The 111,586-nt window shown below is 42.5% G+C and overlaps 2 protein-coding genes across 2 annotated transcripts in view; both read right to left on the bottom strand.

Moving 5' to 3' along the window:
• Positions 1 to 10,756: 10,756 nt before the first annotated feature.
• On the bottom strand, positions 10,757 to 60,588 carry ZNRF2 (zinc and ring finger 2; the record flags this gene model as incomplete). The annotated part of the gene is made up of 4 exons (XM_079538288.1): positions 10,757 to 10,814; positions 11,462 to 11,567; positions 29,702 to 29,797; positions 60,159 to 60,588. 4 exons carry the CDS (start codon positions 60,586 to 60,588, stop codon positions 10,757 to 10,759), a joined length of 690 nt encoding a protein of 229 aa, XP_079394414.1.
• A 42,508-nt stretch (positions 60,589 to 103,096) lies between these two features.
• MTURN (maturin, neural progenitor differentiation regulator homolog) overlaps positions 103,097 to 111,586 on the bottom strand; it is a gene marked incomplete at both ends in the record, with an annotated part of 9,089 nt that continues 599 nt past the window's right edge. Inside the window, 2 exons of the mRNA XM_079538310.1 lie at positions 103,097 to 103,207; positions 107,609 to 107,731. Of these exons, the coding sequence (XP_079394436.1) occupies positions 103,097 to 103,207; positions 107,609 to 107,731 (234 nt within the window). The remainder of the gene's footprint in view (positions 103,208 to 107,608; positions 107,732 to 111,586) is intronic.

Genomic DNA, 111,586 nt, shown 5'->3' with positions numbered 1-111,586 from the left:
CTTTTATCTGACCCTTGAACTATTGGGAAGCATCATGCAACAGGGATATAGCAATAATAATACCAGCAAGAAAACATTATCCCCCTCCAAAATAATTAGTGCTCAGGGAGTGTAACTTTAGGAACCTCAAAGGAAGGCAGTTTAAAGAGAAGCAGGCTGTTTGGTTTTTCAGGGTTTTTTTCCTGATTCCCTTCATAAAGGGAATCTCAGATTCTACCCCTGATGCACATGAAGAACCAAAAAATGGAGGAACACAGTCCATCCTCTGTCCTTCTTTCATGTTGTCACCCCTAAGAACTTTACAGACCAACGCTCCTGCTGCTGATGTCCCCACAAAACATTGGTGGGCTAGAAGAACCACCTTCCATCGAAGTGCCAAATCCCATTTCCTGCAAAGACAAACACAAAAGGCTCTCTGGGTAGGTGAGAGTTTCTCCTTATCCTGCCTGGAAGCAGACCTTTACCAGCCCTCAGTTGTGTTTCACTCCCCAGCTCCCTAACATATAAAATACTCACTGCTTTTCACAAAAAGAACAGTTTAAGAAAAAATTATATAGAGAGATATATAAATATATAAATATCCACATGAAAACCAATGTACCAAACATTACTCGTCAGTGGCTTTTCCACCCTGCCTGTGCTGCCAGCACTGGCTACTCAGAGGTAGACAGGAAGGTGAGGCTCTCAGGCTGTGCCAGCTAACAGGAATGGTTTCTGCACCTGAGCCATTTGTTTACTGAGAACATGAGAGTCTCTTGGGCTGCAGCAGGTTGAGGCAGCCTCAGAGCTGGCAGATAGAGCAAACAAGCCCACCGTGGCACAGCCCAGAACTGATGATGGTGCCAGGTGCACCCATTCATCTCAGAGCAGATTTCAGGTTGCAAAAGCTTGCTTGGGCCAGTCCCAAGGTCAGGGCACTGCTCAGGCTGCTTTGGCAGGAGCAGCCAAGGCAGGGGACAGCCTCATTCATCAACTTACGGCCAGGGCTAGAAAAGCTAGCAGCTGCTGCAGGCAGGCTGAGTATCCTCGTGAGTTGGCTTGGCATGTGGGGCTGCATTCCCTTCCTTGAAGTCTTACCAGGCTACTTGTAGAGAGCTTCTGATCTTGGCTTCACAGCAAGAGCCATCTGTGCTTAAATTCAGACACAAGTATAACTTCTATTTTTTAAAGACTTGCTTGCTAAGATGTTCTCTGTATGCAGCATTATGTTTTTCCTACTTGTCCTCCGTGACAACAAACAACTTTATAAAGAACCCCAACAGCTTTCTGCAAGATCTTTGGCTTTGCTGACACTGCTGAGCAGCCCCATGGCTGGACTGAGGCAGGAATGAGGCTGTCCAGCTAATTCTGGCTGCCGCAGACAGGGGAGATCTGCCACTCGCTTGACCTTGCACAGGGCCACAGACTTACCAACTGGTGAAACGGGTCTTAGAAGCCAGCAGTAGTGGCTGAACACAAAGGAGCTGTCTCTTGCTTTGGTAGGTGGGAACAGAATACAAGGACCAAGCTGGGTGAAAACAGCAGCCAGGCTGGGAGTCACACTGAGCACTGAGCCATAGACAGCAGTTCCTGTTGGTTTGTTCAGGGGTCAGAACAGGTGAGGCCTCTCAAACTGTGTTTACGTGGCAGCGCTGCACCATTGCTCCCTGCCAGCCAACAAGCTGTGAAGTTCTGAAGTAACTTACCCTGGGGTATACAGCAAAACTTGAAAGGAGGGTCAGCGTTCTGTAGAAAATAGCAACTGCATTTTAGGGAATGGCCACGTGTGGAGACAGCCCCCAAACTCGAGCGAGCCCATGGCAAACAATTAAACTGCTGCCTACCATGTGAGTGCCAGAGTTCGGCCCGTGCAGGAGGCAGCGGCTTAATCGGGGCTTAATCAGCTGCGATAGCCTTGCCAGGAGGCTGGGAGGCCTCATGCTGGAGCAAATAAAGCCTGCAGGCATTTGTGCTCCTGCTACCTGCCAGGCAATTTAATCCCGACTCTGGCAGATGTTAATCCTGGCACGGGTGGCTCCTAAAGAGCTTTCCTCTGAACTGGTCACCAGGTGCCCCGGGCAGGGAGCGGGGTGAGGAGGCCTTGCCCACGGTGGGACTTCCAGTCGGTGCCAAAGCCCACAGGCTGTGGGTTTTCCTTCTAACATTCGGAGCCTGCTTACAGAACCAGCCAGGAGGGGAGGGGAGAAGAGCCTCGGTTAAAATTTAAACACTTGTTCAAACAAAGACATCAGTAACCAGGGCAAAAAGGAAAAGCAGGACAGGAGCCTGACACAAAGCATGGCTCTGAGCACAAGGGGCCGAGGCCAGCGAGCACCTGCAGCCCCACCGAGCTCGGCCAAGGGCCCATCCCCATGCTTTTAATATCTGTCTCTATTCTGCTGCCTTTATGAGGAGTGAGTCATCATGCGTCAGCCGACGATGGGCTTTACACAATTATTTATTTATGTTGAACCCTCTTCCCCACCCCCGCACATCCCTGATCTCATCCCCCTCAGAAAACAGATGCTTTATGGAACAAGAGTGGAAAGCTCCATCCCAAAGGCAGCCCGTTGTCACTGCATACAGGCACAGCTGCCCACCAGGTGGGACAGGGCCAGGCACCTGCACTGGCACGCAGAGCCCTGGACAGAGCATGAAGCTCTCAAAAACCAGGACGGAACATGTCCCTATCCAGCCCCAGCTACCACAAGAACTCTCCCTGATATATCCCTTGGCCATCAGCCACACGTTCTCCTCCCCTTGCTGCTCAAAGTAGTGCTGCATCAGGAAACAAACACTCAGCTTCTGGTATGGGACGCTGCAGGCAAACAGCCTGCAGCCATGCTGGTGGCCCCAGAGCAGCCCGGCGTCACTGCTGTCCCCAGGGTGAGCAGCCGGGGCAGAGCTGGCACTGTAGGCTGCAGGGAGAACGGGGGGCCAGCAGGGGCCACTGAGTTGGATTTCCCATGTGAAATCCCCTACCTGCTGGAATGGACTCACTCCAGACTTTCCCAATGCAACACCAAATCCTGCTCTCACTGCTCATCGTCACTCATAGCAAGGCTCTGATTTCATGGGCCTAAGAGCAGAACACAGGAGTTAGTGGTGAGAAAGGAACTCATCCTTCCTAGAAGGCAACAGGAGAAAAAAGTTCCTCTAAGAGAAAGGAACTTATTCCTCAGCACTGCCACCCAGCTGTCTCCATGTTAAAACTCATTTCCCAAGGAGAGAAAGCTGCAAGGTGGCAACTGTGCCTTAGCGTGCTGCCCCAGGAAACGCAAAGCAGAGGACAACCAGCCCCGGGACATCAGTGCTGAACGCCCTGCTCTAGGAGCAGCGGGGCACCACAAGCAGGTGCTTCCTGTCTGCAGGGTGAACTCACTGCCTGCACACAACCCCTGGTAGTGCGCTTCGGGTTTGCTCAGAGCAGCCGCAGCCTCTCCCCAGCTAGGTGATGGCAGCGGGGAAAACCAGCATAGCATCGCCTGCACATCCGCAGCTCTTCACCTCTTCAAACCACCCGTGCGCTTCCCATCTCGGGTTGGCAGATGGGGCAGCTCTAGATGCTAATCTCAACGGCCATTACGCTCGTAAGGAGCGCCAGAGCAGCCAACCACAGCCCAGCCACCTCGCACAAAATGGCGTCGCCACGGCCGGCAGCCCGGGGCACGAGTGCTGCTGGCTCCTACCTGCACTCAGCGCCCACTGCTCCTCCAGCCAGGGGAACCCACTGCTCCTCCTTCCTCTGCAGCACAGGCGTGCAGCAGCTGTTGCCACGTTCAGCAGGACTTTACAACAAAAGTCACCTGGAAGTGCGGAGAGAGCTGTGCTTCAAAAGATTTATTACATATATTTGTACATATTTTACATGAATGGAATGTTAACGTACAACCTAAAAATCAATAAAAAAATATTTTCATCCACAATTATGTACTGGCAGACCATCGAAAAGAGTACCTTAGAACAACTGAAGTCAACTTGCAATCATACTGCTCAATTAAAAAAAAAAAAATAAAGAGCACATGTTACATCAGACATTGCAAATTACATTCTGATTTCTGCTCAGGGTAACGAAGGAAGACATCTTGTCCATCACCACTGCATGGCTGTGCGGCACCGCAGGAGCACACAGCTCACCACTGCTCCACGGGCAGGGCTGGGAAGAGGCGTAGGAAAGGGGGACATGGGCTGTGCTCCAGCAGCAGGGCGGCCTGCCAAGTGGGAAGAGAGGCAGAGCGAGACTCTCGATGATCAAGTGATAAGGAGAATGCCGGAGCACCACTTGTTCCATGTGATGCCTCAGCCTTTAAAATTAAGTAGTTCAGTAAAACATCCCCCTACAGCTAAGCCTCCTTTCTTCCTTGAAGGTTGTAGTACTTTGGCAATACCAGCTAAAAGAGAATTTCGGACTGTATGGTAGTGAATGCTTCAGCATCACACACACAGGAAGAACACAGAATCATGCTTTGCTGTCTCCTCCTGTTAGCATTTCACATCTTGGGAGCTTGTGACCAGTTATGTTGAACAAAATTTACATTTACGCATAACAAATCAACAATGGAAAGGACAGATCTGAGTGAGAACAAGAAGAATGGAATTCGGCAACAGATTACGTACTTGTAGCATTGGATAACTTACATTTGAGACTGCCAGAATCGAGCAAATCCTACTTAACCATTGCAAAATCTTTGCCAAAGCACACCCAAGGTCAAAAGTCTCTCAAATAAACATAAATAGCTTAAAAGCTGCCAGGAAGATCAGCAAATAGTGGCCCTGCTTCCTCCTAGTTACTGTACGCTGGCAGCTTATTATAGCAAAGCCAGAACCAAGTCCACTCTTCCCCTGGTGCAGCATGTTGCTGCGATGGTTTATCCGAGCGAGTCTTCAGCAAACCATGCCACCATGAGGTCATTTTACAGCTCGCCCTGCCATCAGCTCTGAGTACACAAGTACAAGGTTACTTCACAGAGCACTGTGCAGAACCTTGGGAAGCCAGCAGACCGCGTAGCACAGCACTCACAAGAGAACCAACTGCAACTTGAGGCAAGCTGAAACTCAAAACACTGTGGTTTTGTTTCCCCCCCAATGAGCTAAAATGTCTTCAACCTGAATTCAGCATCATGTTAATTTATGCTGAAGAAACGTCACAGAAGTTTATATTTAGGAAACAAATACTGGACACTGTTCTCTTGTGAATTTCTCTGTTATTTTCAGTGCCAAAAAGTGGGACAAGCTGATGATGCTGCTACAGAAAAAAGCATGTTTGATTGGGCTGTAGCAAAACCTGTAACAAGTCCTTCTCTTCTAAAGAGCCTCCTCCTCCACTGTTCTTGCAGATGTCAATGGAAAGCATTTCCAAAGACTGAGGGGATATGGTCCTAAAATGTAGCATGTCTTCCTTCAGCTAGGAAAAAGAGAAACGCATACTAAAATGACTTTTAAGCTTGGAGGAGTGGAATGTGAATCTCAAGATACAGCATTCTTCACAAATGAGACAATCTTCCATGGCACAGGTGAGCTGGAAGATCCCATAGCAGCATGTCCACATTGCCAGGTATGCAGTATTCTCTTGGTAGGATCGCAGCTGCACATGCAAATTTAGCAGATACAAGACTGCAATACCAAATCTGCAATACCAAATCTGCACATAAATATTCTCTTTCAATGTGACAAAGCAGCAACATTCACAAAGATGACACGGCCTTCATCACAACCAGCATGAGCTCTGTTGCTGTTAACTACTTAGAGATAAGTAATAGTGCCAAGTTCCCTGGGTTTGGGTTGAACACAAGAAATGCAGCAAATTTCTGAAGCCCTTAAATGGAAAAGGCCATAAACACATCTCAGCTATTAGACACTAGCCATCCATAAACAGCAACACAAAGATCCATGGTTCTGAAAAAAGAAGAAAAAGATATGTTCCACATTTGCTGACATTTTAGTCTGCTGGAAGTCCCCAGACTCTCAGCAAAGACTTAATTAAAAAGCCAGTGCTGCTTCTAGTGTTAGGAGCTAGGATTAATACATAAATCTGGAAACTAAGCTGTAAAACCTCATTTACATCATAAAGGGGGAGAAGAAGGGGAAGAAACAGGTCACAAGAATCCACCCACACCTTCGTACCTTACCTACATTTTCCACTTCAATATACTGCAGTACACTTACCCTTGAATACAAAAATTAAATTGATTACAAATAAGACGATGTTTTACGCTTTATTCTTCCAGAATAAACCACAAATCTGTGGTGGGCTTCAAGTTTTTCTTTTCCCTCCCCCATCACTGAACTCACAATGTCTAAAGTACACGTTGAAAGAAAATTCACTTAACTACTTCCTAAGGAAAATGGCATTAGGGAGATACCGATTTAAAAGAGACAGGACAACCAGTGCCCCGTGCTGACAGTAGCGTGGCTCTCTTGGCATTGTATAGAGGACAGCTGCACACAGCTCAAATCATAGCCTCCTCCACTAAGAGCTTTGGAACACAAATTGCTACTCAACACACGTAGGTATGTTACAAGCTCAAAAAACCTCACATTTGAGGACAGCGTTGAGTCTATTCTTCCCCTCTGGCAAGCAGCATGTCAGCATGTTTATGGCAGACCTGAGTATGGGAATTATTTCATACCCTTACTTAGGGAAGATAAAGGTCAGATGACTGAAATACTCTGAAACAGCACAGACTTGGCAATTTTAATATATTTACAGGCAAAGAAGCATATCGCACCAAAATATAAGTTATTGCTTCTTGTGGACAAGTGCGGTATTCCTTAATTGAGACACAAGACTTTTGATGTTTATTTTTCCCTCCTGAAGCACAACGATTCAGGACCACTGTGAGGTCGTTGTTAAAATGAAGGTGTTGCCTAAAATGAGCAATGAGCATCTCCAACTGACTGACACAGCTGGTGAGAGAACACTTACAAAGGTGAATTTCCACAGGCATTTTCACAGTCAAACATCGATCTCATGCTTCCACGTCATTCTTGGCTTGGTCTATATTACACATTTTGATAGAAGAAAACCTTTCATAGGCTTTCAGAAGATATTTACAGATACCAAGAATGCAAAACCAGCATCTAAGGTTGTCCCCCGTATCAGTCCCTCAAACAATATGAAGTAGTGCAGCTCTACTGTGCTGATGGAAGCAGGAGCAGACTCCTTCCCAGCAAAACCACGCTAGTGGCATGCTTTTCAAACACTGACCCTCAGCATAGGACAGCAGTTCTAACTATTGGGTCTTTAAGCAATCTATTTGCATCTGAAAGCAGAAAATACAGGTGCTCAAAATGGCAATAAATGAACTAGAGGTATGAACTACCAAAATCAAGCTTAAGTTGTAAACAAATTTATGTTTAGAATATCTATCTACTTAATTCCCAAGCCAAAGACCATCTACGACCTTGGAGCACAGAACACCCAAACACTAACCTACCCGCGGTACACATCACGTTTCTGCAGGCATGAAGCCAACAGCAAACACCAAATCAATGCAAATGCAATATCTTCAATTTCAGAAGACAGTAGGAATTTAGAACACTGGAAAAGTGGGCCTGCAGGCAACACCACTGTGAGTGTTACAGGTGCTGTAATTCTTCCTACTCCCCACCCCCTGTGACAATACAAGGCAACACAACATTTCTTGGCTAAAAAGGAAATCGTGCAGGGAACTACTGTACATGTGATATGACTTCAGAATTAAAGCGTGACAAAATGGTTCTGCTTCCACTGAAAAAGAGAACACAGCAGGGCCCCATAGTTACAGGTTCAGCTGAAACTGGTGATGGAAGCCCAAAAACGTAGAAACAGCATCATCAACTAAGAAAACTATCTAGTTTGGACTCCTTTTCTTTCTTTCTGCAGCATAACAATGGCATTTTACAGTGCAAAATTCAGGGAAAACTGTTACCCAGGAAGTAATTGCTCTGCAAGCAAGACATGGGAGTCTACTAACATGTACTGCACTTGTTCTCCCATATAGCAGCTCCTGTCCTTTGCCCTTTTTGATATGAATCACAGTAACAACAGAAACATGTATGAAACAAAAACCAAAAGAGCAGAATTACGTATGTACAAGAAAAAAGTTTGAACTGTGCAGTTTATTTTCACTATTGAAACCCACTAAAACTGCTGTCACAAATAAATATTCACGAACTCTTCCCTGCACTGTGAAATTCAGATACTGCTATGATTGATTCTGGATATAAAAGTTATCCTTCTAAGCCCTGATATCTCTTCCAGTTTGTCTTTTTTTTTTTCCTTCCCCTTTCTCTTTTTGGAACTGCGATACTTTATGGAAACTAATACTCATCCACAAGTTTTCCTTGGTGTGCCCCCTGCAGACAGCTGGTGATCCACGGAGCCTTGGTTGTACCAGTATAATACAGTAAAATAATAATAAATTAAACAAATGCAGGTGCCCTTTTAAAAAAGAAAACAAACCACACTGTCAAATGTTAGCCTCCACATGAAGAGACCAATTATTTAGATTGCAAAGTACTACAAATCCTGCCATCAAATAAAAAGAAAAACATTCAAACAAGGAAACAAAGAAAAACTTGCACATTAAAAATTGTGTTTTAAAAGTTAAACACAAATCCCACCTGGATGTTATCTCACCCATGCTCACTAATAAAAACCCTCTTGCTGTGCCCACATTTGCAGTTATTCATTTCCACCTCAGGAGGCAGCCTGGAGATGAGAGTAGTACAATAAAATAATTACCTGAAACATTTTTAAAAAAATACCCGTTAAACAAATTACCTTAACTGGCAGCACTTAAAATTGGTAATTCTCCTTTTTTTTTTTTCCTACTAAAAAAAAGTTGCATAGCTGTAAGATTTCGCTTTGCTGCTTTTTTTGTTTGTTTGTTTTTACTCACAAGCAGTGTAAGAGAAGTTTTAGTTACTGCAATAGCAATACAATGTGCAGATTTCAACAATTCCTATAGCTTGGATCAATATAAATTAGTTACCTGTCTCAGATTTACTCTTTGGACTGCATTGTGACAAAGGTTTAATTAGAAAATTCTGACGTATTCCTGTGCAGAGAAGTTTATGTTTTCTGTTCTTGTAAAAGTGAAGAACATAAAATAGGGTGTGAATTCAGGAAATAAGGTCACGCTGTTAGATTACACTTAAATTTGCCATTTACTCTTCTTCAGCCAACAAGAAGGTGAACATGTTCCCACTCAAAAATGGGGCCACCCTCCTGCCAGGGTCTCAGACAGCACGTATCGAACGTCTCAGCTTCCACTTGAAGCAGTAGGAAACGTGTCCAATAACCTGCTTCTTCACAGAACCAGAAGTTAGGCTGAAATTAGGAACTTTGGCCTTCAATACAAAATAGTGTCAATAGCGTCTGTTAGGGGGAGTAGATTGTTACAGAATGTGCAGCATTTTCAAAATCCCTGTGTGTCCTTTGCATGAGTGTTTGGTATACTGAGCACTACTGGCAAGTAAGTGGTGTCCACAATGCTTTTTCCATGTCAATGTCCATCTTTGCCTTTTTCAGCCACAAAGAACAGTTACTCTCAGGCCAGGCACGCTGTGTTCAGCAAGGGAACCTCAGATCTCCTATGTTTTCTGACCAGTGGAAGCAGCTGTTAAGAAAGCAGAAGGCAAAGTATCAGCATTTCAGCTACTTAAGTATCTAACACACACAAACATCACGAACACGAGCACTTTCATTTCCCCTTTTCCCTTGGCCCTCAATTATCACCATCACCACTGTGAGGAAAAAAAGAAAGCAAATTGGGTTTAACACAAGGTTAGACATTTATGAGCGTTTACAGACACAAATGTGTTTACAGACAGCACGCGGATTTCTTCCACAATTCAGCTGTTGGGGGCAATTCAGAACATGGGTTGCTTTGTTTAGTAATTCTAGCTCATACCACCCTGCCTTTTAAACGATCATCCCTATAACAGGATAACCTCCCTCAGGTTTTCTCTGCTACCCATTCACCAACCCAAGCCAAGTGAAACAAATGAACGCCAACGGTGATGTTTTCAGATTATGATGATGATTCTCACCTTTAGCATTTTTTGTATCAATTTTCACCTACTGATCAGAATTTCAGTTACGATGTGGAATACTGGTAGCCAAACATCATAAACCATGACACCATTCCTTTAAGAGTGCTGGTGTCTTGCAATGCTTGGGAGCAGTAGCTCAGTGCGAGGCAAAGACTTAGAACTAGCCAACTAAAGGAATAAACTTATTCTTTAAGCCTTTGACACTGACTGCAGATCTGAAATAACAGCTATAAGCTGGAAATAATGAATCTCTGTGGGATAGGATGGATAGAAATGTTAATTTTTTTTTTTTTTTAACATTCTGGAACGCATTAAGATGAAAGTGATTTTGAAAATACCTAATTTCAACTTTTTTAATGATTCCAAAAGCTTTCTTTCAGAAATGCATGCCATGGAACAGTCCAAAATTACACGGTTATGCTATTTTGATCTTGTTTCATTTCCATGGAAAAAATACTCTTTAAAAGTTAATGCTAAAGCTTTACTGGCACTGACTTGCCACTTTCCAGCACTAAAACTGGAATACATCATTTCAGACCACACCATAAAAGGATGCAAAACCCTTTTATATATTGTAATATACGTCACTGCTCACTGATTAATATTGCAGTTCTGAGACACATTAGCAAATTCACAGGTTATGAAAACAGCATCAAGAGTAATTTCAGATAATCAATCGTAATATTGTTAAAATGTATGTATCTAAAAATAAATATTACCTAAGAACACGAATCTTCCCTTAATCTGATGGATGCTCAGGGCAAGATCTATTGACTTCAAACCATTCATCTATGCAGCTGTCGGATGGAAGACAAAAATGAAAGCAATTAACATGAATATCCCAGTAATTCCCACTAAGGAATGCATATTAACTGGTTTCTCATGATTTCCATGTGCAGTAGGATTTTACATTAACAAAGAAAAACACGTATATACACACATGCCTGTCCACACCCTACATCTTTATATGTTCACAAACAAAAAAATGTTAAAATCTGTTAGGAAAGCCTTTCACAAATTGTTAGCCAGCTTTTGTACACAGGTGACTTTACTACTAACACTATCATCTCGTTACACCAGGCACTGACATCGTACATACCGTAATTACAGGCAGTAGTGAAAACAATTATGAAACAGTTTTAAAAAGCACTCCCTCTTAAGCCTAATGGCATTAGACAAGGCTGTTATTACAAAAGTATCTGCAATCCAAGCTCGATAGCTGTGATGTCCACTTCTACAGAAGTGATTTTGGCCTTTTTTTCATGTAAGCGGGAGAAGCTAATTGGGGAAAAATGCAGACAGAAGTCACTTAAAGATCACCTTTAGTGTGGTTACTGCTTGGCTTTTGTTTGTGTGAAGTGCAAAAAGCAACCAAGTTTTAGTGAAGTTACTCTACAAACGCAACTTTCAGGACTTCTGGGTATGCACCATAAGGAATACTTGCCCTTTATGATATATGCAGAGGCAAGGCAGCCGTGCTATAGTATCTCCCTGCTGCAGCTCTTCCAGGCATATTGCACACTCCCCAGTATCTTTACTCAGCACGTCCTCTGAAGAAAGAGAACAAAGTTGAACAGTCAAAAAGCAGGCTACCACAAAGCAAAACATTCTCTGTTCAGAACATCAAGGGCAGCTACAGAAGATAGTTCTTGTCCTGCAGAAGGAGCTGTCAAGGTGAGTTTGGGTCATGCATGCCATATGACAGAAGACTCCTGATGAGAGACATCTCAACAGCTCAAACTAAAATATGATTGTGGTTCAGTATCTTGCTTGAACACAGCCATAGCTCAAAATGAAGTCCTGCAGGAAGACAACCACACAGAGGGGATGGGTAGCCACAATCAACAGTCAGTAATCCTTGGGGGTTTATACACTGCCAGCAGATGGACATCCCACCACAGATTGCTCTGATCCAACTTGGGAAACCTGAGCTCTGAGGCAGGCAGCTGCTACATATGCAAGCTGTGCTGCTGACCCCAGGAGCTTAACACTGGGAAAAGCTGGTACCATCATCCAGATGGCAACTACTGACTCCTGGACTTTGAGGCTTCATTCTGGGGGGGTTTGCTTAGCCAGCCCCTCCTCCCCGCATTCAGCTGTCTTGATGGAGGCTAAGTCCAAGCCTGAAGATAATATTTCTCCAGACAAGACACTGCAATTAATTATTATCTTCCTCCTTCTAAACACTTGGCCTATCATTTGCTTTCTTCTGCTCTCCTATTCATTTCTCTTCTATACATCTGCCTTTCTCTAATTTTAGCAAGCCACTCCAGGACTTGTATTCCATACCTTCGACCTGAAGGTTCTAAATTCCTGGAATTACTTTTTTTTTTTGCATCATTACCAAATCCCATAAGAAATCAGGAGACAGTATGTTACTGAGAACGCCTAAGAATTGGCTTTCAAATAGAAGTTTCTGGGAAAATGCATTATTTTTAATAAAAACCTTCTCTCTTGGACACTGCTCTTAGCCAGAATATAGGATGCAGAATTCAGTCTTGGCACAATACAAAGCAGGAGATGACAGAAGGCCCCATTTACCAGAAGCAGGTTAGAAGCAACCTCACACAGTGCACAGCTATCAGAAAGGGACCATGCAGCAATCAGCAACCCCTGGCAGGTCAGAAAGGTGCACACTTGGCTGAAGTAGAGACCACGTGTTCAAATTTCTGCAGCTTAACCAGAAGGAGCCTAAAGGGATTCTTTATGAGGATTGTGATTTCCTGGTACGACTGAGAAACCATCAGTTCTAAGTAAGCTACGCTCTCAGGTGTCTCCTGTACTCATCACTATAGCATTCCAAACACACAAAAAGACAAGCATACAACTAAAAAGCCATCACTGTGGGAATAAGTAAGAGGTATGAAATCAGATTGACTGTGTTTCTCTAGGAATTGTAGCAATTTACAGGTGCTTGGGTTTCTAGAAGAGTACTCATTCCACGCTAATCTTCATTGCTTATGCTTGAAAATACAGCGTGATGCCACGTGCCTTCATGGGCATCTTCATGGGGATATGTGAAATATCCCTAACAAACTAATCAATAGTACACACACTAAGTGAAGAAAACTAAAACAAAAATGTATTTCACAAATGGTAATATTATTTGTAGGCATCACTTTAAGAAATTGCTTCTGTTTTTGTAAGTATTACAAGACATACGGATTCAAGAACTGAAGAAGGAAAGCCATCTAAGACAATGCAAAAGCTCTTAAAAATTCATCTGTTGTTAGAGAATCCCAACCTGCCCAGAAGAGCACCCTCTTAACAAATCCTTCCTTGACCATTATACTGTATGAGGACATATTTTAATATCTGACACCAGGAGACAAAGACTGTAGAGACAGCCCAGTCCTGTTACAACAGAGCTACGAATCTCCACCTGACGCTCTCAGGCACTATCTTAGAACACCTGTTTGCGCAAATACTCAGCCAAAAGTCCTACCAGCAGATCCACTCTTCCCACAGCTGGGTCACTGGAAGAAGCACCATTAATGCTGCAAGCATATATCATACACACACTTAATAAAAGTCAAGTTCCCAAAGTTATTTTTAATCAGATTAGCAACTGGTACCCAAAACAAAATGGCATTGAGGTTCCTTCAGTGGATTAATTCCCAGGCTCCCTTCCCCAGCACAATCAAGAGGGAAGCATTTAGTCAAGCCTTGATGACAAAAATTAAAATGCTGTTCAGTAAAAATACAATAAAAGAAAACATTTCTGTGAACTGCTTTCACATTAGTCCCTACTGTACACGATCTGGCTTGTCACATGTTCCACACACAGACTTTACAACGCACGGCTCAGAACTCCTGCTGAGTGTTTTAACACGACTTTGCAGCTTTTAGCTAACACCAGGGCGAGATGCCAATTTAAACATCTTTATCTCCCACCAGCCCTGGTGTGTCTGAGACTCTCCTTGTCTCCTCCAGGGCTCCCATAATCTCTCTCCCCAGGTGCTGTTGCTCTCCTTCTAGCCAATACCAGTCCTACCAACCAAGCCCCAGTCCCTGCCTTCAGCCAGGGCTTTCCCCCTGCAATGCAGTGGTCAGTGCAGGCCATACTTGGCCCAGCCATGCCACGAGCAGTTGCTGTGAAGGCTGACACGATTGCCAAATGCGGCCTTGGGAACGCAGAAAAGATTGTTAGCAGGATTCAATACTTTCATTCCTCTGAAACGACACAGTTAGCACTTCGCACTTCTTCCATTACCTTGTGAAGGCTAACAGGCTCTCATGCAAGAGGAAAGATAAGTACTGAAGAAACTTAATACCTAACTACTATAAATGCCCAAGCACAATTTGGTACTGCTCACCAAAAGAAAAGAAGAGAGGATGTAACATAAGGGAAAAAAAAGAAAAAAACACTATTGAGATTTCAACAATACTGTATTTATAACGTTCTTATCAGTGTATTACCTCAATGGAAGTGGGAAGCGGAAATAAGCAGAGGCCACACTTTTCCATTTCACCCACACGTGCATACACATACAGACACTCACCACACGCCCACATCCATCTGCCTTGCACCAAACAGAAGGTAAACACTCCTCCATCTTCCAGCCATTGCAACAAGCACTTACTGGCTGAAGACTGGTGTAAAGATGAACTCTGGCAGAAGAGCAGAGTATTTTCCTCCTGTGTCTGCACAAATACTTTTTCCTCCTCTATCCCTGCTTAACACTACATGTACATACATTTACATACTAATATTTTAACTTCTGGACGTCTGTAGTTTTTTTCCTCCTAGAATCCTGCTTCAGTCTCTACTGAAAAATAAACTGTATTTCATTTGTGCATTTGTAGCAAGATAAGTGGTAATGAAATAAAATACAATCAGCCTGGCAGTGTCGCATATCAACTTGATTAAATACATTTTCTGGAACTTTTTAGAAATATATACAATAACTATCAGCTGCCAACTCAGCCATGGTTAAAGTTATAGGTAATGCCTGTGAAGAAGCAGCCTGCCTTTAAACTGAGGACTGTGAAAGTGCATACAATACATACCCTATGGATGAAGTCATTACAATCTGTGTTCCTGCTATTGTTTTCAAATACAGAGACTCAGGAAATAATGTAGCAAATCACAAAGGCTGCATTTGGATAACTATCACCTTAGAGCTGCAGTATTTCATTGCTCTCTAGGCATCCTGAGCAACACAAATCAGAAAGATCTTCCATTTAATCCCATGTGACTTTCAAATATAGATTTTTTTTCTAAGACTTACAAACTGAAATTTCCATGGAAGCTGCCACTGCAGCTAGCTTACCAGTGAAGAAGACACTGAAGGGCACTCTACCATGAATATGACTAAGACTTTTTGAAATACACCTTCTGAACAGTAACTTATCAGCATGAAAACTGGCAAAACAAGTGCCTTAAGTTGAAAAACACTGATCAAATTAAGTAGTACACGTTACCATGTGTGTGTTATATATTACTTCATTTTCATTACTGATTACTTAGTTAAGTACTAAATATTTATTTTTTATAAAGGTATACATCAAGCTTTAGATGACTGGAATCAATGTTTTTCACTTGTTTTGCCCAAAATACTTTACTCTGCTTTTTCTTTATGCAGGGCATGTTTCTTTGAGGCAGCTCAGGAACTCTTTACAACTTCATATTGGCTGCAAACAAAAGCCTTCTCTCCTAGTCCATCCCCAGCACTGTTAAAGCCAGATGTTTCTTTGACTTGCTTCCTGTACTTTGATACTGTGGTGGGACAAGAGGAACAGCCCTGATTCAGCATTCTGCACTAGGGATCGTTCTTGGATGACCAGATCAGTCCCCTTCTGCTGGCCAAAAACTGAGGCAGAAGAACAGCTGATTCGTACAGCTCAGCAGGCCCTCGATGATCACGCAGTTGCCACTGCAGAAGATGCTGATTTTGTCTCTCTCAGCTTTCCAAGCTACAGGGTCCACCAGCACATTTAGTGAGGCACAGCTGAAGCTGTTGGCTTGGCTCACCTATGAAGCCTGTGCTTTGCAGCCATAAGGTACAGTCCGCATTGCCTTCAGCAAGAAACACGTCTTCAGAAGAAATGCTGGGTTCCTGAGCAGAAACACTTCTTACACATCTAATACAAACAACTCCCTGTAGCTCAGAGGAAAAGGCATGATTTTTGAAGATCAGTGCCTCTCTCAGAGCCTCAGCTGAGTCATTTTCAGGATTCACCAGCACTACAAAGAGTAGCACATGGAAATTCAGAATCCAGCTTTTCTGAATAACTTGAATTAAGCTGCTTCTTATAATTATATTATAAATAATAATAATAATATCCCCGCGCTACTGAACTACATAAACACTGCCACTTTCCATCCATTTCCAACAAACACAACCTCAAATACCACTGCACTACTTGCCAATTTGGAAACACCTTCTGTACTACAATGCACACAAAAAATAACCTCTCTAAAGACAGCTACAGAAAATGTGATATTACCTCGAGTACCAACAACATGTTTGGTGGCTTTGGGAGCAGGGAGATGTTTGGCATCTCTCTCTTCACTGCTAGCAACGTGGCAGCTTGTTACAATTTCCTATGTGTGTTAAGTCCAAAAGCTACCACTGTTTGCCCTTTATCTCTCAGCTTCTCAGTATGGGTCCAAGACTAAGTTAACTATACACAAAAAGCTATGCATCGTGAAAGACTTCCTGAACAAACACGTTGGGCCTCCCCTCTCCTACAATACAAACACTGTACTGAGGCAGCACACACACATACACAAAAAGGAGGAAAGTGAAAGTCACAAGAAAAATATTTGCAACAGAGTAAGGGCTAATTTGCAATGTTCCTATCACAAACACCTCACTGAGCTACAAGGAGGTCTGGAGAAGTTCCACTGCTTCTCAGCTAAACCTAACATTTTAGGAATCACATTTAGATTTTTCTGCAACACTTTCAGCTTTCAGAAGCCAATCCCAAGAAATAACTAAATGCTTCCTGTTCAATCAGGTAAGGATCAGGTGTGTGCGATAGTGAAAAGTATTTACTTCTCAACGAACAACAATAAAAATGTAATAGATGTATGTTCTATTCATCCTGCTTCCCAAAAAGTCTGTATAATTTTAGCTACCTTGACACAATTCACATCAGGTGTATTAAATAACAGAGAGGAAAGGCATTAGTGTGCACTCAGGGAAGCAGCTCTTTGGTAAAGAAGTTTACCTCAGTGGCCACAACGTAAATCTACCTCCAACTTCAAGCTATGCTGTCTCAATAGAAGATACAATATGGCAAAAAACTTTCAAGTCACAAATAATATGGCCATTACACAACATCCAATTAACATTCTCATGTTTACATCCAAGGACTCACAATGCAGAGCCAGGCTTTGATAAATGGCCAAGTAGCCTGGAAAACAAAGCTGCTCAGCTCCAAACAGCAACATCCGCAGCCAGTCAATCCTATGTTAAACTGATTAGCTTACCAACTTTCTCAAACCATATTCATGCATCTCCTACGGAGTACTGTGGTGAAATAAGTACTCACACAAGTTAGGTTTCATTAGCCCAGTTGGACACTCCATTTGGAAATGCCTTGTGCGCCTGTCTTTTAGATTAATTGCCACAGTGACTATGTATTTCCAATGTGATTTAAGATTTGCTTAGCAGACAATTATCTGATTGAATCTGAGAGATATGCTTGAAAATGCAGTCTTTCCAACTTCTATTTAATCAGTCTGCTTGCAATTCAAATGCCCTTGAACATTAAATCATTCCAGGATGGTTAAACAACTTTCTCCTCTTGCAAAGACTTCTAATGACAAGTTCTATTCACCACATTTCTAAGAACACTTCCAAATTCCTGTCTAGATATGAGCATCTCTTTGCAATAGAACCAGAAACATTTCATTCCAGAACATGACGTAAAGAGATTCTAGATCTATCCACTCTATACTGTCCCCATTCCAGCTTAATTGGTGCAGTTACAGTTTGAGTGACTCAAGGGTTAACTTCTTGAACAGTCTTCCTTGGGATGATGTGTTTGTTTCAAGGCTTCTCCCTTCCATTCAGAAACTATCCCTGGGAGATAAAAATACTTGTAAATATTTTCCATTCTGTAGGGGACCACATGAAAAAGCCTTGAATGCTGAAGGACCGAAGTAGCACCCTGCAGTCCAACCCCATCATGAATGGTGTACCCAAGCACCTACCAGTCTCAAACAACTGAAACAAACACTGTATTATTGCAGCTCATGGAATAAAAATAAGCTTTTTTTTTTTTCTTTCCTTTTTTCTTTTTTTTTTTTTTTTTTTAATCAATATCACAATCTCCCAAGCATTAGTCTTGAATGTCAGGAGTTAAATAAAAACTAGCAAACCCACAAGAAATGCAATGGCAGCAAAATATAGAGTCCCTAGTAAAAAAAAAAAAAAAAAAAAAAAAAAGAAAACCTGTAAGGAACTATCACTTTATCACTGGGGGAATACCTCCTTCTCCTTGCTCCATTGCGAAAGAATGATTTACACTTCTTGAGGCTGAGTTTACCATCAAAGGATCTTGTACCACAAACATGCTACAAAAGAAGGAGTGGTTGAGTAAGCGGCCAGAGGCAACCAGCTTGTATTGCTGACAAAGAGTCTGCAGCAGCTGGGATTGTTGCTTACAGAGCTGGGAGTTAGGTTGGATGGATTCAACTTACAGAAGTGAACAAGAACGAACTATGGCTGCAGAATCCATACGTGCAGATCTTTTTTGGGGGAGGCTACACAATGCTTCTTATCTTCGAAAAATAAATCAAAACATTTAGAGGCTGTTTACACAACTATTTATACAAGCAGTAAGAAACTGCTATGACAGATACAAAATTAAGGTCCAATGAGAACCTTGGTTCACACTCCAGAGATCGAAAACGACTGAACCATGTGGTTTCTCCCAGAGCAAGAAGTAATACAAGAGAATTTTGAAGTGTAGTTTGCCTTGTGCAGCAAATACAACTTACTTAGCAAAGTTAGTAAGAACAAAAAAAAAAACCTAACCAAAAAAAAGAAATCACAAGAAACAACCAGTCATAAAACTCACAGCAGTTATCTCCAGAAGCATCTTACTGCAGCAAATCACTTAGAAATCTGATAGAACAAGGAAAAGATACCACTAGTCAGGAGGACTAGTTTCTGTGACCTTGCAGAGACTGTTACCTGCAAATAGCTTTATGGTCAGAATGAAGACTTAACTACTACGCTCTATTCTATTAAAGCGATTCATTTTGCCAGTCAAGCATGGATGGTATTACCAACAACATTCCCAAAGACTAGGAGAGGGAAACAGAGTGCAGATGTGGTGAAATACATAACAGAATATGACTGACTGTGATCAAGATGAAGTAAAGGTCCGAACTGACAGAGATCTGGCAAATGCACAATGTTGCTGTGACTGCACAAAAGGATTCCCACCAAGCTTAGAAATCCCTCTTTTCTTTGGAAGCTTAAATGACTTTAAGCTTATTTCTGCAACATGAAAGGAGACCAAAATGATCACAGAAGAGCATTCTTTCAAAAAGCAGGGTTCCAAGCATTAATTGTCACTGAAACCATGGTTAGAAGACAAAAGAAAAATGTAAATCATTACCAAGCAATTAGGAAGTTTTATTCTAGTAATGGTCTGTAAGAAAATGAGAGTGTTGATGGGGACCTGCTGGCTTAATGAAAGTTACTTATGAGAATTCTTATCTACCACAATGTAGTGAAAGCAGGTAGATTAGAAACCTGTATGCAAGAAAACAATATGGGAATCAGTGTCCTCAAGGAGCATAAGGAGAGAGGAAACAAAGGCCAGCTACAGTTAGCCATCCTTCTACTCCAGGCACTGCTGGTTACTTTAATACAACCTACAACCTTTTTTTTTTTTTCTTCTTTTTTCTTAAGTTGACTGTATGATATGCTTCAGTGTTTTTGTCTCTTTTTCAGGCCCTTTCCACTCTTCCCTCCAGGTACGCTGAGCACATTGAGTTTTCCCAGGTCTTTTTAACAGTGGCCAAATAATTGACTCATTTCTTTACAAGCTTGAAACAGAGTTTGCTTTGATCTGGTGTAAAATGAACACACAGAGAGCAATAACGAAGATGCCATAAAGGCTGAAGCCATGAGACAAAGAGCAAAACTACTAAAGGGGAGAAAAAAAAACAGGTGTGTCTGACTAAGGTGCTATTCTTACAGCAGATATGATGAGTACCATAAAATGAAGAATCTGGTGCCAAAACTTAGTGGGTACAAATTCTGGCTTGTTAATGCTAGTGCCAGGTGCTAGGCCAACAGGGTGCCCTTCCCAGAACAATCCAGATCTCTTTTCTCCAAGCAAAAATTGCACGTTCGGTGTCAATGTACACATGCAGTAATTGTATCATGTCCTGTATAATTTTTAATTTGTCTTCCCTTCCTGTTCACAGCAGCCAGACTGCTTCTACAAGCTATTCCTACTTTAAATTAGATCTGTTATTCTGCAAAGATGGATCCCCAAGCATGCCTGAATACAAAAATTTCTGACAACGAAAACTGAGTCAAAGTTTCCAGAGTTTTTTCAATTTTTCTACTATACACTAACCCTTAATTCAGTATTATAATTTATTCCAGCAAGCACGGATGGGTGCATCAGGCACAGTATTACTAGCTAGTCTAGGGAAGCAGTTGTCTGTATTGCAGCTTGCTAGAAAGATCTCTTAAATCTCTGCTTATTGTTTCCCCCCCTTCCACTCTTGGCAGCTCTGTTAGCCAAAAGGGCCAATCATACCCAGGGCTGTGCATCAGGCCCAGCGCTGCCAGCCAGGCAAAGGAACGGATTGCCCTAGTGCTGTGCACTGGTGAAGCCTCACTGTGAGCACTGCATGCAGGTTTGAACACCGCAACATAAGAAGGACGTAAAACTATTAGAGACAGTCAGTGACAGCTGGGTTGAGAATGGAGAACCCTCAATCCTCCTGGAACACACTTGCTACCATCTCATCAAAGAGACCCCAGGCATGGCATGAAGAAGAGACCAGAGCTGATCCCTGTGATCAACAGGAAGCTATTCTCTCTTGCAAGCAAAATGGCATGGGATGCTACCCCAGGAAAGGGGCCCTCAGTATTCCCACTCTTCCTCTTTCTTCAAAACTAGCAAAACTTTCAGGCCATGAGGATCTCACCCTCAACACAGCTGTTTTTTTGTCACCATGGGGCACTATTAAATCACGCTGCCATGGTATCACAAGCCACCTTCTGTTCTGAACACTATAAATAGGGGGACTCTGGCTGGAACATCAGTCACTGAGTAGCTGAGGTTAAAATTACCTGGACAAAGAAGGGCTACTTCTAGAGTGTTAGCTTATCCTTGTGTGGGACATGTTGAGGAGGTTCTTCAAATGAGGGAGGATGTATCCTCCTCCTCCCATCAAGAAGTGGCACCTTCTGGGAGGAGCAGAGATGTGAAGCCTAGTGACACTGACCTCCCCAAGTGTGACCTACTTGCCCTCAGAGTTAGATCCACCTCCACAAGAACAGCAGCAGAGGGAAGTGAATTCATCTCCATCTGCACCGAACAGACACCAAAGCACCACGCCTTGCAAGAGGCAGCAAACTACAGGCCTCTCCACTTCCCCTAGACAGCTCTCTCTATTCCAGTGGTGAATATCCTACAATGTAACACAATACAGTAAGCTGGAGAACTCTTAACTCCAGGGTCATCCCACAAGCTCATAAGGATCACTCATTTCCTAGCAATAATAGTATTCAGCAATACAATGTGATTAACACAGGAGTCAAAAAAAAAAAAAAAAAAAAAAAAAAGATGACCCCAAAAGACAGTTATCTACCACCATTTTAAAGGTTTTCTTTCTCTCATTGTTTTTAAATAGACAGGCTATCAAAGCTACTAGGTGCCATTACGACAACAAGGTATATTAGCTAACAGAGGCATAGATCAAAACAGACTCACTTGGAACTGGAAGAAAAAAAAAAAAACAACAAAAAACCATCAACCGAACAATTCCTTACCCCCTCTTCCCTCCGCCAAACAAGCAAACATTCCCTATAGGCTAACAAATTATCATCAGATACTAAGTTATTACTTAGTTACATGAACCTACTATCTAACGTTATCTATAAAAGCTACCTGAATCTATTATCAATGAAGTTTTTCCTGTTTCAGCTGTGTGGTAGAATTGGGCTTATTTCTGCAGCTGCACAAATCTGTGGCCACGTGAGACAAAGTTATACAAACGTTAGAGTGCAAGGAGGTTCCTCCAGGGATATGTACAGTAGCCTACTATCCTAGGTAGGCTAGTCTACTTCTTGGCAGCTATGTCAGTGTACAGTCAATGTAACCACTGTCAGTAGAGAATTTACAAGCTGGTCTAGAATCACTGCATTTCACTACAAATACTTAAAAAGCCACTAAATTTTTCTCCTACATAAGCTGTGATCATCTCCAACTCAGACTTGAGAGCACTCTGTGACAACTAGAGTTTTCATGCAGCTTGTTTTGGAAGAGTTAGACTTACTGTACCACTGGACACCCTCACCCCTTCTCCCCCCCCCAAGAAATTGTACTGACTTTTATCATTGATGTGTTGTCTGTAAGTCAAAAGTGCAAGACAATTTAAATGATCAAAGGGTAGCAAGTTTTAAAGCAAGATTTTAATCTAAAGGGAAAATCAAACAGAAACCCTTACAAATGGTATTTCAGGCTCTATTTTCAATTGATCTGCCCTTGGGGCCATTTCTGAGCAAGAGGGAGTGCTGCTCATTGCTTTGTATGTCTTTAGGGAAAAAAAAAAAACTGAAAAAAAAACCAAACTGAATAATCAGTTCTAGTTCCTGCAAAACAGTAAGGAATCTGAGAAAGAAAATACAGTGGGATTCCTACACAGATCACTCCTTCAGATGCAGTTTGGCATTTATTTTTAAGAGCTTAGGATTTTGAGTACTTATATTTCAACATCCAGACAATGAAAGTTATTCTCTATGGTGAGGAAAAGATGTATACTTTCAAGAGTATTGTTTCTGCAGAGCAATTAAAGAAAAAGAGGAGTAAAATACAAGGATTTAGAGATATCAGATTTACAAACTGCACAATTACCATTCAAAACAAGGAACATTATTTTCCCTGAAGCTAAATTCCCAGCAGTCACAAGACTGCAGCAGTTGCAGACACGATTTATGACATCCTCCAAATGACCTCTCAAAGCTAAAGACTGATTAAGTGTAAGACACAGAAGGTAGCTCCTATCTGCCTGGATCACATGCTGCACAGTCACAGCACAGTGAGCATTTGCTATTGAGCTAACAGAACTGCTCCTTAGCTTTCTGCTGCGTGCAGCACTGCACTGCCATTGTATAACACCAGAAGCACAATGACATACAGTAGAATATATCAAGTCCTCTTCTAACCTGATCTGAATCACTCCTTTCTTCACATGCAGCTGTTCTATGCAGCACTGGTTCACAGGTGTATCTATAATTTTCTGGGACATGAACTGTCACTTGACTTCAGCAGCACTGTCAGTACCAAAGCAAGACAACAGCAGTGTCTGAAATTAGGAGTAGTTTGTAAGGAAAAGAAACAACTTGAACTATTCAGAGCATGAATGATCCCATTTTCAGAAATGGGCTTTTCTATAGTTGTCAAAAGCTTTACTGTACTTATTCAGTGCTGCACTGAAAATATTCCCATGGCATATGTATGCGTTTATATAAAGGCAACTTCAAACTACTGAGAAAAACTTGTCATCTCACTCTCAAGAGCTGAAGTATGAGGTGACATTATGTTGGCCAAGAGTGATTTGTGATGGCTCCATCACAGGAAGCACTGTCCAGATTTACACCTGGCTCAAAGGCAAATATGCACAGAATCACCCAACAAATACCCTTCTCCCCAAAGGCTCATTAAAAACAGTCAGTAGCATTCAAGACAAATTGGAGAAAAGTAGAAGGATGAATGGATGCAATGTCTGATGTCCTGAAGTTGTACACTCCTCTGCAGGATCCAAGTGTGTTGACTTGAATTCATTACAGTCAAGAAAATTTACTGTAATCTACTAAGCATTCCCAAACTGTATCAGCGACAGCTACTTCACAAAACTATGCTTCCTTTTTTTCTTACATGAGGAGTAAGCTAATGAGCAACGTTGATATTTAAACCATCCCCACTAAGCCTCCAAGATTGTATCTTAGCAAGATAAATGGAGTAGCCTGCATTCCTGAGAACTGCTGTTCCAGATGTGAAGCACTTCCCTCACAGTTGCACTGCGTTCCACTTTTGGGAGCTTTCTTCATCGCCACATCGTTAAAAATACACAATTTACCTTTCTTTCCTTGTGGCAAAGAGTTAAGAGGTTTTGGGTCTGGAAGAAAGGCTAGAGATGGCAGCTCTGAAAATGCTCCAATTCCATACTATCAAAGACTGACCCAATTCTCCCACTGAGACTGAAATGGGGTCACAGAAGCAGGTCCCACCTCCTTTAGCAGGTAGATACACACTGCAACTTGAATGTGACCTTACTTTTCTTCATAGCTAATCCAAGGCCTACAAAGGTGAAAAACAGTGGAAGTTTCCTCCTTGCTGAAAAGGAAAGCAATTCCCAAACAGAGGAAGCACAAAGCAATCAATATACTTTGATCAAGATCTTCAAAAACAAGTTTTTCTTGAAATTGTAACATTTGCAAGACAATGATGAGCTCTGAGCTGATGTTACACCCATTCACAGAATAACAGCTGTGTTTGAGATGAAAGTTTAATTTTACTATTACAGTGTTCTTCTGTCATTAAACTACAAAAAATCCTGAAATTCAACAGATGTTTAATAGTTCTAATTATTTTAAAGAAATGCATTAGAAAACAGTTCTAAAGCGCTAGGGAAACTGAATGAGGCTCCTACATAATCAAGAGGGTTTTAATGAGTACACATGATCAAAACAGAAGTAAAAGGCACTATTTTAACTGCAGACACAGGCTAAGTGTCTGTTCATGTCCTACTGTGCAGAGTGTGCTCTTTGCCTGTCACAACACAACCCCAAAGACAGAGTGCAGGATCTCCTAGGGCAAAATAAGAAGCTAGAAACTCTAGGCCAAGGATATTTCTCAACTCCAGAATGGAAGAACTGAAAAGTTCTAAGGAGAATTTCAAATCTTGGAATGAAAGAACTGCTTTGCCTTGGTATTATTCTGTACTGCTCTGCTGAAAGTCTAGTCCTATTAAAGGATGAGGACAAGGAGGATGGCTTAAGCTTTTCCAGGCAGACTGGCACCATGCCCTTTTGCAAGGTCTCTTAGGGTATGGTCTCATACCCCGAGAATCCTGGCAGGGACGTGAACTTGAAGTTGGTAATTCTTATTTTCTTCACACTGATATTTTCTGAGCATCAGGAGAGAGAGCCACTGGGTAAAATACCCTCTGTTTTTTTCAGCACAGATGTAACCAAGGAAAAGACATCATTGCAGAGACAGAACTACCAGAATCACAGATCTCAGTGATTCAAATGCTAAGTTAAGGTGCAATCTTTCTCTTCCCTTCTACTGAGCAGTATCAGCTGAGTAAGTTCAAAACCCAAAGCTTTTGAAACAGCCACAAAACCAAAACCAATACAACTGGTGATAGAAAAAAAAAGTCTAATTCCCAAAGAATATTTGAAAAAAATACTTGTATTTAGTTTCTTTGTATGATTTATGCCAATCTCTCATTGATCATAACACATATGCTAAAGTCGTTACGTAGACGTTGATAACTTCTGTAACAAGGTCACTGCTCTGCCAGATGCCAATTCAGGATTACAAAACTCACTCACATGCAGGCCTCAAACATCAAACAGTATTATCATTCCTCTTTTAAACTGTTTTAGAGTTAGCTGTATTTACACCCTTCATAAGAAAGCCCTGCTAACCTAGAAGAAAAATTGCAAAGCAGTTACCTTGGGTCATGAAAAATCCTCCAGCAGCTTGTGCAACGGATGCCTTAACATTCCCTAACATCAGACTAGCACACGTTTTTCTCCTGAACAAAAAGCTCAGTAAATACACTGGCTGCTAATCAGACCCACTGCCATATTTGAATTAAACACAGAGCAGCCCAAGAGAAAGCAGCGCTGATGCCAAGCAGCTCTACCCTGAGCACACGGCTCTAAGGAGGCCCGCTGAGAAAGTTTCCAGTAGAACAACGTTCCGATGCAAAGTGCTGACTCGATGAAACCCAAAATATTCCACAGGAATGTGCTAATTCAATGAAAACTTTTGAGAGAGGAGAGGCCGGCTGGCCGAGCAGCCAAGGAGGCAGGGAGCTGACTGGCTCTCCCAGCTCCCGGGGTCACTGGCTTCCCCAGCTGGCAGGCTGCCAGCCTGCTAGTCCCTGCTGGCAGGGAGGCCCTTTAATAATAATAAAGTCTTACAAAGTGTCCTGAGAACCAAACAAAGGCATTTCAGAAAGACAAACAGAATTACTTCAGACAGAACCAGCTGCAAGGTTTGTTCAAAAGGATTCAGCAGCGTTAGTTGCAGGAGAGCTAACATTAGTTTGCTTTAAGCCACCAGCAGCCCTCTCGCTTGGGTCTTCTCATTTTTAAATGTCTTCCAATGAAAGAGTGTACCCATACTGTAAATACACCAAGCTACAATTGCATTCAAAACATATACTTCACCAGGTTAAGTCTAATCACCTGCCTCTCAGCAGCTGGAATTGATGCAATTGATGCACAGAGGTCAAGGCAAGTTGGTTCCAAAGCACTGAGTGTTACTCAAGCAAACAGCTCTGCCAGGCCAAGAGGGCCCTCCATGAGCAGCACCTCTGAGAGTTGCCTCTAAGTGAGCCCTGCATGTCACTCACCATTGCAGACAAGAAAGAGAAGACGTGCCTGGAGAAGTTGAAGAGAAGTGCTATGGCTGTGTATGATGTTAGCAGTTGTTTTCAACAGAACCCCCCCTCCCCCTCAAACACACAGAGCAAATGAACTCAACAAAAGGAACAGGTCAACTAGCCAGTAATCCACTTTCTCCATAAAAGTGGCTTCTAGCAACCTGTGGCTAGCCAGTGCACAGGACCTATTTGGTCTTCTCAGAAGCTCAGCAAAAAACACTATGAAGAGGATTCTTAATGGCTAAAGACTGTCTTAAACAGCCTTGCTTTAACATGAACCACCACAATGTTTTCAATGTTTTACAATTCAGCCATGTAAACAGCTTTTGTATCAGAACAACAATGTACTGGTCTGAGCACCACAAGTAGTTTAAGAGACACTTGGAACAAAGTTCCACAGAAAAAAGAGTTCTCAGTACATGTCAAACTGAGAAATCAATGAGATCTCTGTTGGAGAGAAGTCGTATGATTTTAAAAGAAGGCCAATAAAATGTACTGATTTATTTATATGAAAATCAGAACAACTTCCAGCATAGAACTAGGACAAATTTGTGACCACTCTTTCAGAAAACGTGAAAAATCAGCCAGCTGCCACAAACTGCTGTTCACTGGCTCTTCCTACGGCCAGAAGCAGAACACAAAGGTAGCTCAGAAAGCAATGAGAAATAGCCTGTAAGGACTTGTTTCATTTTTTTTTTTAAGCTTCAAATCACAACTAAACAGTCTTATGACATTTTCTGGTGAAGACTACATGCCTTAGGCTTGCATTAAAAAGAATGCCTGTCTCAAAATCGCACAAGATGCACAATTTGCTCCCTGACATTTCCTAGAAAGAACAACTCATCTTCATACATTTACAGTACGAGGAAACGTAACCAGTACAGAATTAGATATACACACAGTTCAATCCAACTGCCCAATTTTTAAAACATCTCCCAACCCCCAAAAGCCTAAGGCTTCCTTCAGCTACTTTCAATTCAAGATGAAGAGAGAAGAGCAAGTAAAAGAAATGTAAGTATTTCTCTCCTAGACAGAAGCAGGAAACCATCAGCGACCAACATAAACAAATGATGCCTACATGGGTCTAATTGAGTATATCCAGCAAGAGCCCAAAATAACCATGAGAAAGTAAAGCATAAAGAGACTAAGATCCCCTTTGGGAAAGAGATCAAAAGTCAATAGCAACACTTTTTCTTCTTGCAAGCAAAATTCAAGATGCCCTTCCTATAGCTTATGGCAAAAAGACAGATCCATCACTGATCTCCTTATGCTGGCAAACAGCAAAAATACAGGAAGAAATGCAATCATTTAGGTATTTATATACAATTCTAGGCCTGTAATCACAGAAGCATTTGGTCAAGTTATCGATCTGCTAGTTAATTTTCTTTCATCATTCTCTTTAAATGGATTCCAATTATGCCGCAGATTACTGAGTGATACCCAACTCTGAAGCCATATTAATTTCTTTACACTGCAGTATAATAAGTAACTTTATACTGTAAGATTTAGTCTGAAGGTCCAGAAGCTAACCAACTGTAATTTAAATGATCAATGCACACTTCTATTATGGGTTTATGAGAATGAAACTATAATTCCAGTTAAGTGTCTCTCAAACCAACGTATGTAGTTTTCTCCTTTCAAGCTTGTATCACCACTTCCTATTATAAGAGACTGCCCTAATTTAACAAATCACGTTTCAGATAATACCTCATACTATACTGTCCACAACTGACTTCTGTCACTTTGCAGATTATTTCTGCTCATTTATAAAGATGGGTTGTTGTTTCTTTTTTGTCTGAGGGGACTACGCAAAGATAACAAGGTGGCCTCAAAGAGCTCCAATTAATTGTGGGCCAGCTGGGAGAAACAATGCAGGAAAAAAAACAGGCTGAATATGGCACCACTGTGGTACAATGGAACACAACCAGAAATATCAAGAGGTTGTTATGCAATTGCTGTTTCTTTGGACAAAAATGTTCACTGGATGAATGTGCTTGCATGTACGTGTAAGAAGCAGTGGAGGCAAAGGATTTCAGTCTGTCAGCTTGTAATTTGTGCGCATCTCATGAGTTGGATTACAGCCAGAGCTTGCTCTCTGCCAGCCTGCCTCCTCCTGCTCCATCCAAACTGACCCTAAGTGCTTTGTCCCTCCCTCGCTGGGCTGCCTAGTCTGCTTCTCCCTTATGTTCAACATTTCTCTGTACATAGTTCTCTAAAAACCTATCTTGGAAACTGTTCGATCCAAATCTGAATGAAAACAACCACCACCACCACCAGATCAAAAAGAAACATAATGAAGCAAACCTCCTCAAATATATGTTGCAACAACAGGATAAAAAATAAATAAATCTATATTTACTTTACCTGCATACTGCACTTTGACATGGATTTCACAACTATATGATTTCAAATCATTTTTGCAGTTAATGTTTTGTTCCAGTGTCCCCGATGCTTTATTGCTATCCAGACAAAGAACAAAATGGGCCAAACCATTCTTCAAGACTTATTCCAAGACAAAGTACAATTAAGATGTCATAAAAGCAAAGGAATAAGGAAGTCAGTGAGTCCATAGCACTGTAGGTTATTTATACATCAACTTTTTTTAGAAAGGACACTAAATGGACATTGATCAATATCTGACCTTGTGATGAATAATGGAATAAAACACACCCAAGAATAATTTTATGTATTTCATGTATTTTACACATTCAAAAGAATTATTTTGAAAAAATTAACTACAGATAAAACCACGCTATTTCTGAGTCAATTGTATTAGTTACTTGAGTATCTTAATAAAAAATTATTTACACTAAGGTTTAAAATAAAGAAATAATGATCAGCTTACTTCTTTCTTACCATTGTAGGTTATCCTTGGTTTTGTCAAACACATCACGAGATGTAAATCCATTTCATCAGAAGATACAAATTTTGAACATACAGGGCACTTGAATCCTATGAAAAAAAGAAGTAAGTTGAGTACACTTGGCCATGCAGCAAATGTTTATATTCAAGCCAAAATTAATAAATAAATACTCTGAAAATATTCAAAGCCAAAAATAAAAAAAATAAATCTGTCAGGTTAAAAATGAAAAGCTGACATTTCTTACATGAGTTTAATCCCCTTGATTTCCAAAGACCTCAAAACAGACTGCTGCTTTGGCAAATGGATCTGTTGCCAATTGTTAACAAGTTAACATTTCTGGAAGGTAAAGCTTCACAACCACTCTAAGTTCAGCTTAATACCAAAGGAAGAGTGTAACAATCCTACTAATACAGAAATTGGACGCATAGGGAGCACTCAACCATTTAAGCATGTTACCTGCTTTATCAGGGGCAGGGGGGAAGGGTTGGACTAGATGAGCTCTGAATCAAGTTTCACTTTTACCAGGAGTAGCATAGAACATTTAACAAAGAATCTCTGTTTTACATCCCACCTTTACCAGTCTGTAGCACAGGAAAAACATTCACTCAGAGGTGTCACCTCATCTACCGCATCACTAGTATTTCCTGTAGCACTGAATTTGACTTCTCCCATCCCAGCCAAGCACAGCGTAGTTTAGTTTGTGAGGCCAAAGCCTGAGGCAATGCAGGATAAAGACTAACTAAGACAGTCTGGATTGTGATGCAACTGCATAAATTATTAAATAGTTTTGTCATAGACTATTAATTTATGTCATTACCAAAGACAGTAGTCTTCCAGTTAAGGAACAAGACTGGCTGGCCAAGTTTTACTACCAAAAAAAAAAGTATGAGCAGTAGACTGAATTTGATCTGCTAGAAAAGTTAACACACAAGTGAGACAAAAAAGCACCCAGCAGGGATCCTGATGAATACCAACTGTTAAGCATACCGACAAGACAACACAGAGCAAAAATACCTACTTGAGATTAATCAAAACCCATACTCAATACAAATTTCTTCACTGACATCGAGGAAAAGCAGTGATACCATATAGGTGGCTATTGTGACTCCCATCAACATCTGCACCCATGTCTGCTTCCCTATTACTTTGTCGTCCCTTGCTTTTGAACTTACACTTTTGGGAGCCCACAATGAACCAATTCAGCCAAGGCTATTTAATCACTTGATGCTGCACTTTCAAGTTACTGATGCCTGAGAATTTTGATCTTTACTGTTAATTATTATTCAGATGTAGATGAAGCAACTGACCCGAAGTATTGCACTCCCTCTATCAAGAGAGCACTTGCTTTTGGTACAGATGATAGGAAGCAACTCAAAACAGTCAACTGGCAAAACACATGAGGAACTCTGAGCAGCAACTGAACATGTCTGCCGAAACCACTTCCTGAGATAAAACACAGCTCTGATTCTTCTCATTTTAGTTGTAGGTGGTTCACATCTACTTGTTCTCGTTTCAGTGCTGCACTTCATTTCACATATTGCTCCTCTCTATGTATTTAATATGCCTCTCCAAGCTCACACATTTATTAACACAAGTTACAACTACAGTTTAACAAGCACAAAACAACCAATCACATATTTTGAAGAACAGGTTGAAGGGATTATTTACTTGGAGAAAGCTTTGTCAGACAAAAGATAAATTAAAAAAAAAAGCTTCAGCCACTGTGTAATCTTTCCCCAGGGCTGCAGCTCGACCTGACTAAAATCTAAATTAGTATCTTAGTCCTCCAAAGACTCAAAATCACCCATGACCATTTCGTTACATTTTTCCTCAGAAAGTGACCTAGGGGTAAATTCGACTGTTATCAGCCAAATGCATTTGATTGCTTTTAAGTCTAGTCACAGCCAAGAAAACTCCTAAGACTCATCCCTTATTCTCATTCACATGCTTCTCTGCGGCATAACTGACAACTTGTTCTGATGTGAAAAGCATGCAACTTCCTCATACACTGCAGACAGCCCTGCTGGGCCAGAAGGATGTGTTTGCATTACAGCAGGTTAGCAATTATGTTTATGGCTAGTTAAGCAGTGGGACAGTCATTAACAGGATATGTCTGCTTTCTGCACAAAACCCTTTGAGCTATTCCCTACAGTCATTGGCATGTCTAAGCAGAAGCATAGGGGCAAAGGAAAATCATCAAGAGGTTTTCAGAACCACTTCTAAAGTTAATAGGTTTTTTAAAAAGGTATTTCTTCCAGGAATGCTGGTATGGAAGACTTACATACAAAAAGAAAAGTAGGGAGGGACTGAGCATATAATAACATTATTAATAATAGCAGCAGCGGCAGCACTCATCAGTGAAAGCAATAAAGATTTAAATTTAAAACTATGCTTAAAAGTAGACAGCTGTGAAAGATCTTATTGGCTATCCCCCTAAAGTACTCAGCTGAATATGTTTTTCCTGTGCTGTGGTTTATCTGGCAGCAGCTCAGCACCACAGAGCCACGTGCTTTCCCCAGGTGGGATGGGAGAGAGTCAGAGAGGTAGAAGTGCAAGAACTTGTGGGTTAAGATAAGAACAGTTCACTAGGTAAAGCAAAGCTGTATGTGCAAGCACATCATAACAACGAATTTATCTGTTCGGTTCCCATGGGCAGGCAGATGTTCAGCCATTCCCAGGAAAGCGGGGCTCATCTCACGTAGCTGTTTCTCAGGAAGACAAACGCAGTCATTCTGAATGTTCCTTCTTCCTCTTTTAGCCCAGCTTTTACTAAGCACATGGTATGGAACATCCCTTTGGCCAGTTTGGGTCAGTTGTTCCAGATCTGTCCCTTCCCAGCTCCTTGTGCCCCTTAAAAGACCCCTCACTGAAATGCCCTTGCCTCTGTACAGCACTGCTCAGTAACTAAAACACTGTTGTGCTATCAACACTACTTTCACCTTAACTCCAAAGCACAGCACCATGTTAGTCTCTATGAAAAAATTGAATTCTATTCCAGTCAAAACCATGATGTGCTACTGTATGTCTGTCCTTAAGTCCTATATTTTAACAATATGGTGTCTCATGTTCAGTATCAAGGGGGATCTGAAGGTAACAGGTAAGCAAGTTACAGACATCCTCTTGACACCGCAAGTCTGGGATATCCAACTGCTACAGTTGTACTTAGCACACAGAACAACACTGTAAAGAACTCCAAAGGTAGAGGACACTACACTTAACTAAGACCAATGGACCAAACTAACAGCCACTGGTCTAACAGCCACTGGTAAAGGTATCTTTGTGAAAATATGTTTTTCCACTGACTAGCATCAGCTGTGAGCCAGAGACCACCATTAGAGCAGAGAAAGTGCCTTGAACTTTCAACATCTACCAAAACATTTTCTAAAGCAAATGAAATCCCAGTTGTCATTCCCTCACGTTGTTCTGTTGTAATCACTAGCTTCTGGATTTAGCTCTAGAGATGCACAGTGCATGCTCTGTGTGAAGGATACTGGTATTTCCAACTTCTCCAGCAACCCCAAACAAGTTATTTTGAAGTTAGACACATATATTTAAGAGTACTTTTAAAGATAAATAAGTGAACATTCACCACTCAAAACAACAGTTCAAGTCCTAAAAAAGCTGGTGTTTTCCCATCTTCTCTCAAATCAGAAGGCAACAGTTTCATGACCCAGTTTACAATTAAGTACTCCATAAGAACAAAGACTCTATTGAACTCTTGCTCAGCAGGCTAATAACATCTATATTCCTTGTTTGTTTTTACCACCAGTTTCAACGAACAACTCTGATAAATTTATGAAAGTTTCACATTACTTCAACAATCAGCGACTAGCTAAAAGTAACTTGCGCTTTACATGGCTTGTTTCACTGAGTTTCACAGATAAAGTATTCACAGCCACTTGGAGGACAAAGCAGATGTAGTCATCAGATGAGGTGGCATCAGGTGAAGTGTCCTGCGAAAACTCTGAATTGCAATAAACTACTTTCTCACCTACACGGATACAAGCTAACAAGGATAGCACAATGCACGACACACAGTTCCAGATGAAAATACAACTCATACAAAGTTACCGGTTTCTCAGCATCCTTTATCTCAGTCATGTCCCACCCACGGCCCAGCCCATGTAGCAGCCACCCACCGCTCCTCATTTCACCATCACCCCTTATTCGTGGCACTGCTCTCTGGTGGTACGTACATTTGGGAACAACTATTGTCAAGGATGAAGCACAAGAAGAGTAGAATTTCAAAGATCTCACTAGCCCCTGCCATCAAATTAGATTGATGCATTGGTTTCACAAATACAAAGTCAAGTACTCCACTGATTTTATGTTTGTTGCCCCTTTTCTTGTTTTTCAAAAATTACTAAATGGTTAAGATAAGTTTGTTGCTTATATACATAACCTATGTTATGTATTTTACAAGAGCTGCTCTGAAAGTAATGCCTCTTGTTTTATGATGTTGGCCCACAACATTAGAGACAGATGCTGGTGGTACGGCAGCAGAGGCTGAACCTTCCCACCAATATCCCATTACATGTTGTTGCCGTGTGACAGATGGCAGCAGAGGGGCAGTCTGACAGAATGGCATCTGACATGGAAGTGCAGATGAAGCGATGGGGTGGGATTGAATTCCTCCATGCAGAAAAAAGGCACTCAGTGACATTCATTAATGATTGCTGAACATTTCTGGACACCAACCAGTGGATGTGAGCACAGTGAGGCGCTGGATGGCATGATTCAGCAATGGCAACAGGGGGTCACCTCCACTGGGGCAGATTTTTTATTTTATTATTATTTTTATTTATTTATTTATTTCATGAGCCCACTGTGCAGGCTCTTGCTCATCACTGGTGAGAACGCATAGCTAATGGGGGTGGAATGTGTTGAAAAATAGTTTTGTAGCTGAGAATTTACTCTATGAAGTACTGTTATTATGCTCTTTGTATTCACTGTACTTTCCATGGAAATAAATAGGAAGCATTACTTTCAGAACAATTTACACATACGCAGTTCAAGGCAATTCCTCTTCCCTCAATGTGGCTCAGGAAAGCTAAAAAGTGGGACGCATGCTTTATTTCATTAAAGACAAGCCACTATCGCCCTTGTATTAGGTCACTGTTAGGTCAGCATATCATTGCAAAGCTGCCCTTTTGTCTCACGCTCTAGAAAACATTACCTGCAATAAAATAGTACACTAGGGAAGAGCCAGCTCGCATTCCTTTTCTCATTCTCATTTTCCTTCTGTACAGCAGGAAAGAACTGAGTACCAAATCTGAACTAGCACACACAGCTAGCCAACAAGTGCATACTTAACACACACGAGACAGAAAAATTCTTACAAATTCACATTGAGTTTCACTACCTTGAGTACAGTACTGAAAGTAACACATTACTTACAACAAAACCACAGTTGTGGAAAAAAGCAGAGTTACAAGAACAGAGACAGAACAGCAGGTTGCAGCGAAGGGACAAGAAAATCTCAAGGTGGCAGAGAAAGTTTGAAATAACTGAACTTGCTTAAATAGCAGGAATTCAGTACTCAGAGGTGAATTCTCTCATTCCCCCCTGTATCTATCACTTTGATCAGACTGCTAACTTTTGCAAATGAACCTACAGTAGTCAAGAAATCCCACCATTTCTCACTTCCATCTACAGAACTCATAATTTTTATCTCTGGCAGGCTTGGAAACTGTCTGCAAGGACAGGTTGGTGGGTGGCCACTCACAGTATCCATACCAACTTCAACCTTTTGTTGATATCTTGCTGTGTTTGCCTTGCTTTGCAAACAGACTGTTTTGCCTGCAGTTCAGCAAACAGCAAAGCAAACAAAACCAATCCAACAAATGATAAGCTCCTCAATCTCTACAATATTTTTTTTTCCCAAGAAACATTTTGGCATTCATCACTTTTGGAGTAGGAGGAAAAAAGTTTTAAAACAAACAAACAAACAAACAACAAAACACCTTCCAGACGGCACAGTGCAGCGCCGCTGAGCTGCGTATAAAGGAAATTGTAAAGCAGCGTTAGACCTGCACAGAAGAATGGATGTTCCTTTTGGTTAATGTTAAGCAGTAGTAGCAAGAAGCAACCATGAATAACATGAACCAAAGAGACAGCCTCAGTCTGATCCGAGTGAACTTTCAGCAGCAAAGTCTCAACAAGGACATTGTTGAAACTAAATGCATAGCAATACTTATTGTCCTTTAAAAATAAATATCTAACAAAGGCAAGTTTCTATATGCATGTTTTCAAGTTAGATGGAAAAAAATCATCTCGGTTTACATTTAAGCAAGACATAAACAAAGAGAAAGATTTACATACACATACTTTTATGAAACGTATCTGAGAATTAAGAAGCCTGGCAAATGTTACTTACATATTTGCACTTGTCCTTCAGAATTCAGGGAAATAAGTACAGGCAATCTGGAGGCACAGCATCCAGTAAATATGATGGTATGCAAGAATACTGTCATGCAAATAAAGCCTGCATAACAACTCTTAAGATAAAACAAAAACAAAAGGTCCTTCCCCATTATAATGGCGAACACCTTACACAGTCAGAGAAACATTGTTATTAAGGGCCTCAAGAGGTCACCGAGTTCATCCCGAGCAGGGAAACTGGGTAACTGTACCTTGAGGAATTAATCTACCCTTAACAATTCACTAGTGAAAGATTTTACAGTCAACCTAGGCAACCTGCAATGCTGATCACCTATTCCTAGAGCGTTAGAAAATCTTCCCTTATGTCTAATCTGGCAGCCTTCACTTACAAAAAGAGATCATTTACTTCTTATGCGTTCAGCAGACACAGAAACCACCTGGTAACTGTCCCTTATGACAAAATACATGCTCCCACTACAAAACATGTGCTCCTCATCTTTTTCCTCTAGCCTGCACAAAACCAGTTACTCTAATCTTTCCACACAGGCTCTGCTATCTAAAAACTTTCATTTCTATTGCTGCCTCTGGACTCCATCCAATTTTTAAATACTGTGTTTCCAAAATTGGGCAGAGCTTTCAGGCTAAGACTTTCTAAGTCCTATGTAGAAATGACTAGTTACCTATCGTACCGTTCAGCTGACACCAATACTGAATGAAGGATGTATCCATCCATCCTTTACATATGTGCATGCTTATCCTGTAAACAAACCGACTGTTGTGTCATTCCATTCATAACCCATCAGCAATCTGTGAATCCCCAGCAGACTTGTTACAAGCCAGGTCCAGTGGTCCAGTTTCATGGTGGTGGCAGTTGTTTTATTTCCCCTCAAATTCAGTATCTGTCATGTAGTGGGGTTTTTCTGTTTGTTTGTTTTTAAGAAATCTTGAACATCTTTCTAATGAGTCAAAAACAGTGCTGAATTCTATGCAGCTTTGCCTCCAGATCTCAGAAGTTTGGTACTGCATTTCATTTCTTAAAGTGCTCCCCAGGAACACTGGAAACAGACCTAATGTAGACCACTGCTGAATGCTTGAATTGCTCTCTTGAAACAGATACAGGAGTTTTTCCTTCTATTTCTGCATCCACCCTCATTTCCATCTAGATCATATTCTCTAAGTTAGTTGATAGGAATATCAAACAGAATAACATATCGATGTTGTGCAAGTATAATGCCTCTACTTTCACTTTTTTGTTTCACATGTAACCATGTACAGGACTACCAAATGAGATTCTAGGTACAGCAAAAAAATAGAAATAATTCAGACTACTGCTAAAGTAACAAAAGTACTGGTCAAGTCAAGCTTCTGTTACACCCTTCTGTACTCCAATCTGTAATACTTAATGAAAAAAAGAAAATAAATCCAATCAAGACACCACATCAGAGTTATTTGCCCACAGAACGTTCGCTTCTTTCCTTCTCAGCCAACTGAAATGGAAAGACAGAATGAATAATTCCTTAAAAAACTATGAAGCTTTCTTGAAGCAATGTGCTTTCATGTACAAAACTAACAAAACCTGGCAATCTTATTCTCAAAGAGAGATTATTTCACATTAAATTCAAGAACAGAAAACGTGCATTTTTTTTTTAAAGCTAGAAGATTAAAAAAAAAAAAAAAAAAGCAATACCAATTCCAAGGAACCCTCTGAGTGAAGATTTCTAAATGCTGTAGCTACCAGTACAAGCGACCACATGAAAAGTTTGTCATTTTATACAGAAGAGTTCTTTTTATAAGGGAGAAAGGATACAAATTATCGTTTGGTTTCTGTCCTTCCTTATGCTGTCAGTAGCTTAAGCTGGGAGAACACAGCACCACTGGAAAGACTTCTGGAGACAGAAAGAAATAAAGAAATACTTCCTCCAATTCTAGAAAGAAGTAGGAAATAATAGAGACACAAAGAAGGCAATACAAAAGTTCCAAACTATCATTTTAGAAAATTGAACCTGATTGAACACAAATAATTTGTTCCTCTCAGCACTTACTGATTTGTACTCATAAGCTATAGCAATTTCTTCTCTGTTTGTGCTGTGAAACTGAAGAAAATACACGTGCAAATTTTTTGATGACAACAAGGAATCTTCTATTTTCTCATTTAAAGCTCCCACAGCATTCAGTGGAAGAGGGAAGAATATATGAAACGGGAAAAGAAATGAACAAGCACGAAACATTTTATTTAAGGACAAACTTACAGGAGCCAACAGAAAAACCGGAGCAGATATTTGGATAATACTTCATTTCCTAAGCAAAACTCAAAGATGGACAATCTTAATACACAAATAAACTCCCTTCATCCTGTTAATCAGGTGATATATCCAATAGCAATCACTGGCAAAATAATGCAGAACAGAATCAGAATGAAGAATAGGAATTGAACAAGCCTTTTTCTTACTCAGGAGTAAAGCCTTTATCAGCTGCACAACTTGAGGTGTCTAATGCCAATGTAAAGCATGATGACAATTGTAACTGATAGCTGAGTGCTTTTAGAAAGTGAAGAACAATAAATACAATCACCAGAGGAGAGATGGAATGGTGAAAAGCCCTATACTAAATACCTTGCAAACCAGAAGATAAAATTGGAGGTGGGAAAGATCTATTGAAAAGTTGTTTTCATTTCTTAATACAAAAATAAGCTGTTCCTAGAGGAAAAATTTTATAGGACTGACGTTTTAGATCAATGCAAGAACCCAACAAAGGGAGGAGGAAAGAATCCTCAGCTCCAACTGTGTGAGAGAGGTGTATGGTTGGACACTGTCCTTCTCATTCCACCATTTACACTGACTACAGATCCCTACAGATGACAGACTTCACATCTCCTTTGTTGAAACTGCAAGTGGGTCTATGCATTTTCAAGTTTATAAGCACAGTAACAAGAACCATTTTTAAAGTGACTTGTACCACATTAATTAATTGTGCTTCAGATAGGTCAAATCTCCCATCAGATCCACATCACAAGTTTCTTAATGGAACAGAAGCAGCTTAAGAAAAGACAAGCATGAGCATAAACTTGTGCTGGGGGGTGCTTTCAGTAGATTTAAAGGCTAGACCAAGCTACAGCAGTCTTTGTAAGAAAAAAAATTGCACATGCAGTCAAAATCCAAATATTCTGAATTGCTGCATATGATAAATACCCTATCAATCAGGGACTAAAAACTTTACTTACCTGCAACACCTTCCCCAGATGAACACCACTGATTCCTATAGCAATAGGAGGTAGGTGAGTGGAAAGGCCAAATGAGCATGCCCTCTTTCATACATGTGTAATAACTCCCTTTCAAAATCTGATTTAAGGGGAACAAAGGAAGGTAATGTTTCCTCTCTCATGTCTGCCCATCATCAGGTCTTCAGAAATAGAGTTAAGTGTGAGGTCTCCATATATCTGCACTTGCCAAGTAATGCTAGCTATGCGGGAAGAAATGAGTTCTTCATCTCAGAAGCTGGTGTACACAAGTGAGGCTCTCGCTACCTTGAAATAATTTTGTGAAGATGTGCGGAGGACAACAAAGTTGCCTAAATATGCAGTTAAGCTAACTTGGACACATTCTGGAACCCAGTCAACTATGTAATTCAGAAAAACAAGTAGTTAGAAACACTCACAGTCAATAGTTCTGGACATTAACATTTTATTTGTATGTTGTAGGCAGGATTGACTTAGCAAGCAAGCTTAGTTTTTCCAATACCAAATGATGCTAAATAACTCACTGCAAGTCACGCTGAAGGTCTGAAAATTTCATGTAAATGGAAGTACTTAAAACTCATATTTAGTAAATACTACATATCCCCACCACTTTTTTCCTACTTCATCTATCACTGTTTAAGATCCAAATTCTGTTCTCTCATTCCGAATCTCTCCTAAACCTAAGGCTGTTTTGTTTTGTTTTTCCTTAATTTTCCAACTCCCTCGCATTTTTCTTATTCCCTGGAGCCATATTTTCCTCAAACACGTGCTGAAGAAGGCCTCTTTCCATTCATCACAGTGTAAGTTGGGAAAGTCAGGCAGGGTAACAGCATTCCACTGTTCTCTTCTGGAGTGACGAAGTAATTCAGCAGGACAGTGACATTATTCTTATGCAGAGGGAACCAGTTTGTCTTTACCCACGTTCTTCACAGTGTCCATAAGGCCAGTATTTTGACAAATACGCTCAGATTAAGGAAAATGCTTTCATTACAAGTCACAATTTAAAAGCATAGGAAGAGCTACTCCAAGATGAGAAGAAAGTATGAAGTCCTAGATTTTGAAAAAGCACAGAAGTAAAAGTCTCAAAAAAATTGCAATGTACAAAGCAACAAATCTGATTAAAATTACACAAAGCATGATAATAAGAGAGGGGAGGGTGGCTATATCATGCTGAGAAAATATATAATGATAGCTAAAAGGAAAGAGGTATGATGTGAAAATGGCTGAGTAATGGTTGACAAGTATGACTAAACTGAACACGTGAAACGGAGCATCTTGTCAGATGCAGAGAAGTCTTCTGAGCAAACTAGCCAAAATGCATTTAAGGCCTTGTGGGAAAAAAAAAGAATGGGAGAGACAAAGTAAACACTGCACTTGAAAGGCAGCAGAAAGGAAGGAGGGAGCAAGCCCCTGGAGAAGGCAGCACCTTAGAGGACAGCACAGATATGGATGCTGCTTGAAAGCATGCAGAAGACAAAGTTTCTTGGAGAATCTGAATACTATTGTTCTACTATACAAACAAGGTGATAATGGAGACCTGAGAAAGCACAGCATTTACAGACAACTGGTCTGCTGTCTACAAAGTTTTGACCAAAATAAGTGAGGATACAAGAAGTCCTCACTAAGGCAAAACTTTGTGAAGTTTGATTCAGTTGAAATACTTACCAATAACCTACTTGTTCCTGCAGAAATAGAGGTAGCAGTGACAAAGAAAAAAGGGGAAAACCAATCAATGCCAAAAAAAGTCAGTATAAAATATAAGAAAGAGTACAGCTGGGAAGAATCTATGTAAATAAGAAGCTAAGTTGTTACATGGGATGTTCTCAGAGTTTAAATATTAACTCTAAACAACATTTCATATTTTAACAGCATAATTACATATGACAGATAGTTGCAGTTAAATTTAGTATACTGTCATTCAATTTTACCTATTAAAAGTACAGTTTCAAGAGAGTCCATAACAAATGCTTAATAAAATGGGAGAGCAGGTTTTTAAGTTGGAATAATACTGAAGTTTTACAATTACTAACTTTGTAAAAGCACCTATTTCTAAGATGGAACATTTTAATATTAGGGGAAATATCAAAATGAAGAAAGCATGCAGAATGCCTCAGAGGAGAAAGAGTAAAGAGGAGACATAATTGGTTCAGAAAAAGACAGAACAAGTGACACCCCCAACTAAGTTTTCTTCGTTGTTGTCATTAAAAGTAAAGGAGAATCAAGCTGTTAATTTTCATGCTGCAGCCATTCAATCACTACAGATCTGCCTATATTTCCAGTTTTTTTCTTATCTTTTAGAGAATATGCAACATCCACGCCATATTCTGCAAAATCTTACAGAATATCCATAAATGAGAGGCCAATTTTGAAGTAACTGTTCTTTTTGAACAAAATTAATATTTTGTGCATCACTTGTGCTTTAAATGATCATTGCAGAGAATGCTACTGAATGTTTTCCTCGATTTATACCTGCTGCATTGGTTTACCCGTCAAAATTGTCTGCTTAGAAATTTGTTTACGCATACTTACTTTAAACACCTACTCTTAGAACAGAAACACCTTGTTTACATTAACTAGATCATGCTAAAAAATGCTCATATGCAAGAATACACAAACACAATAGACTGCAATTGGAACAAATTAGTTCAAATGACAGGTGTTTTGACTTTTCATCAGATTGAGTAATAATACATTAAGTAAAATGCTTTCACTTATCCAATTATGGCTTCCGTTTAAACAAGGATATGCCTCCAGTACTTATCCATAATATTACTGAAAGTAAAAGAAGCTATGTTATCTATTGAAGAAGTACAACTTCAAACATGATCTGACTTGAGTCTGTTTGAATACTGAGATTGACAAACTACAGTATGCTAGCAAGTTATATTTTTAAAGTTTTAAAAAGTTGTGGGTTGGGTTTTTTGTTTTTTTTTTTGTTTGTTTGTTTTTTGTTTGTTTTTTTTTTTGTTTTTTTCCCAACTGGCTGAAGACCAATCATAATTTATATTCTGGGAAGTCTTTATATCATCAGGGTCACAGTGTGCCAAGTGCTGTGTGTGTGTTTGCACATACGCACTAGCCCATCCCTTGCAGAACCCACATACCAGAGCAGACAAGGAAAAACAATGGTTACAATGGGAGAAATATCTGCATTAGAAAGGCAGTAAAACTTGTCCTAGCTTACATAGCAAGTCAGGTGATTCTTGTAAGTCTCTAGGTATTACAGTATATAAAAGTGCCTGGTTGCCTCCCATGACATTGACACAAGGGTAACAGAAGAAGCAAACCATGACACAGATTAGCACTACCTACCACATAAGATTGCTGTCATAACCAGAGCCTTACCTAAAGGGAGAGGAAGGCTCTTTTGTAGTTCCCTAAAAACAATGACCAAACAGAATATAAGGAATTAAATGCACAAAAAATTTTTTCAAAACCCTTTTAGGACACCATAAACAATGCCCAAGTTTAAGTTTGTACACCTCTGGGTCATTTGATGTGTTCATTCCTTCACCTTACATTTGCCTCTCATCAGCACTATTTCCTCTGTTCCTGCTGTCCATCCTGTACATGCCTGTCAACTAGTGAGAAGCCAGTCTGAGCAAGCATTGCTTTAAGCTTTCCCACTGCACACTGCTGGTTTAGCCGGCCTGCCAGCAGAGGCTAAACCAGTCAGACACCAATGGGATCAAAACAGCAGCTAGAGGGCAAAGACAAGTGAGGTGAAATGAACACCTGCATTGTTTAAAAAAAAAAAAAAAAAAAAAAAAAAAAAAAAAAAAAAATTAAAAACAAGAAAAAGAAACCACAGCCAACCAAATGAAAAAGACTGTGTACTTCTAGAACAAGGACGACATAATGAAGAAAGCACGTGTTACAGATGCACTTCAGCCGCCAGCAATTTACTTAAAAGACAAAAACCTTCCATAATGCATGTTAAATAACAGAACACATAGGTACTCTCAAGCAACTAGGATTTCATTCTCTTCTAATTTTTTTTTTTCTCCAAGTGTGAGGTACTGTGGTGGAGTCGCCGTCCCTGGTAGTGTTCAAGAGGTGCCTGGATGAGGAGCTACGAGAGATGGTTTAGTGCTTGTGGCACTGATAGGAATGGGAGGGTGGTTGGACTGGATGATCTTGCAGGTCATTTCCAACCTTGTGATTCTGTACTCACTAAAACTAATTTATCAACCTTCCATCATTACTCAGAGATCCAAATCCCCAAGTTAGACAATACTAGTAACCTAACACCAAAATGATTAGAGAGATTTACTTGAATTTTTTCATTGTAGCCTTTCATTCCAGGATTAAAAATATAAATATTGCAACCTCTCAAAGTCTTCTATGGAAAACCAACAAATCACCACTGTAGTTCTGAAAAGGAACTTTCAGCTAAAGACCAATTCTCCACACGAAATATATGCGTATGTTTACCCTTAAGTAATCACCTACTGATTTGTTACTTTCACAGACCAGGTTTTAAGAATTGCAAAGAACCAGCATCATTTATAGGCATTTCAAATCAGATCTCCCTCCTTCAACTAAGGGATGTATTAAAAAGAGTTTCTGTTTCAGTATACAGAAGACATCCTTTAAGGGTTTATAAAAGAAATGTCCCCATTACACTCTCAACGGATAACTGTCTCACTCTTAAAACTTGTTGCCAATTTTCAAAATGTTTTCTTATTTCTTACTTATGTCAAAGTAACCCTTTCCCACATGGACATCAACCGAAATCCACATCTTTCTTTACAGATGCCCTCAGAAGGCAAGCTCACTGCACACAAGTGTAAGCAATAACAGCAACTTTGGTAAATCTCATACTATGGCCACCAACAAATTCCTGAGATCAAGCCAAACAGCAGTCATTGAACTCCAGTGGGAAAAAAAAACAACAAAACAAAACAACAGATCTGTTCCAGTTCTTCCATTCATGGAATACTGCTGAGTATTAAGGCATGGACATATGAAAAATAGCCTATGCCTCCAGGCTTCTTTAATCCTGAAACATTACAAAAAAAAAAAATCAATGATCTTTTATAATTATCAACTAGCATCTTCAGGAACATCCAAAAGTTCCCAAAAGAAGCCTAAAATTCCTGTTGATCTTTACAAAAGCACACTATTTTCCTCCCTTGTGGAGGTCTAGCTGTACCTGACCTTTCCAGCAGCTGCATCAAATTAGAAATCAGTAAACTGGGAGATCTGTCAATAAAATAAATCTCCTTTTATTGTTGTTGTGATTTTTATTTTGCTTTTTTTTCCCCCCTATGAGGAACAAAAGAGTCAGTACAATTTCCGTGCTGTGTAGTGAGAATACCATTTAAACTTGTTTCTTTGCTTTCTAGAACTGTGTAGATATTGTACCATTCATTCTATTAATCCTATAATCTACAACAGCAGTTTCTGTTTTGGAAGACATCTCCCTAGGGCAGTATGAAGGCTACAGAAGACTAACAGCTGTCTAATCTTTCAGGGAGATCCTCCAGCTCAAGCCTGAGAACAAGTGAATGCTGAACTTGTTCTGCTAACAAAAGACCTCAGTCTGACATGCTGTCGCCTGGTACTTTCCACAAAACTTGGTAGGGCAGACTGAAATTCTGCTCTTGGTGTAAAACTGATCCTTAGCTAAAATTGTGACCAAAACAAAGATGCGTGTAGAAGGGTTGTATAACACACATGTGAATTAAATATTTACACAAAAGCGAGTGCTTTTGGATTCAAGACAAGTTAGGGAATGGAGTTCAAAGCACTTAACGATGACCTTCAGAAAGAAAAATAAAAACTTCAATTCATTAGTCAGGATTTTGCACAACAAAATTCATGTAAGTTGCTCTAGATGTTGAGATAAACTAATATTTTCATACTATCAGCTAGGTTTTTTTCACTCAAGTAACATACAATAGTAATACTTCACGGGAAAAAAAAAAGTTAAATAATTTAAGCTCTTTAGAAGAGAGAAACATTTCAGACATGCTTACGTTATCTCCGCAGGTTACTCTACCTGCAACACCAGTGTGATTGTAAAGCCTGAAGTTTTTTTGTGGTTTTTTGTTTTTTGTTTTTTTGTTTTTGTTTTTGTTTTTGTTTTTGTTTTTTGTTTTGTTTTTTTTTTACTCTTGACCTAGCCTGGTCTGTCATAAACCAATCCAGCAAAATAAAATAGCAAGCCTTCTGGAATACATTCAAATTACTAAAAAACAACACAGTCTTCTAATCCATTAATCTTGTGGAAAGAACAAAGGCTCAGTCTTATGTATATACAAGATCGATTTAGATGAAAAAAATTAGATCTCAAATGTATTAATCTGAACAGCTACAAAGTTATTTCTTGTTTGTTTTAAAAAGACAGGCTTCTTGCACATAAGCAATTTATAAAGCTATCAGTTACTATAACCTTTATTATCAATCCCCATTCCCTCAGGGACAGTTTTACTGAAAGAAAACGAAAGTACAACAAGAAAAAAGAAAGCCTCCTATAGTACTACTAGATTTATAGACGAGCCAGTGAAAAAAACAAGTATAAAATGCATTCCAATATAAATGCAGATGCTGGGTTTCACCTCTTAACCATGCCCCCTCAGAGCAAGCAAGTACGAATTTTGTTTCATTCCCTTTTCAATCTTCATACATTTCTTTAACTACGCAGGGAACAAAACTTCCTTCATCAAACCTAAGAAACCCCAGTACTAGGGAAATACCTTGTAGAATATGACTTCACTAAAAATCTTACATTCACAAGAAAGATGTGTTATATACAATACCTCCAATCAAATTTAAAGGGAAAAAAAATCCAAAAAATAGAAGGCAACTCCAGCTACTGCCCAATAGCTTGCCTCAGTACCCAGATACATGGCAGAGGCCCATCCTAAGTAAGGTTAACAGTAAGTTGTTATCATAGAACGGCTTGGGTTGAAAGGGACCGTAAAGATCATTCAGTTCCAACCTCAATGCTGTGGGCCAAGTTGCCAAACAAGTGACAACTGACTTAGAGCTCTTCCAGGACAGTGAGAAAAATAACACTGACTAGTTACGGTGTTTTCTTCCCCTCCCCCCCCTTAAGTTGAAATGCATATATTCCAACAATTGGAATAGCAAAATCAGAACTCATTCTCCCCCACAAAATTCACTCTTTCTTCCAGGGGGGAGGGAGAAGAAGAAATACACAGAATCATAGAATGGCCTGTGGCAAAAAGGACCTTAAGGATCATCTAGATTCAACCACCCTCCTGTAGGCAGGGTCGCCAACCACCAGATCAGGCTGCCCAGAGCCACAGCCAGCCTGGCCTTGAATGCCTCCAGGGATGGGGCATCCACAGCCTCCTTGGGCAACCTGTTCCAGTGCCTCACCACCCTCTAAGTGAAAAATGTCCTCGTAATACCTAACCTAAATCTTCCCATCTTAATCCATCCCCCCTTGTTCTATCACTATCACATGGCTTCATTTTTAATAGGTTTATTAGTAAACTGAACAAAGCTACTGATGTTCTTAACAGAAGCAAGTGTAATGGCACAGCAATATACCAAAAGCACTTCTGTGTAAAAAGGAAATATTTACTTTATGACTCTCAGCCCTAAGGAAAACCCTGCAACATTTCTAAAAAGATAACAGTCAGAAAAAAGCATGCATCTTAAATAAACTGCACTTAACAATAGGAACAAACAAAACACCAAAATCCACACAGCTCTCAGCATGCAGGGTCACAAAAAAAAAAGCAAAAAGATCACTGAAGTTTTTACAGACCCTCCTTTCACACATGAATCAACATATTGTTGTGTTTTCCATCCTGGCTTTGAAAGCAATTAAGCGAAATTAAATATTTACATGTTTTGCTCTTTTTCTGCAACATAAATGATGGATCTGATCTCAGCACTACAGAATGCAAAATTATCTGTTTCAGAAGTACTTTAGAACACTAGTTTCTGAATTTTAACCTTGTCATGAAAAACTGATGCTATTTCGAAAGGTTAATCCCTCAGTAAGCTTCATACAGCTCAAAGCATTTTTCTTACATTAATTCATAACATATCGGATTCACCTACCTTGAGGTTCCTCCAAATTTTTAACTTTTAAAGTCAAATATTTCATTCATTTCAGTTTAAAAAAGGGATGTCATACTGTGTCAAAGATAGCATGATAACAAAAAAAAAATTCTGTATTTTCATTTTTCTGCTTCCACTTATTAGAAGGAAACAGGCAGCAGAGCCCAGTTGAAACTACAAGATTAACAAAACTTTGAGTAGGAAGAGTGAGATCTACCCGCAGGAAGTCCTTAAGCTACATTAAAAAAAAAAAAAAAAAAAAAAAGTGAAACTAATAATAAGAAAATAGATTGCCAATGTCTGTAAAAGCTGACAAGAAATCTCTCTCTCCTGAGACAAACGAAATCACAAATGAGCTGTAAGTGTGCTAGTTAAACTTCTGAGCCTTCCAGAGAAAGTTTATCCAGCCCACCTCATGGCAGCTGTCAAAGCTGCCTTTTGTACCGCTGGGACTGGAGGAGAAGAGCCTCCCGCAGGCCCCAGCGCAGCTCAGCGCCCCGCACCTGCTCTGCCCGCCGGCTGCAGCGCGCCTGGAGGGGCTCCTGCCGGAGCTGTCCAGGGCGCGGGTGCTGAACGGGCCGTGGGCTGCCCGAGGCGGCCTTCTGCGGGTTAAGGCCAGCCTCTGCTGAGCTTTGGGGAGTAACTGAACACTGAACCGGTTTTCCTTGATCATCAATCTGCTGTTAAACCAGCTCAAAGCACACTTAGACAGGTACTACAACGATGACATGAAGAAATACATTAACATATGTCAATCCAATCAGAATCAAGTCCTCTGAAAAGGTTGTGGGGTTTTTTTTGGTTTTTGTTTTTTTTTTTGTTTGTTTTTTTGTTTTGTTTTTTTTAGCACTTGCTCTTCAGGCAACATTCACAACTTGAAGCAAAGACACTACTTTCAGTTTGCATAAAGTTTGATGAGATACACAGAAGCATAAAATCACCGTAAATCACCTCTATCTATACAACACTAGTGCCTTTCATATACAGTCACAACTGCATATTTGTGCTACAGAAAGTTTTTTTCAAGTACAGTTAGATGCTTAGAATTTAAAAAAAAAAAAAAAAGCTACAGCTGGCTTCCTTGTTGGATGGAAAGAAATAGTTTCAAGCTTACCAGTTGTAGAGAAAGACAATAGTAAATATATCTGCTTTAAACCAGTTCAGGATCATCCACACAAGACAGAGATCACCGTCTCATAATAAACAAGGAACTGTTTATCCATTTCCAAGGACCAAGGCAACACCAAAGGAGGCGACCTCCAAGTAGAGATCCCTCTCTGGTGGCAGCCAGCCCTTAAATGAGGTTAGGGACGGGTAGAGACTGGCTCCATTTCTGCCTGTCACACAGGTGTATTGCTTCCACCTGTGCTCCCATGGCTGGCAATACCCACTTACCAGGTGCTCAGTTACTGGTTCAGGCCATGACTTATTCCCATACACCAGTCAACCCAAACAGTAATGTAACACAACTCTCTTTAGCAAGTTAATTTTTAAAGAGCTCTGTTATCAATCAAACCTCCTAGATCTGGCTAGGCAGACAATCACTGACAGAAACAGCACTGAAGTGTTTTAAGATAGTTTTTTGTTGTTAAATATTGGCTGTCTCATTACTACCCTGGTCCTTCTTTGTCAAACACCTAGCAAATTAGAGCTTTCTACAAGCTTAACTCAAAGTAGATACAAAAACGGAGATACTAAACAGCACAGTAAATGTCTTTTCAGATACATTTTGAGACTATAAGAGTTGCTGAAATCGTATCTAACAGCTAGAATGGACTAAATCTATCCTACACTTCAGTGCTGAAAAGGAACCGTTAACCTCAAGGTCCCCTCAAACACCATGATCATCAACAAAAAATACACTCCACTCACCTCATTACCTTTCCTTAAATGTTTTTGTAACCCTTTTGCATAAACTTTCAAAGGAAAAGACATTGTCTGCCTACAAGCCTAAAAACAAACATGAAATTGTATTTACAATGTTAAGAGCAAGGCCCATTGTTTTCCAGCACAGTGCAAACAAAGGAAGATGCAGTGTTGAGGTACTGTATATACATCAGGAACTGGCTGAAGTTAGTGAAGTATCTTTCTTCTGTCCATACCCCTCTGTGGAGCAGTAACAGTGGAGATATTCCTGGGCCATTTAAATGAGGCTTATTTTTCATACAATTCACTGAATTTCAGGGTTAGGAAGGCATCAATAAAAATAGCCTGCTGTTTAGTAAGAATTTCAGAAGAAAAAAAAAAAACCACAAAAAAGACTATAAATGTCCTATAAATCTCTCTATACTATACCTTATTTTTCAAGGCAGATTTGTGAATATGACAAAAATTTTGCATGCACAGGATTCATTGATTTAATTACAGGGGCTTGATACACAAACAATTATTTTGGCATGTTTAACTTCAACGATCCTCCCCATAACAACTGGGGGTAAAGAATAAAAAAAAAAAAGAAACATAATCCAAAACTACATCTGTCTAGGAAAAAAAAACACTGGAGACACTTTTCTTTTATGGTTTTGATTGCGTTTTTGTTTGTTTTCAAACATAGATGGATGTTAAAAGTGCTCCTAAATTAGAACTTCCGTAGATTTTTTTGTTTTGTTTTCAATAGTACTTCAGTACTGGCACAATAAGTTCAATAGTTTTTCCACACAGCAGGGCAGAGAAAAGGAAATTAAAAGGAGAGGTTCTTGATAAGCAATACGTATAGCTTTAGTGCGTTAAGGATCACAGATTAAGAAACTGGACAACAAAACTGTATTAACACATGTCTGTGCATCCTGCTTCCTTCTAAATAAGAATAATGTAACCCACACCACCGTTCTACACATGTTCTCTTGCTTACAAATTTGGCATGCTTTCATAAGATCTATTTTGTAGCTAATATTTTCTGGGGGTACTTACGTTTTTCACTTATTTTCATTCTGAATCTCTGTGGATTTGTCGGGTCATCCACACATTCGATATACACATTTGTTCTAAACATATTTCAAAGAATACTTGCATGCTATGGCTAACGCAGTTTTAGAATTAAGAACAGGACACAGCTGTTAAACAGCTGAGAAATAGTCAAAATCCATGATGAGACAAAGAAGATAAATAAGAGACCTTAGAGATGTATCTTACAATTAGTATTATGTTGCAGCATGTACTCTTAAAACAGTTTAAAAACATCACGTTAAATCAAATAAAGAGATTTTACTACTTGTAAGTACTTGAGAGCCTTCCTTATGCTGACTTCTGCTTCCTTAACCTGCAAGCTGAGGCCTTCATAAATGAAAGGAAACTGAGAATATCCCCCAGTTTATACCATCTCATGCAGACCAGAATACCTTCTGACTTCCCATTCTCAGCTGTTTATATCAGAGTTAGAGTAATTACCAGTATTAAAAGGCAGAACTCCATTAATCCAGCATCCTGTTTCTCAACATAGCTAGTAATCAAGAAGCATCACCAAATTACAACAGTTATGTAGCTTTTCTGACACTCTTGCATAACACCATGCTTACACCCATTAACTACACCTGCCATTTTCATTCGTTAACTAATAAACTACCGGCACAACTGCAGATACGGAAGAAAAAAATCTGTAGATACAAAATGCAAAAACTACCTCTTTAGTACACTTTCTGGATACCTCTAGCTCTACTGTTGAGTACACATTTTGCACCAACAAAATACCAAGCTAAAATACAAAATCTGTATGCTAGTATTCTTGTCAGTAGCTAAAAATTAAAAAAAAATTTAATTAAAAATTTTTAATTAAAAAAAAAAACCTCCTCTAAAACGGAGGTCAAAATCATTAAAACACTATTAAAATCAAGCAACACTCACATATAAATAACTATTTTGAAGATAAAGACTGCCACGTCTGTTACAGTAAACATGAGGCAGGTTATACTTAGCATTGATAAGGACTATTTGTTTGCAGATTTTTTATTTTTTTTCCCAAAGTGTAGAAAAGAATCTGTAGGAAAGAATTCTCAGACTCATGACTTTCCTAGCCCTACTGAAAGCAGGAACTGCAGGAAATATTTTATTCTGTCATTTAGTAGAAAAGAAGTGCAGAAATATTCAATGAGCTTTAAAAAACAATTACCCAATAGTCACAATTACCATGACCAAAACTTAAAGGTGGCCAGACCCTAAAAGAAAATGAACACTCCACAGAATTTAAGAACTAGAACGCTTCCGACAGACAACCACTCTGAGACCTTATGCTTCCTGACAGTTCAAACTTGCCTACCTGTGTGGACAGGATCAAACAATCTCCATATTGCTGTCAGCCCAAGTAGTCTTCATAAAGCTTAGATCTCATCCACTTTTCACAAATCAACAGTTTTCTCCAACATATTATATTGTTTAGCATCAAGAAATGACACAAGTCTGAAACTTTTTTGAACACTTTTCCTGAAAGCAAAAGGTTCAATCATTAAGTACATTTAAAATGTTGATCACTAGCATGACAGACACCTGTTGACAAGAAGTCATATGTAACCACCAAAGTCCACTAGACAGACTAAATCAGAATAGCCATTATGCACGTTCAGATGATGTGCCAGCACTGACATAGCATGCAATCACCTAGCATTGATAACACCCTAGTCACTCAACTAACCTCTCATAACTAGAAATTTCACCTTCAATTTTTTAAACAGTAATGAAATCACACTATAAATCAATCTGACATACACAGTAATTACAGCAGCCCAACTAGGAAGCGTTTTGATATTTTCAAAAACTAATTGCAGTTAAACTGCAGCTAAATAATTGCATTATATAAGTGACACCTGGCATGGAAAGCCAAACAAATTGTAACTGCTCATTTTTTCCTGACATTATTCTTAGATGAATGTCTTGTAAGTTACTAGAAGACACGCAAAGCGCATGCCAAATGAGAACGCTGTATTTATAGCGCACTAAGTCAGTCAGCAAACAGAATCTACTAAAAATATCCACAATGGTATGCAGCACACCCACTCTTTGGGGACTATTCACAGTCTGGGGTGGTCTGATTTTTAGACAGAGCAAACAAGGATGAAGAAAATAAGCCAGGTAGGTCAATTTCTGGAGAAGTCTGCGAGTTACAGTAGAATCACACAAGTTTGCATTCCATCTGGCAAACACAGAACCACAGAATGGTTTGGGTTGGAAGGAACCTTTAAAATCACCTAGTTCCGATCCCCCTGCTATAGGCAAGGCAGGGACACCTCCCTCTAGACCAGGTCGCTCAAAGCCCCATCCAGCCTGGGCTTCAATGCCTCCAGGGTGGGAGCATCCACAACCTCTCTGGGTAATTCCACACCCTACAAGATTTTTCTATGTGCTTCCTGATCTCCCCGGTCAATACAGTGCAATTTAAACACTGAGAGCAGAAACAGCACATGCTGCTGAGCAAAAGCAAGAGCAATCTTCATTCCTACTACAGCTTACGCTCCCGTTTTTGCAGGTGTCAGGAATTTGAAGCCTATCAAATAACAGGCACCAGGCAGCTCTGGATACACACCAAGACATCTTTATGAAAGTCACAATGATCACTTACAAAGGAAAGGCAGCCTTAGAAACAGAGGTGTTTGTTTAGGAGATATCTAAGCAGAGAGCTTGGATATTTCCTGTATGCTTATGAAACACTGTTTTGATCTTATTCAGGTTTTTGTTTTGTTTTTATTATTGTTTTTTTAACAGTAATTATTTTCTTCTGATTTATCAGGCACACATCTTTTAAAATATTTCAAAACAAAAATTCAGAGAAATTAAGGGTTTCTCACTTTTCCTTTTCAAAGGTTAAGAACATGCAAGAACAACGCGTTCCATTACCACAGTAATGGAACCACAGTAAATGAACAGAATATGCAGAAATGAGCTTGGGTCTCTCCTGAAACTAATTAAAGCACTAATGACCAGAAGACATTTCAGAAGAATCTTGAAAATAATGCAAAAGTTTGGTTCATGTATCTGCAAGGAGCACAGAAAACCTACCCCAAAAATCTTCCTAACATTATTCCTAAAGGTTTCGTGCAAGGATCAGACAGCAAATCAAGAACATCTACATGATGAACTTTTCCATGAACAACTGCCAAGAACAGGAGAGAACTTACCCAAGCAGATGGGCAGGCAATGTGTTATAAAAATAGTTCTGAATTTTCAGCAGTGACAAAAGGCTTTCTTTACCAGACAAAGAAATGACATGGAAGGCTGTTGGAGTGTAGTCTGCAATTACACAGGAACACACGGAGAGACATACTGTCAGGATACCAGAGTTGGATGAGGAAGAAATTAAAGAGGAAGGCCCTCTTTGAACTGGCACTCTAAAGGCTGTCAGATGTTATCGCCACCCTGACAGCCAGAAGAAATGTTTGTATATGGCATTATAATTAAGCTGTTTCCTTTTATTCAGATCATTAACTATTTAAGTTTTTCTTCTAAATGAAGTACAGCCATTCTTACTATTCGGTTTCCTCTATCCTCTTTTGTTTACCAGGCAGGAGGAAGAAAAGAAAAGCAGCCCTCTACTCTATCACTTGCCTTTGGTCCAGGCACCCCAAATCCATCATCCCACAGACCTGTCTCTCTCCCCATCTGAAAGAAACTAAAACATGACCAAGAAGGTTCACCAGCACTACTGGCAGACCCAGGCAGTGCTCCTTAGTTCTCTTAGCTCATCTATCCAAACACGTAACATTTGAGGCTAAAACCCTCTGAGCTAAGGAAGGCAGGTGGTGGCGGTGGATTTTTTGCTTCTTTCTCTTGTCTTCAAACTGCTCCTCAGGAGAGTTTATGTCTCTGCTGACTGTCAGGAGCTCTATGTTGCCCACTATATGTAGACATGAATAACAGAAGAGCTCACTAAATGCAGGACAGTGTGACCTTGAAAGGTGATCGGATTCCTCAAACTCATCTGTCAGCACAGTTCTTCAGGAGCTCCTTATCAACAAATTTATCCTCGAACTGCTTTCCTAGCACATTGGATTTTTTTTTTAACCCATATTTTAGTTAATAGGATGCTAATACATTTCCAAAACCTCCCGTATGTTCAGCAACTGCTGAAGCAATGGCACACATCTATCTCCTTCACTCTCTGGCTTCTGTAAAGGTGTACATACGTGTATAGATACACTCCACTTTAGCCTTCCTCTATAAGAAGCACAATAAAGACAGCCTCTCATGACTATTACTCTCCTTTCCCGAAGCGTATAGACATGGTTATGACTGTGTCACTGCTGCAGCCAAGAGAACAGAAACTAATCAACTCACTAAAACAAACACAATCTCTTGGTTTTAATCGTGCTGCATCTTGGAAGACCTTTGAACAGCAACAGTAAAACTATCTCAAAATGCACACGGGATTTTTATTTTTATTATGTTCACAATATGGCATATGATATCCCTAAAGAATAAGGTAGAGTTTATTTGGAAAAGCAATAGTTTTTATTAGATGAAAACCTTACAATCTTTCCTCATTCTGAATGGGTGAAAGGTACAGAAGTATATGTTGTACTGAAGATGAACTGGCCTTCCTCAAGCATCAAAATAACAGGGTCAAACTGCAATACTAAGTTTCACTGCTCCTGAAACCAATCACAGACACACAGAGGACATCCCAAAAGTCTCAGAGCAAAGCACAGTTCCCAACACTCCTCCCAAGTGAGAGGGCAAAGACCTCACAGCTATAATCTTCACTGGCAAAACAGGATCTGCACTAAAATCTGAAGTGTTTAGGAGTTTCACACTCATGGTTTCACAAAGCAGCAGTACTTCTGAGAGAGAAGGGCAAGGAAGGGACCAGAAGATACTTGCCTCCTAAACGTAGGTATGAGAAAGATGAAGAGAACCTTTTTCCATAACCTGGAGTCATCACCTCTACTAGCTACTATTGCAAACAAATGCTACTACAAAACACATGAAGGGTTCTACCCAGAAAGCATTACCTACGGTCAGTGGCTGGCAGTAAATTCTGCACTGTAAGGTGTGCTTCATGAAAAAGCATGATTATTGTTTGGCTAAAGAAGAACATTGCAAACTTCTTTCCCCTTATAACACAGAGAAGCAACCTCATGTCAAATTCCTACTCCAAGTCTTGAAGCAGACCTGAAAGACGTCAACAGTTCTACCCGCTAATATTATGCATTTAATATCTTTCTATCCATACATCACATGAAAGTGTGTGAGACACAGACTGAAATTTCAAATAATACTTCCAAGTTCTCTTCTGAATGAATCTTACTGAAGAACTGATGTGAAAATTGATGAAAAAAAAAAAAAACACAAAATAACACGCAACATTTTTGCAATCTACAGTTGCATTTTTACACAGCTTTTCTTAAGACACTCTTGTATGTATGTAATAAGTATTAAAAAACTTTTAATCTAGTCTTCTTGCAACATTCTCAAGAAGCAATTCAATTCTGAGCACTATATGTATTACTAGCAGGTGTTTTCACCAACAATTCTCCCTGCTGTGACCACCCAGAAAAAGATCACAAAAAGAGGGATTTAAGGAGCTATCAACATTTCAAGTCAAGAAAGTAACACTTCAGCAGTTACCCAAAACAAAGAAAATTCTGAAAGAGGCTCCAGTTTGAACTGATTGTGACAAAAACAGGTTAGAGCTACAGCAGTAGCTGACAGTCTGTGCAGAAACTCTCACCGCTGAAAAACTGGGGAAAAAATGAAATTACTTGTGGATCTCAAGACCAACTCTTTAGCGTGTTGGTCTTAAGAAAAAGTAAGAATATTTACTTTGGGGCCAAGAAGGGAAGTCCTGTTCACTGAGGAACAAGACGGCAAACTACTGCTTCAAACTCCTGATAGCAGTGTTATCACCTTAAAGGAAACTGGAACTTGGCATTGTGTTGCAAGAAAATGCTTGAACATAACATGTAGGCTTGTCCTCTACATCTGGGAGTGCCGTAAGATCTCATGGAATTTGGGTCTCATTCTGCTTAGCGCTCTAAGACTACTCCAAGAGTGCTTGTAGCACAGACTTAAACACGCTTGGGGTTCTTTTATTTTGTGAGAGCAGGGCCTCAATTTGTCCGTGAATGTTAATCTGAGCTAACACACAAGGGTGCATAGCAGTATTTACTCCATTCCATTCTGACCATGAGGTACACAAGCCTGAGGTCAGACAGGACCACTAGATCCTCAGAGCTAGGCAAGGCTGCTGTCACTGCAATTCTAGTCAAAGAAACAGAGCAACTATATCATCATATCACAGAATCACAGAATCACCCGGGTTGGAAGGGACCTCAAGGATCATGTAGTTCCAACCCCCCTGCCTAGCAGGGCCACCAAACATACACATTTAGATCAGGTTGCCCAGGACCCCGTCCAACCTGGCCTTGAACACGTCCAAGGACGGGGCATCCACAACCTCCCTGGGCAGCCCGTTCCAGGGCCTAACCACTCTCCTCGTAAAGAACTTCCCCCTAACATCCAACCTAAATCTTCCCTCCTTCAACTTGGATCCATTTCCCCTAGTCCTGCTATTGTCAGCCCTTATGAAGAGTTTACTCCCCTCCTGGGTGTAGGTTCCCTTCAGGTATTGATAGGCTGCAATGAGGTCGCCCCGCAGCCTTCTCTTCTCCAGGCTGAACAAGCCCAACTCCCTCAGCCTGTCCTCATAGGGGAGGTGCTCTAGCCCCCTGATCATCTTAGTCGCCCTCCTCTGGACCCTTTCCAAAATCTCCATGTCTTTCTTGTACTGAGGGCTCCACACCTGGACACAGTACTCCAGATGGGGCCTCACAAGAGCCGAGTAGAGAGGGACAATCACTTCCCTGTTCCTGCTGACCACCCCTCTCCTGATGGAGCCCAGGATCCCATTTGCCTTTCGAGCTGCCAGAGCGCACTGCTGGCTCATGTTGAGTCTCTCGTCCATCAGGACCCCCAGGTCCTTCTCTGCCGAGCTGCTCTCAAGGACCACTCCTCCCAGCTTGTACGGGTGCCTGGGGTTCTTCCGGCCCAAATGCAAAACCTTGCACTTTGCCGTGTTGAACCTCATTAGGTTCACCCGAGCCCAGCTTTCCAGCCTGTCGAGGTCCCTCTGAATGGCATCCCTTCCTTCCACCGTATCAACCGCACCACTCAGCTTGGTGTCGTCAGCAAACTTGCTGAGGGTGCACTCAATTCCCTCATCGATGTCATTGATAAAGATGTTAAAGAGCACCGGTCCCAGTATATCCTCCCATATGTTAACATACAAAAATACAATGTTTTCTGTATTCAGTATGTTAATAACATTAATAAGCACAGTATGGATTTAAATGCATTACATTAGAGAATTAATATGTATATAGTCCTCTTCTGTATATAAAGCTGCTCAGTGAAAATGGTGATACAGTATAATTCCCTAATGGTAAATTAATTACAGTAATCAAAAAAGTACAACACCCACACATCACTGATCAGTGAAGTCAAGCAGTATTCCTAAAACTATAAACAGACAAAACTTCAATTTTTTTTTTTTTTTTTAATTTGAATAGAATCATTGTGCTAATTCTCCAAATTAATTTTGGTGTTTTCAAGACAGAAAGAAACAATTCTGTTTGGAAGTTACAAAGTTACAAAACAAGGGAAGGTACTTGAAGCTTGCATTTAATACACAAGTTAAATGCCAGATACCACACCTAGACAAGCTTGAGCTAGTTACTGTCAGGTCAAAAACACTCCTTCCAGTTATTTTTCATTATGCTGAAGATACCAAGTTATGATCTTCAGTGGGGATATGCATTCCAAGTACCTAATTGGTATGAGAAATAGAGGGAAAAAAAAAGCATGCAACTAAACTGCGATGCCTACATTCAGCATCACCTGGTTGTGTCACTGCTATCACAGAATATTAAAATTGTAAAAAAGGAGTGTTTCAAATGAGGTCTTTTTCACAAGCACTGCAGTATTCCAGTTAAACAGTTAATAACCCTGACAAGAAATACTACGATTTTTAGAACACAAAAAGCAAAAATGATTTATGATCATCTCATGACCACCTAAAGAGAGTCTATTTTAACACTTGCTACTAAAATCCCAGCATATGGCATTCCTTGTTCATTAGTGAGGAGATGAAGAGAACGCACCTCTGCTAGTGCTTCTTCTGCACCAGTAGAAATAAGCTCTGCTTCATCTCAGCCTACATCCCCTTTAATAGTACAGTTCCAGAGATTTGTAAAAGACAAACCGTAGTACAGTAATTAATACATTACGACCTGCCATTAAAAAAAACATAACAAGTTCACAGTTGTTTTGAAGAGACCTTCTTGCACGTGACCAGTTTCCTAGGTAGATTATTGCTCCTCATTCCTGCACTTATATTTAATTCAGAGCTTCCTTGAAGCAAGGCAGGCTGTCAGATAATGTTCGGGCAGGAAAAAAAAGAAGTTTTTCTTCTAAACAACATTAAAGCTATATGCTTTCATGATTCCCTTGTGCTTAGCATGAACCTCACAACACTCATCCCAGGGCATCTTTTCCTCACTAAAAGAAACACTAAAAGAAGCACCTACCTTTAGCAAGCTATCCTGATGCTACAGCAAGTACCCCTGCAACAAAGCACTACTATTCAGTAGCTTGGTGCTATGACAGCAGTAGTTTTCTTCAGGGCAAATAGTCCTTTAACATGACAGGGCTTGGCAGCTCTCTGTTGCATCCCAGCACTGCGCAGGGAGGAGATGGCTTTGGCTGCAGGCAGTGACAGCTCTGGTGCCCCCAGGTCAGTGCAGCTGTGTGCATGTGACAGAGCTCTACATGCCCCGCCAGGCTCCAATTGCCAACAGGTCGCATCAGAGGAAAGAAGGGAGCCCAGTCTGCTGCAAATGCCATGCACGAGTCCATTAATCTCAATGCAGAAATGTGGTACTTTGATGTTAGTCCCACCATCCCCAGTATAAAGCTGTTGGGGAAGCCAGGTCGGTACTCAGACTGCTTGTAAGACATTATCCTATGATACATACTGGCATTATCAAAAGAATGAGGATCAAAAGAATGAATCCACTGGAAAAGGTCACCTTGCACCTGAATGTGTGACCAGCACAAACAGCGACCTTTAGAATGAGCAGTGCTGAGAGCAGTCGGCAGCTTCCGTGCAGGCTCTTAACTAAAGGAGAGAATCCAGGCAGTAAAGGCAAACCCTACACCAGCTAAATAAATACAACTGTTAAGACAAAAAGCTGCACCCACTCGCTCCAGGTCTAACGCACTTCTCAAAGGGCCTCTGCTCCTCGGTGAGCCCGGGCCGTCGGTTCGCCTACTGCCCCTCTGCTGCCCCACGCACGTGACCGTCCCCGGGACTGCCTGCGCAGGGAAACGCCGACAGCTGCCCTTCGTGCCCCTCCTAGGGGAAATAGCAACTTTCTTTCGCTTCTCTTTTTCTTAACTCGCACAACTCACAACCCGAGAGCTTCGAAGGCACGAGCGTCAGCCAAGTAGCGATCAGCATCTAAAGAGGGGTTTGGTCCGATTTTAGAATAAACGGCCGAGACACATGATCCAATTAAATTCTAATTATGTAAGTAGTAGGCAGGAGTATTTACACAGGCGCTGATTACGGCTATTAAGGTCTAAAGTCGGCGGCCGGGAGGCTCCGCTTCCTCCTTACCGTGCCGGCCGCGCCGCCTTAGCTTTGCTTTCAGTTTTCAGCCCCCACTTTCCAAAAACTCTTCACAAACACGGGGAGACGGCGGTCCCCCAGCGGCCCGTGCGGGCTCCGGCCTCGATGGGTACGGAGAGGTCGCCCCCAAAGCCCCCCCAACCTCCTTCCCCGCGCCTCCCGCCCGCCGGGCCGCCCTTACCTCCGAACAGGTGCGGCGAGAGGTGCGCGGGCAGCGAGCCGATCACCAGCCGGGGCCCGCCGGCCGATCCGCCGCCCCCCGCGGGCCGCTCCCGGCCGCCCTCCTCCGGGGTGCTGCTCACCGAGTCCTGCGAGCCGTAGGGGCCGCTGCTGTGGGGGATGTTGAAGGCGGACTGCGCGGAGCGGGCCGCCGCGGCGCCGGCACCTCCCATGGACCTGCTGCGGGGCGCAGTGCCCGCCGCGCTTCCCGCCGCCGCCGCCGATCCGCCGGGAGCGCCGTGTGGCGCCGCCGCCAGGTGCGGGTAGCGCCCGCCCGCCGCCCGCCCGCCGGTCCCGTTAGCGCCGCCGCCGCTGGAGGAAGGTAAATCCCCGCCCGAGTACGCCCGGGTGCGGCCGTTGGCGGCGGTGGGGCTGCTCTGCTTCGCGCCCATGGTCCCGCTGCCCTTCTGAGGGGAAGGCGCCGGGCACGGGAACGCGTCGCTCGGTGCGTCGGTGCCGAGAGGAGAGAGCCGCCCGCCGCGATCCGGCTCAGCTGGCGGTCCCGGCGCGGCCGCTGCCGGCGGGTGCGGGGCGCCGCCGTGAGCCGCTCGGCACGCTGCCGCCTGCCGCCGCGCCGCCGCTCGGCCCCGCTGCCGCCATCCCGCCGCGCCGCGCTCTGTGGGGCACCGGCGGCAGCCGCCCGCCGAAGCCGCTCGCTCGCCCGCGGCGCGCCGCGCTATGCCGAGGGAGGCGGGAAGGGGCGGGCACGGCGGCGCAGCCGCTCCTCTACGCTGTCGCCATACTGGGGGCGGCCCCGCGCGGGGAGCGGGCGGCGGGTACCGTGCCGCCGCGCCTTCCTTCCCCCTGCGCGGCGGGGTGTTGGCCCCTGGAGCGGAGCGGCCCGCCCCTCTCCTCACGCGAGGTGCGAGGCGGCGCTGGGGGCGAGGCCGGCCGCGGGGCTCGTCTGCGCGGAGTCCCCTCGCGGGGCTGAGGCGGGACCTCCGTCGGAACGGAGGGCGCTCCTTGAGCGCGGCCGCCAGGGAGGAGAAGGGGTTAAAGCTCGTGCCGGTGCGGCGGCCGTTAGGGGCGGCCGTTGGCGGCGGTGCCCGCTGGCGGCGGTGCCCGCGGGGAGGCGGGAGCGATGGCCGCGGCGAGGCGAGCTGCGGCTCTCCTTGTGACCCGCGTCGTGCCGCGGTTCGCCGTGGTGGTTGTAATAAAATGTGCGGCCGCCAAGTGTGTCTGTGTTTGTGTCTCGGCGTGCGCGGGGTAGGCTGTCCTGACGCGGCTCCCAGAGGTCGGTGGCCGCTCGGAGCGGCGTTGTGCCCGGGGTGGTGCAGCCCTGCGGCCGGCTGGGGGCCGGAGCGGATAGTGGACGCTGTCCTCGCTCGAAGAAGCACCCCAGTTGCTGAGTGCTGTACACGAATGAAGACTGCCCGCAAATTCCGGTCCTGTGAGTTGTACCTGCGTGGCTAACAGGCTCGGTTTGCGCAAAGTGAAACAAGTCAAGGGCAGAAATACTTAGTTCTTTAACGGTACACAATGTTGAATGTTTTACAGTCTGAATGTACGCAAACGTGATTCCTACAGTCAGCCACACAAGGTGACGGCTTGTTCCATGGATTACCGCCTGCTGTCACGCATGGCATGTGGCCATCAGGCAGTGCTGTGTGCCATGGGGCTGGGCTCCAGCTGCACTCCTGCCTGTGGCACAGTCCTCAGACAATTTTATGATTAATACAGCAAAGCAGATCAATACTTGAATTCACATACAAAGTCTTGCTTTAGTTGTGTCCGAGAATACCCATTTTCAGAGGTGAACAGATGTGTAGGCCTACCCTCCAAGCCTCTCCCCAGATGCTTTCTCACACAGTGCAGTCCACAGTTTGGTGTGCAAGAAGACCTAGCTGCTTGAATGGTGGAGGAGGTAAAATCTCAGAGATTTCAACAATAGAAGGCAGAGATCCCCCCTTAATGTTCCCACAGAAGGAAAAGCTGCCATAGGAATTCCTCTTTTGCCTGATTCCAAGAATTCACATGGGCAAAGGATGCTGCAGACATGACTCATAATTTCTGCTGCCTGCAGAACGCTCGTTGCCTGTTTCACCCTGTTAGAGGCCAGTGTGCTAGGAGCTGTTAGTGCATTCTTAGCATCTCCACCAGTGAGGAGCAGTGGAGCTGGCTGGCTGTTAGAATAAACAGCGTTTTGAAAGTACTGCATTGCTATAAGTACCAGGCTACCATTTGTATTTTCCTTATGGTGATCCTAAGAGTTGAGCAGGTATTAAATGGATCCTATTTGGTTATGAATAACCTTTTATTCAATTTAAAATTAAATAGTAAACCCAGTGGGGAAAAAAGGCCTGAAATATCTGAGGAGTTATTCAGCGGTACAGTCAGAAAATTAACTCTAACAGCAGCGAGTATCTCACAGAAAAGGGCTCAGCTGCAGACAACAACAGGACAGCCCCTGCCTCCTTCTCAGAAAGTATGGATATTCCCAGTGAGATGTTATTTTCCTTTGGCTTCTGTTTTTGCTTTGCACCTGGCGTGTTTGAGTATAATGTTTGCAGATCTCACTATCACATGTGAATCTAAACAGGACACATACCTCAGAGAACACCTACATCTTCAGAAGAGCAGTGTGACATGCCTCTGAGCCAGCTTTCTCTTCTCCGTCTTTTCTGCTCATTCTTATTAATGGTCGAATAGAATTTTCAATACATACAGAAATTTGCTCTGTATATCCAATAGTAAAGTTGGGTTTTCAAGCTAACATTTCTTCTAAAGAATGACTATCTGCAAGCATTAAGTCTTGTAGAGGCAAGTACCTGGCACTGTACTTTCTACCCATTTGTTTATTAATATGCTCCAGAAGTAGTTTGCATAAAAATTTCAATTTCCTACCCAGTGCAGAAAATAATCATTGGCAAGAGGAGACAGTGTAGAGAGAAAGTAGAACGTGTTGCTGCTGACCAAATTTCCACAGATTTCAAGGACTCAGTGGAAAGTACACAGTTACATAAAAATTAACTTCTGTAGGCCTACGTGGATGAATGCTGTTATTATTCTTGTAGAAACATATCTAAGGAATCTTATTCGTAATTAAATAAGCATGAAGTAGAAACTAACCTTCTTGTTCCAGGAGAGTAGAAAAAAACTGATTTAGACAGGCACATGCACTTGCTATTCTTTGTTATTAACTGTGTGCCTGTGCCTCCATTTTAGCTGTAGTAACACTACCTTGTCTATCAGCAAGTGAAAGCAATAAGCTTGCTTTTTCACCAAAACTAGCTAAAAATGCATACTACTGCACATCTTGGAAAATGCGTGCTGATAAATATTTGGAACACTGGTCTCAATTTTGATCAGTGAGCTATACTGATGAATTATATTCCTTCTGCCCTCCTACTCTCTTCAGTGTCTTTTACAGGGAGATTAAGGTATGTGGAGATGTGGCAGTGGGGGACATGGGTTAGTAGGCATGAAGGGGATGGGTCAGCAGTTGCACTAGGTGGTCTTTTCCAAAGTTTGTGATTCTATAATTCTGTTATTTCAGTGTGGTCTCAAGCAAGATTTCATCTCTGGCAAAAGCATCTGACTCTGCACTAAAGAGGCCAGCTAGAGATTAAAATTCTCTTCAGAATTGACCAGGTACTCATTTCTAAAGAAGAGTTGTAAAAACACTGTATAAACTCATAGCACACAGTTAATTTTCCAATAGCTAAGGTAGGCTTCTAATCAGGCTTGGGGATTTTCTGATCAGATACCAAACTAGGGGTGCACACTGTGGTTGGAAAAGAACAGTGATTGTTTTTACGTTGTTGTGTATTTCAGGTCTTTAAAATAAACTCAACCACACAGCAGCTCCCCACAGATACTGAAAACAGAAACTGTTGGAGTGTTTGGTTGGTCATAGAGGAAGCAAAACAGAAGTATTTTATCCCTTTAAATTAAGACTTGTGTAAAGTACACAAGCCTTGAATCTGCAGGTAGTTTTAGCCATCTGGCAGACCACACTCTCCTCAGATATGTTCACATCTGTATGCTAAATGAAACAGGTCTCATTTACCCTGTCCACACGACCGTGAATTACACATAAACCTATGGCAGGCATCTTTTTGTGAAGCATTTTGATAGCAGTGTAAACCAGCTGGTATGCTGAGAGATGTAGAAGACCTTGTTATCCAATATCTTAGATTTTCACGTGCATTGAATAACACTTTGCTCATGTTGACTTTACTCCTGTGAAAATCTATGCATCTACTTATACCAACGCAGCAAAAACAGTCCTGCTCTATGCTGTGATGAGTCTTCATGGATTAAAAAACTCAGCAGCTCTGAAAGTCTTCTAAGGTTTGGGTCCTAAAGTTATGCTGGAAATGTGTGGTTACTTACGTTTTTACTGTGAGGAAGTTTGTCCTTGTTTGAGGAAGATTCTGTTTAAAACCTTCTGCCTTGTGTTTGAAGTTTATGCTTTTCTGAAGTTTCTATCACACTGTAAACAATATGCTGTATTTTGTACACACAAGTTACCCATGCAGAAAGCTAATGTTCGCAGGAAAGATAACTTACTTAGTCTTAAAAATAAATTGACTTCGACTTGACATACCAATTGACTATTTACACAAGAAGAAGATGTGGAAATAATTTACTTGAAGAAATGGCAATTTGTGCTGTGCATTCCATTACTATGTGCTCTGAAGTAGCATGATAAGATATACACTTCAGTCTAATAATTTTATTAGAAAATGTATTCTCCATAATAATTTCTAGGCCACTCTACAGGGCTGTATTATTGTAGCCACAGCGTACCATAGTAACTATACCTAATATGAGATGCCATTCTTAAGAACTTGCCATTTCATAGAATCACAGAATCATAGAATGGTTTGAGTTGGAAAGGACCTCAAGGATCATGTATCTCCAACCCCCCTGCCACATGCAGGGCCACCAATGTTCCCATTTAATACTAGGCCAGGCTGCCCAGGGCCCCATTCAACCTGGCCTTGAACACCTCCAGGGACATGGAGCATCCACAACCTCTCTGGCAGCCTGTTCCAGCACCTCACCACTCTCTTGGCAAAGAATTTCCCCCTGATATCCAACCTAAATCTTCCCTCCCTCAACTTAAAACCATTTCCCCTTGCCCTGCCATTATCTACCCTTGTAAAGAGTTGATTCCCCTCCTGTTTGTAGGCTCCCTTTAGGTACTGGAAGGCTACAATGAGGTCACTCCGTAGCCCTCTCCAGGCTGAACAGACTTGGAATTATTCCATTTGAACTCCATTTGAGTACATCATCAGGCTAGTTACTGGTTCTGTAATAAACTGCGTCAGTTCTCCTTGTTAGTTTGGTGGGTTTTTTTATCAGCTTTGCATGTAACCTACATCATATGCTTCCAAACCTTTTGTGCACCTACACCCCCTTGTGCTATCTTTCTTCAGAAGCTGCAGTGCAGACCGTTTTGTTGTGTGCTCAAGGAATAACTGAAGACAAATTGATTTAGGCAGTGCCCGTGCACTTGCACTGATTCATAAATGAGCTGACATCAATCTATGTTTATTTGTGTGTTAATACACAGATCTGTGGGTGTGGGAATGTGGGGGTGGATAAGTTGACCTGTAAAGGTTCCATCCAGCTGATTCTTCTGTTTCTGCGATTTCTAAGGAGAGGGGGTGGAGGACAAACTAACAGATGGGAAGTATGTTTACTCTCTCTTGTTTTCAACTCTCGTATATCAGTGCCCAGAAATGCCAGCTGAATGTGGATTTGGGAGTTGGGGGAGGACTGTTGATGGCTTCAGTCCTCTTTATTTCTGCAGAGGGAAATAATAGGCGTCTTTCAGAGTATATTCCTGAATCACATTGCCTCGTCTTGCAGTTCAGAGTGCCAGACCATGAATCCCTTCTGCACCTAGAGAAGCATTTGGCTTTACAGAAAGCTCTGTCTGAACAATTCATAATGGCTAATAAAGAAAGCACTTTGAGTCCTGACATTGTGGATATTACACAGGTAAATCAGTCTTCAGAGGCTGACGGCCGACAAGCTTTTTTACAGGATACGTCTTTCACTGGCAGTACTAATTGCTTGAATGCTAGACATCTACAGACAGAGGTGAGTAAATGGAAATTACAGAAACATTAACAAAACAAAATATGTAGCAATGAGAGCAGGCAGTAGAGCCATGTGACATTAGATTTGCCAAATACCATTTGTATTCTTTCAGGTTCTGTATTGTCTGCCAAATATTACTTTAATTTTTCAGAATCCAGGAGAAAAAAATCTTTTTTCCTCATTTTTGTACAGGTAGTATTTTCAATTGATAGTTTTAAATCAGAGAAGTATTGTTCTTTTAATCTTTCGTATCCTTCTATTTACAACCTGCTGCTGATAAGCCTAACAATGAAAAACAAGAACATACCAGGTAGCTCCTCAAAGGGCTTTTGAGCCCAGCTGCTTTGGCAGTCATACATGCATTTTGGTGACTCCTTGCACTGAGGTCACAGGGACAGTAAAGACTTTGAGGTATATTAAAAGCAAGGTTTACTAGTATATGTATCAGAGTAATGCTTTATTAAGGAGTGCATAAGGAAGACAGCAGAAGCATGTAACTGGACTTTTCTGAAGCCCTAGATCAGGGCTGCAACTGAACTGAGTCAGGAGGAATGTCAGAGGGCTCCACTTCCCGTGCTCTGACAGAAGCATTTCTGCCTGGGCTGCTGTGCACCATGCCTGGTGTAAAGCAGGCACGAGGGTGGTGTAAAAGACTCCATCTGTTGTGCTGGCTCTGATCCACTTGGCAGAAGACAGAACCTGTGAAAGTAAGAGATGAACGAAGGGAATTGTGAAGCCACTTCTTCCTCTCTGTTGCTGATATGTACTTTCCCAGAAGCAGGAGAAGTAGAGTCCTTGTCTTCAAAATTGCTGCTTACAGAGTGAGGGAGACCCTCCAGTAAAAGCATGGGGACATTCATGATTTGGATTCAAGGGTCCAAATTTAACAATTTTTGAAGAAACAAAATGTTCCGTAAACAATAGTAGAAAGCAAAAGCACCCTTTACCACTTCAGAAGCCCAGCACAAACTTCCTGGTAGGCTTCTCTGCTCTTAGCTGGTTTCAGTTCACTAATTAGAAAATGTCAGGATCAAGTTAGAACTGGAACAGTTAAAGTTAGTTCTTGTAACAGTCTGATGTAACAAGCCATTTCTAGATGATAAAACATTCTTCTAGGTGATGGGAATGCAGAGACAGCCTCACGGTAGGTTCTCTTTGGGATGAGTGCAGTAGTTACAGGGTTAGCTACCCGTATAGAGCACCTGGCTATCTCCTCCTTAGGAAGGTCACAATTTATCAGGATCATTCAGAACATTTTAGTTGTCCCTATTCCTTCCTAAACAAAGCTTTTCCTCTGGAGTCACGAAGTCCTCTTTAACCCATTGTGATGTGATCACAAAATGAGGAGGGCCTTTTTACAGCCGCACAAAACCAAAACAAGGACAGTACGAGATAGTACGGCTTCCTTGTGGAGGTCAGATGGGAAAGAAGAGACCTGTTTTGTAGGAAGCACATCATGAGGCTGGGGAGGCTTAGTTTCACTCTGAATGTCATTACTTCCTCTCTTGTGAATGGAAAAATGCAAAGCAGGCTGGTATCGTATGTCCACACTGACATCTAGTGCTGAAAAAATTGCACTAGCCATGGTGGAAACAAAGAAGCAAAAAGGTGTTGGAGTGGAATGAAAATCTAAGATGTTTTTACCTTCCAATCCAATAAGAGAATCCAGCCCCCTGCTAAATCAGAATCTCTCCTTCTGAGCTTTTTCTAAAAAGGATCGTTCACTTAACAGTGGCTTTTAGTTGTTCTTTCACTTCCCATTTTGATACTTTCTCATCATTTTTCCATACACACATAAAAATTGCATGTTGTGATATTTTACTGTGCCTTTAAGGGCAGGCAAAGACTGATTAAAAAAAAATCTGTGCATTTTTATTGCAATTTTTATCTTTCTTGGGGTAGTAAAAAGCAATAGTAGTGTACAGAATAATGAGTATTTTTCAGTGCCAGCTGCCAGCACACTTCCCTTCCCGTCACCAGGGAAATTTGAGATTAAAACCAAGTGCTCCGTATGCTTCAGAAGTGATATATGCATGTAAGCAATGGATAAATCCTCAAAGGAGAAGAGGAAAAGGACAGATCCCAAAGCTCTGAGATCAATGGGCTTTTTTACCCATTGAATCCCAAGCTTTGGCTCCAGTCCCAGGGGGATGTGTGAGCTCTGCCAGCCTCGCTGGGACACTGCAGCCCAAATGCCAGCGTGCTCCTGGCAAGCTGCAGCAATAAGGTTCAGCAGCGGCTGGCAGACGTGTGCTCCACAGAGGGAATCCTGTTGTTCATCAAGTGGCTTCCCAAGAACAGGGCACTTCTTGTTTCTCTGCGTGAAGACAAAGCGGGTCCTGACCTGCCAGGCACTCCTGATGAGATCCTCCAGAAGCAGTGCGCTGGGCTCTGCAGCACATTGGCAAGCAGTATCTGCTGTCACTTGGTGCTACCTGAGATACCTCTCACCTCCTCTTTCACAGCACAGCAAGCAACAAATGGGAGGGTTTAGCCCTGGCTGTTTTGTGAGTGCAAGCCTCAGGAGGAAATATGGCCTTCATCTGCCGGCAGTACCCTTCCCACCCCCAGAGTCAGACAGCCCAAGTATTAAGATGCATTTTCTTCTTTTAATTTTAATTTTAATTTCTTCTTTTAATTTTTGCAGTTCTTATATTTGTCTTGAGCACAAATAGAATCCCAAAGAAGGAAACATATCACAACATCTAGGCTGTATTTTTTTCCCATTTCTTGTAATCAGCAACCATATGCAGATTTTAAAAACATTTCAGACTTGTGCATCTGGGCTGGACAGATTGGGATGAGCAGGGAGGATTGGCAGGCCCAATTAGACCATGAGAAGCATAAGTAGCTGTCAGAAATAAGGATAGAGCAGGAGAAAGCATGTGGCATCTTTCACTAGATAAGCCGTAATGATTGGCATGCTCACTCAGAAACATTCTTTTTCTGATTTAATGGGGGCTTAGTGTAGTCTAAAGACAAATTGTCTCACAGCTGAGACCATGCTAATCAAGCATTAAAATGTAGGGTTGGAGTCTGATGTCAGTTTAAATTCCGTTAATATCAGTGGAATTATGCCAGAACGATACGCCCAACTTTGTAGGGTGCAAAACTTGGCCTGTGTGTATCGTTAGGAGTAAAAGCATGCAAAACTGTATCACGTGTTGTGTATCCTCTTGAAATAAAAAGTGATAGAATAGTAAAAATAAAAAATGTAAACTAGACTAAGATGAAGGGGAGAAATAGTGAGAACAAAGGGAAAACAAAAAGGAGAATGAGAGGGAAAAGGAGATGGACAAGGGAGAAAGAACAGAGAAAAAGAAGAAGAAGGAAAAGGAAGAGAAGAAGGGAAAGGAAAAGGGGAAAGGGAAAGAAAATGAAGGAAAAGAATGCAGGAATTTAGGAAGATGGCCTGATGAAATTTAAAAACCTGCACAAAAATTGCTAAATGTGTGGTAATAAAATTGAATTAGAACACTTCAATGTTGGTGTCGCCATATCATGTCCTCATCCAACCTTCCCCTTCCGACTTTCAGGATGATCCAAAGCACATTAACATGTGAAAGGTGACTTTGCATAGAATATTTGGTGCAACGATTGGACATTAATATAAATACATTCAGCTGACAATAGTTCCTAAGCTTTCAGGGACGTTGCAGAGTATATAAAAAGCAGTGCTTTTTCAGTATGATACTAGTCAGTAATGGCTATAATCCCAACTCCAAGAGCCTGGAGCTGTTGGAGGGGTGTGGAGAGCTCAACAAATTCGAGTGAAGCCAAGCTGCTGCCAGCCTGTAGCCCCTCAGCTGCCGGCCTGGGGACACGAGCAGGGAGATGTTTCATCCACCCCGCATGCGCATTCCTCTCCTATTCTTCAGGCTTTGGCTGTGAGCAGCTTACTCAAACTGGCTGTCCTCAGAGACAAAGGAAAATGTAAATGTGGTTGTGGAGCTCAGTGTTCTAATCAGCAATGGTAGGGGAAAACAGTGCTTTAGAAAATCCACAAATATAAAAAAATACCTGGAATTAAAGAGTTTTTATTTTTGTTATTTGTTTTTTTCCCTGACATATTCCTCTTATATTTTGAGTATTCCTCCTTTCCTCTATCTGAAAATAGTTATTTCCAGAACCCTTTCAGGCTTCATATTTCAACTGAAATTGCGCTTGCTCATCCGGTAGTTTGCTCTGTCCAACAACATTCACATGTAGTTGTCATAAAGTGTAACCCACAGAGCTGACGTGCCTCTGCTACCCACACTCAGACCCTGCCTTGGATTCATGAGATTGAAGGAGAAATCTTAAAGCGCTTCTGGTTTTACTAAAGGCTTTTTGCAAGGGCTAGGAAAAAAAAAACAAAACCAAAAAAGGATTCGAAAAAATAATAAAACTATGTTGCTGAATCCAAAAATACTCACATGAAGAATTTCTTCCCAGAAGAAGCTGGAAAGAAGAAGCAGTGCTTGGAGAGAAGCAGCACAGGTCACAGGGAAGCTTGCCCTTGATTTCCAGCTATCTGGCCTGATTGTTTGGGCAACTTGTAATTCACTTTGTCTCTTGTTGATTCAGTTCATCCCCTTCTGCTCACTACCTCTTTATCATCCTGTCAGGATAAAACACTTCATGAATTCCAAGCAGCTCAAAGTGCAAGTTAAAAGAACCTTAATAAGCACAGAAGGTCAATACATTTTATACTGGATCCTTGTGATAATAAGAGCTTTGGATATGCAGAGCTCTTACAGAAGTCGTAGTCCAACTTATGCAAATGCCAGTTACAAAAATAAAAGTCAGTGATGTTAGGCTGCTGAGCAAAACAATGAAGCCCACAGCATGCAATAACCATTTCTGCAAAAACACTCTGCAAGTTTTCATACAGCTGGGTGTATCTTAAAAAATGGGTCCGAGGTACAATTAATTATGTAGAGATTGCATTGGCTAGAGGAGCCACATTTGAATTCACCTGAGGATTTAAAGGTATGAGCTATACTGGGATAATACTAGATGAATATTTTGTCAATCAGCAGCTGACATAAAGTAAATGTTTGACTGTTATTGCTGCTGTCACAATTAATCACAAGGGCTCGGGAATCAAATACTACAGCACGTACTGTTTTTCATTAACATCACTGTGCGGTGCATATTAGGGCTTTCACAGGTAGGGAATTAATTCTTATTAGAATGTCTTGCGGGTATCAAAACTGAGGTAATGAGATAGGAATGAGCTGGGAGCCCAGAGGCAAACACAGGGTTTTAAATCAAATGGCTTCTTAAAAATCAACCAGGGGAAACTCCAAGGAGAAAGGAGGAGTGTGCCAGTTGGAAACAGCCTTGACTGCTGCCAGAATAGAACCTTTCAGCCCATATTAATTGGTAGGGTGAAAGATCATTAAGGCTGATCAGTCCCAAAGACAGCACAGAATTTGGTCTCTCTCTCTCTATTTGCTGGCTGAGTTGACTGCCAGCTCAGATCGTTGCTAGAAGTTTAATTATCAGCCCTGTTGTTTTCATTAGAAGCTGCACTTCCTTGGGGTTTCATTATTTCAGTTCTTAAGGCTCTTCTGTGCGTGGTTTGATCATGGAGGCAGTGGAACAAGATTGATTGAGAGACAGATTTAGCCAGACTGGTGCTGAAATTGTGTTTAAACTTCACCTTTCTGTAACATGTTAAAAATCCTGCCATTATACTTACCAGAGGGTCCAAGAGAGCTGGAAGCACATCAATAGTCTCTGCAGAGAAACCTCACTCAGACACCTTTTGAAGAGGCGTGTGATTAATTTGGAATCTCTCAATGAGGCCACAGCCCAGCACATATCCAGCAGGAAGGTCAATTGGTTAATGTTTGCTGAAATATATTCCAAATTCTTGGTTCTCACACAGAGCAGAAGATCTTTTCCCCATCCTCTTCTTCCATGTCTTCCATATCTTCTATATGCCAGCCTCCCAGTTCTGCTGGTTAAGGACAGTTCTCAAAGCACAGTTGTTATTGTGAGGCTGAGATGTATTCTACATCTTCCAGCAGGTGCACGTATCTCAGACACTGAGAGAACCGAGGGGATAGAAAACAACACATGTACACAATATAACCTTAATGCTGATTTTCAAAGAAAAGTGGGGATGTTTGTTGCCACAAATCAAAGAGGATCTAGAAGAGGTGGTTAGCTCCTCTTGTTCTGCACAGCAGGCAGTAATTCTGAAGTCTGTTTGTACAATATATGTATATGTGTGGCTATCAGTACATCCCACAGACCTCAGCACTATACTAATCCCAGCTGCTCCATGCTCCTTTTCCAGTGAACCACAGGGCCAAAGTGCTCTCCTCACTTGAAACGGTCATAGGGCAGAACAGTTCTCCATAGCTTATCGGTGGTGCTGTAAGCAACACAAAGATTTCAGATTGCAGCCCGGACTACTTCATTGTGAAGGAGATGCCGGTCTCTGTATGTGGGCAAAGCAGAGATTTGGGCACAGAACCCAGCTAAAAGCATGATGTATGCATCCCACAGAGCAATGGCTTTTGAGTCACGGGTAGGCAGGCAAATGGGAGATCATCTTCAGTCACCCACTGTAATCTGTCTGCTCATCACAACCCAGCTTCTTGCTGATACACTACTCTGCAAATACGTCAGTCGTGCCCCAGGCAATGTACCGATGTAAATGACTTGCCCTGAATGAATTCTTTTTAGTGTATGGTGATATGTGTTATCCAGCCTGACCAGTACGAATTTTAACTGGTGCATAAGCTCCCTGAAATTGTTTTTTTGTGCTGTGCTTACACCTGCTTTTTAAAGATACTGCCCCTCCTTACAGCTGCAAGGCTGGGGTGTCCCTTCATTTGTATGGTAAAGTTGAGAGTATCCACACTGATGGAGCACAGGCTGCTGCAAGAGCCTGGGGAACATGTAGAAGCTGCATGCCCAGCCAGCATCAGTGGGTGCATAATAATGAGCTAGATCCCTGTGGTCCCCCTCTACCCATTTTCCAGCAGCTGGACTGGACAATAGGCAGCAGCCTTTCCTATGGGGAAAGGAAAAAAAGAGATCTCAGAGTAGAGGTTCAACTGGCAAAGACAGTCCTTTCCTAGCAACCCACATAATGTGCTTATCTCTAAACCAGATTTTCAGCATGTTGGAAAGAAAGCGCTGGGTCCCTGTTTGATAACAGGATATGAATCACAGCCAGTGGACCTGGCTGAGAATGTGGTGTCTAAATCTGAGCTTCTCCAGTGCCAGTGGAATTCCAGCTGGGGCACATCCAGGATTCATCTGCAAAGCCTAAGAAAGAGAAGGAGAAATGATTGACATGATAATGCAGCATCTCCCATGCAAAATGCACACACCCCCTCCAGCATTTTCATAGCCAAATACACACCTTGTTTTGCACTATAAAGAGCATGGGAATGAGATGTGATAATGAGACATAACGAGATGCATATATAAGACAAGCTACGGACAGGCAGTGAACATAAAAAGAGATGTGTATATATGCACATAGGGGGGAAGTGGCAGATAGGCAGTTACAATCTAACAACAATAATAACAATGGTAATTAAATTATGTTCATTTTCCATCCCCTATTCACCTTTTTCTTGAAAAAAGAAGGAAATAATCAGGCTTTCTATTCAGATTCTAGTAACTAGACTCCTGTCAAAAATGCCTACCAATATCTGCATAAATCATTACACTAGTATACTTCAGCTGTCTTCCTGTCCCTTGTGTTCTGACTTTCTTTTTCTTTATTAGCAAAGGTAAAGCTGCACAGATAGCCCACAAAAATGCATTTTGCAGAGAACACTGGAAAATATCAGTTTGGAACTCAGTGGCACACCCAGCACTAAAATCTGCTTTCACCGTATCAAGAATCAGAAGCGATGCCAGACCTGTCTCTGTCTCTAACACTTGCAAAAGGAACATGAGCAAGCTTCAAATCAAAAAGGTCTTGGAGACATTATTGGGAAATATTTTCAAATGATAAATAATAAGGGAAAAATAAAATTTCTGGACTATACAGCATCAGAAAAAGAGGTAATATTTGTTCACTGAACTCTGTTCTAATTATTGACATATTGCAACTAATCAGCATTAGGGGCAAAAAGAAGCTGTAATGTATCCATGTCCTTGTCTTTTTGGAGTGTTTCCAGTACTAATTGCGCCAGAGGAGCACTGTGGACGGGAATCCTTTTGCTCTTCTTCCAGTCATTGCTTAGAGGGACTCCCAAGTCTGCACAAAATGTTACAGATTTTCTGACTTTTTTGCAGTAATATTTTTGCCCTTTTGCCCTTTGTAAGGCCATGGAGCCACAGCAATAACCTTTTAGCTGAAAGCCTTTTGAAAGCCAAATCAGCGCTAGCAGATGTACCGAGATTTCCCCTGGGAAAGAATCTAGTTGAGTCAGTCTGATGGCAGCAGTGGCAAGAATAAGAGGTATTCACTGTTGTTGCAAGTCTTGGCTGTAAATGTCTCTGATGGCCGAGGTTGAGTGCAGGTGTTGCAGCACAGTTTCGGTGCTCTCGTTGCCCAGAAATTTCCAAAAGTGTCCATTTATATCAGGTAGGGAGTCATTAGGATGGCAAGGCGTGCTGGGTGAAGCAACTGGACACAAACTTGTCATGATGACCAGTGTTCATTGATTCTTTTTCTCCCTGTTACTGTTCCATTCATTGGATGTATTCTCTGATGGAAATAAAAATTGTTTCTGGATGGCAAGAGCTGTGCAAACATTAAGATGTGGGCATAATTCACTCCTGCTGATGGAAGCAGACCCCTGGCATAATGGAAGCAAGGCATTCTCTCTCTTTCTGTGGTATCATGGAGGTCTCTGCAACTAGTTTTGGGGATTTCTATTGCAGTTTTGTTTCTTTTTTGAAAGAAAACATTAATTTTCTCCCCATGGCATAACTGTACTGGCTACAAGCGCTCTTTTGGACAGGGAAGTGTGGCCTCCTTAAGGCACTGCAGTCACCCTCCAGGCAAATTGTTCCTCTCAGCAGACAAGATGAGATGCCCAGGGAGGTTGGCTGCCCAGGGAGGTTGTGGAGTCTCCTTCTCTGGAGATGTTCAAGACCTGCCTGGATGCCTAATTGTGTGACCTGGTGTAGGGAACCTGCTCTGGGAGGGAGGTTGGACTCGATGATCTCTGGAGGTCCCTTCCAACCCTTACGATTCTGTGATTCTGTGATTCTGTGAAGATGAGATCCTTTTGCCCTTTTTGCCATAGGGTGTGAGGAAATTACTAGTGGGACACAAACAACAAGGGGAATTTCATTGGCAGAAGCACCAGTCAGTGTACCTTTGTTACATTTTTGCTCATGCCTGGATCATCTTGCACAGGTTTCTATGACAACATAAAATTATTTCTTAACACAAATTAAGTTTGTCAGACTTATGCTTGCGCATAGGAATCTGAGACCAAAAGTAGGCAAACCAGTTTGCTCTATAAAAATGGAGCTACCAAAGCTCTGAAACATAAAAGATGTCATGAAAAAGGATCCCCTAAAAAAGCTGACTGTTGAATATTAAATTTTGATTCTTCTTTTGTACTTGGAGAAAGAAAGAAAAGCACAAGAATAGTGAATGTTGTGAATTGATATACTTGTCCTTTAAATGCAGACAATTTGTGAAAAATCACCCTTGTCTAAGAAAAGAAGTGCGAATGTTCAGTTCATAAATACTGTAGGAACAGAAAATAGGGAGAGAATTCACAGAGGTTCTTCTTTAGAAAATGTCTAGGGGTACTGAAAATCACATTATGGGCCTGTTTTATACATGTTGAACTGTAAGTTCTTGGTATCCTGGTCCCTCAACTGCAAAATCTGAAGTTTACCTTTTGCTCACACATCTACTCTCCTCCTTGGCTTCTGACATCTTTTTATCAGACTCTAGAAATACAGTTGTCATTCTATTAGATTCTAGAGATACGGTTTCCATTTGCAGGCTGGAAGGACTATTTTGCTGTCAGTTTGTCCCTACTATATGTGTTTCTGCTGTGTAACTGAGTTTTTTTAAAAAGGTACTCATTCCTTCACAGAGTGATGAATGGTGGCATCACACATCTGTTTAATCTAGGACCATAATTTTTAGTTACAACAAAACCCTATCAAAACTTTAGTGCCATTTTGTAACTTCCATAGAGCTATTGGATTTATAATGTGGATTACTCTTATTAATTCAAAATGGCTGGTTAGCAGGCTGTTTTATCTGAGCTGTCGGTGACATTAGGGACATCCCGTTCATCCTGTGGAGGAGAACAAACTCCATGCCTAACAGTGAAGAAGGGGCTGTGGTGTGAATCTAAGCAAACACATTGCCTTTTGTCTACACCTGCTAATCTCAGAGGGAGCTTTATACAAAGAGCAAAAGCAAAGCTTAATCGTTTGCTGCAGCAAGAAATGTGTTGTTTATTTTTCTTTTACTCCTCAGTGCTTGATTCAGCAGAACTGGGCGGCAGTGATTTTTCCTCCCTTCCTATCTTCCTTTCTCTGTTTCTGCTCTACTTCCTTCTTGGCACCCCTCCTCTTCCAGATCTCTTCCTCCCGGTAATTCTGAACTGAGCCTCAACGGCCTGTTGGCTTTATTTCCATTCCTCTCCATCTGCTAAAATATATTCGTGTATTGTGTATCAAATGTTGACAGCTATAATGGTGTCAATAGGGTTTTGAGTCAAATCCTGAATTGAAACAAGCAGTTTGGGCAGTTTACCTCTCTGATGGGTATCGTTTCAGGCTCTTTTCAGGCTCAAGAAAGGAAACACTGCACAGTTGGGTCCTGCTAGGCAGATTTACTGAACAACCACAATGGCTAGGTGCATTTTTGTTCTTTAGTGGAAATTTAAATTCCATGTGGTGATTCTATGTGTTTTACTGGCAAAACAAGCTGACCAGTGTTTCAGGGATCATACAGCAAGCTAGAGCTATGCAACTCCAGTAAGGTGAGCTTGTAGGTCTTCTGAAACATTCAGATGCACACACATTCATGACTGGGAGTGAGGCTGTATATTTCAAACTGAAAGTCCACAGCAGCTTGGTAGGATATAAGATGGGACTGCCTTCCACCTTTCCTTGGAAGCACTCTCCTGTTCTTCCCTTTACTGACATCTTCCTGATCTTACAGTAAGCCTGTTAAGGAAGGTTGTGAAAATCTCAGGTATGACAAGGCTGCATCCATAAAAGCACTACAGGCCTGTCAGACTTGCTGCATAAGTATCGTGGCTTTAGGGACACTTAAATTTACCACTCTGGTTTGGATATTTTGTCTTCAATGTATTGATTGTTATTGTTTCTCCAGGCTGTTTGCTATGCATGATACATTAATTCAGTAGAGGTCTCAGACATATTTTGTCAGCTCTGCATATCTTCGGAGTAAAATGAATTTCTCCCATTGTACAGATTTATTTGATTTATTTCTGTGGGATGCCCATAGCTGGCTATAAGAGTGTGAATTGCATATACACTAGAATAATTTGATTGCATTTCCATGAGTCTTCCAATCACAAGATACTATACTCAAATGGAGGTGAAATGTGTCATAGGATCGAGGCACAGGGCCAGCCAATACTGATTTTTTTTCCCAAGGCAGATTTGTTGTGGGGTTTTTTCTGTTTTTTTTCTTTTTTTCTTCTTTTTTTTTTCTGTTTCACCCAGTATAAAGTTCAGCATTGGAAGGAAGAGATCAAAAACTACCAGAAATCCTTAGAATGTATTTCCTCTGTGTTAAAATAACTAACTAAATAAAATCAAAACTAGCTGAAGTTCTGCTTCTTGGTTAACACTGTGAAGTTAGTAAGAACTAGACTGGCAAATAAATTTTAGAGTCTAGAAGAAAACAGAGGTGAAAAGATGCTGAGATGAGAAGAGGAAAAGCAATGGTTTTTGGAAAGCCTCAAGCATTCAGAGCTCTGCAAGCATGCCCAACTGAGTGAACTGTGTCCTCTTTACTCCTTGACTGTGGTCTGCAAAAGATTGACGGCATTTAGTGATCAGCTATGCCAGCTTGCCAGGCAGTTATTAGGAAGTTACCAAAGTCATCCCCAGCTCCTCCTTCTTCATTATGCACTTGTTTCCATTTCATTCAGTTAAACTACCAGTGCTGTGTTTACAAGCAAAAAAGAAGTGCTCTCTCTGTATGGCCTCAACGCCACCCCTGCTTTTGTGCTGAAATGTTTTTTTAGCTCTTAATCTTTTGCAGTATATTTTGTCTTCTCTAATAGTTTTAGCAGTGTAGACTGAATCAAATGACATCCTCCAGGGGAGAAACACCTTGTCTCAATATCAAAAGTCTGCTTTGTCTGCTGTTAGAAGTCATCGACCCCACACACCACATTCACAGTTTATTTTTGAGTCGCTATTTATTCACACTAAGTGATCCAAGCCTTACATAATATCCTAGAAATGGGCCTGGTCTTAAAACACCTTGAGGACCAACCAACACTGCCATGGGATTGGAAGGTTCAAGTAATTCCCTGTGCTGGGCCTTACCATCTCTGGTCAGAGCAGTGCTGTGAAGCTGTCTGAGAATTGACTGTTGATTCACTGCCCTGTACCATGGCACTCTGGTCATGGATAGGGACCTGTGGTCATTCCCATAGTGTTCCGGGGGGGGGGACAAGAGACCCCAAAAGCAGAAAAGATCAAACAGGGAGCAGCAAACACTACTGACTGACATGACCAGTGAGTTACATCTTTCCAAAAAGCTGCTGTACCTGAGGTAGAACATGGCATAGCCACACCAGTAAAGTTGCCTTCTTTCAGGAGTCCTGGAAGAAGTCTTTCAGGATGACTGGATGTTCCAGGAACAATAAATAAATGAATGATCTTTGGCAGAATGACCATTATTTGTCCAACCTGTCTTTCCAGAGTAGTATGCAAGATCCTGGAAGCCATGAGAATACAGCCATGAAAGTCAGTTATTGCAGGCTTGCTGAAGGTCAGGTTGTAATTTGGTATGGGTACCCTATGCATCACTGGTTGAGGTAAGATAGTGTTTATATGATAGAAAAGCTTTTTCAGTTTCCTTAGACCACAGAACACGGATGGGAAAAACAGAAGCACAGAAGAAAATATTTCTGATGTAATTTCACATCAGAATCTAGTACCCTCAATCACAGCAAAGGGAATATTAGTTCTTAGGTCCTCCCACTGACATCAGTGTGCCTACGGGGGGGGGGGGGGGGGGGGGTGGGCAGGTTAGCGTTCATTCTGAAGGAGTAAGGCTATAATCTAGCATTTTATCAGCCCTAAAGTCCAAAACCTGAAAGTTAAAAGCTAAAAGCCACTGTGTCTTGAAAGGAGCGGGCAACCTTAAATGTCCCTTAAGTCAAAGAGAATGGAGAGTGGACAGTGAGCCCAGGAGAGTTCCTGCACTTTTGCACCTAGATCATTAGGAACAACATCATCTATCTATTCATTAAAGGAGCTAATTTCAGCCCTCATTAGAGGGGCACAGGCCTTTGTGGGGTGGACTGACCTACAAGCATCACTGGGAGACTGCCTTCTGTATATGTCACAAGTGTTTTCAGTTTCAACACCTTATTCTGGCACAGCTATGATTTTTCACACGTTACTGTATAGCTCTGAGTGCCTTCATAGGACAACATGCTTTTGTCTTCTCAGTGAAGGCAAAATTCTTTTTTTAGGAGGAGAATTCAGAAAAGTAGCCAACCTACATATGACTCACAGGAAGGAGCGCATTATTTAGTTTTTCTTTATTATTTATAACCACTGGAACTCATTTGCTGCATAAATGTTTGCAAAAATGAACTTGTTTTCTTTTAACTCATACTGCACGTAAAAACAATACAACATTGCTTAATAGAAATCAAAGGGCGTTGTGTTGGGAGAAAGGTAAAGTTGTGAAGATATTTCAAAAGGAATCAAAGGAAGTGTTCAATCAGAAAGCTAATATTTGGCAAGGGAAAAGTGAAATGTCTACAGACAACACAAAGGATGTTTTTTGAGGACAGCAAATGAAGAAAGACATAGGAGGGCTGTGCCAGTTGGCAGGGTCCAGAAATGAGAAAATAAACTGTACCACTAAGCATTTTCACATGGCAATGTGTAATCTGGTGGGCTATATCCTCAGCTACTGTAGGCTGGGATAACTCCACTATGAAGTCAATGAAGCAAGCTAGCAAGACCAGCTGAAAACTTGGAGAAACATATTTATTAAGTCTGTTTAAGCTGGACAGTGGTGCTTTCCATGCTGTTTATTTTCCCCTCATAACATACTCTACAGAATCTAGAAATTCCATTCTGTATCAGGTATAGCATGCAGACCCAAATGGACATACAGCAGATGACTTTCAGAACAGTATCAGTTGAAAGCACAAAGCCATTTGTAGGGAACCAGAGGTCTCATGAGGTTTTGCATGTTTCTTTCATATTTTCCCTTGACAACCTGATTTCGGTAGAAGAGTACACCATGTGGTTTTCTTTCCCCTCCAACTCCTGGTACTGAACCTCTGCAAGTCAGAATCCCTCCATAGTCAATGTTTCGCAGTCATGACCAGCTACATTAGACCTTCAGGTATATGGACAGAAGGAGTCTTGTGCTAGCTGGAAGGCTCGCTGTCCTCAAAGTGATTCACTTGGTGAATTCTTCGCTCAGTTTGCTATCTCTTGAATTTTGCATTCAAACTTTTATCCACCATCAAATGCCTTTTAGCCTGACAGACAACACTAAATAAACAGCCATATTATGGGTTAGTAAGAAGAGCTTAGAGTTGAAGTAGAGGTTGAAATAAGTACAGGATCAAAAAAAAGCTCGTGCATTCATCGTCTAATCTCAGTAAGCCTTCTAGGACATTTGTTGAGTGAACTGCTGAGCTTTATTATTAATTTTCTTTCTTTTTTTCTTGTTGCTTTTGGATTTGTCACGTACTCAGAACAATCATTCACTTTTCTTTCAATAAGTAGTAGTGCTTTGGAATCAAGAACTGGCTTTTCTGGCTGCCCAGGGTGGTGGTAAAATCATTGTCTGGAGGTTTTCACAAATATGTAGACATGGCAGTGAGGGATGTGGTTACTGGGCATGGTGATGATGGGTTGATGGTTGGACTAGCTGATCTTAGTGGTCTTTTCCAGCCTTAATGATTCTATGAGTCTATTTCTCCTGAAGAGTTCCATTCCTGAGCACTGACATTCAGGAGCAGGGCATGATGAGTTAAAGCTTTGAGTTTCTGGGTAGGAGATAGCCTTATTTCTGAACAATATAGACAGCTAGTGAGGTTTTGTTGGCACGGTGAGGATCTCTCAGGTCTGCTAGTTTTCCAGCATTGTCTTGTAACTCTCAGACCTCCAAGATATGAGCTCACCAGGTATCTATTCTGCAAACAGAAGTCACTGTTACTGTAGGTAAGTCATTCAGGAGTTATTTTTCTGTTTTGGCAGTGAAAAGATACATAGGGATAACCTACAAAGCTAATAGAGGTATTTCTTTTTCAGTGCTCTTCAGTGCAGCATAAATGCCTACCCTATATGTCCTCTCCAGGTTGACAATGCCAGTTTGTGTTGGAATGGCTGAAGCAGTACAGCTTATGCATACAAGCTTGTCCAAATTCAGGTAAAAGGAATGCCCTTCCTACATGACCAGATTTTGTTAGCACTTCACAATGTTCCACTGCCTGAACAGCAGGCTTTGGCCATTATGGCACAGAAGAAGTCAGTGACACTGCAAGAAAAGGAGGCTGTTGTCTCACACGAGAGGTTAGATGCATGTTAGGAACAAGTCACATTCCCTGGAGGAAGGGAAGGGAAGAGATTCAGTGAAGCAGGGTCAGTAATTTTCCTGGCATTGATGTGGCAATGTGGGAATTGGCACAATCAGCATTCAGAGTCAGATTCTCAGCGTGTGTTTAGCTGCACCACCTCCTCGCCATTAGCATTCCCTTCACAGTGGGGAGGACTCTCAAAAGATTATTTTTGTCATAGAATCAATCATAGAATCATAGAATGGTTGGAAGAGACTTTAAAGCCCATCCAGTTCCAACCCCCTGCTGTGGGCAGGGCTGCCACCCACCAGATCAGGCTGCCCAGGGCCCCATCCAGCCTGGCCTCGAGCACCTCCAGGCATGGGGCACCACAGCTTCTCTGGGCAACCTCAGCCCCTAATGTTTTTGCAGGTTTGATCCTTACAGTCTAATTTTCAGAGAGAGAGCTCCCTTCCAGCCCCAGTGGCTGTAACTATACTTTGGGGGATTTATCTCCTGTAAATTCTTAACTAACAAAAGTTGCTGTATTGATGACACAGGGGAAAAATATTAATTCTGTGTTTAAGAGCTGTGGGACTGGACTCTTGAGGGTTAAAATTATCCTGGCTATGATGAGCTTCCTAGTTTGGTCAGCCTCCAACAAAATGAAGACAAGCAGAGCATCAGCGTGCAATATACAATTACATTTCTGACACATCACATCTTGCAATGCCATTTCTTCTCAAATCAGAACCAGTTTACACTCTTATAATTTAATACAGCATGATATGAAGCCTTGAATAGAAAACATTTTTTTTTTATTTGACTAAAAATATCTTTTTTTCCACAGTGAGCTCATGGCTTGTACTTTAATGGTCAGTTGCCTTCTCCTTCAACATATATGTATTTTTGAAGAAGATTCATACAAATTAGATCTTTAAATTATTTAATTGCTGTGGTTTTATTTTAGAAGTTTCCTGTTGTGACAGCTCTCAGAAAAGGAGCTGGCTTTTATGCAAATGTACATTTTACAGACACAGCACCTATTTTTGTATATACTCAAACATAGTCCTACATTTTACATTTGAAAAGCAGTAGCTTTAATGGTTGCTGAGGAAGAGTTTGATTTGCTTACTTTTGTCACTGCTGGATTGCGTTAATCTCTGTGTGAGTGCAAATTTGCAAAATAACTTATATGCATTTATTAATCAGGCTTAATGTAAGCAAAAACTAGGCTCAGTTCTTACTGAGCCAGGTCCCTGGATCTAGGTTAAAGGAAAAGCTCTACCTTTGCACTTTCCAGCCCTCTAGGGCAAAGCAGAGGAGCTTCAAGGCTGTGCTAAGTTACCTCCTGCTTTCCGAGACTTTCTGTTTACTCTGGGAAGTAAACATCTGCTGGGAGTGCTCTGTACAACTCCTGGTTAGCTGGCTGTCCCCTTCAGGCTCCTTTTCTCTCTTAAATCCCTTTATCCCCGTTGCCAGTGTGATTGCCAGGTGTGACAATGGTGTTTGCAGACATTCATTGCAAGAGAACCTTGTGTTAATGAAATAAAAGGAGAGAAAGCAAGACTGGATTCTACATTTTGGTGCTGTGGAGCTGTAGTTTGTTAGCCCTGTGCAGGTTTTAAGAAGCTCAGTGTAACTGCCTTCTCTGATCCAACATGACAGCAAGATTTGCACAGTGCAATCCTAATTATTCAGCCTAGTGGCATCATCTGCAGGGGTGCAGTTTACTGTTTCTCTTTGTATTTTCATCTAGCAGCAGCAACGTTAGGCACAGGTAATCCATCAGCTACAATTCACAACAACTCTGTGATTTAGGAACATGGCTAGCTGGCATGGAGGTGGTGGACTGATGGCTGCAGTAGGTGATCTTAGTGGCCTTTTCCAATCTTAATGATTCTATTATTCTATGATTTTTTCTTTTTAGTGTATAGGTTAAGACAGAATGATGTAGCTGGAAATATTTAGTATTTGTGGCAATGTTTGTTTATTTCCCAGAGGGTACAAGGAACAATGTCCTTTATAAAAAATGCATATTTTTACAGGAAAAGCACACTCAGCCCCAGAGAGTTTAGATCTCTTTCTATCTAAAACAGGAGCTAGGATGTGCTTACCTCTTGGCAATTTCAACTGTACTTAAAAGGGTGCCTTGAGTGCCTTTCTGTATACATACAAATGGCTTTCTTGTCCCAACATGGATTGTCCATTTTTATAATTCCGTATTACAATAGAAAGCATGGACAATGTTCACAGTACTGCAATGGAAGTACAGGCAGAATTTTGTAGTGATGTGTACTTGTGGTTCAGAGGTTCTCTGTTATATCTATCAAAACCAAATTTGCTGAAGGAGAGCAAGAAGGGAATTTATTTTTTCCAGAATTCAATCAAATCAGCCCTCATTAGCTCGTGCTGCCTCATTAGCCTGGCCCTGGTGTGTGGGACTGTGTGCCACTACAGCCTATGTTCATTCAGGAGAGCTGTGATTGATCACTGAGAATGATGCTACCGATTACTCTGAAGGCCTGAGGAGACTTGCCAGGGGATTCACGCTGGGGAGCAGAAAATGTGCTTGGCACAAATGACCTCAATTAGAATAGATTTGTTTATGGAAAGACAACAAATTTGAAGGCGTCATTTATATTTCAAGGAAAACCTCTTTGTGATAGGTTGCTTCAAGTGCACGGCACAATTAGCACATTTTTTCTGTTAAGGATATTCAGGATCAGTGCATTCAGATTGTGCTGGTAGAAATGAATAAGGGGATTCAAAAACAAAATCAGACAAGCAGGAGTCAGGGTTGTATTGCATGTATGTTAGAAGCTGTGTCTGTTGACCCAAAAAGCTGTAGCATTAGTCATTCTGAGCTTGTTTGCAGAGGGTAGAATTTCAACAGAGTTGAACATTAAAACAGCTTGATTACACCTCATCAGTTCAATGTCACTTTGGCATTCGTTATAGTGTCTGGAAATCTGAACAGTGAGATTCAGGTGCTTCCTTCCACTGTTAGCTCACAATGACTGGAAATAGAAAGAAGAAAATCGAAGTAGAGTTTCCTGTGCAGTCACCAGGATGGCCCTGAAGACTTCTGCAAGTGGCAGAAATTCATCCATTGATTTATGTGTCTTCTGGTCAAACTGGAAATAATGGGAGGGGATGTCCTGTTGCTCTGATGCACAGGAGCTTGTTTTTGTGCTGTGTATTTGAAACAGGAGATGCAATCTCGATCTTCAGATTAAACCTTATATCCAAAGAGACCAACATAGAGGAGATAAGCCCTGAGCACTTAAAAAATTGAAACCCTGCGAGACAGTTAAGATGATGTCTGATTTCACAACACTGTGATAGAACTAATCTGTCAGTGTCACAGCCATTGATGTGTAAGTGCCCAAGCATGTCTGTTTCCATTCTGCAAAGCAGTCCCTCACCACAGACGTAGTCAGAAGCACCTCGAGAGTAGAGAGCTTTACAAAAGCTGACTTGTCAACTGAAGCTCCATAGTGTCAGCAGGAAGCTTGTGGGTGCTGAAGGATCAGGCCATGGAGCTGTTGTTAGGATTACGAGCATTCTTTATGGAAGAGGAAGAGGGCTTTCCTTGAAGGAAGACCCCTTTGAAACTTAACGGAACATCTGCATTTCACAGAACATCATACCTCACATTAAGAGTGTTACCTAGTATCGTGAAGGACTGTCATGAATATCAGTGTGGTAACCTTAACTGCCCCTTTGGCCATCCCAGTCTGACAGTGCACACTTTAGGACAAGCTGAAAGGAAATCCTGGAAGGCCTGTAGCTTCCATAGAGATGTATCTTGTGGCATTTCTGTCTGCCTCTCTCAATCCATCCCAGCCTCTTGTCCCTCACCTCTCTAGGGCAGCAGTCTTTCTCCTCTGATGCCTCTTTCCTCAGGAGTCCCAGGGAGGGGGAATTCTGGTACTGCTCTGTGAATTCCTTAGATTTTCTGAGACTTATATCAGCTTTACCCTTGGCCAAGCATTATGCAGTTTGGGTAATTCCTGGAGGCTATGGGAGGTGCGGTTAGAGGACAGCCATGCCTCTATTCCCATTAGACTACATATTTTTCCTGCTCTAACAGGCAGCAGGAATGTGACACAAACATCCTCTTTTCACCGCTGAGCTTCCAAGCTGTGACCAAGAGCACTACAACTGTAGATACATCCACTAAGTCAGTATGAATTGCAAGAATAATTCCCATAGATTAAATGAGAAATGCTTCTGCTCCAGATGACAACCATAAATGTCGGTTTCAATTGATTGTCCATCACTTTGTCATATTTGAATTCTCTGTTATAGCCACGTTATAATTTTTTGAAAAGTGAAAAATGAGAAAAATTCCTCAGTTCTTAGTGGTAAATGTTTTCCTATATGGCTTCTGACATTTGAATGTACTTATAGCCTGACTGAACAGTGACAGTCCTAACAGAGGGACTGTGCTCAGTTCCTGATCAATCACTGATAATTGTATAGTTAACCAATGTCAGCAGTGTATCACAGGGCATGTGCTCTGTGACTCCTTCTAGCCTTGCAGGTTATAATTTACACCTTCTCATATTGGTACAAAACCCTACCTCAGCAGCAAAGGGAAACTTCATGCTCACTTCTTGTACAGGTTGTAAGAAACAGCAAATCCATAGGCTGGAGAAAAAAGAGAAAACAGGGCTTCAAGTAGGTGCCTATCTCCATCAATTAAGCTATTCAGATCCAATTAGCTTTTTTTCCGGAGAGTGCTTTATCTTGTTACAGTTCTTTCAACTTAAACAGTAAAATAAACAAACAGAAATACCCACAAACCCAGTCTTATTTTCTCAGTGTCAAAATGAGTTAATGGCCCGCTCACCACAAAGTGAGCAGTGATGCTAATGCTTCTGGTCAGGCGTGCTCTTTGCCTTCATCTAGACTGGGAGTAGCTCTAATGTTCATTAGAGACATTCATCACAGTTAACAGGAGAACATCAGCTTGTCACAGCACAGCAGCAATGGCCCACAGTGTCCTCTTCTTTCAACAGCAAGAGGGTTCGAGGTGCATCTTGACATTGTAGGCGACCTCAAGCCTGGTTGCTGTATCTGAATGAGCAGCCTACGCTGTGCTTTCAGCTCTGGCAGCGCTGCCCCTGTGCTGACAGCATGGCACATTTGGGAACATTCCCAGGATCCAGGCCCAGCACAGCTGTTTCCCACACAGGACTTCACAAGCGAGATGCTGCCATGCACTCACTTATTTTGACATCTGGATGCTGCTGGAAGGACTTTGTTTCTCGTAAGCAGACTGAGATCATCTTTCCTCATTAGCTAGGTCATTGCCATGTGATACTGCAATGCCCAGTAATTACTGACCGATAGCCTTCAAATTACCAAAGTAAGAAAGGATCCCGCATCTTCAATTTTCTTTGCTGAAACATACCCAAAACTCATGTTCCATGTTGCTGGGCTGGGTGAACGAGTGCCAGATCATTGAGTCAACACTGATACTGGTTGGCAGCTGTAAGAGGAACGCCCAGACACTTCTGCTCATTTCTTGCCACCTTGCAGGGCTCTGATGGATGACTGCAATCCAAAAGAGGACTTGTGAAACTAGAAAGAGGGGGAAGTAAAAGCCAGACATGGTAGAGAGCCCATGAGAGCAGAGAACATGCTGTTCTGCCAGTGACTCAGAGGCAACCTCCTCCCTTAGGAGGCATTATGTTTTCTGTTACAGGGCAGGATTTAGATTAATGAGTGACTTGACGGATATAAATAATAATATCACTGTTTTGGAGCTTGCATAGTCAAGAAGAATGATCCAAACAATCTGGCTGTGAGCACTCATAAAAATTTATAGCCCCTGAACTGGAGCAGTGTAGGACTCGGCTGCAGGTCTGCAGAGGTCAGAACACAGGTGGGACTCTGCAACTGCCAGGGAAGGAGTGACCTGAGGATTTGCTTCACAACTGAACATCCCCAGCAGACATCAAAAATGACAGTCTGACACACAAGGGCTCCTCTGGTCTCTGAGTACATCTGCAGGCACGTGACCTTTCCCTTTGTCCTGCCTTTCTTCCAGAACTGAGGGAATTTCAACCTGTATGGATAAACAGTGATTTAGAGATCAGACCTACGTAATCCTAGTCTCCTTCAGCACAGGAGTCAGAAAAAGTAACATCGTAGATGTTGGTGTTTTAGCAGATGACCTATATGGAAGCTGGGGTATGGCGCAGGGCATAGCTGGAGGCAGATGAGGGAAAATAGGACACAAATCTGCAGAACTCAATACTCATTTGTTTTGCTGCTCATAGAGCAGTGTGATTACCTGGGACAGCACTTGTAATGAGCTTCAGCACCAGTTTCTGCTTTGTCCTGATCAAGAGAGGTAACAGCAGAATTTTTCCTGAGACATTTGAATGAATAAATGGTTTTTGTTTCGGAAACCAGGGGAAGCGTGACTATTATTATTATTAATGGGTGTTGTCATCATGCCCATTTCGTAGATATGTTGCAGCTAATTTTAACCAATGTGCCAACTCTTTCTGAATTCACATGAAAATACATCATCTTAAGACACATGAAAATATCAGGAACGTGCTCACCTACAAGCTCAGTGCAGGAATTTTAGATAGCTGAAAAAGCGGCCAACTGCTTCTCTTTGAGCACTTCTCCTCTGCCCTCCAGGCTGGCTGTGGTTTTCTACTTCCAGTTGTTATTTTGGCTGGGTCACTCTACAGGACTATTTTGGGGTACTCTGAATGTGCCACATTGGCCACTAGCTATTTTTTGCCTCCAGCTAACTAGCTGTAGAGACACTGCTTGGGAATCCCAGTCATCCATCCTCACTGGATGCTGAGATCTTGATCAGGCTGTAACACTGAGAAAAGTGTTGCAAGACCAGCTGGTGTTAATGACAAGTCCATGAAGCACATATCCAGAATCTCGTCCTGGCAACATTTGCAGGAGCTGGGTTAGGCTCCAAGGAGAGTCCAAGATTAACAACCAGGGAGGAGAGCAGAGATTACAGGAGTCAGACATGCAGTCATCTTGGGTGAGCTCCGAATCCTCCATTCCTTCCAAAGACAACTTTGTAGATGACAAAGTGAGAGGTTTGCTTTTGAAATGCAGGAATTACTGCAGGGATGGTAATGAGATCAATAAACTTGACAACTGCTAGTTAGATGTCAAGCCTGGGAGAGAACCTGCGTTTTTGCTATTAATAATCAGACTGAGTTCTGGTAATGCTGCATACACAGATTGCCTCCTGAGCAGGCTGTAAGTCACCACCAAATGGGAGTTTCTGGATGAGCTCCACAGTGACCCATGCCACTGGATCTCACCAGTTATGGATGAGCCTGTGTTCACTGTCACTGTCATAGCCTCAGTGAGTGAGGCATGAGGACTGCAATCAGGCGGCCGAGAAAGGAGGTGACTTCCTGGCCCTCTCAAAGACAACCTGCTGGGTTGCCAACATTCACTTATATCACTTGTTGGCATAATTCTCAGAGATGCTCAGCCTAAAACTGACCACTACTGACAGCTGGTGTGAGTAACCACACAACCCGGGACGCAGTGTTTAATCCACAACCTTCCCGGCTGTCATTCCAGCAACATGGAAGCAATCAGACACAAGACTTTTCACCAATTCACTGGTTAAGGTAACTTACAGATCAGTGTTGATCAGTCTGCATGTGTTATTCTTTGTCTAACTTCATATTTCGCATCCTAAGGCAGTCTAGCCAGTCAAGGTGGGAGTCACCTCACCTGACATCAGATGTCTTCATCAGAGCTGCCCTTTATAATCAAGAAGAGAAGTGGGTACTTGTAAGATATGAGTCACCTGCCCTCTTTCAGATGTCTGCACTGGGATGAGATGACTCATCTGCTTCACAGTGACTACAAAGGGAGCTCAACCAGCAAGTTCAGATAAGACATTTCCACTGCAATGCCTACGGTTGGATGAATACTATTCTTAATATCTTCAGGTGTGTCACTGGCCCCATCTCACTTCTGATCTGCCATTTCTGAACAAAACAGTATGTTTGCCCTGAGTCTGAATCCCACCTACTTCCAGCCCTGCAAATATGGAGATATGGAATGAGTTCTTGGAGCTCAGCACTCAGAGTGTGGTACAAATGAGAGGACACCATTTTACAAGTACAAACCTCAAACTGGATAAAAAGTCTGGGACTCAAGCTTTGTCTTTTATTCCCTGTAAGAAAATCCCAAAGGCAGCTGGGCTTCTTGAAGGGAACAGCTGTAGAGACAGCTTGAGTTTGCAGGAGACAATGCATGAGCCTTTGGTGCCCAACCTCCCGTTTCCCTCAGTCTTTTCTCTCCCCTCCTTTCTGCAAAATATGGGCTCTTTTTGAGCATCTCAGTCCTTGCCTCCTGCTGATCCCACTGCTGCAGCCCCGCAACATTTTCCCAAAGATTGACTGGGATACAAATCAAGGGTTGTAAGGAGTGGACATTGAAAGGAAAAGCTAAGATGTACCACAGATCCTGCCAGCTGCATGAAATAAATAATCTGGGCACCAAAAAGATTTTTTTTCACTCCAGCCTCTTTTCAATAAAATGAGCGGTTACTTATGACACCAATACAAACTTCTCCAACAGAATGATCTTCAGTGGACAGTATCTCTTTAAATAATTTTTTTCTAATCTAATAACTAACTTCATCAAGCATCCAAAATCGATGCTTTCTGGTAGACATGGACCCAAACCCATTAAGACCCTTATTATTCAAGCGTGTGCTTCCCTTCAGCTTTTATCTCCCCTCAGGGATTTTCATAGCAAAGCAGGCTTGTGTGATTTTGTGTGTGTGATTTTTTTTTTTTTTTTAATTAGCCCTTCTGCCCCGGAGTCTTCTATTTGATTTTCCAGCATCCAGGGAAGTGATTTTTTGACTATGCAATACTTGAATAGAATTTTTTTCCCTCTTAGTTCTTCATTATCAATGATAATAAAGCTTCGTGAAAGACACATAGAGGCAGCAAAGCACAAAAGCAAGGCAACCCTTCAAAGGGGAAGCCTCTCATCGTGGGATCTTGTTTGTCTGACGTGCACAAGCGAGCAGTCCATGGGGGTGCACAAGTGTACATCAAGTGGCTTTGGCAGAGCTGCCTGACACCCGTGCTCTTGAGCGCATGGAGTTCTATGAGTGCTGTTGGTGTATTTTTGTTTTTATTTTCCGTTTTTCTTTGATTTCATTTTGTTTAATGTGGAGACCTGACCACTTGCTCAGCTACATCTATGTGTAGTGGGAGAGCCTGTAATTATCACAGCCCTTTCTGCTATTAACTAAGGCATTGGCCTCCTTTCCTTTGCCCTTACTTATTTCGGCCCTCAGCTGGCAATCACCAAAGCTCTACAGCTTGTTCAGAGGCTGGGACATGGAAACCAAGATGCTAAAGCTTTCAGTAGCCAGTATATATGGATGGAAAGTGGGTGCTTTGCTAAGTTTTCCTGCTGGTTTTAAACCTGCATGGCAGTTTGTAAAGGAAACTCAGTGTGAACTGACAGCAAGTTGCACGAGACAATTTTAGTGGTCTTTTCCAACCTGAATGACTCTATGATTATGATTCAAAATTGCTGTAGAAGTGTGTGGCAGCTTCAGACAGGAACTCCAAAAGCGAGCGGTTCTTCTCCTGTTTGTGGAGGAAGAGCTCTGTAACCTGAAAGCCTCGTTTAGATGTCCGTGCAAATCAGTTCAGTCAAATATCATTTGGCTACACATCTCCAGCTAACAGAGCTTCCATCTTGAGCTGTACCCACCTGAGCTGCAAAAATCCCCATAGCCTGGAAGCTTTGTGGCTGTGCACAGTTCTGGGGAAAGACACAGTAATAGCAGATGCAGTATGGAAGATGTTGATAGTGTAACACAACCGAAATTGCCAGAAGTGTCTGTCACATAGAGAAATTTGCTTTGCTTTCTTGGCCCGATAGGGTCATTTCCAAAGGTAATTGCTTCTTAATGTAATCTTGTCAGCAGTGAGCCCTAGACCAGGACTGAGGGCTCTGAGTTGTGTAGTAATTTTCATACTGATTCCATACATTGTCATATTTAAATCGGGTTGCCATAGAATTCCTGATCCTGATCCTGAGACGCTACTCCACACAAAAGGAGAATTAGTGCAGGGCTTATCACCTTCTCGCCCCGTGGCTTTGGGGATATGGCTTTTCTCATTCTGCATCAAAAGCACTGGAGATAATTTCCAGTATGGCTGTGTCCTTTTCCTTGTGTTTCTTGTGGGATCCCTGCACTCAGGACGAACTAAATGGTCAAGAGCAAGGCAAGGTTGTGCATAAGGCCAGTTTTTAACAGAGCAGGAAAAACAGTGGACAAAATTGGGGTTTTATCCTTGCCCAACGCACAATATTCTGGCTCTGCTGTTTGGGTGGCTTTGCCCCTCACATCCTACCTGCCTCCATGCCTTCTGTAAGCAGTGCTGGGGGAGAAATGTGAGGAAAGATCTGCTGATCTGTACATTGCAGGAGGCTGCAGGGGAAGAACCTATGGAGTGACAAGTTTTCCCTGCAGAGAACATAATTTCTGCAGAGGTAAGCACTGCAGGGCTGAATGGAAAGCTGCTTTTGTGCAGATTGCATCAGATTGCAGATTTCAGATGGGATATGAGGAAGAATTTCTTCTCAGGAAGAGCAGTGAGGCAGTGGCACAGGCTGCCCAGGGAGGTGGTGCATTGTCCCTGGGGGTCTTCAAGAACCGTGCGGATGTGGCACTGAGGGATGTGATCTAGTGGTATGGTAGTGATGGGCTGATGGTTGAACTAGATGATCTTAGAGGTCTTTTCCAGCCTTAATGACTCTATGGTAAGAATGGGCTGACAGCCGCTGTAAAACCACTCTGCATGGCTTTCCTTTATGTTTCCTTCTCCAAGGATAGGTGCAGTTAGGCAAGCTGCACTTGCCTAACTTGCTTTCAGGAACGTGCTGCTCTCCATCCCTTTGTAAGACTGCAAGTGACAGGGTCTGGGTTTGAAGAATTGTTGCAGAATCATCACAAAATCATGAGTTGGAAAAGACCCTTAAAGATCATCTGGTCCAACTCCCCTGCAATGAACAGGAACACCTGCAGCTCCATCAGGATGCTCAGAGCTCCATCTAGCCTCACCTTGAGTATCTCCAGGGATGGGGTAGCCCCTGGGCAACCTGTGCCAGTGCATCACCACACTTATTGTGAAAAATGTCTCCCTTATATCCAATCTAAATCTCCTCTCTTTTAGTTTGAAGCCATTTCCCTTTGTCCTGTCACAACAGACCCTGCTAAAGAGCCTGTCTCCTTCCTTACAGCCCCCATTTAGATACTGAAAGACTGCTCTCAGGTCCCCCCCAGCCTTCTCCAGGCTGAACAGCCCCAGCTTTCTCAGCCTGTCCTCGTAGAAGAGGTGTTGCATCCCTGGGATCATAAGAAAGCCACGTTCCTTTGGTTTCCTTTTCCTGAGCACCCTACTGTGCGGCCGGCTCAGTGCACAGCATCCCATTCGGAATGAAGACGCACCCCAGTGGGGCTGCTACCTCGGCGTGGGGACACAAATCCATGGGAGGCACGCAGCTGTCAGGGCGGAGGGCAGCCCCCAGCTGCCACACTCACAGCGATGCTCCCCTCTCAGGCACCTCCTGCCATCGCTCCCGGCTGAATTCGAGCTGCGTCCACGCTCCCCCCTCCTCCCCTCTCCACTTATCACCGCTGCTGTCTCCGGCAAATTGCCCCCTCTGTGCTGGCTGCACCGCTAATGAGACAAGCTTTGGTTCTTGGTTTGGGTATTGTTCCATTCCTTTCCGCCCATCTGCAGCAGCAGGCTGACTCCCGCACCCCATTGGGGCGGTTGTTTGTGGACGTGCCACAGAGAACAGAAACAATTGGGAAAAGCGGAGCCGAGCGCTCTCCTGCTGCACCACGCGGCTGTTGTGGCAGTGGAGCCCCAGTGCCGCAGGAGAGGGCACAGCCTCTGGTAAATCGGGTGAACCTCCTAATTGCTTCCTCTGCGAAAAACAGCACCACGCATCCCTTTCAAAATCCTCAGCTCCTGGCAACAGAGCAGCCAGGAATAAGTACGTGTAGCCATGTAACAATGCATATATCGCCATTTAGATGAGTGTAATTAATGCACGCACACTGGCACGGGCTCACGGGCATCAGGCAGCGAGCAGAGACGAGGAGATCTTGAATTCTGCAGGGTGCAGGGCAGCAGTGGGGCATGGCCTGGTGGCAGGGCAAGGATACACTGTTTGGAGGAGAAAGGATGCTTGCTGTGCTGCCACTGGTTCCTGGAGCTGCAACCTTAATCACGCTGGTAGCAAAGGGGAGCTGCCCATCAGTTAGCCACAAAAATACCTTTCTCTTTTTTTTTTCACCTCGAATATAGTTCTTATGTTATTAGGCTTACAGTGTCATGAGCCACCAGAGCAAAGGGAACACACATTAGTGACGGCCTATGGATAATGTTTACTGAAAAAAAGGGGCAGTGGCATTACGCAAGCCATCACCTCTCCTGCTGCAGACGTGTCCCCTAAGCAGCCAGAAGATGGGAAAGGTGGACGAGGTAAATGCTGAGCTCTGAATTCCTGAGCCACCCAGCCTGTTACTAATTACCGCTGTTAAATATTGACACAGTGAGTGCACACAGAGCTCCCAGCAGAGCTCCATGCCCCGTGGCAGCAGCAGCCCAGCAGAAAAGCAGCTCCCAGCAAGCGGACATTGCGGGACCCCAGCGCACCCCACATGCGCAGGCTGGCAGAAATGTGGGATGTGATGGTGGGAATTATTACCCCTTTTGGGGTTACCTGTGATGAAGATAGCCCATGCCAGGAGTCAGCACCATCCCCTTCTCTGTGGAAAGAACCAGTTCTGTTGCCATTTAAATTGTACTGAGTTTCCAAAACCCATGGAGATGCGAAGTCCATCCCCTTTCATGCTCTTTGTGTGATGAACGTGAAGCCATGCTCACAAGGCTGGCAGCACGTGCCTTGGCTGATCTACTGCTGTGCTGCAATCTCTGTTTCAAGGGACACTGCATGGGGCCAGTTATCTAATTAACGGCTCATGTGATGTGTGCTGGGTACTGCTCAGGGAGCCTGATGAAGCCAGACCGTGACTGCATTACCGGTTCTGCAGGTAGGGCCTTCCCTCCCTTTTTTTCGATGACGCCACCAAGAAACTACACATTTACAAAGCCCAAAGGAATGTAGTAAGAGCCATAGCGTGGTCATTCCCAGAAGGGTGCCTCCTGCTATCTGACAGAGCTGGAAAAACAAGCAGCACTTGATCAGGGGAAAGAGCTGCTGCCGTGCAGCTAGAGAAGCCATGAAAAACTCTTTGCTGTCTCATAGAGCCACCTTGCACTCAAGCGCAGACATTTCCCAGAGGTGAGGAGAGGCCCAGCGGACTGTGTTTTGCAATTTATGCTTTGCATTAATAATCCTAGTGTAGTATGCCCCAGTGGCAACATCAAACTTCAGGAGGAGTTCTGACTACCTCGGGCCAGCAGCAGCCAATTATGACAGCCAGGGCACAGGCAGGCAGGCTTGGCATGCACGGCTCAGTATTGCCGCTCCCCATTGCTGCTGCGTGACTCACAGCAGCTCACAGCCTTCTTGACAAAGGTTTTACAGAGACAAAAAGAAGCACAGCAAACAAGAAGGAGTAGAACAATAAGAACCCTTGAGAAAAGCCAGTATAAAATTTTCCTGACTTTTATTAACTAAAAGGGATGGTGTGATGCGATAAAAACTGGCACTGATTTTTCTGTATGAATTCCCTGTTTCAAGCACAATATGTCCTTCTTAACAAACCATACAAAGTCTCAGTTCTTGACAAATGCCTATGCTGGAAGTGAGTGTATCATCCATAAGGGCACAGAAAAAATGGAGCCCTGTGCTTGGAGGGTGGCCAGCAAAACAGCCTGGAAAAAGGCAGTCACAGTTCTCTACACACTGACCAGGAGAAAAAACTGGGGAGAAAGAGGTTGGTTTTGCCAACTGCAATCACAATTATTAGCCAGCAGCTGTAGCTGGGGAGGGGGAGAGCAGCACATGGGGTGAATGCAAGCTCACATCCACTCAGGGATGTGACACAAGCTCTGAGCCCACGCATGCGCTAGCAGTATCCTACAGTAAATGCAGTGTTGGCGTCAGGTGTCCCTTCCAAGCCTGTGCAGCACTGGGGCACAGGGGGACCCATACCAAACACAGCCCTCTTACACTTACAAGTTTACACTTGTGTGACATTGATCTTGATGCCAGCAGTCACAAAATCTCCCCAGACACTGGCTGGTGTTAACAAGACAGAGGGCTTTGCTACAGATACATGTGCTCATACCTTCTCCCTGGAAGGATGGGATAGAAACATAGAATAGAATCATAGAATCAGTAAGGTTGGAAAAGACCACTAAGACCATCTAATCCAATGGCCAACCTGTCCCCACCATGCCCACCGACCACGTCCCTCAGTGCCACAGTGCCTTGGACACCTCCAGGGACGGTGACTGCACCACCTCCCTGGCCACGCAGCTCAGGCTACAGCTTCCCACAACTCAGCTGCAGTCCCAGGCAGGATGGGTTCCACCAGCACTGGGTGGTGCGGACACCAGCTCCCATCCAGCACCCATCTGCAGGCCAGGAGCGAAGCTGCTTTTATCATCGCTGTAACGCTTAGGTGGACTGAAAATTTAGGCTCTGCTGCCCTCTAGTGGCCTACTATAAAACCCCAAAGCGTAAAGCCTCGATGGCCGATCTTTCGGAGCTATCGGACAGTCTGTCAGGGAGACTTGTGCTTAACATAGCCGACATCCACTTCTGGGCGCTTCACCACTGCTGTAATTAGAGTCATAATTACAGAGTCTTTAAGGCTGGAAAAGACTACTAATATTCCCCAGTCCAACCGCCAACACACCCCCACCATGCCCACTGACCATGTCCCTCAGTGCCACATCCACTCAGTTCCTGAACATCTCCAGGAATTATTCAAATCTGGCCCAAGTGCTCCTTCTTCCACTGCACTATTAGTCACAATACCTTGGGAAAAGTGCACAAGCAAGGCAAAGTTATTGTAGAGAGGAATAACCAGGTATCATATAATTGCTGCTCTTATTTCAGCACAAGAGAGGCACCTAGGAGCTTGAACAATTATTTGCCTTCTCCCACTGCATCAGTATGGCTAGTAAAAGATATTATATCCTTTTCTACAAATCTTGCTTTAGTTTTGTCTTCACAGCACAGATGCATACACCGAGGCACTAGAAATAAAGCTCAATGTGCTTTTTTTATTGTGTTTCATCACACACTGAGCAAGTGGTGGAAACAGGAATCTTTTCACAGAGAAGAGGGAAGGTGAAAACTTGGAGTAAGGTAGTGTTAATTCTGAGACAGCACACCAACCTGCTAAGGAGGGGTAACTGCAGTTCCCAACTGGTTCTGCTTGGTGACAGCTCTGCTGGGAGAGAGTAGGCCAGAGATACAGAGGCAACACAGACCTCCAGTGGATTTGTTCTCCTTGAGACAGAGCCAAAATGCGGCAAAGCCCTGGGGCAGCCTGCTTTCTTAACTGAGGAAGGAGATCTGGAGCATGGACAGACCTGTGTGCGGAGCAGCATGCCCCGGCTCAGCCTCCATCTTGTGTGGGGTCCCTGGCCTCAGAGAAAGGCCCGCTGTCACATAGCTGACACCTACATGAGCAGGGTGCTGCCATCCAAAATCATAAAGGTGACTGCAGCTTCGGAAAAAGGAGAAGTCCATCCAGCCGATCTGAGCAGGCAGTGTGTTCCCAGCAGCTGCAGACGGGCTGGGTCCATCGCCTCTTTCATAGGAGCAGCTGTATATGTAAGAAGACAGTAGCAGAGCCCAACCACTGCCTCAGCCACACTCAGGTGTCCCTCAAGAGGCTGTGAGTTCCGTGCTGCCAGGATTGTTCACTAAGAGAAGGGAGCTGGCCGGTAGGCACTCTACCAGCAGGAGCCTTGGAGTTGCCAATGAGGGCTCTGGATGTACCACAGCACACACCATGGCCACAGTCCTCCCACAGAGCACTCACACCACATGAAGGGCCAAGAATGCAAGGCAAAGTGCTAAGTTAAAGCACTCGCTCTTGGGCTGAAAATGCTCTTCAACCCACAGACAAGAGACTCGTGACAAAAGGAAACAATTGGCAGCATTCCTGCCACTAAATCAGAGTGAGAAGATGTCAAAGTGACAATTAAAATGGCAGTGTTTAAAAAAAAGAGGCAAATGAGTTGAACATAACTTCCTATTTTCATTTAAACGTCGTTACATGTCTATTAATTAGAACAGATGTCTCCCTAATCTGTGCAAAACAAAAGAGGACCTGGGAAATCTGAAACACTTGCTCATCTGCAAATATTACCACTAATTCCCATGTTCTGACAGCAAATCTTTTGCACTAAATGGAAAGACCTGGCAGTTCAGGATCCTGTCTTGCAGAGCAGGGCTTATTCTGCAACACCCAAAGCTCAGATGAAATCATTTTCTCCTCCTTACACCTGCAAACACCAGGTGTATCTCGGGAAACACAAGCCTTTCCTCCTCCTCTTCCTCACACACATTTTAGCTACACTTTACCCCATCAGGACCCCTGTTTAGTTTATTTTGCTCACAGAGAAAAGACTCCATCAGTCACTAGCATTTGGTAACCTCTTTAATGGCAGCCTATAGTGTAACTACACTGTTGGATTTGACACCTCGGTGGTGGGAGAGGAAGGAGGAAGGGAAGAATAGACAGGGCTCCTCTGGAGGCTCACACCTGATAAAGCATTGAGCAAAAGGGCAACACTTGACAGCTTTGAAGCCCCAAAGAGACAGAGATCTTCCAGTCAGAAAAACAAATGGTGGCAAGCACGGCAAAGACAGTCTTCACATGGTGTGGTCTAACATTATTACTGCTTGAGATGTTGAGCTCTGACTGATCCCCACATCATTATAGGAAAACTCAACAACAAAAAGATGTTAATGACTAAAATCTGGGGCTGTCGTTTCCACTGCCACCCCAAAGATGAAAGCAGACATCCTTTATACACAGTGCTACTGCAGATCTCTGCCTACAGGAGCAGCAGCATGTCAGTGCAAAAAGGAAATTTCAGAGTTGGATGTATTTTACATGAAACCAGACAGCTTTGTTGTAGTCAGTAGTAGCTCATTTGAAGACTGTTTCTTCAGACAAAGGAACAGCCTCTTTGTTAATCTGAGCATTTGTGACCACGCTGGGATGGACAGCACTCTGGTACACAGCTTTGCAGAAACTGGGGTTTGTGATAACACAGATGTTTCTTCAGGTATTTTCTTCCTTAAAAAAAGCCCTTAGCTATGAGGGGAAAAAAAACATGCCAGAGATACAGACTGCAGCCAGAGAAACCCCACTTTCTGGATGCCCAGCCAGGACAGTTTAAGGGGGCCTGATTTTTGAAAGGTAGATTAGTTAGATAGGCATCAGTCTCACACCCTTGTGAAAGGGGTCTTCTTCACCCTCTTTGGCTGCTTTGTCTTTTCTGGATATGGGAAATTCTGAGGATTGAGCAGTATTGATGTGGGGTAAGGATGGACATGAGGAAAGGATGTACACGAGGGAATGATGGACGTGAGGGAAGGATGGATCAAGTGTTAACCTTGCTGATCTGTGACAGATCAAAACACAAGCTCAAAAAGGCTTGTCCCCTATGGCATCTTTGCAGGGCAATACCCATACTGTCATTGCAGTCAATATTCCTGTCACAGCCTCACGTCCCAGCTTCCAGAGGAGAAAAGGCCAGTCACTCGCTAAGCAGCCTCGCAGCAACATCTGCTGCCCCCAGCCACCATCTCACCCAGCATACCTTACACATGACTCTGCACCAAAATGCAGCAGCAGTTATATAGTCAGGTTGCCAAAGCAGAACCAGCTTGGGCTGCTCCCCTCCTAAGGAGCATTTTATGAGCAGGCACCTTTCAAAGGCACTAAACAAAGAGGAACCAGCCCCGGGCAGATCTGAAGAAGCCTGCCATCAGGCCATCATGTTCAGGGGCGTGTTACTCCCCACATCTCTGTGAGGAGAAAGTTTGCCAGTGTTCTTTCTCAATGCATCATTAGCAAATCCTGTTAAGAGTTTTTTACTGCATACTTCATAAAGCAGCTTCCTGCTCCCTGCCCATCACTCCGACCTACTCACACAACACCACAAATTACAAAGCTAGGGAAGAGGAGAAGGCCTTTTAGTTTGTCTTTTCTCTGCTCCTTCTTCCCTAATCAACTCAATGTATTCATTGGGCAGGATGCTAGCAGAAACAAGTGACTGCGCTCAGGAATGCCCAGAGCAGTTTTTACATGCACTGCAGAGGTTCAATAAGCAGATACCTTGCAGGTGGTTGGGGTGGTCTCCAAATCCTCGCATCTCCCCAAAAGGGTCCTTTTCCTCCTCTCACCGAATTTCACAGGGACCCAGCTGCTGAAATCCACCCAAAGCTCAGAGCAGGGCAGTGGCAGAGCCCTAAGCCCACATTCTCTTACTGAGTCCCCACACCTGCAAGTGTTTGCACACATGTTCACAAGTGCAGCCTCTCAGTGTGGCAGCCCAGCCAGGGCCACGCTGTCTTCGGTGAGTTACTGAATGGTTACCAACCCCAAAATGTAGAGGACTGAAGAACAAATAAACACAAATAAAACATGTAAATACTTTGTGATATGATGAAGCATTAGGTAAGTGTGGAACACGTAACATGATCATACAGAAATGTATTTGGTCAAAGGAAGCAATCAACATTTTTTGATAAAATACATTCTATATTAATGCTCATTCACATTTAACACACACGCCACTTAAGTTTTCTTGTGTATAAAATTTCCAGTTTATTGTTAGTGTTGCCTGGCAGTGCTTCAGTACAGCAGTGAGGCTGCACGCTCTGCTCCCAGCAGCATGAGGGGGACACAGGTGTGCAGCTCTCTGCAGGGCTGAGCCTCATGCAGCCTCCAGAGTTGCGTTTGAATACAATCTTGCTGGCCGTAGTGAGAGCTTTAGAGAACAGAGAACATCCCCCATCAGAGAGAACAGGAGAGAACAGCCCCCATCTACCAAGCACTTGCACTCTGGTGGAGAGATCACTCCAATGGCACATGGCATTCCAGAAAAAGTGAGTTAGTGAATGCAGAAAATAATATATCTACATGATTTACAGCTTTATGTTTGCATACATCCATATTAATGTTCAACCGCTCATTAACAATTCAAACAATAGTTTGTGCTACTGTAAATTACATCTTGCTTGGCACTGCAGCAGAGGGAAGCCAGCCCCAAAAGATCCATTTGTACGAGCCGTAACCAAAGCAATGGATGCTACAAAGAGAAAGCTTCTCCTGAAGCAAGGTTATGACATCTTTTTTCATGGGGAGGAACAAAAACTTAGGGACCTAAAGCAGGGATGGAACCCACTGTTCTTACACTTTATAATTGTAAGCAAAAAGCCTATTGCTGCTGCACAGTGTTAAACAATGAACTGCCACAGTTCTCACGTCACTAGTCCATAGAAAATGTGTTGCAACTACCGTGTTTATGCCTGCATGCCAAAAGAATGTACAAAGTTTCATTAAGATCTGTTTCTCTTCCATTCTTTCTTATATTCTTAAACCTGAACTTTGAAAGCATTGCAGACATTCCTGTACGTAATCGGGTACCGCACACTGTCCTGGTTATGGAAGGTCTTTGCCTCAGGCTGGAAAAAAATCAGGTGCTCTGCACCTCTGAACCCATCATCAGAAATGTAAATCCCCAAGAAAACTTCCTCTCTTAAGTAATCTTGAAAAATAAAAGTCTTTTAAAAGTCTATGGAAAAGGAGATGTTGCTACCAACGGGGTTTTCAAAATGGTGTGAGCTGTTTCTGGGAATTGTCCTATCATTTTTTCTTCGCTCACTTTTTGTTTTCATAAAGCTAATTCTGTATAAAAGGGCTTTCGAAGTGTGTGACCTTCATTTTGCCATTTAAAAAGAAACTGGAAGAAAGGAATAAATTCAGAAACGCTATGTTCAGTCACAGAAAACAGATGTCTTACAACAGCATCACTCTGTTTCTTATATTTTCAGTACAAAAGGCATGTAAATAAAGAGACCCTGCATCTTCACAGTCTGGCACTCACTGGAGCCACTTAAACCTATGCAAAGTAGGTATAAGATACGAGGAGCCTCCTGCTTGGGTAGTGTTTTAGCTCCCCTCGTCAGAGGTGGAAATGCCCAGATTAGCTCAAAGACCCAGAGGGAGGAAAAGGTCCAGCATAATGTTACGAGCTGGTTTATAGACTTATGGCTTCCAAGTTAAGTTGCACTTCAGTTGGCGACACTGCAAGATTTGTGCAGTAATTTATCGATGTTTTCAAAATAGTGAAGCTTACAGTCGGTTTTCATGCAGACGTGGGATATGCAATGGCTGTCTGTAATTGATTGAATTAGTACACAAACAGTATTTGGCTTTGGGTTAAATGGTGTGAGAGAACCCAGGTTTGTTTTGATATGTACTGTCAATGCCAGAGCTCTAATTGCTCCCGGTTATGAATCCAATCACTTGTAAACTCAGGTGTCAGTAAAATGACATTAACAGGTCCAACACAAATACCTCCTGGACTTGTCACTCTCCATCATTTTAGCTGAGCCTCCACGTGCATTTCTGCAGCACTGACCACTATTAAACTAGTGTTTTTCAGGAGAAACTTCTCAAAATATGGTGCTCTGTCTGGTAGAGAGCCACAAACCACAGCTGTTGAACTAAAAAGAAAAGTGCTGGTTGCATCTACTCTCTGCACCAATTTCCCCGATAGATGACACGCCAGGAGTGCTCAGCACACCGACCCTGCAGTCCCTACATTCAAGGCAACCCTACATTCATGTCAGTGAACATTACTCTCAAACACAAATCAAGGAGACAGTCAGCAACAAAACTACTTCTAGACTGGTGATGGCAGAATACTACCAAGACAACTCCATAAAAACTCCACTGAAGCAGGAGCAAAATTCAGGTCACTTCTTAGCAAAGCCCATCACAGATTGCTATTATTTTTTTAAATAAACATTTCATAAAACTTGTATCCTGGGAGCCAGATATCCCACGTGATGAGCGAAATCGAACAGGCTGACGTGGGACTATCTGACCCCACCAGGTGCCACGGGATTCCCAATTTTACAGCTCCTCTGAACATTACTGCTGACTGACACCCATTTGTTGGTGATCCGCTTCTGGTTCCTCTTCTTCCATATCTGCATTGTATTCTTCAAACGCATCATCATCAACATCTGGAAGCCCAAGTAGCTACAAGGAAGAGAAAATACGGTGTAATAGCCAATTACCCACTCATGTTTCACTGCACATCTTCCCACAATACCCAGATGCCACCTGTTACAAATCTCAAATCCTAGAATAACAGCATTACGTAACTATCTCGACTCTCTCCTTCTCCCTCTTGCGACGACAGAAAGATTTAAAAATGCATCCTCGCAGCAAATTAAGTGCTCAGAGACCAGAAGATAAATAAAACCAAAGCAAAGCTCATTCAAAGAGCTCTGCCTTTTTCCCTGAGGTCGTATCACAATTTTTGAGTGTTTAGGTTTGGCAGTGGCTTAAATTCAGAACAAACTATGATCATACTGTAGCAGTATTCATTTGATTTAAGGTTGTGTTCAGTAGCCATTCAAATGCCAAAAAAGGAAGAATCCACGCGCAGAACTGGCAGTGCCCCTAAGCCCCCAGGATCCCGCCAGGTAAGTGCTTCTCTTAAACTCTTCATTCCATTACACCAGTGAAGACTTGTGTGCTGGGTGAAGCAATCTCCATAAGAAATACTGTGTATTCAACTCAAAGTTGCTCAAATCCCTTTATATTTCTGACCAGGGAAGATCAGCTAGCTCAAATTTAATTTTCAATGTCTGGATGCCTCCATCTGACGGCTTGCATTTCTGCAATGGCATTTATTTGCCACAGGAAAAGGAGCAAATAGAAGTGCTTGAACTTTTCCCCTCCCCTCCAAAAGGCTGCCAAGAAGTCAGGAAGACAGATGAACCAAATAATAAGCAAACTAATGTATCTGTTCTGGAAATCTCATATTGGAATCCTACACTACCAGCTGTTAAAAACCTCAAAGCAAAATCGTGTGCCAGGCATTATTTGGAATAGTACGTATTCAGCTTGCCAGGGCTGGAAGTGCAGCACAGACACGTGCAACACCCTGTTTGGACTGTGACACAGCTGTTGTCTCTCAAAAGAGACAAAACCTGGAAAAATCAAGACAGTGATGCTTGCTTGGTGGTGATATGAAAATGAGAAGGCTGTGGCAAGGCAGATGTTTAGTTCAATTTTGATTTAAATTTAGTCCACGATCATCATTCTAAATTATTCGGAGGATACAAAGCCAACACACAGAATTAGCTTCTGGGTCCATGCATTCTTCAACTCACTGTGAGAAAACCATTTTTTCAGTTGCAGGGCTTCTTGGCATTGAAATGGAAGGAGAATTTGCTGACTAACCCCCCTCCTTCGCATTTTAAAAACGCCTGCAGATACCCCAGTGTTCTTACTTTCTGAGCAGAACAAACAGTAAATATTCCTATGCACACCTATTTTTCACATCTTATGTTCAGCTGCATAATGTGAATGTGAAACTATATGGTTCATTTTCAGGACGTGGGGGTTTTCTCTCATTTTGAAGCTAAAATTAAAACACTTTTTCAAATGGAAAAGCAAGGCCTCTACACTTTTTTTTATCTGTCAGAATTATTTTCCCTCAACTGATTTGGTGCATTCAAATTAGATTTGTGTGTGGCACTGCTCTGTTTACATCAGCCAGCAGAAAGAGCTTTGATCATATTTTTTGCCCAGCTCCAGTTATAATTCCTCCCTGATTTGCAGGGAAATGAGCACAGGAGTGAGAGCCTCATCTTGACGTTATGGATGCTGGAAGCCTTTCAGGTATGCAAAAGTAGCACAAAACCCCCCAGCATACACCAGGAGAACCAAAAGGACATGCATAAGCCTCCAGGTCTGTTTGTCATGCATCCCCCCCTCTTGCAGCAGGGACACACAGCTCTCCTCTCCCTGGCGTGGCAAACATCAGGGGTGACACTACCCACCTTAGGCAGGTTTTACAAAGGAAGACGAGAAACATGGTGTGAGCTGTGATTTGCTTCTGGTCTGTATTTGCTACATGGCAGTCTGGAAAGGACTTCAATGGAGAGCAAAAACAAGGAGGAAAGAGGTAGGCAAAAGGAACAAAGCTGGCAGGTAGGGGAATGCATGGGGAGGAGGACAGGGAGGGTGGTGAGGAGAGAAGGAGAACAACGGCCAGCAGCAGCACAGCATGAACTACAGCTACTTATTCCTACTGGCCGAACTACCCGTTTGCTGGGTACTTTTTGGAAGTAAAGGGGAAAGTAAACAGGACATTCAAGAACTCAGGCTAAGAAGAGCCTGGACACAGGCTTTTAGATCAAAGGTAAGCACAATCCAGGAGTCCAGCAATTTGCTGCTAAGTTTCATGACTCACATTTTGGTTCTCTGCAAACTCTTGAGGTTGGTGCCATTTCCCTCAGGCATTTTTTTTTTAATTTCTATGTCTTTCTTAACTCTTTCAAAGTGCCCTAATGCAAATAAACCTAGTAGCTTTTACATCTCAGACTCATGAAACAAGCAATACTTCCTACCAGAAGCTGACATACAAACACACTGTGAAACAACCCAAGTAGACGACAGAGCTTTAGCACACCACATGATGCTGTATAGAGGTGATGTGCTTCAGTCGTAGCTCGGTGTGATGGGATTCCATGTGGAGGTGTTTAGAAACAGAGACACCTCTGTCTGATCCTTTGACTTCCTGCTTAAGACTTTTAAAACTGCCTAATCATCTTGGATGTCCATCTGGAAACACACTGAGAAACCTCTCAGAAAGAGCTTACTGAACTCCACAAACCTGCTCCCCTCTCAGCCTCTCAGACTGAGTACCCAAGATCATGGAGTGCTTCAGAAAAGCATGATCTGATTTTCAGCTTTCCCTACACTGCTATTTTTCAAACTGAAATCAGCCAGACTTTCCTCTTACAGTGAGCTTTGCTTGGATACTGGGGAAGAAACATCCTGTAAATGCACCATTACCTCCATGCTCACAGCAAGGCTATTTCATTAACAAAACAGGTCTGGCATTGAAAGGACAGAGGATGGAGGGAAGGAGTGCCAAGGATACCATTTCCCAGTACTGATTGGTTTCATTCTGATAAAAGCAAAAGCATGAGGGTGTACAATAGCTGTTTCCATACATCTGTAATACCACACTTCACTTTTTAAGTGAATCGTGGTTGTGTGTGTCTGCTATTTTTAATAATTACAGTAAGGGAAAAACATCAGTACATTTCTCATTAGACTTGTCAACACACAGCCATACACTGCATGGTAAAATCAGTTCCGTTACACTGATGCAAACCTCTCAGTAACTCAGTGAAAGGAGAATCTCATAAGCAATCTTTGTGGTACATCCCAGAGACAATGAAGAGGTACTTGGCTGCAGTCTGCTAGAGGGCTCCAGTAACAGAGGGTGTTCTTGAGCAGATGAAAGCACAGTGAAATCCAACAGACAGCAAGCAATGCTAGAAAAAGATCAGATTATAACTAAAAGAGTTTTTTTGGACAAGAGTATAACTAATCATTAGAAGGCAAATTGCCAATTAGTGTTGCACTCATTAAGTCACCAGAAGTCTTCACATCAAGACCAGATGTCTTGGTAAAGATGTGTTCCAGCTTAAGTACTGCTTGTGAGCTTGGCTATAGGAATCACTGGGTCAATGCTAACGAAGCACCCAGACTAAACAAGCATCATGGTTCCCTCAGCTCTGAACTTCTTTATCCCAAAGTGCAGCTTAAAGCAGTTTGAGTGAAGCCAATTTCTCAGCAACTTAAGCTACACTGAAATAAATGTGGTTTAAAATGAAGCAACTGATCTGTACCAATTCAATTAAGTCCCCTTGAAGTCCTCTTTAGTTAAAATGATGCAAGTATCTCCTCAAAGACACAGCTTTCCTGAGTGGGAGAAAACAACCATGAAAATAACCAAGACCTAAATATTGTCCTGGGAAGAATATTTATATTTTTCTATGTTTTCACAATTACAAACAGCTGTACTGAAGGTTCAGATTTCCAGTCCTTCTAAGAAAAGTGTGCATCTGTTCTATTTATTTCCAGTCTCTCAAGGATTAAAATCATGCTTTCATGTCAACCAGCTGTGGCTTTCCACAGCTTCTTCCCAAGCACAGAACAGAATCATGGAGCCATTAAGGCTGGAAAAGACCTCTAAGATCATCTAATTCAACCATCAGCCCATCACTACCATATTACTAAACCACATCCCTCAGTGCCACATCCACACGGTTCTTGAACACCTGCAAGAACGGCAACTCCACCACCTCCCTGGGCAGCCTGTGCCACTGCCTCACCACTCTTTCTCAGAAGAAGTCTTTCCTAATGTCCAACCTGAACCTCTCTGGCACGACTTCAGGCCGTTCCCTCTCATCCTAAGATCTGCAACTGTCTGACAGAGGCTGACATGCCAACACCCCAGCGCCTGAGAGAAGTAAGCTGCTGCAGGAGGGAAGTGGCTTTGCTCTATCCACTGCTGCCTACTGACAGTCACAGACAACTGACAACCCTTGGCAGTAAAACAGAGGCACTTACAGGTCTGAAGGATTTGAAGACTTTTTCCAGTATTTCATGGAGTGTCTTTTTCCCGCAGGAAGAGATGTAATCCTGCGCGAGCTGCAGAAAAGGTAAGCAGTCTTCACTCTCACTCCAGACGTGCTAAAAGCCAACAGCAACACAAGAAAGAGGCATTAACAGGAGCCCACACTGGCTTCTCCACAGGTTTTTAAAAGGTGATGGGTCATGAATAGCCAAAGTACACCAAGCACCCGAGTTCAGACCTGCACTGGGGGCTGGATCAGAAGCCAGGCTTCTGGGGAGGAACTTTGATTTTATTGACAGCAAGAAATGGAAGGCAGGGAAATCCACCTGGGAGAGAAAATCCCTTATGACTGTGCTGGCAGCAAAGGGTACATGCCTTGCATGCACACGCATTTTACAAGCAGAGGTGTTTTCTTTGACACTAGCCCTGTTTAGACCTGGAAGTCACACTGGGTATTCTCTTCTTATGCATAACCTGCTGCTGAATCTTCTCTTAGAGTTCTGTTCTCCCTAGGCCTTGGGAGAGCCACATTTAAACCCATTTGGGATATTCCTCTCCTCTTGCCCATGCTTGAGAGGGGCCAGCTCCCCAGCCTGGCTTTGTGAAGCCTCTCCCAAAAATGCTGCTGCTTCTGCTCTTCTGAAGCTGCCCGAAATGGAGAGCTGATGGATGGCAGCACTCTGACAATGCCGCTCTTTGCTCACAAGTGTGGCTCACCGCACAATTTAATGTGCACTCTGAAAGACCTTTACTCTGAAGTCTTGGTGCACAGGACTATCTTACAACGAGAAGTTGTAATGCTGCAAGAACTGTTGGAGACACTTAGACCTCTATTTCTGCATGGCAATTCTTTTCCCCAAAGTGCCGTGCAGCTTTTTACTGTGCTATAAACAGCAGGGTATACTTCAGTGGGGACAGGAGAGGATTTCTCTGAAGCTTAAGTAATGCTCAGAGAAAGAGCAAGAACCACACACATTCATCCCCAACGCAGGGCATGCATGCTGCCTCTCTGCTCAGCAGTGAGCCAGGGATGCAGGTTTCCATTTGTCTAATGAAAAGACTGCTTAACATCACTGAAGTTGTGTGTTTAAGGCAAAAGCAGCAATTGCCTCGCTACTGACCTCACTCAACCTGCACAACTGCAGCACAATGGTATGCTAAGAAAAATCCCTGTCTTACTGAGTAGGTTCTACTTGTTCCAGGCACCCAGAGTTATCTCTTGGCAGTCTGGCAGCCCTCAGAAACACATACCACAGGTCTCACCATTCCCCATGCCATTTCACAGCCATGGGCCTTGCGGTCCTACAAACATACGAGCAGCTCTTGTCTCAAAAAAAAAAGTCTGGCTTTGGGATTGTTATGGCCTAAAAAGGCAGGAAGTACACTAAATGGACTCAAATGAACCCCGTTAAAAATACCAATGAGCTCTTTTCCAAATCACAACATTGTAACAACAGCCTGGAGATTTTGGAGGTCTGGCTCACAGTTCCTTAATGTTCAAGCAGTAACCTTTTTATTACTTCTAATCTTTGTGCCAAATGTAAGGCCTGAATATTACAGGTCAGCAGTTTGTGTCTTGTGCTAAACTGCTGTAATTGTTTATTTGTATGTAATGATTATGACCGTTAACATCCTGGTTCTTGTTTAAATTGTGGCTTCTTTCAGCTATGAGATCTATGCACAGGGACTTCCACATCCACGAAAATCAGGCCTCGCTCTTTTATAACTAATAGCTAGTTTGCTTCCCAGGGAAAGCTGACCACATGTCATCCTACCATGTTTTTTACAAAGCCTTCTTCAACTGTGTAGCCTCCACATTTCAGTCTCCAGCAGGAACGCGCCAGCTGCAGCAGAGAATAAGATGATGGAGCACAAGGGGAAAACCTTACCAACCCATCATTCAGCCTTTGAAGAGACGTAGCTATTATATCACAAGGCAACAAGCAAGTAGGGCTTCCACCAATTTCCATGCCAGCAGATTTAAAACTGTGGCTCTGGCAACACGGACACACTGACACCTCTCACCTGCCATCAGCTTATGGAAAATATTTAGATTCATGACCTGTGCTCTAAAACATTTACAGGAAATCTTGCAACGAAGTGGCATAATGGTTTTATTTGCTTGATTGGTTACTTTGAATATCAGCAATAACAAGGTGGCAAAACAAATGTCAAGACTGTAAGGAATAGCTCCTCAACCCTCACTCACATTGCTTATGGCTATACAAGTCCAATTAATTTTCTGAGAAAACTGTGAACCTCAGGAGCTAAACTGTCCATAGTTCAGCTGTCCAAAATGCTGATTTGGTGAGTTTTAGTATCCAGGAGGTGCTGACAGCACCTGCGAACTCCTGAACGGGTCATCTGCACCCCTAGCATGCTGAAAGATCCAGCCTAGAGACACCTTTCCAGGAAATTAAAATCATGTGATCCTTGTGATCTCAGGTTTTATACAAGACCCTGTTTTTATCTCCCAGATTGCTTCTTGGCAAACTTTCCCTGTCTTTTTCCACCTCTCTTTTAAACTCAGCATGCTCATAATTTCCTCCTCGCGAGTGAGTTATCATGGACTTCACTGGCACCTCCTACGTAGTTTTTTAAGTCACATTATTATGAAATGAGGACATAAAGAAAGAGAACAAGAATATCAGGCACCAGATGCTGATTAAATGTAAGGCTCCTTTGTCAGACGTGTAAGACTGAAACATCACAAAGTCTACCACTGGTTCTATTTCCTTTCTCTGTCATGCTCTTCCATCTTAACAGAGCCGTGCAACTCAAGGGGCTCAGGTGCAAGTGAGAATCTGTCCCATGGCCCACATTAAATCTCCTTAAAATAAAGCTCAGCTTGTAATTGCACTTAGAAAGCAAACATATTCTGGAACATGAAAAATAGGATAGGGTAAGGAAGGGTAGGATAGGACAGAGCTGTAAAAAGGCAGCAAACCAAGATAGCTGAGCTGGGAGCATAACTGAAGGCCCACAGTGCACTTGAAGCAGAAATGATGGCACTGGTGAATGATGCTGGTGAACCACCTCATCAGCAGTTCTTAATCGCATTAAGGAGACATCATCAACAGGAAAAGAATTAAGTATTCTACCTATCTGTCTACCTTGAAAGTTAATAGGAAAAGTACCTTGAGTGGTAATGCCACAAAACAGAAATGTAACCCTTCTGCTTGGTTTTGGCTTCAGATGGGGAGTCCTTCCCAACCAGCCCCGTCCTGCTGCCAGACTCCTGCAAGGCCTCAAGTTCTTTACCAACAGAGTGGTGAGGTGCTGGACCAGGCTGCCCAGCGAGGCTGTGGATGCTCTATGTCCCTGGAGGTGTTCAAGGCCAGGCTGGATGGGGCCCTGGGCAGCCTGGTCTAGTATTAAATGGGGAGGTTGAAGGCCCTGCATATGGTAGGGGGGTTGGAGATTCGTGATCCTTGAGATCCCTTCCAACCCTGGCCATTCTGTGATGGCCCAGCACAGCCCCTGCTGCAGGTGGGCACTGGTCAGACTGGGGCTGCCCTGGCACAGGGGTCCCACATGTCTCCTGGCATAAGCAGAGCTCATCCTGGGTCGCTTCCCTCAGGATCCAGCACAATGTGGCAGCACACATCCTGCTCACTGGGACCTGCACTCCCAGAGGCGTTGCTTGCCTGCTCTTTGTCTCACTGACCCGGCCATCAAACCCCCCTCTGCTCACCTGCCGGGTTGGGAATTCGTCAGTACTTCCCTAGCAGGACTAGAGGTGGAAGTTGCTGCAGGAAGAGCACGAGCTGCAGCTCCGACGCCGTTCCGGGAGCTATCGGAGCCGCAGTCCTTCAATTGCACCCAACCGGCGCTCCACACCCGCGAGCGAGGAGCCGGAGTCGGACCCGATGTTCCTTAAGATTCCCTTCCAGCTCGGGATATTCTACGACCTCGCGACACCCTCGGCGACGAGGAAGCTCTCCCCATGGGGTCGGGGGCCGGGATCGGAC

This window comes from Tetrao urogallus (genome assembly GCF_951394365.1).
Source record: "Tetrao urogallus genome assembly, chromosome: 7".
In the NCBI taxonomy this organism is placed as follows: Eukaryota; Metazoa; Chordata; class Aves; order Galliformes; family Phasianidae; genus Tetrao; species Tetrao urogallus.
Note: the sequence above shows the minus strand (reverse complement) of the source record. Positions and strands in the feature narration are given on the sequence as shown.